Source organism: Lampris incognitus, chromosome 10, assembly GCF_029633865.1.
Source record: "Lampris incognitus isolate fLamInc1 chromosome 10, fLamInc1.hap2, whole genome shotgun sequence".
NCBI lineage: Eukaryota > Metazoa > Chordata > Actinopteri > Lampriformes > Lampridae > Lampris > Lampris incognitus.
This window is the reverse complement of record NC_079220.1, coordinates 32734981-32861312: the sequence shown is the minus strand read 5'-3', so window position 1 is coordinate 32861312 and position 126332 is coordinate 32734981. Positions and strand designations below refer to the sequence as shown.

Genomic DNA, 126332 nt, shown 5'->3' with positions numbered 1-126332 from the left:
GGGGCGGGGGATGACACCATCAAAAGGTTTGTTCTCTTTTATCCTCCTAATAACATGCTCCACATGTACCCTCAGTCCGGCTATGACCTGTCTCCCTAAACTGGTATGCTGGCATCTCCTTCTGCTTAGACAGAAAAGGTGGTCAGTACACCTTGCCTTTCCAGCAATCTCTGATTAGGAATCCCTTATCTACCATCACTGCAACGTCTTCAGTCAACTTCTCAGCTATTCCTGATTGCTTGAATATCTCCTTATCACTAACTGAACCACCATACGGGTTAGAGATGAATGTCACTGCACCATGTGGAGTTACACCAACTAGGGCTTTCATGGTGCAGTGGGATTTATATGCAGAGTACTTCTCACTTTGGAGGAGGGGCGACGATGGTGTTTGACCTTAGGCTACACTGACGACAGGATTTTTATAATTTAATTTATGCCCAATGTTAATGGTTGATGTCAAACAGTTAGCTAACGTTAGACCAGCGGTCGGGAACCTATGGCTCGCGAGCCATATATGGCTCTTCCGGTGACGGCATATGGCTCCCAGACAATTTTGAGTTGAAAAAAAAATCAGTTTGGAACTGATTTTAAAATACTTGTGATATTTCTTAATAATACTGTGTCATTTTAAAGTAAACAGAAATTCGTTTTGAAGATAAATTTCACGGGTCACGGGTCACCCGTGGGTCGGGCCGGGAACCAATGGCTCGCGAGCATGTCCGGGTCATTGTAAAGGTGAAGAAATCAATTTTATCAGATAGCCAACTAGTTTATCCGCTTCAACCCTTGTAACGGAAAAGATGGCGAAAAGAAAAAAAGACGATGATTACCGTGCATTTCAGGCTGCGTGCACAGAGGAATTTGCATTTGTGGAGAGAGCAGGATCTGCGGTATGTCTAATATGGAATGATAACATTGCATCGATGAAACGGTCAAATATAAAGCGGCACTTCGATACGCACCATGCTTCATTTGCATGGAAATCTCCAGCGGGGGACAGCAGGAAAAGGGCATGCGAGGAGCTACAGCGGAGAGTGCAGACGAGTCAGCAGCAACTACGTGTGTGGACCAAGCAAGGTGACGGGAATTCCGCTAGCTTTGCGGCTGCTTTGGCAATAGTAAGGAATGGAAAGTCATTCACAGATGGCGAGTATGCCAAAACATTCATGCTTGATGTGGCCAATGAACTGTTTGATGACTTCCCAAATAAAGACAAGATAATCAAACGAATAAAAGACATGCCCCTGTCAGCAAGAACTGTGCACGATCGTAGCATCATGATGGCAAATCAAGTCGAGGAAACACAAATTAAGGACATAAACGCCGGGACATACTTTTCTCTCGTGTTAGATGAGTCAACAGACGTTAGCCATCTATCTCAGTGCAGTATAATTGCCAGGTATGCTGCAGGTGACACACTGCGTGAGGAAAGCTTGGCTGTTTTGCCAATGAAAGGGACAACAAGAGGAGGGGATTTATTCACGTCTTTCATGGAGTTTGCTAAAGAAAAAAACTACCGATGGATAAACTCATTTCTGTCAGTACTGATGGTGCACCCTGTATGTTGGGGAAGAACAAAGGATTTGTAGCGCTTCTCCGTGAACATGAAAAGAGAGCCATCCTAAGTTTTCATTGCATCCTGCACCAGGAGGCGCTTTGCGCTCAGACGTGTGGCCAGGAGCTTGGCGAGGTGATGTCGCTGGTCATTCGAGTGGTCAACTTTATTGTTGCCCGAGCTTTAAATGATCGCCAGTTTATAGCTCTGTTAGAAGAAGTTGGGAATCATTATACCGGTCTGCTTTTACACAGCAACGTGCCTTGGTTGTCAAGGGGGAAGGTGCTCAGCCGTTTTGCAGCTTGCTTGAGTGAAATCCGGACTTTTCTTGAAATGAAAGGCGTCAAGCATCCTGAGCTAGACAACACTGACTGGCTCCTGCAGTTTCACTATCTCGTGGACATAACTGGCCATCTGAACCAGCTCAATGTGAAAATGCAAGGTATTAGAAGTACAATCTCATCCCTTCAACAAGCAGTGTTTGCATTTGAAAGCCATCTGGAAGCCTTTCTCAGGGACATTGAAACAGGTCGTCTTCTGCACTTTGAAAGACTGCAACAATTTAGAGATGCATGCTTAGCAAGTGACTCCACTCAACATCTGGATCTCCAGCAGCTAGCTGGCTTTACGTCCAATCTCCTGCAGTCATTCAAAGCACGTTTTGGAGAATTTCGTGCGCGCACTGGTCTTTTCAAGTTCATCACTCATCCACATGAGTGTGCAGTGGACAAAATCGACCTGACATGCATCCCCGGGGTCTCTATCGGAGACTTTGAGCTGGAAGTTGCTGACCTGAAGGCATCAGACATGTGGATGAGTAAGTTCAAGTCACTTAATGGAGAGTTGGAAAGTCTTGCGCGACAGCGAGCAGAGCTGGCGAGGGAACACAAGTGGACAGAAATGAAAAATCTTCAACCTGAAGACCAGCTGATTCTTAAAACTTGGAACGAGCTTCCTGTGACATACCACACAATGCAGCGTGTGAGTATTGCCGTATTGACCATGTTTGGCTCTACATATGCATGTGAACAGTCATTCTCGCATATGAGGAACATTAAGACTAACCTACGCTCACGTTTAACTGATGGAAACCTCAACGCCTGCATGAAGCTCAACCTCACCACGTATGAACCAGACTACAAGGCCATCAGCAAAACCATGCAGCACCAGAAGTCGCATTAAAAGTAAGACATATTTAATTTATTATACGTTAAAAATACTATATGGCTCTCAATGAAATATATTTAGAAATATTTGCCTTTTATGGCTCTCCCAGTCAAAAAGGTTCCTGACCCCTGCGTTAGACTAACAGTTACATACAACTTGGACCTAAAGTTACCTGGTATAGCATCGGATGTCGGCATCAGAGCCTGCAAACCGCTGTAACCCAAACTCTCGCTGGACACGCAACTCCTGCAATTCGTTTCTCAGGTCTTCGATTTCTTTATCTTTGTCTTCTACGGATGACAAGGACATGTCTTGTGCAGACGGTTCAGGGACAGAGCAGTAGTCGTGATTCCTTGTGCTATCGCGTTGCTCCTCAGGAGGGACTGGACCAACGGGCCGTTTTGCTTTCTCCCGCACACTGCGCCGTGGTGTCTCAACAGTATAGCCATTCCATTCAAAGAGCGTCGGTGCAGCACCTTTAACAAGCCTTCTTCGACCATCAAGGGTTGTTGGCTCTATGAGCTGATCGGTGGAGAAGTGTCTGCTACAGACCTTAGTGTGAGAAGTGATGGTGAAATGATCCCGGCGTATGTTTACCAGTCACTGTCTTCTCAGGTCAGGATGGATTGGAAAGCCATGGAAACTTAGTATGCCATTAAACTTGGAGCTAGCTGAACAAAGTGGGACACAGCAATGCTCAGAGTATTCATTTTGTTGTTTTTGAAAATATTTGGTCTTGACCTTTTTTCTGGGTTGACTCATGATGATGAGCAAACTGTCATGCCATGGCTAGCTAGCTCGGCGCCAGCGCGATGTCAACAAAGGGAGCGGAAACGTACAAGCAGTACTATTACGAAGCGGAACTACGTCACACAGCCTAGTGCATGTAGCGCATTGGCCGTATCTGCGGGTGGGAAGCCGGATGTGGGTATGTGTCCTGGTCACTGCACTAGCGCCTCCTCTGGTCAGTTGGGGCGCCTGTTCGGCGGGGAGGGGGAACTGGGGGGAATAGCGTGGTCGTCCCACGCGCTACGTCTCCCTGGCGAAAGTCCTCACTGTCAGGTGAAAAGAAGCGGCTGGCAACTCCACATGTATCAGATGAGGCACAGGTGGTAGTCTGCAACCCTCCCCGGATCGGCAGAGGGGGTGGAGCAGCGACCGGGACGGCTCAGAAGAGTGGGGTAATTGGCCGGGATACAATTGGGGAGAAAAAGGGAGGGGGAAAAAAAGCTGCATGTTAGGGTTAGTACTCCTGTCTGTGCACCTGACTGAGGATTGGCAAGACGGAACAGGAGTTGGGTCCCCAGGCACTGCATGTCACGCCCCGTCTGGATAGTTAAGTTATCTTTTGTTTCTCCCAGTGTTCTTTGTCTTGTACTTCCTGTTTTATTTTGATACTCACCTCTTGTCTCGTTTCAGGTCCTTTACTTCCTGCCCTCATGTGTCTCCCTCCTGTGTGTTTACCTGCCCTGCCCTAATGTGCTGCACCTGTGTCTCATTGTCTCCCCTCCTACAGTGTATACTCTTAGTGTTCCCTTCCTTCTGTGCCAGTTCGTCTTATTTCATGTGACAGCGTTCCAGCATTTTTTCCTTATGTGAGTTTCTTAAGCCCTATAGTTTCCTGGCCTGTTTTTGCCTTTTTTGACCACACCTTTCGCCTGCCGATTTCGACACTGTTGCCTTGTTATCTGATCACCTGTGTACTGACCTCGTTTTTGTTAAAAGGACTGATTTTTGTGAACTGAGACTGAGTCTGCGTTTTGAGTCTAAGCCTGTGGTTCAGTACTGACAGTACGAACTGGCCATAACATGGATTCAGTGGACTCAGATACAGTACGCTCTGTGCTCCGGGCACAGGTTCACAAGATCCAGAGTCAAGATGAACAGATCAGTCTTCTTTGCCATGAAGTGAAGGAGCTGACAGACCGTCAGGAGTCCCTCTTGGCAGCTTTCGGAACCCAGCTCAATCATCTCTTTGACCAAATGCGGAAGATGCAGAACCCGCCAGGCTCTGGTGAGTCGACCCCGGCGACACCTCCTAGTTTTGGGTCCGATGCTGCTTCTCCAGCGCCCGCCACTCCGTCCCTTCCTCTCCACCTTTCCAGACCAGAATGTTTCTCCGGAGACATAGGTGACTGCAGAGCTTTTCTAACCCAGTGTGATTTGCATTTTGAGCTTCAGGCTGCTGCCTTCGCCCCTGACCGCTCAAAGTTTGCATATATTATTTCTCACCTGACTGGGAGAGTGGAGGCCTGGGCGACGGCAAAGGAGTCGGAAATCACCTGTCTGCAATTCACTGTCACTGTTCTCCAAGACCTTCACCCAGATCTTCCAGCAGACAGCCCCTGTATGAGATACAGCCCGAGCCATGGTGAGACTGCGACAGGGTAAGAAGAGGTTCTCTGATTACGCCATAGAGTTCCGCACTCTAGCAGCAGAGAGTGATTGGAACCAGCCAGCCGGACTTTTTGACACTCTCAAAGACCAATTAGCCCCCCCCTGGACCTACCTGCAGAGCTGGATTCCCTTATAGCCCTGGCTATAAAGATTGACAAGCGTCTGTATGAGAGAGAGAGGCAGAACCAGACCCTGCAGTTCCCCGCTGTTCCAGCGGAGGCAACAGGTCAGCAGCTCTTCTCTTTCTTCCTGGTGATACACTCCTCCTGCTGACTCTATTGTTATGTCTGCACACATCGACAGTGCTGCATTTGACTTGGCGCTGTTCTATTGTGCTGGGATCGATTGGTGATGCCTGCGGGCTCTGGGTTGTTTGATTGTGACGCTGTGTCAGTCAAAATAAACAATGCAACACAGAGGTTGTGTCGAGCGACAGCGCTGTGTCCTGACGTGCTTTCTAAGCACAATATCTATCACAGCGCCTCCGCCAGACACGGATGAATCTATGCAGCTTGGCCGAACCCACCTGACCCCAGAGGAATGCCAGTGACGAGTTTCAGAGGGTTGCTGCATCTACTGTGGCCAACTGGGCCACTTCATCGCCTTCTGCCCATTAAAAGACCGGGCTCGCCAGTGAAGGTGAGGGCACTGGTGAGCCGTACTTTGATTGTTTCTAATCCCTCTCGTTTGCAACCTCTAGTGTCTCTCATCTCCCCTGCGTTTTCTCTTAAGCATCCAGTCCTAGTTGATTCCGGCTCAGATGCTAACCTAATGGACTTTGATCTAGCCAGGAAGCTGGGCCTCAAAACCTTCTGCCTCAATCAGCCGCTGGATGCCAGGGCCCTGGACGGCAGGCTATTATGTAAGGTCACCCATCGCACTCAGTCACTGCACCTGTCTTTTCCCGACTCTCACACCGAAAGAATCAGCTTTCATGTCTTTCGAGCTCCTCAGCACCCACTTATCCTGGGGTACCCCTGGCTCACACTCCACAGCCCCCATATAGACTGGAAAACAGGGCAGGTAATTTCATGGGGAAAGACTTGTGCAAAGAACTGTTTCTCACCCTCTCAACCTTTCTTCTCAGAGCTTCAACCTCCTAACACCTCCCAGAACTTCCCCAGCCTGGATCCAGAGTTTCCTGACCTTTCCCGGGTTCCTGTCTGCTACCATGACCTTAAGGAGGTTTTTAGCAAGGCCCGTGCCATATCCTTGCCTCTACACCAGGCCTATGACTGCGCCATTGACCTGCTCCCTGGAACTTCACCACCCAAGGGTCGCCTGTATTCCCTGTCAGCTCCTGAAACCCAGACCATGAGAAAGTACGTTGAGGAATTCCTGGCTGCAGGGATTATTCGGCCTTCCTCCTCTCCCGCTTGCGCTGGGTTCTTCTTCATGGACAAGAAGGATAAAACCCTGCGGCCTTGCATTGACTATAGAGGACTCAACGAGATCACTGTTCACAACAGGTACCCCCTCCCTTTAATTTCCACTGCTTTTGAACTACTAAATGGTGCTAAGGTTATCACTTAACTGGACTTAAGGAATGCTTATCACCTAGTTAGAATAAGGGAGGGGGATGAACAGAAGACAGCATTTAACACTCCCAGTGGCCATTACGAGTACCTGGTCATGCCGTTTGAACTTACCAATGCCCCAGCTGTCAGGCCCTGTTGAATGACGTCCTCTGGGATATGCTCAATGAGTTTGTTTTTTGTTTACCTGGAAGACATCTCAATCTTCTCCCCTGATGAGCAAACTCATATTCAGTGCGTCCGGCGGGTCCTCCAGCGCCTCCTCCACCACCAACTCTTTGTCAAAGCTGAGAAGGGTGAGTTTCACGTGCCCTCCGTGTCTTTCCTGGGGTTCATCATGTCTGAGGGGGAGGTCAGGATGGACCCAGAAAAGGTTAGCACTGTTGTGGATTGGCCCATTCCCACTAGCCATAAGGAGGTTCAACGATTCCTGGGGTTTGCTAACTTTTACAGAAAGTTCATCAGAAATTTTAGTTCTGTTGCTGCCCCCCTTCATGCACTGACCTCGTCTAAGCTTAGCTTCCAGTGGAACCCCCGGGCTGAGCTCGCTTTCCAGAGACTGAAGACCAGCTTCACCTCAGCTCCTGTCCTCACGTTGCCTTACCTGTAGTTTGTGGTGGAGGTGGATGCCTCCGATGTGGGGGTGGGAGCTGTTCTCTCTCAGAGGTCGGTTAAGGACAATTAGCTACACCCCTGTACCTTTCTGTCCCGCAAGCTGTCGGTCTCTGAGAGAAACTATGATGTTGGCAACCGTGAGCTGCTTGCCATCAAGGTGGCATTGGAGGAGTGGAGGCACTTGTTGGAGGGGCCGAACAGCCTTTTCTCGTCTGGACGGATCATAAAAACCTTGAGTACTTGAGGACGGCCAAGAGGCTCAACTCTCGGCAGGCAAGGTGGGCTCTCTTTTTCAACTGGTTCCATTTCACCCTGTCTTATCGCCCTGGCTCCAAGAACTTAAAGCCTGATGCTCTCTCCCGTTTGTTTCCCTCCGAGAACTCTTGTAAAGATCCTACTCCCATTCTTCCTCCCTCGTGTGTTGTGGGTTCTGTCACTTGGGACATTGAGAGAAGGGTCAACGAGGCCAATGTGAACTGTCAACCTCTGGCCGGCTGCCTGCCGAACTGGCTGTTTGTGCCTCCTGTCTTGTGTTCACAGGTCATCCACTGGGCCCACTCTTCCCGGTTATCCTGTCACCCTGGAGTACGCAGGACCTTGTTCGTCATACAACAGCGGTTCTGGTGGCCGGTCATGGAGAAGGAGGTGACAGAATATGTGGCAGCCTGTCCGGTGTGTCTCCCGACGCCCAGCTTCTGGTCAGCTTCGCCCACTCCCTGTGCCACATCGACCCTGGTCAGACATATCCGTGGACTTTGTGACTGGTGTCCCCCCTTCCGAAGGTAACACCACCATCCTCACAGTGGTGGATAGATTTTCAAAGATGGTTCATTTTGTTCCCTTGCCCAAGTTGCCCTCGGCCAAGGAGACAGCCGAGGTGATGCTGCGTCATGTTTTTCACCTCCATGGCTTCTCCAGGGACATTGTGTCTGACTGGGGCCTGCAGTTTGTGGCACAGTTCTGGCGGGCTTTCTGTTCACTCCTGGGAGCATCCGTCAGCCTCTCATCTGGCCACCATCCCCAAACCAACGGTAAGACAGAGCGGCTGAACCAGGAGCTGGAGACCAGCCTGCGTTGCCTCGCCTCCCAGAGCCCCAACACATGGAGCAGTCAGCTCACCTGGGTTGAGTATGCACACAACTCTCTCCCATGTTCCTCATCTGATCTCTCCCCTTTTCAGTGTGCCTATGGATATCAACCTCCTCTCTTCCCTGCCCTGGAGAGGGAGGCCAGTGTGCCCTCTGCGCTGGCTCTGGTGCGCCGCTGTTGCCACACCTGGGCCCGGGCCCGACGCACCCTAATCCGCAATTCTGAGCGTTGCAAGAAGGCGGCTGACCGACGGTGGATCCCTGCCCCCACTTACAGGAGCAGCCAGAGGGTATGGCTATCCATTAAAGACCTGCCTCTCAGAGTGGAGTCCCGGAAACTCGCTCCCAGGTTTGTGGGGCCATTCCCTATTTCCAAGGTCATTAACCCACTTGCTGTCAAGCTCAAAATCCCCAGAGCCATGAGAGTCCACCCATCCTTCCACGTGAGTCAGATCAAACCGGCCATAGAAAGCCCTCTGGTCCCTGCCACCAGGCCCCATCCCCCCCCCCCCCGGTTCGTCGATGGTGGCCCTGTTTACACTGTCCGCAAGCTCATGGCGGTCTGGCGTCGGGGCCGGGGCTCCCAATACCTGGTCGATTGGGAAGGACATGGCCTGGAGGAATGTTCCTGGGTCTCGGCCAGCAACATCCTGGACCCCTCCCTTATCCGAGACTTTCGTCGAGCCCACCCTGGCGACCCTGGGCCATCTGGAGCCGGCCATAGAGGGAGGGGGTACTGTCACGCCCCGTCTGGATAGTTAAGGTATATTTTGTTTCTCCCAGTGTTCTTTGTCTTGTACTTCCTGTTTTATTTTGATACTCACCTCTTGTCTCGTTTCAGGTCCTTTACTTTCTGCCCTCATGTGTCTCCCTCTGTGTGATTACCTGCCCTGCCCTAATGCGTTGCAACTGTGTCTCATTGTCTCCCCTCCTCCAGAGTATATAGTCTTAGTGTTCCCTTCCTTCTGTGCCAGTTCGTCTTGTTCCTTGTGACAGCGTTCCAGCATTTTTTCCTTGCGTGAGTTTCTTAAGCCCTATAGTTTCCTGACCTGTTTTTACTTTTTTTGACCTCGCCTTTCGCCTGCCGATTTGGACACTGTTGCCTTGTTATCTGATCACCTGTGTGCCGACCTCGTTTTTATTAAAAGGACTGATTTTTGTGAACTGAGTCTGCGTTTTGAGTCCAAGCCTATGGTTCAGTACTGACACTGCAGCTGCCCACTGCTCCTAGCTACACAGCTGTTCTGATCAGGCCTGCCGCCATTGTAGCCGGTATGAGACTCGAGAACAGCAACGGGTGGATCGTGTTACAGTGCGGGCACTTGTGGTCCCAAGTGTGCCACTGGAGGAGATGTCACCAACCAAGGTAGGGGAACTCCAACGTCTGGATAGCCACCTGGGACCCGTGATACGTTGGCTAGCACATAAAGAGGTCCCAAATAGAGTGATGGCAGGTCCCCACTCCCCCACCACCAAGGCATTGCTGGGACAGTGGAATTCACTCATGCTTCATGAGGGCTGCCTCTATCGCGTGTGGGAAGAACCAAGGAGGGGAGGCAGTACCTGGCAACTAGTTGTTCCCCACGCACTACAACAACAAGTGTTAAGCACAGTTCATGGCCTGCCTGGAGTGGGACACTTCGGCATTACCAAAACTCTGCGGCGGCTGCAGGAAAGATTCTACTGGGGGAGGTGCCGGCGAGACGTGGAGCGGTTCTGCCGTAACTGCAACACCTGCAATGCAAAGAAGGGGCCAGCTGGGCAATCCCAATCCCCCCTGCAGCAATACAGGGTGGGGGCGCCCATGGAAAGAATTGGAGTGGATGTGGTTGGGCCATTCCCCGTGACAGAGGATGGTAATCGTTACATTCTCACAGTTATGGATTATTTTACCAAGTGGCCCGAGGCCTATGCCATCCCTGATCAATCTACAGCCACGGTGGCAAACTGCCTCATTGAAGGGATGTTTACCCAGTTTGGGGTGCCAGATGAGTTGCACAGTGACCAGGGGCTCAATTTTGAATCCCAGGTGTTTGGGGAGATGTGCCAGCGCCTTGGGGTGCGGAAGACCAGGACCACTCCCCTACACCCTCAAAGTGATGGCCTGGTTGAGTGGTTCAATCGGACTTTGGTCAAACAACTCGCCATGCTCACGGCGAGGCATCAAAGGGATTGGGACCGCCATCTGTCCCTGGTACTCATGGCATACCGGTCGGCCATTCAGGAGTCTACGGGGTGCACCCCAGCTGCACTAATGTTTGGTCGGGAGCTACGGACGCCTGTGGATCTGGTCTTTGGCAAGCCGCCAACCCCACCAGTACGAGGGCCGCCGGGCCAGGACTATGTAGACGCACTACAGGATCGGATGGAGGCTACTCATCAGCTGGCTGGAGAGAATATGGCTTCTGCAGGGGAAAGGCAGAAGAGAGCCTATGGTGTACATTGCCACCGCAAAGAGTACCAGCAGGGGGACAACGTATGGGTGTATAACCCGCGGCGAAAGAAGGGACGGTCCCCAAATCTGGACAGCAACTGGGAGGGGCCCTGCCTCATCCTGAAGAGGATCTCAGAGGTTACCTATAGAGTGAAGCTCCACAGCCGCCCTCAGATAGTCATCCTTCACCAAGATCGCCTCGCACCTTACTTAAGCCGGGACAGCGACCAAGCCGGGATTGAAAGTGCGGTAGGAGGAGGTAGGGTGCCAGACTCCTCTTCCTCTGTAGACCAGGCTAACGGGGTCCAGGGAGGGGGTAAGGACACTGCTGGATCAGAGCCAACTTCCCTGGATGTCAGCAAGGAGCAACCATCAGAGCACCTTGTTTTGGGCCAGGGAGGGGGCAGGGACACTGGGTTTACAGAGCTGCCCTCCCTGGCCACGAATGGAAATAGCGATGACGTCGACGGTGGGGGCTCAGACCCAGCGGATGCAGAGCCGCCCCCGTCATCCATCAGCAACCTGCAGCAAGGAGCATCCCGGGAGGGGAGAGGTGCTCGGCGGAAGAAACCCTCATGGTGGGATGGACCCATCCACATGGGATTTGGGTTAGGCCAACGGGACGTTGGTCTTTCAAGGAAGGGGGCAGTGTGGCGCAGAGCCCTAGAAAGAGAGAGTTGCGTCAATGAGGGGTCAGAACGCGAGAGGGTCACGTGGTTCATGTAGCCGCCGAATAATTCCAAACGAAGCTTGGCGGGTCATTTAAATGAACTGCTTTGCCGCGATTTCTGGTAACTTCTAACCAATATTTTCAGATTTTTACATTTATATATAGATATAGATATATTCCAACGTGACACATACGCTATGCGCACTGTTTGGAACTATCCGGGGCTCCCATGATCCGCCATTGCTGTGGCCCATTGACGTCTAAGGAGTTGACGTAACTCTCTTTCTAGGGCTTTGGTGTGGCGAATTCTACTAGAGGGTTCCTGCTCCAAGTTCATTTGCATATTACCCACGATGCAACTGAAGTGTCGATGTTTTGGTTATGTTGTGGGATATTGAACATGTTAAAAACGGGCATATCTGTTACAGATAGCGGGGATGTGATGGAAGGTAATGGGGACGTTATGAGAGAAGTCGTATTAGACAACATGCTATTTCCCACCATGAGCGTAAAGAGTAGGCAAATACATAAGGTCGCTTCTGTGGCCAAGAGAAGGATTAGGCGGAGACCAATACGAACTTGTGTCTGTTATGACTAGCTTGGGTTACGGTCATTAAAAGCTTGCTTGTTAACTCTGAAAGGTTGGCTGAGAAGTCTTATTATTTGACCACGTCACACTATTTTTGTCTGTTGAACTATACAAAAGCATAACCCGCTGGCTCCTCCATGGTTATCAACCTATCTGTGGGCACACGGCGCCAGAGGAGACGCCGTGCCGCTGACGGAGATCATTACATATTGTGTGTGTGCGCGTGTGCGCGCCTCGGTGTCACGCTTTCAAAATAAAAACGTCAAATTTACAGTTTTTTTCTCCACTGCGGTAAAAATGTTGGCTGGGGCAAACACAACTGCAAATGCAACATTTGAAAAAAAAATTCCAATGCTGGGCCGTCCCTCCCGGTTCCTGCGCCATAGGTTACACGTTTTTATGAGGCTCGTGGTAAATATGTCTGCAGTAAACTGCATAACCTCAACGAGGTGCTGTTGCAGGTCAATACATGCACAGCAACTGTATCAAGCCGGAAGACGAGAGGAAGAAGGAAAACCATATCGTGGTCCTGTTGCCGTGCAGAAAGAAAACACAGGCAACCTCTCATCCAGATGGGCAGGTTTAAATGTAGCGCCTTCAACTGCGAAAACTCTAACCTGTCTGATGTCAAGTTTTTTAAGTGAGTATATTCTGGAAATACTAGTTCGTGAAATTCAGTCTTTTTTATAAGAATGTTTTTTTTAATTAACGTTAGCCAGCTCAGGACATAACGGGGTTAGACGACGAGAAGAAAGGAAATGCCTCGGTTTAAAACAACGCCTTTAAAAACAGCTTGTTTTAGCTTCTTTAATAGATAAATCAGTTCTTTGGACATACGGCTAAAGAGAGGAGGTAGAGTTGCTTTCAAAATGTGGTTCAGTCACCTGTTATTTTCTTGTAGACAATCAGATGAAGTAATAGTAAATTAGCAAGTATAGTATAGATTTACAGCACAATTGTTGCTAAAAGTTGCGTTTTGCGTGTGTGAGTTCACTTGTTGACAAGGTCATCTGTAGTTTTATCATTAGTTTGCCATCACTGCAGGTTCCCGCTGCACAATCGTGCGAAACTTAAAAAATGGCTCATCAAAATGAAGTGGAAGGACTGGACTCCATCTCGTTTTTCTGTCTTGTGCATAAACCACTTTGAAGAGCAACACATTGACAGAACCGGCAGGTTCATAAAGCTTCGGCCAGATGCGGTCCCCACCATATTCTCCTTCCCGGAAAAAGGTAACTGGAAGGTATGTATGACGTCATCCCGCAGACCGACGGACGAAGCAGTTGGACGTTTTACAGTTTTATTTAGTAGACATATAACATCCATCCATTATCCAAGCCGCTTATCCTGCTCTCAGGGTCGCAGGGATGCTGGAGCCTATCCCAGCAGTCATTGGGCGGCAGGCGGGGAGACACCCTGGACAGGCCAGGCCGCCAGGCCATCACAGGGCCCACACACATACACTTTCACACCTAGGGACAATTTAGTAAGGCCAAGTCACCTGACCTGCATGTCTTTGGACTGTGTGTGGGGATATATACACTACCGTTCAAAAGTTTGGGATCACCCAAACAATTTCGTGTTTTCCATGAAAAGTCACACTTATTCACCACCATATGTTGTGAAATGAATAGAAAATAGAGTCAAGACATTGACAAGGTTAGAAATAATGATTTGTATTTGAAATAAGATTTTTTTTACATCAAACTTTGCTTTCGTCAAAGAATCCTCCATTTGCAGCAATTACAGCATTGCAGACCTTTAGCATTCTAGCTGTTAATTTGTTGAGGTAATCTGGAGAAATTGCACCCCACGCTTCCAGAAGCAGCTCCCACAAGTTGGATTGGTTGGATGGGCACTTCTTTGAGCAGATTGAGTTTCTGGAGCATCACATTTGTGGGGTCAATTAAACGCTCAAAATGGCCAGAAAAAGAGAACTTTCATCTGAAACTCGACAGTCTATTCTTGTTCTTAGAAATGAAGGCTATTCCATGCGAGAAATTGCTAAGAAATTGAAGATTTCCTACACCGGTGTGTACTACTCCCTTCAGAGGACAGCACAAACAGGCTCTAACAGGTACTATTTAATGAAGATGCCAGTTGGGGACCTGTGAGGCGTCTGTTTCTCAAACTAGAGACTCTAATGTACTTATCCTCTTGCTCAGTTGTGCAACGCGGCCTCCCACTTCTTTTTCTACTCTGGTTAGAGCCTGTTTGTGCTGTCCTCTGAAGGGAGTAGTACACACCGGTGTAGGAAATCTTCAATTTCTTAGCAATTTCTCGCATGGAATAGCCTTCATTTCTAAGAACAAGAATAGACTGTCGAGTTTCAGATGAAAGTTCTCTTTTTCTGGCCATTTTGAGCGTTTAATTGACCCCACAAATGTGATGCTCCAGAAACTCAATCTGCTCAAAGAAGTGCCCATCCAACCAATCCAACTTGTGGGAGCTGCTTCTGGAAGCGTGGGGTGCAATTTCTCCAGATTACCTCAACAAATTAACAGCTAGAATGCCAAAGGTCTGCAATGCTGTAATTGCTGCAAATGGAGGATTCTTTGACGAAAGCAAAGTTTGATGTAAAAAAAATCTTATTTCAAATACAAATCATTATTTCTAACCTTGTCAATGTCTTGACTCTATTTTCTATTCATTTCACAACATATGGTGGTGAATAAGTGTGACTTTTCATGGAAAACACAAAATTGTTTGGGTGATCCCAAACTTTTGAACGGTAGTGTGTATATATATATATATATATATATATACACACACCGGCCACTTTATTAGGCACACCTGTCCAACTGCTCGTTAACGCAAATTTCTAATCAGCCAATCACATGGCAGCAACTCAATGCATTTAGGCATGTAGACATGGTCAAGACGATCTGCTGCAGTTCAAACCGAGCATCAGATTGGGGAAGAAAGGTGATTTAAGTGACTTTGAACTTGGCATGGTTGTTGGTGCCAGACGGGCTGGTCTGAGTATTTCAGAAACTGCTGATCTACTGGGATTTTCACGCACAACCATCTCTAGGGTTTACAGAGAATGGTCCGAAAAAGATAAAATATCCAGTGAGCGGCAGTTCTGTGGGCGAAACTGCCTTGTTGATGCCAGAGGTCAGAGGAGAATGGCCAGACTGGTTCGAGCTGATAGAAAGGCAACAGTAACTCAAATAACCACTCATTACAACCGAGGTATGCAGAAGAGCATCTCTGAACGCACAACACGTCGAACCTTGAGGCAGATGGGCTACAGCCGCAGAAGACCACACCGGGTGCCACTCCTGTCAGCTAAGAACAGGAAACTGAGGCTACAATTCGCACAGGCTCACCAAAATTGGACAATAGAAGATTGGAAAAACGCTGCCTGGTCTGATGAGTCTCGATTTCTGCTGCGACATTCGGATGGTAGGGTCAGAATTTGGCGTCAACAACATGAAAGCATGGATCCATCCTGCCTTGTATCAACGGTTCAGGCTGGTGGTGGTGGTATAATGGTGTGGGGGATATTTTCTTGGCACACTTTAGTACCAATTGAGCATCGTGTCAACGCCACAGTCTACCTGAGTATTGTTGCTGACCATGTCCATCCCTTTATGACCACAGTGTTCCCATCTTCTGATGGCTACTTCCAGCAGGATAACGCGCCATGTCATAAAGCTCGAATCATCTCAGACTGGTTTCTTGAACATGACAATGAGTTCACTGTACTCAAATGGCCTCCACAACCACCAGATCTCAATCCAATAGAGCACCTTTGGGATGTGGTGGACCGGGAGATTCGCATCATGGATGTGCAGCCGACAAATCTGCAGCAACTGCGTGATGCTATCATGTCAATATGGACCAAACTCTCTGAGGAATGTTTCCAGTACCTTGTTGAATCTATGCCACGAAGGATTAAGGCAGTTCTGAAGGCAAAAGGGGGTCCAACCCGGTACTAGCAAGGTGTACCTAATAAAGTGGCCAGAGAGTGTGTGTATATATATATATATATATATATATATATATATGTATGTATGTATGTATGTATATATCAATACAGATGCAGGAAACAAGTTTTAATACATAGCACTACAAGCCTGTTTCGTGCATCGCGCACTCATCAGCTGCTAATAAGTTGAGCTCCTCAACTCTCATTAGTTGAGCACTTCTATCAACACCATTGACGGTTTCGAAAAAAAACCGATATATATATATATATATATATATATATATATATATATATATATATATATATATATATATAAATCCTGGATGTCCAAACATTTTCTTAAATGTAATGATGAAAATTTTTGGACATCCAGGACTTTGGTCATTCTGAGGTCATTCTGTTTGGTCCCGAAAATTCCATCAGTCCGTTTGCTACTAATCTTGGTGGTCTTTCAGGTAGTCTTAAGCAGGCTGCTAGGAATCTTGGGGTAATATTTGATGCTAACCTCAGTTTTGAAAATCAGATTAAACATAAACATGTTGTTCAGTCATGCTTTTTCCAACTCAAGCTTATCTCCAAAATTAGGTCATTTTATCAATTGCCGATTTGCAAAAAGTTGTATGCGCTTTTTTTTCATCTTTTCTCAGCTCGGCTACTGTAATGCACTTTATTCTGGTATCAGCAAGAGCTGACTCCACCATCTGCAGTTGGTACAAAATGCCGCTGCTTGGCTCATTACTGGGACAAGGAGGTATGACCATATCGCTCCTGTGCTTGCCTCCCTACACTGGCTCCCTGTTATATTTCGAATTGATTCTAAAATTTTACTGCTCACCTTTAAGGCTTTAAATGGTAATTCTTCTTTATACATCTGTGATTTATTAATTTGCTGTGTTCCCCCCTCGACCATTAAGGTCTGCAGATGGAGTCCTGCTGGTTATTCCCAGGTCTCGGTTGGTTACAAAGGGTGATCAGGCTTTTGCTGTTAGAGCCCCCACACTATGGAACTCTCTTCCTACTGAGCTAAGACAAACTAAGTCTCTAGCTTCTTTTAAATCTTGTCTTAAAACTTTTCTTTTTATGAAAGCTTTTACAAATGTTTGATATTTGTTTTTATTTTTACTGTTTTTATTTTTACTCTTATTTGATCTTACTCTTATTCCTGCCTTGTCTGGTTTTATCTGTTTTTTTGTTGTTGTTTTTTTGTGAAGCACTTTGTAACATTGTTTTAGAAAGGTGATATATAAATAAAATTATATATATATCATACCAAGAGGGTCCTGGGTTCAAACTCCAGTGTAGTCCAACCTGTGGGTCGTCCTCTGTGTGGAGTTTGCATGTTCTCCTCGTGTCTGCGTGGGTTTCCTGCGGGGTCTCCGGTTTCCTCCCACAGTCCAAAGACATGTAGGTCAGGTGAATTGGCCGTACTAAATTGTCCCTAGGTGTGAATGTGTGTGTGTTGGCCCTCTGATGGACTGGCAGCCTGCCCAGGGTGTCTCCCCGCCTGCTGCCCAATGACTGCTATAATAGGCTCCAACATCCCACAGCCCTAAGTAGGATAAGTAGCTTGGATAATGGATAGATGGATGGATGGATGGATATAATATGTGTGTGTATATGTGTGTGTGTGTGTGTGTGTGTGTGTGTGTATATATATATATGTATATATATGTGTGTATATATATATATATATATATATATATATATATATATATATATATATATATATATACACGCAGCAGATGGCTGAAAAGATCAAGACCAAGTGGACCGATCCTGAGGTGAGTCCACAAAGACCAAGCTGAATCCTAAAGCAAGTCTCATCGTTACATCGTTAAATGTATATATATATATATATATACATATATACACACACACATATATATATATGTATATGTATATATGTGTGTGTATGTATATATGTGTGTGTGTGTGTGTGTGTGTATATGTGTGTGTATATATATGTATGTATAAATAAAAAAAAAATATATATAAAACTTTGTCAAAAGAAACACTCAACGGTAGGGAACGTGCTCAACAAATGAGCAAAATAATCCAGTGAGTCAAGTAAATTCTTTATGAGACAGTACAAGCCTGTTTCATGCCATAAGCAATCATCAGCTGTCAATAATATGTATATATAATTTCTTTTGGGAAACCGTCAATGGTGTTGATGAAAGTGCTCAACAAATGAGGAGCGGAATATTTAGATGGATGCAGGAAAAAAACTAATTCATAGCAGTACGCTATGCATGAAACAGGGTCCCTGGGACAGTCTACTCTAGGGTGCTGGAAAGGAGGCTCCAACTGATTGTCGAAACTTGGATTCAGGAGGAACAATGTGGGTTCCATCCTGGCCGTGGAACAACAGACCAACTTTTTACCCTTGCAGGAGTGCTGAGGATGGCATGGGAGTTTGACCAGCCAGTCTACATGTGTTTTTTGGACTTGGAGAAGGCTTACAACCGTGTACTCCGGGGCACTCTGTGGGGGGTACTGCGGGAGTATGGGGTACCGGGGCAGTTGCTACAAGCCATCCGGTCCTTGTATAACCAAAGTGAGAGCTGTGTCTGCATTCTCGGCACAAAGTCAAACATGTTTTCGGTGGGTGTTGGACTCTGCCAAGGTTGTCCCTTGTCTCTGATTCTGTTTGTGATATTCATGGACGGGATCTCAAGGCATAGCCAAGGTGAGGAGTGTGTCTATTTTGGGAACCTCAGAATTGCATCTCTGCCCCTCGCAGATGATGTGGTTTTGTTGGATTCATCAGAACACGACCTCCAACGCGCACTGGGGCGGTTTGCAGCTGAATGTGAAATGGCTGGGATCAGAGTCAGCACCTCTAAGTTTGAGGCCATGGTTCTCTACCAGAAAATGGTGGATTGCTTCCTCCGGGTTGGGGATAAGTTGTTGCCTCAAGTGAAGGAGTTCAAGTATCTCGGGGTCTGGTTCATGAGTGAGGGTAGGATGGAGCGGGAGATTGACAGGAGGATTGGTTCAGCATCAGCAGTAATGCGGATGTTGCACCATACCGTTGTGGTGAAGAAGGAGTTGAGCCGGAAGGCAAAGCTCTCAATTTACCAGTCAGTCTTCGTTCCAACCCTCACCTATGGTCATGAGCTTTGGGTAGTGACCGAAAGGGTGAGATCGTGGATACAAGCGGCTGAAATTAGTTTCTTCCGTAGGGTGTCTGGGCTCAGCCTTAGAGATAGGGCGAGGAGCTCAGACATCCGGAGGGAGCTCGGAGTAGCGCTGCTGCTCCTTCTTGTCAAAAGGAGCCAGTTGAGGTGATTCGGGCATCTGATTAGGATGCCTCCTATGCGCCTTCATTTGGAGGTTTACTGGGCACGGCTAACTGGGAGGAGACCCTGGGGTAGACCCAGAACTCGCTGGAGGGACTACATATCCAATCTGGCCTGGGAACACCTTAGGGATACCCCAAGAGGAGCTGGAGGGCGTTGCTGGGGAGAGGGATGTCTGGAGTGCCCTACTTAGCTTGTTGCCCCCGCGACCCTACCCCGGAGAAGCGGCTGAAGATGAATGAATGAATGGATATATGTGAAACTTTTCTGGCTTGAGGTCTAATATATGTTTTAAAGAATAGGTGGAATTAAAGTATATATGGATAAAGAGGATATTTTTTATGAAAAGAAAAACAAGGATAGAAAAAATGTTAACTCTTTATATGGTAAAATGCAAATGGTCAAGAAAAAGACCGCATATTGTTCAAATTAAGAATGAACTTAAATACTATTTCAAATCTGCCAAATGTTAAAAATAAAAAAGCCATTAAGACTTTGACAATCTATATGTTGCCATGAATAGATGTTTCATTTTTTTTCCATTGTCCCCTGCTGTATTGTTTATAATTTGTTTTTTTTTTGTTTTATTTTTATGTTTATGTTCTGTTTGTATTGTTTCCTGAATTGTTTTAAATAAAGTTTGGGAGACGAAAAAAAGTTGAACTAAAGACATCAGTTGACTGTAGGAACATCTTTGTTGGCCTTCCACGAAGGCTGCCCTCTGTCCAATCTATGATGTCACTGGCATATGAAAAACAAAATCCTGAATCTTTTGTTGATAAATTTTCTCATTTAGAATTAAAAGAGCTGTGCAGCACCACTTTGCCTAATGGCTCTGCAACTTTCTTTTGAATTTAGTTTGAAATCAACCCAAGAAGTAGGCGATATAAGGTAAGCTGCTGGAGTTTGTTATAATCTTTGTACAGTTAAAATACACAACTGATTGCTTGTGGTCAGATTTGATTTAGTTCTCCTTAATCAAATTCATCAAATATTCTCCCCAAATAGAGCTTCAGTAAATCTGAGCTGGCGTTTGTTAAATCACTTAAAATCATGCACACAAAGAGAAGTGTGATAAGTAAGCTGGCTTTATTCAAGTGTACTGTTAGGCACCAGCAAATAAGGAAAGCCGAAAAAAATGGACCCTGCCTCCACTAAACACATTCAGTCCATACTGTGACCCCTTCCAGAGGCAAGGTAAATTTATTTGCATAGCACATTTCAGCAACAAGGCAATTCAAAGTGCTTTACATAAAACATAAAAGGCATAAGAAAAGCAGCATGAGGCAATAAAAAACAAATACAAAGAGTAAAAGTTTTATAAAGGCAGTGGAAAACAGGAAAGCCTTCAGCCTTGACTTGAAAGAAAAAGAGTTGTTGCAGACCTGCAGTTTTCTTGGGCGGCATGGTGGCCCAGCGGTTAGTGCTGTCGCCTCACAGCAAGAAAGTCCTGGGTTCGAATCCTGGGGGGTCATCCCAGGTCATCCTCTATGTGGCGTTTACATGTTCTCCCCGTGTCAGCCATGGGTTTTCTCTGGATGCTGCTGTTTCCCCCACCAACAAAAAGACAGGCATGTTAGGGTTAATACTCTTGTCTGTGCATCTGACTGAGCCATGGCAAGATGAACTGGAGTTGGTCCCCGGGCGCTGCACGGTGGCTGCCCACTGCTCCAAACTACACAGCTAGGATGGATTAAATGTAGAGAAACAATTTCCCCACTGGGATTAATGTTCTCCCCGTGTCTGCGTGGGTTTCCTCCAGGTGCGCCGGTTTCCTCCCACAGTCCAAAGACATGTAGGTCAGGTGAATCAGCTGTACTAAATTGTCCCTACGTGTGTGTGTGTGTGTGTGTGTGTGTGTGTGTGTGTGTGTGTGTGTGTGTGTGTGTGTGTGTGTGTGTGTGTGTGTGTGTGTGTGTGTCAGCCCTGTGATGGTCTGGCAGCCTGTCCAGGGTGTCTTCCCGCCTGCTGCCCAATGACTGCTGGGATAGACTCCAGCATCCCTGGAACCCTAACTGGGATAAGCGGCTTGGATAATGGATGGATGGATAAAAAAAAAATTAAAAAAAAGTTCCAGATATGTAGTGCATAAAATCTGAAGCTACCTCTTCATGTTTAGTTTTGACTTCGGGGACAGAAATCGGACCTGTCCCAGACGATCTGAGTGCTCTGAATGGTTCATAGTGTAGCAGTAGGTCAGAAATGTATTTTGGCCCTAAACCATTCAGTGCTTTATAAACCAAGAGCAGAGTTTTAAAGTCAGTTCTTTGATGGACAGGAAGCCAATGTAGTGACCTCAGGACTGGAGTGATGTGATCCACTCTTTTGGTCTTAGTAAGGACTCAAGCAGCATTGATCGATTTTTTTTCTAGTTAGGCATGTAAAGATGCTGTTACAGTAGTTGAGTCGACTGAAGATAAATGCATGGGCATGTTTTTCCAAATCCTGCTGAGACATAAATCCTTTAATTCTTGATATATTCTTCAGGTGATAGTAGACAGACCTTGTAATTCTCTTCATGTGGCTATATAAATTCAGGTCTGTGTCCATGACTACACCAAGATTTCTGGCTTGGTTTGTGGTTTTTAACATAACTGATTGTAGCTGAGTGCTGACTTTTAATTGTTCTTCCTTGGCTCAAAAGATGATTACTTCAATTTTAGCTTTGTTTAATTGAAGAAAATTATGAGACATCCAATCATTGATTTGTTCAATGCACTTACTCAGTGCTTGTATGGGGTTATAGTCCCTTGGTGATATGTTTATGTAAATCTGTTTGTCGTCTGCATAATTATGGTAATATATTTGTTGTTTTCTATAGTCTGAACTAATGGGAGCATTTAGATGTTAAACAGAAGCGGCCCCAGAATGGAGCCTTGGGGAACTCCACAGCTCATTTTTGTATGCTCAAATTTATAATTACGTATAGACACAATGTAGTCCCTGTCCTTTAAGCAGGACTCAAACCAGTTAAGTGCTGCTGCTCTGCTACATTTTGCAACATAAACCACAAATCTGTCCTTCACCTTTTCATTTGTTAGTAAATCTGACTTCTTATAAAGAAATAGAATTGGTTTGAGGTGTTGAGAAGAAGCTTTTTTGTGACCCAGAAGAAAATCAAAATTTTAAAACTCAGTGCACAGGATGCTTTGTGCTTGGGATGACAACAAACCAGTTTGGAAATGGAAAAATTAGAAGTCTATCCTTTCACCGTTTAGACATGGTTCTGTTAAAAAAAAAATTTCTGGTTTAGAAGCCCAATGATATGATGCATTTATATAAATGTACACTAATTATATGAGTGTTATTTGCCTTTCTGAGCATTTAAGTTCTGTCAGAGGTGTGTGTGTGTGTGTGTTGGTTCATTCGTGTGGAAATACAAGTGTTTGGCATCAATATGATTGGTAAATAATCACAATTTGTAGAAACTGATCATAATGAACAAAACAACTAAAAATGGCTTGTTTCCTTTTATTCTGGACATAGCCATTCACGCCCGAAGCCTCACAGACAAAACCAGCTCATGATCAATCAACAGCAAAAGAAAAGCCAGATGTTCATAACCAACAGTCAAGCCAAACAAACGAAGTGGGGACTAATGAACCTGTTGAGTGAGTAAAAGACAGCCATGTTTTTTGTCCTTCTTAGATGCTTCCCTCAACCAGATCATTAGGCCCGTGGCACAATATTAAGTTCCACAGTATGTTGATCTGATATTGAATCATTATATCTTCATTATTGTTATGTTTTACATTTTAATAATTTCATGCTACTTCTTTTTTTTTATTGGTGGCTCTCTAATATGCAAAAAAATGTGCATTTCTGTAAAGTCAGTTGTTAGCAACTCTTAACTGGAATAACAACCTCAAAACAGTAAAAATGTCCAGTTTTTTTTGATTATTATTATTATTGGAAATAGAAGGGGCGGCACGGTGGCGCAGTGTTTAGCACGATTGCGTCACAGCACAAAGGTCTTGGGTTCGAGCCCCGGGGTTGTCCAACCTTGGGGGTCATCCTCTGTGTGGGGTTTGCACGTTCTCCCAGTGTCTGCGTGGGTTTCCTCTGGGTGCACTGGTTTCCTTCCGCAGTCCAAAGACATGTAGGTCAGGTGAATCGGCCATACTAAATTGTCCCTAGGTGTGAATGTGTGTGTGTGTGTGTGTGTGTGTGTGTTAGCCTTGTGATGACCTGGTGGTCTGTCCAGGGTGTCTTCCCACCTGCCGCCCAATGACTGCTGGGATAGGCTGCAGCATCCCCGTTACTCTGAGAGCAGGATAGGCAGTTTGGATAATGGATGGATGGAAAAAGAAGGCTTTAACAAATGGCTAAAATGTTCATCCTTAATAAAAATAAATAAATAAATGAATAAATAAGCAAATTACAACTAAGAAGTTTTGTCAAGAGAAAACTCAGATCTTGTTTTAGTTTTGTGACAATCTGCTTTTCAGCTAATTAATGTGTTCTACTTATTGCTGCTGTGGACCAGTGGCCTAATGAAATCTACCAGATGGAGTATCTTAATGGATGAATCTCTGGCAAAGATAGAATCCTTTCCGTATTTCTTCCATGGGGATTACTGTATACCACAGGTAAATTACTTACAACCACTTTCTGATCTTTATTTTTATGACATTTATGGACCGATAGTCCACTTGTCCTTGTCTATGTGTAATTTTCTACATTTATTGGTAGGACATTCAATGGGCTGCAGATGATCATTTGATTGTAAGTTGTCAACGTGTTGATTGAGTACACTATTTTAGCGTAGTTTTACAGGAATTTGAATTTTTCAAAGTGTATTGTAATGCTGTTTTGGATTTTTTTCTAGATGGAGTGTGAAGATCCTGACAAGATCATAGAGGTATTCCAAGAGGAGTAAAGCCTGTCATATCAATTAACACTTTGAAAACGTCATTTTGGCACAACAGACCTGTATTAAGTACAAAAATAATTCAGACGACTATTCTCCTTAACGCGTTGTGTCATCTTAGGTGAAAGAGCCCTGGCAGTGGCTCAGCCTGGATGTCAGGGGACCTTTGCCCTTAACGCTGAATGGGCACACATTCATTTTGACTGTGACAGACTACTATTCCAAGTGGGTGGAGGCCGTGCCCATGCAATCTTGCCTCTCTTCCCATATCACAAAACATATCATGGACATCATCTCCCACTTTGGTTACCCATTCAGAATCCTGTCTCGGCTTCCTCACGACATAGTAGGAAAGGTGAGCTCTTTGAACTGCCCACATTACTGTGTGTACAGAACCCGTGTGTCATTTGCAATAATGCATTGTTTTACTGAATAATTAACTTTGGGATGGCCAGTACATCGCTGTTTGAATGAATCCATATGTCAGATCAACACAGACTTGAGAGAAAAACTGAAGATCCACATGTCTCTAGTGGTCCATCATCAACAGACTGGGACCGCAGATTGGGTCACCCAACGTTCAATTGACAGGTTTCTGAGTTTAGCTTTTTAAAATCTTAAAACGTCTTGATTTTTCTTTTTTATATTTCAAGTTTATACAATGCAAAAGGCTTTCTCTCTAATGCTCTCCAACAGGATGGTGAATGAGCTAATAGAGCAGCATTCCACCGATTGGGATGTCTTCCTCCCCGCCAGGGTTTTCAATCTGTGCTTCAAAGAGCACTCAGAGACTAAGGAGAGGCCTTTTTCAAGGCTATGCTGCAAGGAGCTACAGCCTGTCCAGACTCCCAGAGGACTGAATGTAAGTGTCTTCAGATATCATTGGTTAAAACAGTCCTTGAGTTTGAAGATCAGATTCTGAAAGTTTATGCTAAAACAAAATGGTTTTCTTGTTCTCGCTACTTTGTCCCACAGCTCAGTTACAGCAATGTCCGGGAAAGTACATTTGTCATCCGTTAGATGTTTGAGATGCAGGATGTATGGGAAAACTGGTTTTGGAATGATGCTGGAGGAAAAGAGGCCGTCACTCAAGTGTCACACAAGCATCCACCCACCGCTGACTAAACTCCCACAGCATCCTTTCCATTCATGATGACCCATTAAATTTTTTTTAACTTTATGTAAACTGTATGTAGGACTTTTCCCATTTTTTCAAGCACACATTTACTCAATACTTATGCAAATTTTTGTTTTTTTGTTCATTTTTGTATCACACTTTTTTAAGATGTGATGTACTTTGGTTGTCCTTGCTTTTGAATTAGGAGGAAACAGGATTTAGGTACTCCAAATATGTGTAAAGAAAGCTATTATGAATTTAAAAGTTGCAACAGACTGTACAAGTTACATCAGAAAACCAGTGATTTAATCAAGACTACTTCAGAGGTGCCAACATTGAAAAGTTGAAAACCAAACAGCAAGGGTGAAAAACCAGAATTTGCCCATAAAAACCAGAACATGGTCCTCGGTGGTGAAGTGAACTCAAAAAAAGTACCTCAGACCATTCTAATGTATTGTCGTTGATTTGTTATTTATTTCAAATGTGCATTTGAAAGGGTCAAACAGCAGTCGGTGAATTAGGCTAGAACTACTACATCAAGTACTGTACATTAAATTACTGTATATTTGCTCCACTACAAGGCACAGCACTGTTCCTTTAAATTGGATGCTATTAGACAGTTTTCCAAGGTAAGAGAAAAGCTAAAATTTTTTTAGGGTGGGTTTAACCATCACTTTACATAGGGAATTCCTTATAGACTATTAGATGACATTAGGTCAGTATTTACATCGATCAGCCACATTAAAATCACCTGCTTAAACCAGTTTTTTCATGATTAAAAATGCTTTAAACTGTATAAACGTGTCTATAAACACTTAATGTTTCATTATATGATATGTGTACTTATATTGTGTGTACTTATGTGTACTTTTACTCTTGAGACCCAGCAATTCATTTTTGTCCACTGTAGTAGACGTAGCGTTTTTGCTCATATCTCTCATACTATACATGCCACTGTATTCAGTCCTGTTTTCCCCTAAAGAGGACAACTGTGCTTTTAAAATTACATCACATGTGGGGGAGTTGTCTACTACAGTGAACATGTAAAATTTGAACAAAATCAAGTTTTAACATGTTTTTCTTTGCAATGTGTGTTTTACCACCCCAACACTTAATTAATATACAAAAAATAGAAATTAAACATTATTTTTCCTGGTTCTCAGGAGGCTACGCAGATAATCATAAGTGAATTGCATTCTAAAGTTAAATTTTAAAATGAAAATGGAAATCGTGTGAACTCATTGGGAAGGGGTGGGGGATGCATTGTTTTATTTAAATATCTTGGTACGTACTGGTGTTCATGATGACGTCTATGTTAACAGGTGCTCCAGGACCTGTAGAATTTTTTATATTTAAAAAAAATACAAACAGCCATATTTAAAAATGCATGGCATCTAATCCTACGTCAGTTTCACTCTTCTTCCCTCCATTGGAATTACATAGTACTGCATGTGGTGAAACCCCATGCATTTTGAAATATCCCCCTATTATGTTGTGAAAAAGGGCGGCACGGTGGCCCAGTGGTTAGCGCGGTCGCCTCACAGCAAGAAGGTCCTGGGTTCGAGTTCCGGGGTAGTCCAACCTTGGTGGGTCGTGCTGTGTGGAGTTTGCATGTTCTCTGTGTGGGTTTCCTCCGGGGGCTCCAGTTTCCTCCCACAGTCCAAAGACATGTAAATCAGGTGAATTGGCCATACTAAATTGTCCCTAGGAATGCATGCGTGCGCGCGTGTGTGTGTGTCTCGGCCCTGTGATGGCCTGTCGGCCTGTCCAGGGTGTCTCCCCGCCTGCCGCCCAATGACTGCTGGAATAGGCTCCAGCATCCCCGCGACCCTGAGAGCAGGAGAAGCGGTCAAGATAATGGATGGATGTTGTGAAAAAGACACGACAGGCGAAGCGCTACTCGGAGCGTGTTCCATTTAATCAATAACGCAACACCTTCACTCCGGTGACTCGGGTAAAACGTTTTAACAGGATTGCTGACTAGATGTCTTCACATGCAGGTAATGCAGGAAGTTAGAGTCACGACCCTACCTACTTCATTACAATAGCGTACAACAACTGAGTATAGCTGTGCGTGTTTATCATTGCTGCTGTCAGTCGCAAGTGAGAACAACGGGACTTAGCATATATTGGCTAAGTCGGCCTTGGACGTGGCTGCCAAGCTTTGTGTCATAGCGGTTGTCTTGGTTCTTGCACGCGCACACTTTGAGGCGATTTTGCTGCCCGGAAACGCAGCTGTAAGTAACGAAGTGACCTACATATGTGATCTGAAACGGCAATAGGTAAATTGCGCTCGATAATAAAGTTGGTAAATAGCGTCTCTGCGTTGATAATTCCACACTCAACGTCGGTCAGCGAAAAAATCCGTCAATTGATGTGTTATCTCTGACGGCCTTCGCATGTCTGCCATGTTTGATAGTTGTATTGTGCCATTTAAATCGTTCAACCCACCATGTTTGGAAATGTCGCGTCTGCAGTACTGACAATACACATAAAAATCAAGACAGTTTACTTGGCTTGATAAACGAAAATAGTTTAGACTACTCATCTCTAAACTTTTGGTGGCAAGTCATTGGCACTGCATTTAATTTTCTCGCTAAACTCACGCGGGTTCTTCTTGCTACAGAGAAAAACACCGCCTTGCGTTGCAGCTGGTATTGAACTCTCGCGGTCGTGGTTAGTCCCGCCTATTTCGGCTTCTCATTGGATGCCCAAGTTAAACTCTGCCATCGGACTGGTAGATAACTGGTGGTGGTGGGGGGTCAAGATAAGACGTATCAGCATTTCATGACCTCTCTCGTAGTACCGTAGTACCGACTCGGGTCAAATCCGAAGCTACTACGGGTAAACCGGAACAGTTGGCACCACTGCTACTTTGGCAGAGTACAGGAACATCTTAGTTACATTACCAGTCATGACCAATGCCTTTAAAACGCTATATCTCCAGCTAGAGCTACAGCATTATGTTTTATTTTATATATTAAACTCATCTCGTCATGGTTTTGCCTTTATTATATGGTGATTTGACTTGTTCCTTCAGGAGTAGTAGTATTCTATTCTACCTCCAAATCATCTTTACAGGATGGCAGGCTGTCTTTAGAAAAATGTGATTCAGAGAGAGAGAGAGAGAGAGAGAGAGAGAGAGAGAGAGGCAGAGAGAGAGAGAGAGAGAGAGAGAGAGAGAGAGAGAGAGAGAGAGAGAGAGAGAGAGAGAGAGAGAGAGAGAGAGAGAGAGAGAGAGGCAGAGAGAGACTCGACCACATTTACCTGTTTGATTCAGCAGTTAAAACTAGAGACTTTTTGGCTTGTTTTGTTATGAAAATGTGAAAATTGCTGATACAGGTGTTGAGAACAATTGAAGGTTTATAATTCTTTGAGTCATGCAATACTTTCCTGAGACTTTTAAGTCCCAAAAGCAAAATTAAATTAGAAGTTTGTTGGCTTTTGGTGTATATTGCAGATTTTGGCTGAGTGTGTGCGCGCGTGTGTGTGCGTGCGTGCGTGTGTGTGTGTGTGTGTGTGTGTATAAAAAATTTGCTCCTGAATTGCTGAGCTGTTTTTTCTACATCGAAGGTTTCATTGCAACACCCTGTGGACACACACACACACACATATATATACAGTGCATCCGGAAAGTATTCACACCCCTTCACTTTCCCCACATTTTGTTATGTTACAGCCTTATTTCAAAATGGATTAAAATAATTTTTTTCTCATCAATCTACATACAATACCCCATAATGACGAAGCAAAAAAAGTTTTGTAGAATTTTTGCAAATTTATTAAAAATAAAAAACAGATATATTGCATGTACATAAGTATTCACACCCTTTGCTATGACACTCAAAATTGAGCTCAGGTTCATCCTGTTTCCACTGATCATCCTTGAGATGTTTCTACATCTTGATTGGAGTCCACCTGTAGTAAATTCAATTGATTGGAAAGGATTTGGAAAGGCACACACCTGTCTATATAAGGTCCCACTGTTGACAGTGCATGTCAGAGCAGAAACCAAGCCATGAAGTCAAAGGAATTGTCTGTGGACCTCTGAGACAGGATTGTATCAAGGCACAGATCTGGGGAAGGGTACAAAAAAATTTCTACAGCTTTGAAGGTCCCGAAGAGCACAGTGGTCTCCATCATTCGTAAATGGAAGAAGTTTGGATCCACCAGGACTCTTCCTAGAGCTTCCGCCCAGCTAAACTGAGCAATTGGGGGAGAAGGGTCTTGGTCAGGGAGGTGACCAAGAACCTGATGGTCACTCTGACAGAGCTCCGGCGTTCCTCTGTGGAGATGGGAGAACCTTCCAGAAGGACAACCATCTCTGCATCACTCCACCAATCAGGCCTTTATGGTAGAGTGGCCAGATGGAAGCCTCTGCTCAGTAAAAGGCACATGACAGCCCACTTGGAGTTTGCCAGAAAGCACCTAAAGGACTCTCAAACCATAAGAAACAAGATTCTCTGGTCTGATGGAACTCTTTGGCCTGAATGCCAAACATCACGTCTGGAGGAAACCAGGTACCTCTCATCACCTTGCTAATACCATCCCTACAGTGAAGCATGGTGGTGGCAGCATCATGCTGTGGGGATGTTTTTCAGCGGCAGGAACTGGGAGACTAGTCAGGATCGAGGGAAAGATGAATGGAGCAAAGTACAGAGAGATCCTTGATGAAAACCTGCTCCAGAGCGCTCAGGACCTCAGACTGGGGCGAAGGTTTACCTTTCAACACGATAACGACCCTAAGCACACAGCCAAGACAACGAAGGAGTGGCTTCGGGACAAGTCTGTGAATGTCCTTGAGTGGCCCAGCCAGAGCCCAGACTTGAACCCTATTGAACATCTCTGGAAAGACCTGAAAATAGCTGTGCAGCGACGCTCCCCATCTAACCTTACAGAGCTCGAGAGGATCTGCAGAGAAGAATGGGAGAAATACCCCAAATATAGGTGTGCCAAGCTTGTAGCTTCATACCCAAGAAGACTTGAGGCTGTAATCGCTGCCAAGGGTGCCTCAACCAAGTACTTAGTAAAGGGTGTGAATACTTATGTACATGCAATATTTCAGTTTTTTATTTGTAATAAATTTGCAAAAATTTCTACAAAACCTTTTTCGCTTTGTCATTACGGGGTATTGTGGGTAGATTGATTAGAAAAAAAAGGAATTTAATCCCTTTTGGAATAAGGCTGTAACATAACAAAATGTGGGGAAAGTGAAGGGGTGTGAATACTTTGCGGATGCACTGTATATATGAAACACTTTGTTAAAAGAAACACTCAACGGTAGCGAAAGTGCTCAACAAATAATGAGCAAAATAATCCAGTGAGTCATGTAAATTCTTTATGAGACAGTATAAGCCTTTTTCATGACATAAGCAACCATCAGCTGATGAGAAATGGACTACTGGAACAAGACATTCATGGACAAGGGCCGCGATATCTATCTATCTATCTATCTATCTATCGAAACTGTTGTCATGCATGGCATGTTATAATTTTCAAGACTATTACACAGTAAATAGTTTTGTAATTTTTGTGACCAATGCGCTGCAATGCACCTTATCTTTGAAAACTAATATATCAAAGAGCTGATTGACAGACTTATTTTATAGCTGACCCATACTGCTAATTGGCAAGCTGCCTTTGCGATTAGTTATTTCAAAGGTAGTCATTTTTCGTTTGGTGCTTGTGTTATGTATGTCCTGCCCTGTATATGTATAGCACAGTGACCACGGTGCTCTTGGGCTGTGATGACTCCATGAGACGCCTGCAGGAGACACGTGACTGCCACAGACCACAGGGGGATGCGAGGCCTTGGACCACTTCAGCCATATCTCTCCCAATAGTCAAATACCGGTTCAAAAATCCGCATCAGAGTTGATTCATATAGAAATGTTAACCGAACCCATTTTGTATATTATAAAGTATTGTACACCCTAAACTCCTTGCTCTCGCTACCATGAAAATACAACTAATTCAGACAAAACACCACCACATTTGATTCCCAGTCAAGTGCGTTTCGGCCACCGTAGTGAACTTGCACCCTTCTAAACGTTTTATTTGCAGTGATGTACCAAAGATTATTAACTGGCCTTGGCTTCTAAACTCTGGACATGTGTCTGCGAAACGTTATGAATGTGAAACAATTAAATGTTATTTGAACCACTGCAATGTAATGACATGTTCCCGGGGGGATTGTAAGGTTTTACCCCCCAATGCATACCACCACCACTTTCACCACCACCACCACCACCACCACGTATCGTTTCTTTTAAGTAAGGGGGTCTTGGATTGAATCAGGTTTGATTTAGGGGGTGCCTGGCCAAAAAATGTCGGGAACCCCTGCATAGGAGACTGACGAATTTACCTCGTAAATGCTACTTCTCTCGTAAGTCGCTTTGGATAAACTTGTCTGCTTAATGAAAAAAATGTAAATGCATTCACGAGACTGTGTCCGTGGATGACAGAGAATTGTATTTCCGCTGAACATGTTTATCACACGCAGACCAGCGTCTAAGAAAATGAGTATTATCACTCAGATGATGGTTAACCTGTCTGCGCTGCGCAGTAGTTGTAAGGTGGCCCTGACGATCCTAAAGAGTAGTCTGCAGTCATCATTTGGTAGCGTTAAAATCAATTTCCCCCATCTGACTTGAATTAGTTAGATCGATGCTGCATTTTTGATGCGTCCATTCTAGACGGCTGCCGCATTTTGGTCAAATTACAAATATGGAAGCCATCGGGATTTTTTAGCACGAAAGTTTATAATTAACTCAGATTAGACTCCTTGCCTTATTAAACTAAAGCCAAACAGTGGAGAAATTAGGTTTTAACCATTTAATTCTGGAAGACTGCAGCCGTATTTTGTATTTTCATTGGACTGAGTAATGTAAAGAGGCAAACTGCGCCTCCTGGCGGAATGTTGCTAGTACTCCAGCACGTCTCGGACCTTTGACAGCTGTTGTGATTGATGCTGTGCAGCGTGGGCTAGCAGTGAAGGCGTAGCTGGTGTGGAACCAACCGAAAGAAATGGTAAGCTAAGTGAGGAAAAGAGAAATAGCTTGTCATTTAATGTCCAACCGTTTTGACTTTTAGCATTACTGCAGCGAGTCTTTCAACCGATTATCCGAGTTTTGAAATGTGTGGTGTCATTAGCCGAGCCTTGCTTTTGCTACAACGAGCTTTAATGGAGACAGTGTTGATGTCTTTGTTTAGCGTTAGCTAGCTAACGTTCGTTTCTCATGAACAGATTGGCTAACACGAGCTAGACAAGGTTGCTAATGGTAACTTTAAGCAGATATAGCAACGTTAGCGCCGGAGAGTTCATTTTGAAATATTCAGGGCTGATATACCATCAAGTTAACGCTGAACGCTCCAGCCGCTAGCTAGTCAGTGTTGTTTCAAAATTAACTTGGCGAGCGTACCTAATTCCAAAAGGATGTATCTTGGAAGACTTTTTGTAGCTAGGTTAGTTGATTGGTTAACCTGCCGAAATAGTGTCTCACTGGTATTGTGGCTTTTTAAGAGACTAGCGTCAACTTGGTAACTAACATTTGTTGTTGCTAGCTAGCTAGCTAGCTACTCACGATGCGAAATAATGCTGCGTTCGTGACACGTCGGAAACTGGGAAATTACCTGCTCCGACTCGGAAAATATGATTTGTACGCATGGTCGGGTCGGGATTCTTTTGCTCAGAAACTCGTGTGGAAATTTAGTGCCCCGATTTGCCCGACTTGACGTCATAACAGCTACAATCATGGCGTCCTCCGTCGTGAATGGTAAGACAATAATATTACAAACGCTATTTAATTACTTTTAACAAGTCATTTACTATTGTATGTGATATGTTTGTATTCTTAATGTATAACTGAAGTTGCCAGTGTTACAGTTTTTGCAAAGACATTTATAATAATTATTAGCCCGCTAGTCTACTCATGCTTCATTGATATGGACATGATTGGCAACTGATGTGATTCAAACTAACAAAAATACTAATGTAAAATTAACTTACTTTAGAGGCCATGCATGTGAGACGGCAGTCATGGAATGAAACGTTTTTGTTGTGTTTATTATTGTGTAATATACAGCCTATACCTATAGCTTACCACTTGGACCATGCCTTTAGCTTACCACTTGCATATAAGAAACTGATCGTTGGTTGCGGTCGTTATGCAACTGTATTGTTTATAAGGGTGGGGATACCTGCAGTCAGTAGAGACTTAAGAGGTCACTTGGATGAGTGATGAAACATTTCTCCCAATAAATGTTGTGTCCAGACGAACTGATTCAACTTTCTGGTACTTGGACCAGAGTTAATAAGCCTGTCATTTCCATCAGTTTTCCCCTAACCAGATTAGATGATGCCAGTGCAGCTAGTTAAGTTGTCCTTGTTTCCACTAGCTATTTTTTTGCATGACTTTCGTTGGTTGCAGTATATGCAGACAAGAACATGGATGGGCCTATTTGTTGATCAAGCCGCTGGTGTGGAGGGCTACTACCTGGATGAGCACATGACAGTTACTGTCAACATAAAAGGTCTATGAAGCAGCAGAGTAGTAGTAGTGTCAGGACATATGAATTTCTCACCTTATGCCAGTTTCTAAGAACAGGTGATTTAAGAATTCATTTTTATTTTTGAGGCTCCCTGTGAAATGTTGGTAAACTTGCCAGAAATTTTTGTTTTTATCCTAGCTTGAACGAGCATTTTATGATTTTATTTTGATGTTAATATAACAGTTGCTGTGACTTTTGAGTTATGTGACTATCAAGCAATGACTTTTGGACCAGGCCAAGTTAAGTGTGAGTTTCACTGCAATTTTGAAAATTTGGCCTTTCTACTCTTTGTACATCTTTCTAATCTTTGTACAAGCTTCCTACCTAAGTTACACAACATTTGCAATAAAGTGTCAACTGTATTCTGTTGAACTGTGATGAATAAATAGGTAACAATGCAAGGAAATATATTTAGTGGTGGCAATTAACTCCTAATACACAACTTGGGGTTTTTTGCGCAGTGCAGACATGGAGAGAATGGACTTTTCCAATATGGACCAATAAAGGATAAGGAAGCAGTCAATTAGCATAATTTAAGTATTTAAGAAAAATTAAGATGGACAGTAAACAAACTTAACACTGGCATAAGGACCAGCTTTATTTTTTCATCATTTCTATCATCCTCCCTTGGGCAGCCATGGGGATGTTCTTTGCACTCATACACAGACCCCATATGCATATTGTGTAGTGTGCATGCTGTCACAATCAGTTTGACCACAACGTCAATTCTGGTGTTTTGCAGGTCTCATATGCATCTCCATGTGCACTTCATTTGGCCAAAGCAGTTCTCAACAATGACCCTCCCATGACTTACAGAAGCATTATGCTGTAGGTTGGCAGCTGTCAGGGCATCATTATATCTTAGAGGGCTGATAATGAAAGAGGAGGCTTGGCCAATGACTTGGCCTTGGCCCTGTCTCCCAGTAGCCTGTAGTTACCCATTTTCTCTGGCCAAGAGGATTAGAATGGGGGGGGGGTCCTTAACGTCCGTGCATCATGGACCCTCCCTGTTGGGCCAGGGAAAATGTCTATAAATCTTCCCATCTCATCCACAATGTGCTGGAGCAGCATGGAGTAAGATGCTTTTCGGTTGATGTAGTCATCACCCCGAATCTGTGGCCTCTAAATTCTAATATGGCAACATCAGTAGCTCCAGTGATGTTTCTAATGCCACAGACTCTTCAAAGGACACACTGATGGCTGTCCTCTAGTAGTCTGAGGGCCAGGTGATGTAGTGGGATGCAATTTAACACACAGCATCCAGGATCTCAATAATCACACCTTGGACTGCCCCTTGGTACACATCGAATTTATCTTGATATTTCTCGGAACATGTTTTGATTGGCCATGTACCAGAGAAATATCAGAACCTTCTTATTGAGAGGTACCTCAGGACAACCACTAGCCTGATGGTTTTCTCTGAGTCCTGTCTCCCTCAGCTGGGCTATCAGAATGTCAAACTGGGCATGGGTGAGATAGACATGCCTCTTGAAAGTGGTGTCATCCATTATCATCAGCACATCCCACGCAGTTCCTGTTTTTAGAATCCTTGGACTGGGATGGTGATGTAGGGTCATTGCTCTCCTAAGGAAAAAAATAAAGACAGTTGTAGGATTTAATGTAATGTGCAAATAAACTTTTCAAATGTTTAAGCAAACATATAGGCCTATTTTTTAAGCTATAAGGTGTGAGTGTAAGCGGAAACTCAAGGCCTCATTGATTTGTATTTAGCCAGTATGACAGAGGACCTAATGGCATTTCCAAACACATTTGAATTATTTCTTTATTAAAATCAATTCAGTCATGGATTAATTTGTTCAGTTTATTAATTGCATCATGTATTCTCGAGAGCAGATGAGTAGAAAGCAGGTTTACAGTTGGCCACCCCCAGTGTTTAATTATGTTAAGCTGTCATAAACATGGGAAAATGTGTTGCGTTTGCCACTGAAGGGACTGCATAAAGACTTTATAACCACGCTAGTAAGACGAGATCAGAGAGGTGAGTTTTTTATTTTTAGTTGTCAACAACACACAGCCAGACCCAGGCTGATGTCCACAACATAAGGCATAGCCACTCCTGTTACAAATCTGCCTCAATTTGGACTATTTGTAACTGTGAGTCAAGACAACAGATAGAAGTAGTCACCTTAGACATTTTCTGTCTTGCTCAACCATGGCAAGCTGCTGCAATAATGTGTTTATGCACTCCTTGTAAAGATGACAACAATAAAGTGCGAAAATGTTACTGCGGGTATCCATATTTTTTTTCCGAGTTGATCATGTGAACATATATTTTCCAGAAGTCAGAAGTTCCCAAGTTGGGTTTTCTGAGTTTACTGTCTCAGGGATGGGCAACATGATCCAGAAAGGGCCGGTGTGGGTGCAGGTCTTTGTTCCAACCAAGCAGTTACACACCTAAGTCTATTAGTCAACCAGTAGTCTGTGCTAAGGACCTTGATTTGTAGACTCAGGTGTGTAACTCTTTGGTTGGAACAAAGACCTGTACCCACACCGGCCCTTTCTGGATCATGTTGCCCATCCCTGAAAGGCGCCATAACAACTGTACATCACAAAGTCGTAACCATTATGATTTGAGACTGGTGTAATGGCCATGGCAAAGACATTGCCTTATAATTGTCCAAGATTGGGGTTTGTACATTCTTTCTCGATTGATGAAACCCAAAGGCCGCTTGACTGATGGGAAATATGACATCAGCCAGTGTATATCTAACATCAGTGATATTGCCGCTGTGTTAGGAGAACCTTGGTTAACTCCAGACTGGAGTTGCTTCCTACTTAGCTTTTGTCACTAGCTTCATTTTGAAGTTGAAAATTGGGGTGTCCGGGTAGCGTAGCAGTCTATTCCGTTGCCTACCAACACGGGGACGGCAGTTCGAATCCCCACGTTACCTCCGGCTTGGTCGGGCGTCCCTACAGACACACGTCTGTGGGTGGGAAGCTGGATGTGGGTATGTGTCCTGGTCGCTGCACTAGTGCCTCCTCTGGTTGATCGGTGCACCTGTTCGGGGGGGGGGGGACTGGGGGGAATAGCGCGATCCTCCCACGCGTTACGTCCCCCTGGCAAAACTCCTGACTTGTCAGGTGAAAAGAAGCGGCTGGTGACTCCACATGTATCGGAGGATTGTGGTAGTCTGTAGCCCTCCCCAGATTGGCAGAGGGGTTGGAGTAGCAACCGGTATGGCTTGGAAGAGTGGGGTAATTGGATGGGTTACAACTGGGGAGAAAAACGGGGAACCCCCCCCCCCCCCCAAAAAAGGAAAAAAAGAAGTTGAAACTTGAACTAAGCCTCCATCAATGTTTCTCAGTGTGGTTAAATATCTGTTTATACACTGACACTTGATACTTCTGGGAATGAGGTTGTATTGCTCAGGCTCATCTTTTCCACACAGACTGGAAGGTTTTCATGAGTTCTATCGTAATACATTGATACTGACCACATATCAGATTATGAAATTCATTCTTCTACCTGTTCATAAACCCTAGCTAAGAAATAGCCTTCACATAGCCAGTTATTTCTAACTGTTCATATTAAGCGTATATTACCCTCACCAAGTTATAATTCATGTTGCACCAATTATTATTTTTCTTTCACAGTTCAGTCGATATTCATTGCCCATTTCCACTGACAGAGCACCAGAAGTGTTGCTTAGTGACAAAACTGACTCAAACTTTGTTCGTTATTTTTATTGACTGTGCTGTGGTCAGTTGTTAAGGAGTGTGTACTACCAAACTCCATCATGGTTAACAGCCCTCAAAATCATTTTCAGCAAATTCCCTCCTAATGTCTCACCATTAAACAGAAGTAAGAGTTCAGTTTTTGAGAAAAAGTTGCTGTGGAGTGACATTTTCAGTGTCCATTATCCTCTTTTCAGAAAGAAATGTAAGGTAGTCACCACAAATGTGTTGTGGGACAGTACAGAATCTGCCCTTGTTTTGCTTTGAGATATAGTTGATGCTGTCAAATCTGAACTATCCAAAATAACTGTTTTAAAAGGACACCAGCAAAAGTTTTTTAATGGCTTTGGGGACTTCTGTGTTTCAAGTGGCAATGTTACATTGCATTCTCTCTCAATCCCACCTCAGGATGTATTTTTAATGATCAGACGCCATAAGACGACCATCTTCACAGATGCTAAAGAGTCTACTACAGTCTACGAGCTGAAGCGGATTGTTGAAGGCATCTTGAAGAGGGCACCTGAAGAACAGAGGCTTTATAAGGTACCTTCAACCATTTGCTGATAGGGCTACATGATATTTCCTGGAGTAGGAATGCAAACTGTTGGGGTATCTGGGTGGTGTAGCGGTCTATTCCGTTGCCTGCCAACACGGGGGTCGTCAGTTCGAATCCCCGTGTTACCTCTGGCTTGGTCGGGCGTGTCTGCGGACACAATTGGCCGTGTCTGCGGGTGGGAAGCCGGATGTAGGTATGTGTCCTGGTTGCTGCACTAGTGCCTCCTCTGGTTGGTCGGTCAGGGTGCCTGTTCAGGGGGGAAAGGGAACTGGGGGGAATAGCATGATCCTCTCATGCGCTACGCCCCCCAGGTGAAACTCCTCACTGTCAGGTTAAAAGAAGCGGCTGGCGACTCCACATGTATCGGAGGAGACGTAGTCTGCAGCCCTCCCCGGTTTGGCAGAGGGGATGGAGCAGTGACCAGGACGGTTCGGAAGAGTGGGGTAATTAATTGGTTGGATACAGTTCGGGAGAAAAAGGAGGGGGGAAATCCCAAAAAAAAAAGAAAAAAAAAAGGATTACAAACTGTCTCAAATGGGAAATGACTGATTAATGGACCATGTGCATGGAATTAACAGCCGCCTGTTAGGATATAATTTTACTTTTTTCATATTATTGTGTTACTTGTCATGGGGTTTGTTGTCTTGGACACTGATCTAGGAGGGCATTCAGCAGTGTTAAAATGTTAGTGTCAACCTTGGACCACAGCCTCCTCCACCTCATTTACATAATAGCTACATGGTTTATTGGATTAAGTTTCATGAATAATAACATGAGTACATGAGAAGGGTAACATACAATGTTATCAAAAGACAATTGCATGTCCTGACCCTGGATACTCTGAAACAGAGACCCAGCTTGGATTTATGAATCAGAATCAGAAAGACTTTGTCATGTCATTTCATGCACTTGCGCACATAAAATTAAACAAAATGTTGTTTCCCCCAGCTCACAGCAGTATAGCACAAAGACAAAAACACATATCCAAAAACTACAACAACTACAAGAACACATATCCAAACTAACACATTTATCTAAACTAAAAAAAAAAAAAAAATTCACTGTCCAGGAGAACGAACGCCAGCCAGGATGACTGTCAGAACTGCCAGCCTGCATGGGCTAGCAGTTAGCTTAGCCTGCTCCACTTCCGTGCCCTGTCAGACCACCCTCGGTGTTTCCTGTTTGGGCACAGCTCTGGTCAGGGCCGTGGTCCCTGGGCCCACCGGACGCGGCAGACCAAGCTCCCTCAGCCAATCCAATGCTAGCTCTTCCAACCAGAATACTGAATACTCCAAACCAGTTAAAATCATCATTTAAATGTAAATCCTCCCATTCTCACAAACCACCGTCCTTTTGACCCACCCTTTAACCAAGACTAGAATCCCCCGATGGGTTTTGTTTCTTTTTCTCCACCAGGATGACATGGTGCTGGATGACAGTAAAACACTTGGAGACTGTGGGTTCACAAATCAGACAGCCAGACCCCAGGCCCCAGCTACTGTTGGGTTAGCCTTTCGTCTTGGTGGTAAGTATGTCATGCTTTATCCTTTGGCACCATTTTCATCCTACATGCAGCTGTCTGGTCTGGGTTGTATGATCTATGTGCAAGTTTTGCCCCAATTATGGACATGTGGGCCTTTATTGATAATGGCAACATGGAAACCCAAAATGTCCCCCATCAATGTGGGTTGTGTGCTTGATGTATTTTAAGATTTTTTTTCAAAATGAACAAGTGGCATTACATAGAATAATTGCATAACAACACAGACCCTTTTTTATACTTTCCAGTTTCCACCACTTTGGTATTTAAGACAACCGCTTATCGAATAGCAAATATAAAAATTATGGACGATTTTGTAGTTGTTTTAATGGTTTAGTGGTGTAGTTTTATCTAATGGTTGCTGTCAGGTGGGATTTTTGTGAAAAAACCTTTAGCAGCCCATCTCTGGGATTTGGATTACTCAAACCCCACTTCAATTACTGTGGCGTCAGTAAGTTAATGAAGGATGATGAAACTCAGCATTGGAGGCATAAAGTTGAGTAAATAAACTGTTGCTGCGTGAGGCAAGATATAAGGCTCCACTCTGTCTTCCGGTTTCAAGATTTTTGATGGTTAGGCCCAAGCATTCTGTGTCTGAAATGAATAAATGCACAGGTACACATTTGATTTTTGCAATATTGCAAGAATATTTTTATGGTTGCTTGAGGAGGAGAAGTTGGCCCGTAAGAGAAGATACAACGAGGGTGATGGAAACTTATTTCAACAAATAATGATATAGGAGATGGTTATTAGCCATTGATTTAGCCATTATGATACTGCTTTCATTTCCTTGTCTTTGGATAGCACAGGGTACAGTCAGGTACAGTTGACACCAACAGCGATGTTAGTGGTGTTAGCTGTTGCTGAGCAATCATTAAGACTGTCACCCATTTGATGGCATAGTCTTTTCATCCTCTGTACACAAGGAGGCTTGTTTTTTTGCACATTAGTTGATGGGGAAACACACAGATATGCTTTCTTTTGTCAGCTTTTCAAAAATGTGCTTAAAATTTGTATATTCGGATAAAAACATAGCTTGTGTTTATATCATCTCTATCATCTGTTGTGATTTTTGCTATGCTTCCAATTCAAACTGTTCTGTCTCTTGTCATCTTGTGCTCAACCGCCACCGTCTCTTAGATGATTCGTTTGAGCAGCTGAGGATTGAGACTTTCTCCAGCCCCCCAGAGCTTCCTGATGTCATGAAGCCTCAGGACTCAGGCAGCACAGCCAATGAACAGGCTGTACAGTGAAGGAGAGACTGAGGTGTCCGGGGTGGGGGCATTTGAGGGAGGTTGGGATCTGGGAGGAAGCCTTGGTGGGTTGAATTTTACGGACTGTGGATCTTTGAGCTGGGCAGAAAAATGGTCAGTGTGTTCTAAATAGGGTTGGGGATGTCCAGCTTGCCCATATAAATATATATATATATTTTTTCTTTCCTGAATGCATGCTAAATAAGTTGATAAATTTACACAGAAACCTTTCAGAGACATCTGACCGATTTGTCACAACACTGTCAGTCATCCGTGGGATTTGTAAAGGCTGAACATAAGAAATGTACCTTATTTAATTGATGCTAATCTTTATTTGGGTTAAGGTGAAATCCTTGCTTGTGTTTTATTTGGAGGCATAAATGGGGATTTGAATTTGAGGGGGAGTTAATCTTTAAGCATTTGTTTGGTTTTTCTTTACTGAAATATTGGGATTTACCAGTTTTAATGACTGGCTTGGTTGTATGTGTTGCAAAAGTAAGGGTTTGTGGAGTTGTAATGTACTAGTCTATCTAGAGAATATGTGCATGAAATTATTTTGAAATAAAGTGGATTCAGCTGTTGATGGAATAGCCTTATAAAACGCAAACATGCACATATTGGGAAAATTTGGCACCAACACCCATTTGGTGGTACTTTCATATCAGTAATTTAGTTTCCTAACACCTCACAGAAGCCTCAGTGCTGTTTGTTTCCTCTGTGCCATGCTGCTCCAACATGCTTAAGCATCAAGTGTCAGTCTCTGCCATCTTTAACATGGACAACATAAGCATGGAAACTCCTGTTCAAAGCAAAACGAGAGACAGACATGGCAGCATAACTAGAGTGCACCGTTAGACCTGAAGTGGGGGGCAGCTTCCTCCACAGCGTTAAAGCGGGGCTGATTCCGATGAGATCTTATTGGCTGCAGTCAATAGGCTTGTTTCAATTTTAAATTGTTTTTGAAGGTATAATTATTTAGTAATTGTTCAGTGGATTTTGTGTGATGAACCATAGTTAAGCCTGTGATAAGGGGGTTTAATGTCCCCTTGGCCCCTATGAATGCGGCAACTTTTGTTGTATTACCCCCTAAATTACTGAAAAGCCATTTTGCTCTCATGAAACAAGTAGAATTGAAAAGAAAAATAGTGTATTGAAGTCAAGTAACAAACTAAAAAACAACCCTGATTTCTACACGAGTTAGCTTATGTCAAATATCAAAGTCCTCCCTGAATAAGGATGAACATAACATGGTGTATTGTATTACGGCATTACAAATAACTGAAAGATTAAATGGAGCTTTAAAAGGTGGGACTTGGTCCAAGCTGCACTTGTAACTGACCTTAAATTAAAACAATTGTTTTTCATCTCTGTGAACTTTTGTCTTTTGTACACTATGCAAACACTGGCAATTGTATTTGCACAATGGTGTGAAGCTGACTATGCACTTAGTTCTCAACATTACCTTCTTATTAAATGAGAACTATGGAAAAAAGGGGGCCATCAGTAAGTGATATGGCCTTATTGCTTAAGTTTCACCCCCCCCCCCAACCCAGACACAGTTTGACTTGGGTGTTACTGGGAGGCACATGCTCTGAAGTTGTTCTCTGTTGGTTATTCATATTTATATAAAGAGAAGTGTTGTCCATCAATGCCAGGTTCTCGGTGTCTTCCTTTATAACCTCTTTAAACATGATAGAACAATTATTCCACAACATTTCAATTCATAGTGCAATTTAAAACGTATTAACTCTGTCCCCCCAAGTACTTTAATGAAGTATTGAATCAATGTATGACTGACTTTACACACAGATGGCATTGTAGTTCTCAAATGTACATTACAAACACTTTGTAACTTATTGGATTGTGAACAAATGAAGAATCGTATAATAAACAAAATACAAAACTCAACTGAATAATTGTACATGTATCATTTGTTATAGAGCCAAACAGATATAGTATCTACACTTACCGTGTCCCTTGGGACTAAATGTGTTTTAATATGCAGACAGTAAATACCTGGCAGTTGATACTATTTTCTTTTGTTCGGGCCATAAAAAGAATCAATTTCTCACAACTGTCTGAAAGCATTTTTTTCTGTTGACTGTAGATTGGTAAATTACAGGGGTCGCAGAAATGTGTCTCGTTGAAATAATTCAAATGGTCGGAGTCATGAATCTGATGTTATGGACTAGCGTTTACTTTTCTTTTTTTTTTTTAGAATAGAGCAAGGACTCCAGGCAAAGCTGCCTTTGTACATAAAGGTGTGGGTCCATACTTGAAGTGAAATGCGTCAGATCACTACCGCAGGAGTAGGGGATCGTATAAGCAACATTTACAAACGGCAACTCTAAAACGTTGACGTGTTCGTGTGAATACCCACTCTACCAAGCCCATTTCTGTGTCGATGTAAGACGTTCGCTCGTTTTGTTTACCACCGGCGTCCTGCGCATGGGGTTAGCTTAGCAAACGCAGTACAGTTCGTTAATGTCCACGTGCACCGATACATTTTGGCAAAAAAAAAAAGGCAGATCGACACTGACATTTGTTAGCATTTGACCTCGCTAACCGCGGGCTTTTGCTCACTTTAATGTATTGTCACTTGAACTGCCAAGAGGATAAGTTAGGAAGTTAACGCTAGCAGCTCTTAAGTTATCTAGCGTTAACCGGCTAGCTTAGCAGTGTGCCCGCAGAAAACAATATAATATCCTTAGGTAGCCACAGCTAACGCTGCTACCTGGTCTGCCATGCTGCGGTGCTGACGACGGTGGAAAACGAGTTTGCTTTATTCAGCAAATCGTGGTAATTGGGCCTGGGGAGAATGGATGTAGACGAATATATACAATCAGCAGGCAGGGCCGTTCTGGATATGATGGAGCGGGAATGGGAACCCCTGTCTCAGGGCGAACTGGAGCAGCGTTTGGATCAGGCGGTTGAAGACATCCTGGAGGCGGATGTACTCGCAAAGGTGAGAGCTCAGCCACCTGCGGTGTACGCACAGTTAGTTCAGACCCGAGCGTACGCCGAGCCGCCGTTTGTACCGACTGAAGCAACCGGATCCGACCCGCCTGAGGAAGACGCAGCCGGGGCCTCAGAGTCACCCGACACCGTGGCAAGTACCGCAGTCAACGTAAGTCAACCCGCACACTTCATGACTTGTACCTCAAATTAAATTTGTTACTTAAGGGCCGACCGCAATCATTTTTAACTTGTCACGTCTGTAATCCCCCAAGACGGCATAATAACATTCAACAGCAATGTTATTATGTGTAAATGACTAACGTGTTTATTCGTAACAACTGCCGCCGCAAGAACTGGGAGGGGGTCGTCTATTATTCATACTCATGAGCTGACCTTTTAGTGACAAGTACAAGCAAAGGTTGTCAGTATGGGTGGGCGGGGTTTCATATTTTGATAGCTCGATTTGATAGGATGTACGTAATGTCTGATGACGTCATGAATATCAGAAAGTGAACCTGTTAATTTTTCCTTCAATAGAAAGAGGCAGTACAAAATGTATGAAGATTAAAGTAATATGATGCCGTTCAAGTTTATTTTAATATTAGTCTTAATTTTGGTCTGACTAATGAAACAGGGCACACTACTGTTGTGACACATCTCTCTCTTATGTGTTCTTTTCTACCAGTACATTACGGACCTGCTCCAGAATTCAAAATACCATTCTAATAGGACACGGCTGGCCGGTCGGGCACGCTTGTCTCTGCCCCATACGGTCCTGCTGTCCCTTATGCTCCTGTCCAAGCGCATCAGTTACCGCTCCGTGTCGACCCGATTCCGCCTGGAGAAGGGCAACATCCACAGGATATTTTTTTCTTTCTGTGAGCGTATTAACATGCTGGAAGAGGAACAAATCCGGTGGCCAGTTGGTATGTTGATTCGTGTGTTCTCTGTTGCAGCATATCAAGTCCGTCAGAATAAGGCCATAGTATAACCCAGTTAGTACAAGAGCAACAGGGTGAAAATGCATGGCAAATGTTGCTACCCGCCATAACATTTGGTGTTCTCTGTCTTTCTCCCACTTCCTTAACTAGGTGAAGAGGCTTTAGAGTCCCTTCTCCCCTTCTCTGATCTGCTGGAAGGGCAAGGTTTACCCCATGTACTGGGGGTCCTGGGGGACACTTGCATCCCTATTCGTCTGCCGATAGGGAAACAGGATGTGGAGAGCACAGTGCCAGAGGTGAAAAGGATGAAGAAGGATGCCCATCCTGACGCGTGGCTCAACCTTGAACTTGTATGTGACTACAGAGGCCGGTTCCTGCATTGCAGAATCAGTAAAGGATCTGAACTAGACAGAGCCGGTGCCCTGAGAGACAAATTGAAACAGCACCCTGAGCTGATGCCCGCAGGCTCTTGCCTTGTAGCCAGAACCGGGTACCCCCTCACTGCTCACATTTTAACCCCACACATTGTAACTCACGGACCAAGAGAGGACCTCTTCAACAAGACACTGGAGGCACATTTCAACATCATGGATCAAGCTGTTGCTAACCTGAAAGCCAGGTTTCAAAGGCTCAGATATCTTGACATGGGGAGTTATGAGAGGGCCAGAGTGGTTGTATTGGCTGCCTGTATACTGCACAATGTGTTTCTGGATATGGGGCAAGTGGTTTCAGGAGAGGCTGAACGAGATGAAGGCAGGATGGAGGAAGAAGGTGAGGGGGAGGTAGACAGTGAGGGTGTGAGCAGACGGGATGCCATCTCAGATTTATTGTTTAATCAGTTAGACTCAGGAAGTTTATGATGATACTGTTGTTGAGGGCTGTTGTAGAATTTTGTTTAAAAGGGAAATTGACAATTTTTTATGGAACATTTTTTTTTGTTTAGCCAGAGAATTTTACTCATGACATGTTTGACTTACACACACTACCATTGTTATCAATAATATGATTAAGGTGATGGTTTGGTCAAACCACTTACATGTGTAAAAGAAAAAAAATCCCAAATAACTCATTTAGACTTGTGTAGTAGTTAGGTTAGTTTACTCAGAGAAGGATTTTAAGGCAAACCTGCTGCCATCTCCATTTACACATCATTTTGGAACGACAAGACTTTTTTGGTATTTTTTAATTTCATTTGGATTTGGTTCAGTGTGTCTGATTTCTGCAAATGACATTTTTGCACTACATCCTGTCTGTCCCTGACTACGTACTATGCAACTTTTTCTGATACATACATTAACACTATTGGAAAACAAAATGAAATTCGACTGGTTACAGTCTGTGGGTGGAAGGTTGGATGTGGGTGTGTGTCCTGATTGCTGCACTAGCGCCTCCTCTGGTCGGTCGGGGCACCTGTTTGGGGGGAAGCGGGAACTGGGGAGAATAGCATGATCCTCCCACGCACTACGTCCACCTGGTGAAACTCCTCACTGTCAGGTGAAAAGAAGCGACTGGCGACTCCACATGTATCGGAGGAGACGTGGTAGTCTGCAGCCCTCCCCGGATCGGCAGAGGGGGTGGAGCAGCGACCAGGATGGCTCGGAAGAGTGGGGTAATTGGCCAAGTACAAGTACAATGGGGGGGTTTCCATTTGTCAATTGCATAGTCTCCCAAAAATGTCAGCTTTTCCATCTCAGGTAAATGTAAAAAAAAAAAATGCATCATGAATTTATTTAAAGTTGGCATTTCAGTTTCAGCACATCTTTTTTGCAACTTCAAAATTTTGCATAAACAGTTCAACAGAAACATAACTATCATCCACAGACCCAGTATTTCCATGCCATTTATTCCTTTTCAGCAGCACAACCACCTGAGTCGACCAGTAAGTGACTGCAGTCCAAGACAAATCATTGCAATTAAATGACCCCTAAAGCCAATAAACCCAAACTATGTAAAATGCACCTTTATATGCAATGTCATGATAATACAAGGATCACAGACACCTGGTAGTTTTGGGGGGACCACTTGATGGCAAACGTTTTATTGGTGCTGTGCTATGAATAATTTTCTCTGGAGCCCCAATTTCATTTACACTTTATCCCAAAAGTGTGACTGGAAATCGTAATATGCCAATTATTTCTTCACAAGGCTCAAGGTTCAACCTGTAGCATAGATTCTCCAAGGCACAAAATGCAATTGAATCAACGTGAGCACATCAATAATAATAATAATAATAATAATAATAGTAATAATAATAATTTTGAAAGACTGGAAGCAGCGCATTAGGGCTATGCATGTTATTTAGTCAATGGGTATTGTAATGATGGTGGGAAGCCTTCATGAATTATACAGTAATTTAAGCTCTTCTACACTCTTTATCTTAAGATATCATGCTCAATATTCCAATTTTGGTGGTGGTAATATCTGAAAGCGTTGCAGGACTGAACAAAAACAAACAACCGTACTAACTGCATTTGACTGACAGTTACAATAAACACTCCTGAACCAGGTCATTTTATTAATCCCACCATAATACCTGTTACTCTTTTGCAAATGTTGCCTCATATGAAATTGTGAAATATCAATCTCCCCTTTGCTGAAAATCATGTTTTTGTAATTCAACTGAATTAAATTTTCAGATCCTAAAAATTCAGACCAGATAATTCTGGAAACTATTATACTCTGCTGGTGCAGAAGCAAAAATTAATCTATTTGAAACAGTCTTACTTGTATGTACAATGTTACAAAAATGTATTATCTGAAAGGAGGTCAAAATAAAAGGTAGGTCAGACATATGCTATTTGCTTTAGTGTCCATCCTTTGGAAGTTGAGCACAGTTTTTTTGAGCTAGGCTAGAAATGGCCTGGGCAAGGTTGTTAATGGCCTCTATTTTCCTCTCTTCCAGGGCCTTCTGCTGGGCCCACATGTTCATCTTCCTCTCCTGCAGCTCCATGTACAGCTGTAGGACGTCTTGTGGAGGCCTGGCAGGGCTGGGGGATGCAGCTGGAGGAGGTGTGGGGAGGATAGGAGTAAACCTTTTGCTGGCTATGGCCTTGCCAAGTTTAGTCCCACTTAGTTTAGCCCTGCGTTGTGCTTCTATCTCCTCCCTGCTCTTGCCCAAAACCTCATGCATGGCCTTGAAAAACTCCCAGTGGACACTGTTGACCCCCAGCCTCTTGGCCCTTTCAGCATTCTTCCTGTACGTGGCCAGCATGTTTCTCCACTTGAGATCACATTCGTATGCCTTGACTATCACATCACAGTTTCCTGATTCTCTTAGCTTGGCGTTAACCTTCTCTGCCACCATTTCCCACAGTTTCTTTTTTTTACATACTGGTTGGTCAAAAGCCTGGTCCATTTCCAGGCGTGTGTTAACAAGGTGCCATGTGGCCTGCAGGGTCCATACAAATTCTGGAGAAGGAAGCATTACGAGATGTCAAGAGGTAAGAAGGAAAAAAACGAAGAAAAAAAAACGGGCCTGAACACCAAAAAAGCTCTCCAACCGAGTTTCAGTCATTAAATTTTCACCTGTGTTAACTTTCAAATCCTCTATATAGAGTTATTAAATTACGTTTAATTGTTATTTATTTATAACTCTCGCGATATGAAATAATAGTTCTGAGTGACATCGGGCAAGATACAGTATAGTTGTTTTTGTCAATTATAATTAATTTACTAAGCTCTGTGCATACGGTGATTGGATGCAGTCCATTCATATGGGGCTGGAGGCACTAACCTGCTTTTGTTTTTTCAGGGTCCAGACTGGACACCACAGTTTCGTTTTCTTCGACTTCAACATTTTCAGTCACAATAGTCTCGATTACCTCCATGTTGTTAAGTTGCGAGGAATACAATGAAACTTGTTTGTTTGGTGAGTTCTGAATTTATCGTAGAATTTAACAACATCTGTGGCACCGGTGGATTTTTCCGCATCGACTAAAACGATGATTATAACAACCTCACTTGGCAGCCAGGGAAATGTAGTCCTGTTCCGCCGTCGCGTTCCGGGGTTTGTGCGTCTCAGTGCGCCCGTGAAACTACAATCCATGTACACGTCGAGTCACGAGAAGTGCGGAGAGACGTTATTTTACTGTTGAGGGATATGTAGTTTTTAACGGGAAGGATCCTTCTACAAGACGTGACCCGCTGGCATAATTTACACTACAAGACCCATGATAAATGTAATTGACCCACCCCTTCATTCTTAGCTCCCACCCCTGACCACCTCCCTGTTTTGTCGCTTGGCTAAAGATGGCGTTAGCGGCTAACCAAGGCGATTGCTTTTTGTTCCATAAAATATATTTTGCCATTGGTGACCAAACATTGCACAATTAGGTCTTCAGTTCTTCTGGTGAAGTGCAAAAACTATATAACATTGTGCAAATGTATCTTCATTATGTAGAATAACGCTTACTCGGCCTCCTCGCTATGTAGGCCTATTTTTTTTTTTTAGGGAACTGGACCGAAGCCAGGAGAACTTCATCTCCCATCAGCACCACCGAGTGAGGCGTCAGATGGTACAAGTTAATGCTGGTAACTGTAGTTTTTTTTTGGTATTAGAACGCACGACCGGTAATTGTTTTTTTTTAAAAAAAAGTTTTTGGAATTCTAAATGAATCAAGTAGGATGACGTTTCAACCATAAAGCGAATTTAGTAGTTTATCTTAAATTATTAAAAAAAAGTAAAAGTAAAAATATGTTGTTTCCATTAACTTGTGCTTCACTGTCAACTTGTCCCCCCCTCCCCATTGGTGTCTACAGCTGTGTAGGTGACCCAAAACAAGACACGTGAAGCTGGGCTCCGTTGGACAGTGAAATCATGGCAGCGTTACCTTTGCACGCTAACTGGAAAAAGACACGAGGACCGGGGCCTTCCAGAGATCTGGCTCCTTCATCATCTCCAGAGTCATCGCTGACATGGTGCCTGTCTCATATATTCAAACCCAGGCCAGCTGCTGCGGACCGGGGGAATGGACCAGGAGACTCGGGTAGCGGGAGAGAAATGGACAAGAGGACCAAAGCTGCTCAGTGGCGAGCCCTGGTGGCCATCAGGACACAGCATATCAAGGCGGGTGGTGCTGGGATTGCCCGATTCAGATCTCAGGGGGGGCTTCGGCCCCTCCTGGACCTGCTGAAACACCATGATTGCTCCAGGAAGATCCTAGACCTGGCTCTCAGCATCCTGGCTAATTGCTGCACTGAGTTAGAGACACGTGTCGAGGTGAGACGAAATGATGATGTAAGATTTCTTCATGATCCTTGGAAGTGCTTCATTGTGAAAAAATTCCTTCCTTGGTAGCTCGATTTATATTCATATTTTACTCCAAAGTAATCGTGACTCGCACAATAAATTCTTTACAAATTCTTATATAGGCTTTGAAAAAGTAAATTTAATTGGATACAGAGACAGACAAAAGAAACAGAATTGTGCTCTTAAATCTATATTAACACAGAATAAAACAAATATGTCTTACTTTGTAGGTTGGTAAGCTCGACGGAATAACTATTGTGGGTAAGTGAAATTACTAATGATAATGAAGAATTAATTTTCTTTATAAGCATGAGTAGTATACCTTTGCAATTATTTGAAACGTGTTATTTTGCATGCAGTTCAGTCATCTGTGTGAGAAGGGAAATAATTTTCTTGGGCAGTAAAAACATTTTATATATATATATATATATATATATATATATATATATATATGGTTTAACCACATTGGCAGCTGATGGGTGCGTGACGCACGAAACAAGCTTGTTCTGCTATGTATTAAAGTTTTTTCCCCTACATCTATCATAATATTCCGCTCCTCATTTGTTGAGCACTTGTATCAACACCATTGATGGTTTCGGGGAAAAAAAACTGATATATATATATACACACGGATACAGGAAAAAGGATTTTAATACATTGCAGTACAGGCCTGTTTCATGCGCGTCTCGCACTCATCAGCTGCTAATGTTTTTACATGAAACAGGCCTGTACTGCAAAGTGTTAAAATCCTTTTTCCCTGTATCCGTGTTGATATCCTGCTCCTCACTAGTTGAGCACTCACAACACCATTGACGGTTTCGGAAAGAAACGCTATATATATATATATATATATATATATAAAATATTGGGTGGCATGGTGACGCAGTGGTTAACGCAGTCACCTCACAGCAAAAAGATCCTGGGTTCGAGCCCCGGGATAGTCCAATCTTGGGGGTCATCCCGGGTCGTCCTGTGTGTGGAGCTTGCATGTTCTCCCCATGTCTGCATGGGTTTACTCCAGGTGCTCCGGTTTCCTCCCACAGTCCAAAGACATGTAGGTCAGATGACTTGGCCGTACTAAATTGTCCCTAGGTGTGTGTGTGTGTGTGTGTGTGTGTGTGTGTGTGTGTGTGTGTGTGTGTGTGTGTGTGTGTGGACCCTGTGATGGCCTGGCAGCCTGTCCAGGGTGTTTACCCGCCTGCTGCCCAAGGCTTGGATAATGGATGTTGCAATGAAACCATCAATGTAGAAAAAAGAGCTCAACAATTCAGGAGCAAAGATATATTTTTTATAGTTCAAAGTTGTTAAGTGACAGAACAAGCTTGTTTCGTGCTCAATGCACTCTGCATATATATATATGTATATATATATATATATATATATATACATAATCCAGCAGTGATTCAAGTAAATTCTTTGAGACAGTACAAGCCTGTTTCAAGCCACGAGCAATCATCAGCTGTCATTGCTTATGACAGCTGATGATTGCGTATGGCATAAAACAGGCTTGTACTGTCTCATAAAGAATTTACTTGACTCCCTGGATTATTTTGCTCCTTATTGTTGAGCACTTTCCCCACTGTTGAGTGTTTCTTTAAACAAAGTTATATATATATATACACACACACACACACACACACACACACACACACACACACACACACACACACACACACACACACGTATTTGCCCTGTCCTGGGTTGATCTTGTTGTGGGCCTTGAAATTGCTCTTGTGTTTCTCAGTGGACATCCTAAAGAGGAATGTAGCCATTGAGACAGTCCAGAACAGAGCAACCCGTGCTTTGGGGAACTTGGCCATGGATCCAGAGAATTCAGCTCTAATCCACTCTACTGGTATGTCTGAGAGGATCAATGATAATGTCTTGCTGTATCAAGTTTGGCTGGCACTAGTCTTCATTTTGTAAGATTACATCTAATTTAGAAACATTTCTCATTATGGTGACTATTGGCAGATTTAGTCGTTTCCTGTCACAATTAAAACATTTTTAGCATGGTGGTGCGAGAATGTCACAGAATAGGCTGGTGCATAAAATCGTTAACTATTTACATGATAGATTTAGGAGACAAGACATTTGTAGAAATGTGTTTGGATTTGTCATTGGCAATTTATAAGGTTTACAGATGGATGTGATTGTACTCAGAAGTACAATTAAATTCAGTAAAATGTATTTTTGAGCAATGTAGTATTGCACTGAAAAGAACTACTAAACTTTCCTAAATGACCTCTTTAAGGTGGCAGGCGGTCTTTGTAATCTGTGGGATTACAAGGGTCTGATCCACATCTGATCCATATGGAATCAGATGTAGATCAGACCCTCTAGTTGGAAGACAGCATGGCTCAGATGTAATGTGTTGTTTGGATTTTCAAAGTTTAATAACTTTGTGAAAAAAAAGATACATATACCTGCCACTCTCTTGAGTTCTCCTAAAATTGCATATATTTGCATTTAAAATCAGTTTTAGAGCAATTGCACAAAAAAAATTACGATAAGATCTACCTAAAACGACCATGAGCGGTCAAAATGACCATCTTGTAATTTGTGCGTCATCGTGCTCGTCATGTCACTATTTGTGACGTGTGTTGGTCGTGTCATTTCCTTCACAAAGTTCATTGTTCTGTCCTAGAAACACACTAGCGTTCTCCAGTGCAGAGTAATAGTCTAAACTTGATTTTTGATTATTGCCAACATGTCTGGTTACAAACGCCGTTTCAGACGCACCATGACTACCACTGAGGCGTTGCAGTATTTACAGCGGCCATTTTAAATTGTTTGAAAAATAGTATTAAATTTGTTAAAATGTTAATTTTGGTGTTGGTTAGTTTCTTAACAAACATACTAACATACACTACCGTTCAAAAGTTTGGGATCACCCAAACAATTTTGTGTTTTCCATGAAAAGTCACACTTATTCACCACCATATGTTGTGAAATGAATAGAAAATAGAGTCAAGACATTGACAAGGTTAGAAATGATTTGTATTTGAAATAAGATTTTTTTTACATCAAACTTTGCTTTCGTCAAAGAATCCTCCATTTGCAGCATTTACAGCATTGCAGACCTTTGGCATTCTAGCTGTTAATTTGTTGAGGTAATCTGGAGAAATTGCACCCCACGCTTCCAGAAGCAGCTCCCACAAGTTGGATTGGTTGGATGGGCACTTCTTTGAGCAGATTGAGTTTCTGGAGCATCACATTTGTGGGGTCAATTAAACGCTCAAAATGGCCAGAAAAAGAGAACTTTCATCTGAAACTCGACAGTCTATTCTTGTTCTTAGAAATGAAGGCTATTCCATGCGAGAAATTGCTAAGAAATTGAAGATTTCCTACACCGGTGTGTACTACTCCCTTCAGAGGACAGCACAAACAGGCTCTAACCAGAGTAGAAAAAGAAGTGGGAGGCCGCGTTGCACAACTGAGCAAGAAGATAAGTACATTAGAGTCTCTAGTTTGAGAAACAGACGCCTCACAGGTCCCCAACTGGCATCTTCATTAAATAGTACCTGTTAGAGCCTGTTTGTGCTGTCCTCTGAAGGGAGTAGTACACACCGGTGTAGGAAATCTTCAATTTCTTAGCAATTTCTCGCATGGAATAGCCTTCATTTCTAAGAACAAGAATAGACTGTCGAGTTTCAGATGAAAGTTCTCTTTTTCTGGCCATTTTGAGCGTTTAATTGACCCCACAAATGTGATGCTCCAGAAACTCAATCTGCTCAAAGAAGTGCCCATCCAACCAATCCAACTTGTGGGAGCTGCTTCTGGAAGCGTGGGGTGCAATTTCTCCAGATTACCTCAACAAATTAACAGCTAGAATGCCAAAGGTCTGCAATGCTGTAATTGCTGCAAATGGAGGATTCTTTGACGAAAGCAAAGTTTGATGTAAAAAAAATCTTATTTCAAATACAAATCATTATTTCTAACCTTGTCAATGTCTTGACTCTATTTTCTATTCATTTCACAACATATGGTGGTGAATAAGTGTGACTTTTCATGGAAAACACGAAATTGTTTGGGTGATCCCAAACTTTTGAACGGTAGTGTATGTAATGCATTAATATCTCAATTGGATATTTATCTTGACAGAATGTAGAGTTTAAAAACTGTGGGCAGTCATTTTGATGGCCCATGGTCGTTCTAGTAGTTTTTAAGTCCCAGTCGTTGTTTGGGACTGTTTCAATATTCATTTTTAGTTCTTTTGTTTTTTTGTTTTTTTTACATTTCACGTTTTATAGGCCTAATTACATTTGTTAGATTAGCAATATATGTTTTCCATTATGTTTTTCAGGTAATATTTTCACTTTTTAATTTTGCTATTCAAGTTTGACCATGTCTCCCTGAAGTTTAAGTTGTTTAAAAATAGTATTATAGTTGTTAAAATGTTAATTTTGGTGTCAGTTGTTTCCTAACAGACATACTAACATATGCAATGCATTAATATCTCAACTGGGTATTTATCTTGATAGAATATAGAGTTTAAAAACCGCCGTTCATTTTGACTGCCCATGGTCGTTTTAGCAAGGAGTGAAATCCCAGTCGCTCTACTGTTTTAACCCAGCCATGGATCAGATGTAAATGTGCTGTTAAAAGATAAATTCTCGTTTTTTGTTTTTTTTAAACCAGTTCTCATTAAAATTTTGTCAGGCATCATTTACAATCATAGAGACAAAAACATTACCATTAAGAAACTTAACACTTTGTTGAATCTTCTTGATGTACTTCAGTATAATCAAATGGGCAATTTTCAAGCCTTCAAAAGCCATAATGTATAATTAATCTCTAAAAACAGGAAGCTCATTATACAGTCACATGTATTTTCATTTATTTTATGTTTAGTTAGAATTTTTTTGAACAGGAGCAAAATCTGATTTGATTTAGAATCAGTTTTTGCTATTGACAAAGTGCATTCCAAACTCCCATAAACCTTTGCACATGTGAGAGCAGCAAGTCCTGTAGTATAATAATAATAATAATAATAATAATAATTAATAAATCAATCTTATATAGCACTTTTCTAACACTCAGAGTCGCTTTACAGTAAACGGGGTGAAACAAGACAACAGATAAACATAACACAGCCATACAGGGGTGGATGGGAAGGGGGGCTACGAGAGGGAAAAACGGCAGCCACACACGACGCCAGCAGTACTCTCCGACTTGGACAGATACAAAAGGGCAAGAAAAACAAAAAACAGCACTGTAGTATGCAACCAGCCCCTTAGCATTAGCCCATAGTGCTGGTTACCTCCACAGTAAAAAAAATCTGCACTATGACAATTAATGATACAGATAAAGCAAGAAAAATGTTTACGCAACTGCAAAACAAAGAAATTTAAATCGATAGAAAGCATGTTTTCTGTCATCGTTTTAAGTTGACGGATAGCAGGGTTCGCAATTATTTTTTTAGTGGACCATAATAAAACTTGTCTGATTGTCCCGTGAGCTTCCCATTTTCGAAAAGGAGAAATATTATAGTTTGTGAAGGCTGTAATTATTACCTCATTGGACCATGTTCAGACCTAATGTGAAGATTCAGCAAAGTGGTAAGTTTCTTAATACAGAAGCAATCAGTGAAGGTTTTTTTTTTTTTTTTTTGGTACGAGTCTAAATCATGCTGGACAATGTTTTAAAGGTGCCCAGGTTAAAAAAAAAGAAAAGAAAAAAAGTGAACCTGTCCTTTAAAATCAAGATATTCAAAGACAATGTGAAATGAAAATGGGACTTTTTTTCCTTCTTAGCACATTTTCCCAGTTGTATTATGCACCTATTCAACAACTTAGGCCAGAGAAAAATATCTTTTTTTTAAAATTTCTTTTACATCAGAATTTGATCATCTTAACTTCTTTTAAAACGGGCGAGTTTTTGTGATTGTGCCAAGTCCAGGCTCGTGGGTGAGCAATATTATATCAACCAATAATATCTTATGATGTTTTGCACCATCCAGTCAAATCCTGAAAGATCAAATCCTCTCTATGTTTTGTGCTGCCCTTACATTCTGTTATACTCTGAAATACATTACAAGTTATGTTCTAAATTTCATGTTGTCTTTAACTCTTCCATGCTAACTGGTTCACCCTCTGTCCCAACCAGCATGACAAAATTTGAATTTATCTCTTGGGAGATCAATAAAACATACCAAATCAAACATACAATACTTGTTTTGTCAGAGATAAATATTCTCTTTTATCTCATTTTGATACAGGAGGTGTTCCTCTCCTCCTCCTGTGTGTCTCCCTCTCTTCCGCCCCCTCCTCCCCTACTGCCACTGGGACCAAAGCCCCCTGTCCTAAATTGGAGTGTGCTCAGTCGGCAGCCCGTGCCCTCCTTTACCTCTCAGATACACCCTCCAACCGCCTGTCGCTGCTCACTCAAGGCACATTCTCTGCTCTCGCTCCACTCATCGCACCCGAATACCCGCAGGGGCTGAGGCGGGCAGCTCTCCGTACCCTCCACGAGCTCACCCGGGGCTGTGGGGTAGAATGTGCTCGAGAGGTCTCACGCTCAGGGGTTCTCGCTCAGCTAGGTGTCATGGTGTCAGGGGAGTCTGGCAAACCTTTTGAAGAGTTGGCGCTGAAAACCCTGGCCAATGTGTGCACTCACGGCTGCCTGCGTCCTCTTGTGGGGTCATTGGGGGTCATCGAAAAGTTTACGAATGAGGTCAAAAGAGACCCCCTGAGGTCGGGGGTGTTCCTCAAGGCTCTGTGCTTGTGCTGCAAAGAAGCAGTGAACCGTGCCAAAGTAAAGGAGAATGGTGGGTTAGAGGTGCTGATCGCCTTCTTGGCTGCCCATCAGAGTCATCCCCTGTCCCGATTGGCAGTAATGGCCTGTGTTGACTTTGTTTATGATGAATCAGCCCTGGAGCAGCTGCAGGAATTAGGGTTGGTTCCACTGCTCGTTGCCCGATTGGTTGAACTTGCCAAAGGGGAGGAGCCATCTGCTGACAGGATAGACGTGAATGCCACCTCCAGCAATTCTCCCACAGAGCTCATGCCCTCATCCTGCTTTGATTCCTTTGACTTTCCACCCCCAGAGGGAAGTAGGAAAGATGAGGCGTGTAAGGAACAATGTCCTGGGTCATCCAGCTTTCTAAGTCTCAGGTAAGTTAAAAGAAACCCAACACAAAACACTTGTTTATCTATTTAGTTAATATCTATTTTCACTATGATTGATTTTGTTGCTATCCTATATTCTGTTCTAAACCTGTATGTTTACTTGTATTTACTAATTCTCCAGGTCCTGGCTTGTGTCTGAGGGACTCATTGCATCTGAGGGTGACTTGTTGGATTCTACGGGAAGTGCTGAAGGGGACTGGGGGAGTCTTCAGATCCCACCCTCTTCATCTCTTCAGTCCCCCACCCGAAACTCAGATTCTCATTCCTCTCTGAAAAGCTCCCTTGTTTCCCACCCCGTTTGCTCTTCCACTTCTAAACAAGTGCTTCAACCAACCCCTGTGTCCTCATCAGGTCAATCCAGACTGTCACCTGTGTGGAAACACACACCTTTGTCTCTCCTCAATCCTCAGCCCTCATCTACCTCCATCCCATGGCCTCCCAGTGTGTCTACTCCACAAAATGAACTGTCCCCGACTAAAAAGCCTCAGAAACCTGTTTCCCCTTCTATGCTGTCTTCCGCTCAAAGGAAAAGGCCACGGGTTCACCCAATAGCTCATTTGAATAAGGTCCCTCTCGAGACCCCTCCTTCAGTGCCCCGACCACAGGTGTTCCACCACCCCTACCACCCGGAGCCCTGGGCCCCTGAATCTCCTATCCTTCTGCTACTGTCCCGCTTTTCCCACACTACTGATCCTAGCATGGCACTGGTTAACTCGGGCATCATCTCTGGCCTGCTGTTCTACCTAATACAGCACCAGGACCCCAGTGTCAGATGCTTCCGTATCCTGTGCCGTCTGAGCTGTAACCCAAACTGTCTGCAGGCACTGGTCCGGACTGGCTCAGTGGCACTGATTCACCACCATCTGTGCCAGGGGGAGGGACAGAAGGAGAGAGGAGGGCGACAGACTAACCGTGTAAAAACCAAAGTGAAACAGCTTGGTAAGAGAATGAGAGAAAGTGATGGTGTCCTTACCTGCAGCAACTGGGTTATTTCATTGGGCATGTGAGCCTTTTTGTTTACCTTTGTGTTGTCAACTTGCCTCTGCAGGTCATGCTCTTCTCAACAACCTGCGTGTTCAGTGTGAGTCTGGCTTTGGCTCTGGGGTTCTGGCGCATGTGATGCTATCTGGGTCTGAGTCAGACAAGATGAGCTGTGCATTGTCACTGCCACTTATCACCAGGTGAGTCCTAGTGTTGCCTCACTGCAATTGGCCATGTGTGCTCATTAATACTCACATCACTTTCCTCTTTTAGCTATTAAGGCAGACGATTGATTGCTTTTTCAACTAAGCATATGGCTAAGGATTGTGGCTAATCTTAAAAAGCAATATACAGTTGCCCTGACATACCCTTTATGTCTCTTCCACAGCAACAAAGCGCTTTTGAAAAAACTGCTTCTTGACAATGGTGGGTTGCTCTTGGCTCTTCATCCCCTGGGTTGTGATGAGGACATCAGTGAGGAGGACCACAACGCTGGATGTGGTCGACTCCTTTCTGATTGGTTCATTTCACAAAATGTTGTCCCCCCCCTGCAGCTCCATTCCCTCTACTTCTCTCTTCTAATTGGATGCCTTTCTAGTTTAATTGGTGGTGTCAAAGTGGAGCTTGACAAAAAACACCTCAGTCTTGTTAAAACTCTGTTAGTCGAGGAAACCCGTGACAGTTTGCCACCTCCTCTGAAAAAGCCTCGCCTAGTTCATCATTGTCCTTACCACGACTCAACCTTTGACCTCCTCTTCCTGCTGGATGATGGAACCCAGGTGTCAGCCAACAGAGAGGCTGTGGCTGGGGTGGAGGGGACAGACAGGGCCGGCTCTGACTACTTTAGAGCTCTATTGAGGGGTAGTTTTGAAGAGGCCCTGGAGAGTACAAGAAGACCCATCCCCATTAAAGATGTTAGCAGAGGTATGCTGATACCAGTGCTGCACTACTTGCATGGCTGTCGCCTCATCAAGGATACAGACAACATTAGGGAACAGGTCGGGAAGACAGGATTAGGGGTAAGAGGCCAGTGCAAGGTCCTGGGATCACTGACCCTGGAGGGACTGGGTTTGCATCAGGAGGAAACAGAGGATTACCTTAGGGAGGAATGTGCTTTCCAGAATACTCCATTGGGGGAAATGATGATCGGAGCATGTAGGTTTCTAGTGACAGAATTACAGCAACAGGTGGAAGATATGTGTGTGTCACTCCTCCTGTCTTACTCTACTCGGGCTGCTATTCTTGCTGCATCTCTCACCATAGAGGACAATGGGGAAAGGGCTGTATCTAAGCTGGACCAAGAATGCCTAGTCTCGGAGTCTGTCGATGAAGGCCTGGCTAACCGTACATCTGGGCTAGAGTTGAGTGGGTTTGAGGCACAGGCAGAATATTTATCAGGACAGACAGAGAAACCAAACAGTTCCTTTTCAAACATCCCACACCAGACAGACAGTAAAAAGCCCTCCACCTCTGAACAAGTTCGAAAGGTCAACAGGGAACTTCAAACAACTTCAGACCTGGAGACAATCCCAATTCTAAATCCGATTTCCAAATCAAGCTGTACGTCAGTCATTGACAAATCAGTGCACTCTGAAGAGTCTGGGTTAAGACCAAAGAAAAATATGAAAAGTCCAGGATACATTTTGAAAACCGCTGCTCAGGACTCTCCCTCCTCTACGGAGGTTGCTCCTGGAGGTCGAGCCCTGGGTGCTCTCCTCCCCCAGGTCTACTGGTTCTCCCAGCGATACAGCTATCCAGGGCTGGCCAAAGCCTGTCTGTCCCTCCTACTGGGTGGTCTGGAGTCTCCTCGGCCCCTCTTCACCCTCTCCTCTGCCGGGGACTGCCTGCGCAGGCTAGCACGAGAGGCGGACTGTATGGAGACTCTGAAGCAGGATCTGTTGAGTCTGGCTACAGTGTCTCTTAGCTGAGGGGGACTGAAACATGGGGAGAGATTGGTGACATGTAGTTAAGAGGACACAGACCTGTGTGGGCTTTAGATTGGAAGAGTTAAAAATGGCAGCAAGAGAAGTTGTCATGGTGATAATCATAAGTGTCTCGGAATAATAAAAAGACGAGTTCTTATATGATTAGCTGGAAAGATGCTGTGTGTCTTTTTTTTTTCATTGTTTACAGAATTGACTCGGCTTGATTTATTTTCATACTTTGGAAGTGAAGATTTATATTTAGTCTAGCTTCCGTGTAAATTGATATACTGTGGTGTAGCTGCCTTGATCAAGCATTATGAAGCAATGTACAGTTAGTTTGTATTATAATTCAACATTATTTGCTTAATGGACATTAACCGCATCTTCATTGGGATCCCCCCCATATATAAGCCAATGGCCTCATTGCATTTAATAAATGTAAGCTGTAAAACTGAATGAATTAGAAATATCAGGGTTGGTCTTTGTGCCATTTGTGTATTCTGTATATAGAGATTGGGATAGCAGACATGAATTCCAACTGTCCCATGTTATGTTCCTGAATAAATATGTTTAAACAGCAGTGTTTTATCTTTTGTTTTTCTCCTAATTTGACGTATCCAATTCTCTTTTCTCCCCTACTAAGTTGCACCATTGCACAGCCTCAGGTTTGGGAGGGTGCAGTGGACCACATATGTCCTTCCATACACACTGAGCCACCAACTCCACCTGCCAGTTGCAGGTTTCTTCAGGGGAATGCAGTGTACAGAGGCTCACGTTTTCCCCTCAGATCCCCCATGGTTGTACAGGTACCCCACTACTTGTAGGAGTCACCAATAGAAATGGCAGGGCATATAACCCTCACCAGCTCCCCACACGGCCCTTTGGGTTCATTATGACACCCGGCCAAGAGAGAAGCAATGCAGCAGTTTGAACTGTGAACATCAGTGATGAGACACCGGAGTATTAGTCTACTGTGCCAGCAGATGACCAAAAAAAAAAAGAAGTTGAAAATGCTTTTTTAAAGTGATAAAGTATGTATACATGGTTTGGTATGTAAAGTCCAACACAAACCCAGTTCAACTTGGAACGGTCAAACTGCAAATTTACATTTACACTCAGTCTATATGGAGATATCCTAACAGCTTTCTTACAGGACAGGGGTTTGTCTTCAGGTTTTAAGTTGAACATCTGAAAAGAAATTAGATTTCACTCACTGTCATACAGCATAAAATCAAGTTTATTCTTAATAGGTGAACCAGAAATGGTGGTGCTGCATAGCCTCGTGGACATTCTGGTTTAACCAGGTGGATGCAGAACAGGAGGTCAGCACAGCAGGCGATGCTGGGAAGTGTAGTTCAGAAATCTGCTGAACTTCCTCTCAGTGATGGGAAGTCTCGTAGCCGTCAGGGAGAGGGTTGGTGTGGCCGTTGTGGAAGAGCGTGTGGTTCCCATCACCCCAGGGAAATTTCTGGAGAAGAAAGGAAGTTGAATTATTAGAACCAATTCATTCTGGGAGTTTTTAAAGCTAACATTTACAAGAACACAAGGCTTACTTCTGTAATTGATGCATACTGCACACCATATATATATATAGCGTTCCCCCCCAAACCATCAATGGCGTTGTTATAACTGCCCAGCTAATGAGGAGCGGAATATCAATACAGATACAGGAATTTTTTTTCCCCCCTGTTTACATATATATATATTTAAATATGAGAGCTGATGATTGCTTATCATCAGCAAAAAAAGATATCTTTCTTGCACTTTTACTTTAGCACCGGTTTTGCTCTTAGATGCTTGTTTAGAGAGAAGATGTACTTATGACCTCTGATGACTAGCAGTTCTGATTTCCTACGTTAAATGCACTTATTGTAAGTCGCTTTGGATAAAAGCGTTGGCTAACTGACTGTAATGTAATGTAATGGTAATGCTTATGGCATGAAACAGCCTTGTGCTGTCTCATAAAGAATTTACTTGACTCACTGGATTTTATATATACAGTGCATCCGGAAAGTATTCACACCCCTTCACTTCCCCCACATTTTGTTATGTTACAGCCTTATTCCAAAATTGATTAAATTCCTTTTTTTCTCATCAATCTACACACAATGCTCCATAATGAAAAAGTGAAAAAGGTTTTGTAAAATTTTTTGCAAATTTATTAAAAATAAAAAACTGAAATATTGCATGTACATAAGTATTCACACCCTTTGCTATGACACTCAAAATTGAGCTCAGGTTCATCCTGTTTCCTCTGATCATCCTTGAGATGTTTCTACATCTTGATTGGAGTCCACCTGTAGAAAATTCAATGGATTGGACATGATTTGGAAAGGCACACACCTGTCTATATAAGGTCCCACTGTTGACAGTGCATGTCAGAGCAGAAACCAAGCCATGAAGTCAAAGGAATTGTCTGTGGACCTCCGAGACAGGATTGTACCGAGGCACAGATCTGGGCAAGTGTACAAAAAAATTTCTACAGCTTTGAAGGTCCCGAAGAGCACAGTGGTCTCCATCATTCGTAAATGGAAGAAGTTTGGATCCACCAGGACTCTTCCTAGAGCTGGCCGCCCAGCCAAACTGAGCAATCAGGGGAGAAGGGCCTCGGTCAGAGAGGTGACCAAGAACCTGATGGTCACTCTGACAGAACTCCAGTGTTCCTCTGTGGAGATGGGAGAACCTTCCAGAAGGAGAACCATCTCTGCAACACGCCACCAATCCGGCCTTTATGGTAGAGTGGCCAGACGGAAGCCTCTGCTCAGTAAAAGGCACATGACAGCCTGCTTGGAGTTTGCCAGAAAGCACATAAAGGACTCTCAGACCATGAGAAACAAGATTCTCTGGTCTGATGAAACCAAGATTGAACTCTTTGGCCTGAATGCCAAACGTCACGTCTGGAGGAAACCAGGCACCTCTCATCACCTTGCTAATACCATCCCTACAGTGAAGCATGGTGGTGGCAGCATCATGCTGTGGGGATGTTTTTCAGCGGCAGGAACTGGGTGACTAGTCAGGATCGAGGGAAAGATGAATGGAGCATAGTAAAGAGAGATCCTTGATGAAAACCTGCTCCAGAGCGCTCAGGACCTCAGACTGGGGCGAAGGTTTACCTTTCAACACGACAACGACCCTAAGCACACAGCAAAGACAACGAAGGAGTGGCTTCAGGACAAGTCTGTGAATGTCCTTGAGTGGCCCAGACTTGAACCCCTTTGAACATCTCTGGAAAGACCTGAAAATAGCTGTGCAGGGACGCTCCCCATCTAACCTTACAGAGCTCGAGAGGATCTGCAGAGAAGAATGGGAGAAATACCCCAAATATAGGTGTGCCAAGATTGTAGCTTCATACCCAAGAAGACTTGAGGCTGTAATCGCTGCCAAGGGTGCCTCAACCAAGTACTGAGTAAAAGGTGTGAATACTTATGTACATGCAATATTTCAGTTTTTCATTTTTAATAAATTTGCAAAAATTTCTACAAAAACTTTTTCACTTTGTCATTATGGGGTATTGTATGTAGATTGATTAGAAAAAAAGGAATTTAATCAATTTTGGAATAAGGCTGTAACATAACAAAATGTGGGGAAAGTGAAGGGGTGTGAATACTTTCCGGGTGCACTGTATATATATATATATATATATATATATATATATATATATATATATATATATATATATATTTTTTCATCCATCCATCCATCAATTATCCAAACCGCTTATCCTGCTCTCAGGGTCGCAAGGATGCTGGAGCCTATCCCAGCAGTCACTGGGTGACAGGCGGGGAGACACCCTTAACAGGCCAACAGTCCATCACAAGGCCGATACACACACACGCACACGCGTGCGTGCACACACACACACATTCATACCTAGGGACAATTTAGTACGACTGATTCACCTGACCTACATATCTTTGGACTATGGGAGGAAACTGGAGGACATGGAGGGAACCCAAAAAGACACGGGGAGAACATGCAAACTCCACACAGAGGACGACCCCCAAGGTTGGACTACTCCGGGGCTTAGACCCAGGACCTTCTTGCTGTGAGCCAACCGCGCTAACCACTGCATCACCATGCAACACACACACACACACACACACACATATATGGGGTGTCTCCCCGCCTGCCGCCCAATAACTGCTGGGACAGGCTCCAGCATCTCCGCGACAATGGATGTATTATAGCGGAACTGGATATGGCGCCGCCGCTCAGCCTTGCAGCCGGTTTTCCCAGTGGTCACTCGCGGTATTGCAGGGGAAAATCCCCTGCGGCCCAAAAGTATTTTCCCCATAGACCACCATTGTAAAAGAGACGCCTGTAAAACTGTTGACGGGACACCTGCAGATATAATCATGGTCAATTACTACTATTTGTATTGTATATTTTTAAGCCATGGGGTTTTAATCTTTTTAAAAAAGATGTCCAAAGCCCAGAAAAAGCCCAGAAAAATCTTTTTTTCCTGCATGACGTCACGGCTGCGTACGAGCACTCTGCGCGCGGTCATGTCGTGTCTCGGAAACGAGGATCTTTGCTGGGTTAAACAAACGCTGTTCGGATGGACAAAAATCAAAGGTAAAGGCGAACAAATGACACAAATTAGGTTATAGGAGTTTGTAGGGGTCAGACATTTACAGATTAGTGACAATGTGGCTTACCTTAGTGCGGATGCGCAAGTGTGGGTAGGGAACAAAGTCAGCCTGGTGGTCGGCGTGGCTCTCCGCCTTCATGAACGCATTGGCCATGCAAACACTGACACCAGGAATGGCCAAAACAAACGTGAGGATCTTCCAAGTCCTTGCTGTGGAGATCAGAACCAGAAATGTTAAATAACGACGTACACAATCATTTAAACCCGCGAACACCTAACAGAGAGACGTGTGTGTTGAATGAGATTTTGTGTTGTTTATTCAGTTCATTTCGAGCCACCTCCTTCCTGAAAGAAACAAGAGCACTGTCTGATAAAATAAAGTTGCTGCAAATGTAAATGAAACTGAATCTCATTGTAATATGGCGCTCTTAGCACTGCTTCAAACCATCAAAAGACAATATCAGATGATCTCATAATGCTTCACATACATCGTCATTGAAAACTGCAAGAATAGAAACGGCACAGTGTCAGTAACATGCAGACCAGAGCAGGCTACAGACAGCAGGTGAAAGGTCATCCTTCATCTCTTCATAGGCATGCAAGTCAAGGCTGGACAAGAAGCCTCGGCTACGCTACACACTGTTACACAGGCAAACTGCTATACTATGTGATGGGAAACAATGAAGGCACAGCTACCTCCTCCCTCGTGGCTGGAATGTGATGCAGCCGCCAACACCCGACGAGTGGCTGTGGCAACTGGCGACAGAGCCATCAGACCTGCAGAGAGACGAGGACCAAATGGCTACCAGCTTCAATGAAAGACAACAGCACTATGCAACCATACATGACAGATACACACGTATCTGTGTGTGTAGCGAATTCGGGGGGGCTGCCACAGCCGACTGGTTAACGTTGTCGCTTGCGGTGTGCGAGCTACGGGTTCGCGTCCCGGTTGTGGTGGCTCCGGACTGTCCCCCGAACTCGCTATATGTGTTAGTGTGTGTGAGAGAGACAGCAAAAAAATGACACAGAGTTCAGAAGTTTGTTGTTATTTTAGTATTTTGTTTTATTTTAATTAATTTATTTTTTGGGGTATACCATATTAATCCCCGCGGGGCGATTCCTCTCTGTGTTTAACCCATCCTAGCTGTGTAGCTAGGAGCAGTGGGCACCCGCTGTGCAGCACTCGGGGACCAACTCCAGTTTGTCTTGCCATGCCTCGGTCAGGGACATTATATATTTATTTATTTTGCATTTATATTTTGTTTTGACATGTGGTATATTGTATTAAACTACATAAATACAACATTATTATTGTATATTGAGGGAAGATGGCGGCGCAAATTCACGTTTGCGGCGGCCTCACCCAGTACCGCCCATGCAGTGTCTTTGTCCACGTCTGTGTCTAAGTTTGTGTCTTCGTTTGATGGCTGGGAGTGCTGGCGCTGGATCGGCTGGGAGAGCTTGGTCTGCCGCGTCCTGTGGGCCCAGGGACAATGGCCCTGCCTGGACCTGTGCCCGAAGAGGTAACACAGAGGGCGGTCTGACAGAACGTGGAAGCGGGGCAGGCTAAGCTAACTGCCAGCCTATGCAGACCGGCAGTTCCAATAAAACTGAGGGCGGTCTGGCAGCGGCCTTGCCTAGCCTTGACTGTGTTTTTAGTGTCGTCGTGTGGAGTGCGGGGAGGTGTTGAAGGTGTCTGGCTGGGAGAGCTAGCGCTGGATCGGCTGAGGGAACTCAGTCTGCTGCGTCCTGTAGGCCCAAGGACCACGGCCCTGACTGGAGCTGCACCCGAAGAGGAAACACCGAGGGCAGTCTGACAGGACGCGGGAGCGGGGGGCAGGCTAAGCTAACTGCTAGCCCATGCAGACCTGCAGTTCTGACAGTCATCCTGGTGTTCGTTCTCCTGGACAGGGATTTTTTGTTTTTTTGTTTAGATAAATGTGTTAGTTTGGATATATGTGTTCGTGTAGTTTTTGGATATGTGTTTTTGTCTTCATGTTGCACTGCTGTGGGCTGGGGGAAATGAAATGAAACGACAAATAAAGTGTTTCTGATTCTGAAAACGGAACAGAATATATCAGCTTTATGTACCGCCTTCATTTATGTTGAAGGGCAGCTTTAAATCTTTACCCTTAACTATAACACACACACACACACACACACACACACACACACACACACACACACACACACACACACACACACACACACACACACACACACACACACAAGTGATATGGCTTTCAACAAGGACATGTAAAATTGAGAGAATGCATCTATGTCCACAGTCAAAATATCATATTAATATATCATATGTTATTTCATCCAAAACATTTTCAGAGGTCTGTTTTACTGTAAAAAACAACAGATATCTGATCATATGTACTGAGAAAACCTGAGTAAACAGCGGCAGGGGTGAAGCCAGGCCTCCTCATACTAGCGGATATTAACAGTTAAAATACTCCTTTTCGTAAAGGTAGGGAAAGCAAATGAAAACTTACTGAGCTTAGTCCACACAATTTTTCAAAACACTTTACTTTCGTGTTATTTCTTCAGCAGATCCTTTGTGTGTTGACTTGCTCTTCTCTACCTTCCTTTTGGTGTTGTCCTTCAGGCTGTCCTGAGCTGAACCCGCTGCTGAGGCTCCTCCCCGTGTCGCTCTGTCTCTCTGCCAGCTATGTGAACTTTATATCTGGGCAAGTGCAATGATGGGTAGATAGTGACAGAGGGCAGGAAATGCAATGTGTGTTTTCAGTCCTGTATAACGACAATACCAGCTTGATGTCTGCGCTCCATGGCTTCTGTTGTTCACCTACACCATATTACTAACGTTGAATGACATCTTTTCTAATCTGTTAGAAATGGGACAGTGTCCTGGAGAGGGGTGTCTACTGGGAGTGTTAGGTCTGTTCTTCAGGCTGCTTAAAGGGTCAAATGGAGGTGATGGACAGACTGAAGTTCAGGAGCAGGACAACAGCGGAATACAGTGACTCACTGAAACTGTAGCTGCCACTCACATGTGACTCCAGCATGCCGGCCCTTCATTTTACTGCTGACAGATAAGCTTCTACAGTCACACATGATTCCAGGATCAGTCAGGCGAAATAACTGTTAACTTATTGCCCAAACGCTTCAGAAAAAATTCAGACTTATCCCTATATTCTTATATCTACAGTGTTAAGGTTTTATCACTCTGCCTGTCTCTCTGTCGCTCTCTCTGTCTCTCTGTCTCTCTCTCTCTCTCTCATGCTCTCTCTCAGCATGCATATGATAATGTGCATATTTTTAAAAAGCTCACAAGTTAATTAAAAAAAAAATTTGTTGCAATTTTACTAAACTGGATGACTTGTCATGCAGATGCACAATTTGCCAACCATGAAATGAATGAAATGCAGGTCCAAAAGCCATGATAAACTTGACAAATGTTTAGATTTCAGGTAAGCCTACACAAGATAAGCAACACGCCACAAAATAAGAAGTGGGCTAAGTTCTATAGAACAGCATTTCACTCAGCAGTTGTCGACCAAGCTTTACATGGTGCTAGAAGTTGTACAACCGCAGGAGCAGAACTTACTGAGCAAACTGCTCTCGGCCCAGTCAGACTTGTATAGATGACACATGAGACAGTTAGACTTATATAGAGGACACATTAGACAGTGAGACTTGTACAGATGACACACGAGACAGTGAGACTTGTACAGATGACACATGAGACAGTAAGACTTGTATAGATGACACATAAGACAGTGAGACTTATATAGAGGACACATGAGACAGTGAGATTTGTATAGAGGACACATGTGTTGCCTTATCACATGGCTGAAATGCCCATACTCTGCGTCCTGAGTTACACTTGGTCTTGGTTCAGCTGGTCTTTGCACAGCTGTTCATAAATGGTGCCCACCCTGTTTCTGTTTCACTGTAACAGAACCATCATTTGTTTGTCGGTCAGGATCCAGTGGAGGTGCTGCATCTGAGAACTCAAATCAAATTAATGGAGATTTATAAAATGAGATAAAATGTCTTTGATTTTATTTTTAACCCAATGGTTTTTCTCAGAGAAAATCAAATTTGGGAAAAAATTTTCTTGGAAAATTTTCAAGATGTCCATGTTTCCATGTTAGGCTCTGTGTTTTATTTTGAAAAACGTTACTTTTTTAAATAATTTGTTTACCTTGCTCACCTAGCACCTATTGTGTGCTTATCCACTCTGGATGAGAGATTCCTCTTTTTTCGTGATCTTTCTGAAGTTTTTCCCTTTCTTCTCATAAAGTGTTTTTCTTCATCTGAGTTGAGAATGTATCATTGACTGTAGCTACTTGTTTTTATTGTGGGTATTCAAGGTCTATTGAGACTGTAACTATAATTTAGGGTGAGACCTAGCCTACAATATGAACTTGAATGCAAAGAAGAGGGCCTTTAGAGCTGGCAATAAGGAGGAGGTGAGAAAAATCCAATGGGACCTTAAAGTAAGAATCAGGTAGGCTGTCAAACTTGGCCATCAAACTTTACAACTCCTCCCTCAGAGGGTCAGACACTCTTGAGTCAATAGTCATTAGACTGGCCCTTCGGCTTATTTTACTCTGTCGGGTATTTGTTTGTGCTGTTTGTTTTGTGCTTTAGTGGTGCAGTGTAGGTAGGGTGTTATATGCTGGAGCATGGTGCACACATGTTTTGTTCTTATGTATTTTGGGTAACACTTTAGTATGGGGAACGTAGTCACCATCAATTAGGTGCTTATTAGCATGCAAATTAGCAACATATTAGCTCTTAATTGGTCATTATTACGTACTCATTAATGCCTTATTCTGCATGGCCGTATTATACAACCAGTCAGCCATTAACTATGAGTTTTCCCTCTATAACCTCAGAATTATTGCTTATTAGTAGTACCATCTCAATATGCTTTGCTTAGTATGGACTTTATAAGGTGGTAGTACCACAAGAAGAGTTATTCTCCCTTACTAACACTTAATGAATATGGTCTGTTCTTACATAACAAAACACAAAACTACAAGTGTTAATAGTGTTAAATTACTGTAAATTAAGTTTTTGTTACTTAGAATATGTTCCCCATACTAAAGTGACATCTTGATCATTACTAATTCACTAGTAATTAAGTTTTTTTATGTTCCCCATACTAAAGTGTTACCGTATTTTGTTATATATTTTGTTTTTGCTTCTATTTATTATTTTATGTTCTATTTCTATTCATTCCTGTTTTTCTTGTTTCTATTTTCTTGTTGTCTTGTGTCTTGTTGGTTTTTCTTGCTAGAGTGTGAGTGTCTGTAATAGGATCCAATTTCCCCTCGGGGATGAATAAAATATTTCTGATTCTGATTTCTGATTCTGGACTTGACCAGATCTAAAATTATCATGTCTAAATTGGTAAGAAATGTTTCCACTAGATGGACTAGTGGGATAATGACCAGATCAGTGGTTTTGGTTTTCAGCAGGAGTTTCTCCTGGCTAGTTTTCTCAAAGACATGACAGATAAGCAGTAGATTTCAGCTGGTAAAAGGGCCTGTAGGTCTACACTGAGTCAGTCATAGACTCCTCCATATTATCTAAAGTGGTGAAGAATATGAGGTTCATCCTTCTGGTACAATAAAATGCAATGAAATACATGAAGCTGCATTTACCATAGAATAATTCCCTGGTGATGTTGGCCATGTACAAAGCTTGGCATTATAAGGATGAGTATTACATATTAAAGGCTGCCCATCACTCTGTCCCCTGTGCAGCCCTGGGCCTCTCTGATCACTCTGATTCATCTTATCCCAACCTACAGGCAGAAACTGAGATCTGTAAAGTCTGTGTTTAAAACTGTGGGGAAATGGACCAGTGAATCAAAACTGGAGCTCTAGGCCTGCCTCAACTGCACTGACTGGAGTGTTTTTGAGGCTGCATCTTCAGACCCGGATGAACTTACTGACACTGTGACATCAGCTTTTGTGAGGACATGTGTGTGCCCACCAAAAACTTCTGTACCTTTAAAAACAATAAGCCCTGGTTCACAGCAAAACTCAGGCAGCTTCATCAGGCCAAAGAGGAAGCCTACAGGGGGGGGGGGGGGTAGGATCTGATATAACAAAGCCAGAAATGCACTCACAAAGGAGATCCGAGCAGCAAAAATATGCTACTCTGAAATGTTGAAAAATAGGTTTTCTGCCAACGACCCATCATCAGTCTGGAGAGGTTTGAAAGACATTACCAACTACAGGAGTCCATCCCCCCAACCTGTAGGGAACCATCAATTGGCTGATGATCTAAATGGGTTTTATTGCAGGTTTGAAAAATAAACTTTCACGCCCCTCACCCCCTCCAGCCACAACACTCAACCAACTGCACTCCCTTCCAGCCACTCTCCCCTCCCCACTGACCCCCTATCTGCACTCAGGATCTGTGTTGAGGATGTGCGCCAGCTCTTCCAGAGACAGAGGACCAGGAAGGCACCGGGCCCAGAGGGCGTGTAATCCTACTGTCTTAAAGTCTGTGCTGGCCAGCTGGCCCCTATTTTCACACTTATCTTCAACAGATCACTGGAGCTGTGTAAAGTCCCCTCCTGCTTCAAGAGCTCCACTATAATCCCAGTCCCCAAGAAACCCCGTATCACAGGATTAAATGACTACAAGCCCATTGCCCTAACGTCTGTGGTCATGAAATTCTTCAAGAGGCTGGTGTTAGCCCACCTGAAGGAAGTCACAGGCCTTCTGCTCGACCCCCCTACTGAGCAAACAGGTCAGTGGAGAATGCCGTCAACATGGGACTGTACTACATCTTCCAACACCTCGACTCCCCAGGGACACACGCAAGGCTCCTGTTTGTGAACTTCAGCTCAGCATTCAACATCATCGTCCCAGATATCCTCCACTCTAAACTCACCTGGCTCACTGTACCAGACCCCATCTGCCAGTGGATTAAAAACTTCCTGTCAGACAGGCGGCAGTTGGTGAGGCTGGGGAAAATCACTTTCAGCACCTGGACAATCAGCACTGGCGCCCCCCCAGGGAAGTGTGCTCTGCCCTTTACTCTTCTCCCTCTACACAAATGACTGCACCTCAGGTGACCTGTCTGTTAAACTCCTCAAGTTTGCGGATGACACAACCATCATTGGCCTTATCCAGGATGGTGACGAGTCTGCGTAAAGACAAGAGGTTGATCAGCTAGCCCTCTGGTGGGACCATAACAACCTGGAGCTGAACATACTCAGAACAGTGGAGATGACAGTGGACTTCAACAGGAGGCCCCCTGACACTGCCACTCCTCACCATACTCAACAGCACAGTGTCTACAGTGAAAACCTAGAGATTTCTGGGTTCCACAATCTGCCAGTACCTCCGGTGGGCATCCAACATAGACACAATCATCAAAAAGACCCAGCAGAGGATGTACTTTCTCTGCCAGCTCAAGAAATTCAACCTGCCTCAGGAACTGCTGATTCAGTTTCACACTGCAATAATACAGTCTGTCCTCTGCACATCCATCACTGTTTGGTTTGGATCGACCATCAAACAGGAAAGATTACAGAGACTACAATGGACAGTTAAGTCTGCAGAGAAAATCATTGGTGCCAACCTGCCCTCCATTCAGTACATAAACACTTCCAGACTCAGGAAACAGGCAAGTAACATCACTGCAGACCCATTACACCCAGGGTCACAACCTGTTCCAACTCCTCCTCTCTGGTAGGTGCTACAGATAGCTGTACCCCAAAACAGCCAGATATAAAAACAGATTCTTTCTGCGGGCTGACGTTCAAATGAACACTTAACATTGTCAAATAAATCCAACCATTTTGTATATAATGTACTTTACATTGTATGTATACTGGTATGTGTCTTGCTTTGTACCGTGCGTACATAAATTAGATCCAGAAGACAACGTGCTATAACTCAAAGTATTTATTTTATATCGTAGGCATACAGGGTAACCCCTTTGTTTTAGGAAGGCCGAATCCACACACCCACTGAGTGTACACTGACACAGCGCTTCTGCATGTCCTATGGACCAATGCAAACAAGCATTCTCCAGCATCCAACAGGGATCCTTGTTACTACCTCATAGTTACACCATTACTGTTAACAAGTCATACCAAGATATTCTATGTGACTATTACATCCCCCTTCTTTTAAAGACAATAAACAATATGCGTCTCTGAATACAGTCCTTGTATGTTATCAGTGTGGTGTTAATAACCATAACTAATTTGTAATGTAATAACTTATTACATTACAAATTTGTATGTTATTACTATTAACATACAACAAAACCAAAACTTGGTAATAATGCAATTCAACTTACCCTTGCAAACAAAAGTTTTTTTCTCAGTTATCAGCTTGCGCTTACACTGTAAACGTATGTTTTTCAATATAACTCAATGCCATCGATGACATTGTACAGATTTTTTTTTTTTGATAAGGGCAGTGATCCGCCTGCACCCTTTTACACCTGAAAAATTCTGGGCTTGACTTCCTGTCCGTACCTTGTCCAGTAAGGGACAGTATGAGGGGCTGTCTCACTTGCTGCCTGCGAGGTGTGTAGCGTGGTGCTGTGTGGTGCATGCTATCTGTTGTGATCAGAAGTTTCGTCAGTGTGAGTACTGTGTGCTTCTTTTGTGTCAAGGAGGTGACGTCTGTTTCGTCTGTACTCTTGTCCTTCAGCTGTGCATATGTGGTATGCCCTGCCTACAGCGGGGACATCAGCTTGGCTGACCTGTCATAGTATCTTCTCTGATGCTGCTGTCGGCGGACTCTCCTGGTGTGAACATTGCTGTGGCTGACCACCTTGGGCTGAAGTTGCAGGTGGGTGTTGAGTAGGATTGAGCGTAAGCGACTGCTCATAAGCAGCTGGGCTGGTGATATAAATGTCTCTGCCTTTGTCTCCGGCTCAAAGGAGTAGGTAGTTGCATTTTTCATCCTCTCTCTTCCTCTTGAACGGACCAGGAAAACACTGTCCATGTATTTGTACTCATTATCAGCCCTGTGACGGTCTGGTGGCCTGTCCAGGGTGTCTCCCCACCTGCCGCCCAGTGACTGCTGGGATAGGCTCCAGCATCCCCGCGACCCTGTGTAGGATAAGCGGTTTGGATAATGGATGGCTGATGGCTGAAAGTTGAAGCTTGCGTATTCTATGTGAATACTACAGTACGCTCTGTCATATCCATCTACCTCAGGTATGTATCTAACATCTATTTCAGCATCTCTGATATATTCTCTGCACCATTGCACTTTATCAAATCTTGTTTCGCCTGTATAAATAAGTCCTTGTGTATATATCTGAAGATCGTTGTGTTGTAGTGTTCTTATGAAAGCCACTTTATTTGACATTGTAGTCTTACGATCAATTTGTTTTCTGTGTAGCCGAGCCAAATTTCTTATTTTATTCTATTTCTTTACTTTCCCTGAACATTTTTTTTAATTGCTGTGAACTTCCCCAAAATCAGTTCCTACCTGTAAATAGGTTCCACCCTAGCGGTTTTAATGCAAACCTTTTGTTCCCCGGTGGCGCTGTTCTCCAGGGTGTGATGCCTCTGAGCCTAGCGCCAGTAATGAGAGACGACATCAATGAATCACACAACGCAGATGGAAACGTGCGGCAGCAGCCATTTAGTTAAAACCGGAAGAACAACAGAGACTGCCACGCAGGCAGACCGGAAGGGGGCTTGGTAACTATAGCAACCACAACCAATACTGGCGTCACCCCTTTTTTCCCAAAAGAAAGACCCCCCCCTACACACAGCACAACAATAACACCACAGAACACCAGGCAACATCACAGCTCAGGCTATATAACTAGGTCTGTAAGGTAAGACAAAACATTATCACCAGTACACACAAACAACTGGCCTAAAGTTCAAAGTCGTCTAAATGCCGCCCCAAGCGTCGAGGTGCAGCATCAGGTGCAAAAGCAGGCACACACTCGCTAGGGGAGCTCCCCCCAGGCTCGACCTCGACAGGAGGCACAGTCTCATCCCCCAGCCTCATATCGTTATCACAAGGCAGGCAAGGTGCAGGTGGGGGCTTGGCAATGGCTGGTGGTATGTCAGGGCAGTGCGGGACAGGGTTGTCCAAGTCCTCATCAGACGCGAAATCGTCCGTGAGGGGTTCAGAGGCCGTAGAGGGACCTTCCACTTTGTAGCAGTCACCCAGTCTGACCCTGTAGGAGATACGACGGAGTTGAGACCCCGTGAACTTCTGGATATTGCACCATGAACCATCCACGCTCATGACTACCTGTCACAGGCCTTTGACTTATTCCGGTCACCATACAGGTACACCAGTTCACCAGGTCGAATGGCGGGGAGGCACGGCCACACGACCAGAGGGCACCTTTGACTTCATGCTGTACGGATGGTTGGTGACACGCTCCAAGTGTTGTTTCAGGATGAGGTCCTGGTTGACCACAGGCAACTGCCTATGGGAGAACTGGTCACGCTGAAGCAGCATTTCACGGGCAGATAATCCAGGCGACCTAACACGACTGTTCAGGTTGGCCGTAGCGACAGAGAGTAACAGGGGAGTAACAGCCCTACAGTTAGGTTCGAGACGAAGAATCTCCCCCTGAATCTCTTGAACAGCCTTCTCCGCCACTGGGTTCTTATTGACATTCTTGGAGTTGCCCACCTCAACAACTAGTCTGTGCATAGCGAGGGCCCCATCCCCTGCCAATGCAGCAAAACCAGGGGCAGGGTCAGTCCTGATCACAGCAAAGGGGCCGTCGAGAGGGCACAGACCCACACATAAGCGGATTAAAGCATCCCTGAGAGTGTCTCTGCGCTCGTCGTCGATGAGACAAGATAGCGTGAAAGACGTGACACACTCCCGGACAATCAGAATGAACTGGCGGTCCCGCCTGAACACATCAGCCGCGAAAGAAGACCCGACGACTTCCGGAGGGTCACTCGTAGACTGGTCAGATACAAATGCAGGGGCTTTCTTCAGAGCTGCAAACTGGTGGCAGCCGCTGGAGACACATTGCACAGCACAGTCCATATCCAACATGTAGAAGTAGCGTTGTACAACTGTCTTCAACTGGGTGCCGATGGGGTGATCGAGCTTGATATGGAGAGAGGTCAGTAGGCCATCGAGGACAGACCGAGGCACAACAATGCAGTCCGTCGAGGCTGCGAGGGGGGTGTGCCGGCGAACAACTAGGAGGCCGTCCTTAGCCACTGTGGTGATGTTCAGGTAACGTTTCACATCACGAATGTTAGTCAGCTTCTTGGATGGACGCGTACCCTGACGGAGGTGAGTGCGGGTCCGTCTGAGGTCAGAGCACTCTGCCTGTATGGCAAACCAGGCCGACCTGTTGGTGAAGGGCAACTTCTTAGTCCCACGCACAACATCTTTTGCTGTGACTTGGCTCACGACAGGGTCGGCGGTAGAGCAGACAAAGGCACATATCTGGCAGGTGGGGTTGTCACACTCTGGTGCGTTGCGGCTAGCGAAATCAGATGGTAGGATAGCTGCTCCCGCCACATGCTGGATGAGCACTTGGAACCGGCTAGCGGTAGACAGGAAGGAAGTGACACGGGGGCTCGCTGAGAATTCTCCCCTGCACAGCTTCTCAAAAGCCTGTACACATCGCTTGCTGTCTGTCAAAACATAAGCTTTCTGGGATGACTGGGTTATGTAGGGGGCAAAGTGTTTCACCGCCGCAGCTATGGACAATGCCTCAACCTCACAAGGCAGCCAGGAGGTCTGGTTTTTGCGCAACTTCATGCTGAAGTAGCCTGCGACCTTCACAGTGTCCTTGCAGGTGACATACAGCGTAGCTCCTAGGCCCGGCTCTCTGACGGCGCCGTCAGTTACAATCCACAGCTGGTCCACAGGCCGTGGAAGCATGATGGCATGTGTAGAGGATAGTGCTTTCTGAGCAGAGGCAAAGGCACACAGCAGCTCGTCTGACTACAGGATCGCCTCCTTTGACTCCCGCCCAGTGACTGCATCATCCAACGGGGCCAGCACGGCAGCGCAGTTCTTCAGTACACGAGCCAGCACCTTGTATGCGCCAATGAATGAACGCAATCCCGTCACAGTTTTTGGAGAGAGGCATGCAGCCAGGGCAGAGACGCGGTGAGGGCTGGCCTGGATTGTACCCTGACGCCACACCCAGCCCAGGATGGAGGTCTGTACAGGAGCTAAAGTGGTCTTAGTGGCGGACAGGTTCAGACCACACTTCTGTAGGGCAGAGAGAACCCGCCTCCAGACAGCTAACAAGTCCTCAAGAGTGTCTGCACCACAATACAGGTCGTCTGCCACCTTGGCCACATGGCCTTGTTCAAGAAGGTCCCCGAAGACTCTGCATGTCAACTCCTCCAGCGCCTTCTCAGACCCCGGCATGCCCATAGCACTCCGCACATACACACGGACACCCTTGAAGGGTGTGACGACCCCACAGTACTTCCACGAGTCCCTGGACAGAGGAATCTGATAAAAGGCTTTGGTAAGGTCTGTGGCAATAATATATTTCCATTGAGCTATAAGACGCAGGGTGGAGTCAACATCAGGCATCAGGGAGGGTTGGGGTTTACTGTACTGGCCAACATCCGCGAATGCAGTGACAAGGCGAAAGCCACCTCCAGGCTTCTTGATAAGGAACGAAGGATTGACATATTCCACTGTGATGTCGACATCCTCGGGCTTTCTGAAGACGCCCATGCTCTCCAACACGTAGAACTGAGCCTGGAGTTCTTGCAGCTGACCCCTGGAGTACTGTGGGACCCTCCCCTTACGTTGTGGAGGTAGGACAGGTCCCATGTTCACCCTGGTCTGGAACGGACCCACAGCACCGTTATATCCTTCAAAGTGGGGATCAAACACTACATCAAACTCTCTATGCAGGGCGCGGAACTCATCTCTGATGTCAGCAGGCATGATGTTATCTGGATCCAGAGCGACAAGGTCAGAGGACAAGGCTGACATGGTCGTCGGGGCTGGTTTGGGGGGATCAGCTGGCATGGCGGCGTCACTGAGTGGCGGGACATATGTGGCGCGGACACGGCATAGGTGGTGGCTTTTCTGGACCAGCCGCGGCTCGCCAGTGAGATTTGGGGCACGGATCTTCCCAGACACACCCCGTAGCAAAGTTGGGGCAGGCCACTGCTGTGAGTCAGACTGGTCAATTGAGACATCGACGTGTTGTTCAACAGCCAGCTCACTGTCCACATTGCACAGCTCAGGAGGCAGCTCGAGCTCGATGTACTCCCCTGGCCACACAGTAGATTTATCCGGAGTGCAGAGCACATGCGCGCGCCGTACGGCATGCCTGTCCATCGGTGTTTGGAGGGTGCCGTAGCAGTATATATCCTCGCCCAAGCAGATTTGGTGTTTGGCTGGTCTGATGGAGACGTCGATCTTTTCCATAAAGGGAATTCCAGCCAGGATGTCAGAGTCGAGATTCTCAACGATGAGGCCCTCAAAATAGAGGTCATGGCCATCTCTCTGGAAGTGTGTCCGTGTCTCTCCCAATACTTTCAAAAAGGGACGAGCCATCTGCTTGGAATGCGGACTGCGTACTTCCTGTGACGGTGACGCCCAGCCTGGTCGCGTATGAGGCCCTCAGCATGTTGCCTGTTGCCCCACTATCAACGGTGAGACGCACAGGGCAGTGTCCATGGAAGGCATCGAGGTACGGGGACTGTTTGATAAGTACACGTTTCACACCACTAGATGGCGCTGGCTCCCCACTAACGCACTCCTCTACCTCATCATCAGTCTCAACCTGCTCTCCCAAAACCTGGCGCGACTTTGCCATGTACTTTTTATCTTGGGGGGGCAGAAAGGAATATTTGCTGAGGAAGTGATTACAGGCCTGCTGGCACATTTACAAAGGGGACATGACCTCCTTGTCCGGACAGGGATGGATTGCTTTGACTTGGGGAGTTCAGACACAGCCGCGCGCATAGCCCTAGCATCATCTGAGGCATGCAGTTCCTCTAGTAACGAATCAAGGGCTTGTGATATTTCTGGTTTAATGGATGCCAATGTGCGAGACCGCAACTTAGTGCTGTATCGTTGTTTGATGAGCTTCGGTAGATCACCATGTATGAGGCGGAGCCATGTGAGCACAACAAAGTTCTCCAGTGAGGGTGTTAACTCCTTGTCCTCGGTCACAGTCTGTCCCATGTGACTGACGCCAGAATCTTTAAACAGTAGATCAGTGGTTCTCAACCTTTTTGGGGTCCTGGACCCCCTGCGTATTTTTGATCTACCCTGAGGACCCCTCCACCTGATCTTGGGGGAGGGGGGTTGGAATTTGATAGAAACAGTAGAAACTGCATTTTAAATTGCATTATAGCATTTATTCACTCTTTGGGGCAAAAATAAGAGCTTTCAGTTGTAACTTAGATATAGTTAACAAAACAGAATTCTTATGCAGTAACTTTCAGATATAGGTAACAAAACAGAATATGTATTCAGTAACTTTCAGATATATGTAACAACAGAATTTTTATGCAGTAACTTTTAACAATGCAAACGGGAGCGAGATCTCTTATTAAAATCCAATAAATTACACTTGTGAAACAGATGTAATTAGAGAAAAAAGTCCTGTTACCCTTTATAGTTTAGGTAGATAAAGGTCTCAGTCACATTTGAGTAAAATAATCCTATTTCTATAAATGTCATAGGATCTTTTTTTAAAGAAATTTTATTTTCGGGGACCCCTTGCAATTACACCACGGACCACTAGGGGTCCGCGGACCCCCGGTTGAGAAACACTGCAGTAGATTGCCTTCCGTGAAGGCCATCATCAAGCGTTGATATAAGTCCTCTGGTCTCTCATCAGGCTCCCGTTTAATAGCAGCAAAGTCAATGAAATGAGCCCCGGTGCACTGAAAGCCATAATGTAGACGAATAGCTTGCCATATGCTGTCAATAGATGTGGAGTTCCTGACTATGCCGTGACGAGAGATTACAGGACAATAATTGGCTATCTGTCCCAACATTAGCTCTAACATGGCTACCTTCTGTTCTTTATTGTGACGTCGGGGCGCGGGAATATCTTCACCGTCATCTGTGAATCCCCGGACAGGGGACGTTTTAGACTCTCTCCCACTCCACGCCATCGAGCAGGAAGGGAGCAAACCCGGTGTCGAGCGACAGTATATAAAGCAGGTTCTGACGCCAGTTCTCAAAAGAGTTCACCGTCTCGATCTTTGTTAAACACCACTGCTTCGGTGCTCTGTGTGTCGCCATGCTGCCCACTTAGCTAGCACAACTTGACTAACGTGTCGGATCCTTTAGTCGACTGGTTAACGTTGTCGCCCGCGGTGCGCGGGAGATACGGGTCCCGGCTGTGGCGGTTCCCGGACTGCCCCCCGAATTCGCCTCATTTCGGGAAGCGCTCAGCATATCAACTCTCTCACGCCTCTGGGCGCACGCGCTTCCAATGACCTCACGGTCTCACAATCCCACTTCTGACACCAATGTAGCGAACTCAGGGGTGCAGTCCGGGACTTTACCCTACAACAACCGTCGTCACAGCCGGGACGCGAACCCGTGTCTTCCACTCCGCAAGCGACAACGTTAACCAATCGACTAAAGGGTCCAACCCGTTAGCCAAGGGCCAACGTGTCTACTTATTCATGCACGTTACTATATATATATATATATATATAGTTAAACATTTTTGAAGTATCAAAAAAAAGAAGAAAAAAGAACATGTTTATGAAGGCTTATGCACTTGCCTTACGGAGGCTTATGGACTTATGAAGACTTGTCAATGTAAACATGTGTAACGTAGTACTACAGCCAGTCTTGCACAAGTTATGTTGACAGGTACTACATCTCCATGACTAAAGATGATTATAGTAATGTTGTTGTAGTACGCGCTTTTACTGTTTGCGGCCAATACTTATAGCTAAAAAACACATTACTCAACTCAGATTTGACCAGAAATGTAAAGCGCTTTGAGTGGTTGTTGCAGCTAGAAAAGCGCTATCTAAAATACAACTTGAATGATTGATTGATTGATTGATAGATATATAGATTGATTGATTGATGAAGCAAACAGATCAATTAATAAATCAACCCAACCATAACAACTGTAGAAAGAAAAAGAAGAGAAGAACAGAGGGAAAAAAGGGAGGGGGAATTAATCAGGAAACGGAGATTCAAGAGAGTTAAAAACCATCAAAAAGGGTTGCCATCTGCCATAGAATTTATCAGCGTTACCTCTCACAGCGTATTTGATCTTCTCTAGCTTAAGAAAGTACATGGTTCCCCTGAGCCACTGAGTGCTGGAGGGAGCTTTGGTAGACTTCCAGGGGAGAAGAAAGTGGCGTCTCGCCAGTAAGGAAGTGAAAGCTGGAATGTCTAACTGCTTAGAGGTGAATTGGTAGTAGCCTTCTGGGAGCCCAAATATGGCAATATGGGGAGAGACTTTTATAGTTTTTGAAAGTATTTTTGACATAGTATCACAGTAGTTCTGCCAAAAACAAGATAATAAAGGTCAGGAGTAGAACATATGGGTGAGATTGCAGGATGAAGCACAACATTTATCGCAACTGTCAGTGATATTGGGATAAATTTGTGACAGCAAGACAAACAAACAGAAAAAATGAGCACTAACCTCTAACGGGCAGATCAGCTTGAACACCAAACTGCCCCCCCCCCATAGCACTTATCACGCCCCCGTCCCCAAATGATGGAGAACCTAGTGCTAACTCCACAAGGTGTCGAATCCCTAACAGATATGCTTACGGCTATTGACCTATAAGTGACTAGGGTTTGGGCTCCTGCAAAACTTAGCAATGATAAACAGCAAGGCACCAAGTAAAAGATTCATGCAAAAGTAAAAAGTACAAACAGTATATAAAAAAGTAAAAGTTGTCATCAGTGACTATGTATAATGGGGTGACAATTACTGCAGACTGTATAAGGTAAAAACAACAGACTGTATTCAATCAAGTGCTGTGGCTAAAATATTTCTTGAACTTTGAAATTAATTTATCTCATGTTAATGATCAAAGATAGAAGTTACAGTGGTAATCCTAAATGTTTTCATATATCATTAATATAGACAACAACTGGCAACATTATCTGTCAATCTGCACTTTTCCCCAGCTCTTATGAACAGAAATACCATCATGTTAAGTGTACAGCAAAAAGAGGTGGCATCTTGCATTTATCTCAGTTCCTTTACTACTGTATTTTCTGTCATTTTATAACTGTTAATCATTGTTTTTTACTCTACTTGTGAATCTGCACCCGTCTCTGTCTGGGCAGTGCTCGGCTCCAATGCAAACAGGAGCTGGAGCCAGAGGTGATGTCAGTCGAGGTTAGGGTTAGTCATGCAGGCAACCCGTCTGAATGTCTAGGACCTGTGTTATTGTGGGCAAGTGTCAGTGTCCAGCATCTAGCTTTAAACACTCCATGCACAGACATGAGCACTGCAGAGACACACGCAAGCATATATGTGTTGCAGGTGTATGCCACACATGTAAACAATCCCTGTGGCTTCCTCGTGTGGGGAGTCTCCCGTCTCCCCCAGCCATTTGCCTACCACTATGATGGACAGCTACCAACTGCACCAGTTCAAACACTGTTCTACTTCAGTTAGATGAAGGATAGCATTTCCACTGGGGAAGTGGGTGGACACATGGCAGCTTTAAGAAAATTCTGAGCACAGCAAAATGCACACCACACACACACACTCACTCTCTGTCTCTCTCTCTCGCTTGCTCTCTCTCTCATTCTTTCTTTCTTTTTCAGTGTGTGGCAAAGGGAAACAGCGTGTGTGCTATGCCGAACAAGAGTCAAAGCTGGCCATATCAGTTTTAGAAACCTGTACTTACTCCAAGAAATATCTTTCTTGCTGTCAACCCCCCCCCCCAAAAAAAATTTTTTTGTGTGCCTTTTCTATCTTCAGAATTTCTTCGTTCCTCTCTTGGACAACAAACAACAATTTTTTTTTTATGGCAGAAACCGCAGGAACACTGCTGTCTTTAATATTCAAAATCAAATTTTCTCAAATTCAATATTAACGTTAGAACCTGATAAACTATAAAACAAGCTGTAACTATGGATAATTCAATATCTGCTTTGACTTGCTAGTTGCTTTTCAAAAGCCCTGTGTGTTCTTGCCTTGGCTTCTCATTGAAAAACCAAGCCAGTGGCAGGAGGCTATGCTACCACTCCATGCCTGTCACTGAGTTTTAGGTAGAGAAGTGCAAAATACTAAAAATACTGATGCTGCTGCCAGGAAAAGGTATACAAGTATTTTGATTATTTCCTGAGAGCCATAGAAACGAGGACAATGAATATAATATTAGTGCATGATGGATGAAGGACAACATGTGCAGACACACCTGCAATATAAAAATCCTTTAACGTGAACTGTGATGATGATGATTATCATAATATTATTAGTTATTATTCAAATGATCCCAAAAAGCCAGGGGTACACGGGCGGCGTGGTGGCGCAGTGGTTAGCGTGGTCGCCTCACAGCAAGAAGGTCCTGGGTTTGAGCCCCGGGGTAGTCCAACCTTGGTGGGTCATCCCGGGTCGTCCTCTGTGTGGAGTTTGCATGTTCTCCCCGTCACCCCGTGTCTTTGTGGGTTTCCTCCGGGGGCTCCGGTTTCCTCCCACAGTCCAAAGACATGTAAGTCAGGTGAATTGGCCATAGTAAATGGTCCATAGGAATGAATGGGTGTGTGTGTCGGCCCTGTGATGGCCTGGCGGCCTGTCCAGGGTGTCTCCCTACCTGCTGCCCAATGACTGCTGGAATAGGCTCCAGCATCCCTGCGGCCCTGAGAGCAGGATAAGCGGTTAAGATAATGGATGGATGGATGGGTGATCCCAAAAAGCCAGGGGTACATGTGTAGATTCTGCTGTGGGCAACCTGTCTGAAGGCAGGCCAGTTTACACATCAGTGATGGATTTAAACTCTTAATGCTATCTTTCTCTTTAAGGGCCAACCAAGTTACAGTTCCCTTCTCCTGCATTTTCCATGGAGACTAGCATGCTCATTTTAAATTAAATCTCTTTATTTGGTGTGAGAGTGATGGATTCTTCCACTTGCGGCAATACATTTAGTTTGATTTAATCATATTTACAACGCTGTACACTTTTCATGTTGCTACCTGATAGACCACAGGACTATTTAATTCTACACAGAAGAGCAGGGCTTCTAAAAGCATTTTTATATATAGACAATCAAGTAGTAACGCACCAGAACGCTAAAGAAACATTGTTTTCTCTCTCTTTAGGACTTGGTTTTGAATTAAACCAATGAAGCTGATTCTGATTATTGTCTATGACGTGTTAATGAGGGTAATAACGATGGTGAGAACCTAGTGTATGAGTAGAATAGTCCTCCGTATACATTCTGTAACCAACTGGTTTGGGTATGTGAAATCACACTGAGGATGAGTCAGGCAGCGCTGTGGCAGTTCTTATTGCAGTCTCGCAGCAATGAAGGCTCTTGGTTTGCTCCCAGTCTTTCTGTGAGTAGCTTGCATGTTCTCCATGTGCTTGCATGGGTTTCTTGCAGGTACTTCTCTTCTTGGGTTTTTTTTTATTTGGAGATACTTTATCAATCCCCGTAGGGAAATTCTTTCTTTGCATTTAACCCATCCTAGCTGTGTAGTTAGGAGCAGTGGACAGCCGCCGTGCGGCACCCGGGGACCAAACTCCAGTTCTTCTTTCCATTGCACTTGCTCAGGGGCACAGACATGCATGCCCTGCTGGCGTCGTGTGTGGCCGCCGCTTCTCCCTCTCGTAGCCCCCCCTTCCCATCCATCCCTGTATGTTTGTGCTATGTTTATCTGTTGTCTTGTTTCACCCCGTTTACTGTAAAGCGACTTTGAGTATAAGAAAAGCGCTGTATAAGATTGATTTATTATTATGTCTTTTTGATGGTGGGGGGAAATCAGAGTACCTGTAGAAAATCCACCGCAGACACAGGGAGAACATGTAAACTCCATACAGAGGACGACCTGGGATGACCCTCCCAAGGTAGGACAACCCCGGGGTTTGAACCCAGGACCTTTTTGCTGTGAGGCGACAGTGCTAACCATTGGGCCACCGTGCCATTTCCTCCCACAAAGACATGCAAATGAAATGATTTGGCTGGTGACAGGTCCTAGGTCAGCGGTGGCTAACCATGTGCCATGGAGAACCATGTGTATGCAGGTTTTCATTCCATCCCGACTCCACAACATCACTGATACATTCTTCCTCTTTGGTTAAAGGGTTGCTAATTAGTGAAATCACCTGGTGTGGAGTCCGGCTGGAATGAAAACATGCATACACACGGCTCTCCATGGCACGTGGTTAGCCACCCCTGTCCTAGGTGTCTCCCTGCCTTCTGCCCAGTGCATAAAATAAAGATATTCGTTAATTTGCTTAAGTACCCTTTCAGGAATCAGGAACACTTTATTTGTCATTTCACCTCATCAGTCAGTCAGTCAAGTTGCATTTTATATAGCGTCATGTACTTGCGCACATGAAGTGAAATGAAATACTGTTTCCCCCAGCCCACAGCAGTACACCATACAGAGAGACACACATTCAAGAACTATAAGAACACACATATTCAAACTAACACATATATCCAAACCAGAAAAAAAAATCACTGTTCAAGGGAACAAACGCCAGCCAGGATGACTGTCAGAACCGCCGGTCTGCATGGGCTAGCAGTTAGCCTAGCCTGCCCCGATTAGCCTTTGGAACACCCCCGGCGACCCCTGGGGGTCCAGGGCCACATTGGAGAATGGTTGCTGTAGAGCACGACAACGTTCTGTCACAAGTCCAAAGTGCTGTGAATGCACCTGCTGAGGGTGTAATGTGTTATTCTGACTCTGTGTGTTTTATATGTCTGAGCAAGATCGGGACCCAGCCTGTCTGCTTTTGGTGGGCTTAACCCAGGATGTAGACACATGAACAAACAATGAGGCCTAATAATCTACTATAAATATTGTCACTGTCTGACTCCATCAGCAGGGGACTTCGAGGAGAGACATGGATAAATTAGAGGAGACAAGAAAGCTAAAGCCAGACATTACTTTTAGGTAGAATCTTACAAACTCTCTCTCTCTCTCTCTCTCTCTCTCTCTCTCTCTCTCTCTCTCTCTCTCTCTCTCTCTCTCTCTCTCTCTCTCTCTCTCTCTCTCTCTCTCTCTCTCTCTCTCTCTCTCTCTACTTTACCGCTGCCACCATGAAGTAATACTTGGGGTAGTATTGGTAGAGGATCAATGACCACACCGGGTTATAGAACTCAGGTTTAATCGTGGCTCAGTAGGCAGACGTAATAACCATACATGGTAGTGGTGTAACCATAATAACAGTCCGGGTAGTACATAACACCTAGTGTAGTTCCAGTGGATATACATAGCATTATATCACTACACTAACTACTGAGCTTATTTGTTTGTCAAAGTTAAAAGAGCTGTCAAAAATCACCCCAAGATTCCTAACAGAAGAGTGACTGTAGGAAGCTAAAGGGCCAAGAGCGCTATCATAACCATCCAGCAGATCAGGCTGTCCATACACAATAATTTGTCTTATTGTGATTTAATTTCAGGAAATTTAACTCCATCCATGTTTTGACATAAACAACTCAAGCAATATATATGTACTAGAAGAACCCCGCTACAATGTAGCGGTTTGGTTATCCACCCGTCTAAATCTACCTCCTCTTCATCCTGCCAGCTAACCGCCTTCCCCCTGCCCCTAAACCCTCCCCCCACTCCAACTCCCTCCCCCCAAATGCTCAGAATCATCTGAAATGCAGAGAAAAGTGGTTTGTAGACATTTTTAGAAAATGCGTATTTTGCATAATTATTATAATTATATTTTAATTTTCTGCTATTTTTCTGGTCCTCTCTGGAACAATACCTACCACCTCCAAAAAAATTAGGGTCATAAGTGCATTTTTGTAAAAATGCTTTTATTTTGCATAATGCCAAAGCATTTCTAAGTCCAAGAAATTTTTTTTTATATAGGTGAAAAAATCAAAGATGCTCAGAATCATCTGAAATGCCGAGAAAAGTGGTTTTTAGCCATTTTTTTTAGAAAAATGCATATTTTGCATAATTATGCATAATTTTAATTTTCTGGGATTTTTCCCTTACTCTCTGAGACAATACCTACCACCTCCAAAAAGAATTAGGATCATAAGTGCTTTAGTTTTCGGTCCCGCTATCTACACTAACTAACACACACACACACACACACTAACACCACACACACACACATTACGAAAATATATGAGTAGATATACATATAAAATATTATGAAAGTGTTGAGATATGACACCAGTGTATTTGTATGACTATGTGTTACTGTGTACTATTATTTTGTTTACGACTTTGTCCACAAGTGGGCGGTGTTGCGCTTGCATGCGCGGATTGATTACGTCACTGAGACGCCGTTCATTTTCTTCTTCTCCCAAAACTACCGAATAAACGAAGGCTGCATTTTTTCCCTCCAGCAGAAGTTCGGTAGCCAGTACGATTCTTTATAACGGTTTAATAATCCACTTCATCTGCGCAGAGATAGACATAAAGTATTAGTCTAGTCTTCTAACAGAAAGAATCACAGAAAGTGGACACAACGTTTATTGACGGATACCTTTCATCACTCATCTAAGTGACCTCTTCAGACTCAACTGACTGCAGGTTTCCCCACCCTTATAAACAATACAGTGGCATAACGACTGAAACCAATGATCTGTTTCATATGGGAAGATAGCGGCACAAATTCATGTTTGCAGCGGCCTCACCCAGTACTGACCATGCAGTGTCTTTGTCCTGTTGAAATTTATTCATTATTATAAGATATTGTAAACTAGTAATAAGACACATTAGTCCCTAGCAAACGGGTCTGACCCTTTAGCCGAGCGGTTAGTGATGTTGCCTTGTGGTGCAGTACACCTCGTTCGAATCCCGCACCGGGCAAGAAAATAACCGGTTACATTGGTGGCAGCGGTGGGATCCGGAAGTGTGCAGATCCTCAGAAGTCTCTTCGGAGCGCGGGAAGAACAAGCGCGAGGGCGCGCTTCCGGGGAGGGTGACGACTGTAAACTACTAATAAGACACATTGGTCCCTAGCTAACGGGTCTGACCCTTTAGCCGAGCGGTTAGTGATGTCGCCGTATCGAATCCCGCACCGGGCAAGAAGATAACCGGTTACAATATCATTTTGAATAAATAATTTCATAGTTTAATAAATAGAATTTAAAATGTTAAGATTCATTGACCAGCAGGGAAGTTATGATTTTGCTCAATGAGAGAAATGCATATTGGGTAATGTTCATACAGCATCTAAAAATGTTAAATATTTGTTGTGTAATAATATATGTGAAAATGCTTTAAAAATGCCTGTAAGAATAGGAAGAAAGAGGTACACAAATGTTTGTGAATTTAGTTGATTTCTGAAACTCTGGTGAATGAGCCAATCACATTGGAGGTCAAAGGGGAAGGGGGAGAGTTGCGGGAGAGCCACGAACGAGTAAGACGGGAGAGGGAGAAGCGTTTGGTCTGCTGAAAAGAAAAACACAAAATGTTATGTTAATGTGTTCACCATTTTTAGTGAAAGTGTTCAACCAGGACTCTTTTACTAAACTTTAATGGTGATATTTCTGTCCGTTTGGAGTGAACTATTCAGCACAAGAAGACAGAAGAAGTTTAAGTTAGATGCTGACTTAGTGGCTAGTGCTTTTGCATGGACTTTGCTAACAAGCTAGCGACCAGCGACCTCGACTAGTAAAGCCTGTGTGGAACTGCGAAACGGACGACGAACAAAGACCCCGACGGAGCCGGATAGGGTTGCCGAGTGGTGGACTTTGCCGAGATCGTCAGCATCGTAAATCTTCTTGTCATATCTCCTCCTGCTGCTGCCGCCTTGGACCTTGTGTATTGGAGGCTACATTCCATTGAGGAAAGGTACCGTTCTTTTGTTTTTTGCCTGCGTGGGAAAGCAGCCATTTTGTTTTTGCCTGCGTGGTGAAGCAGCCATTTTGTTTAAGGCTACAACGTTCACAAGATACACTCAGGCCTGCATCATTTGAACTGGGTAGTTGAAATTAGGCTAGGTTATTGCCGGCTATTTTTTTTTCTTGGGCCCTTATGTTTTCAATGTGTATGTGTATGCATTTGACTGGGAGATTTCAAAAGATATTTGAAAACGAAGCATTTACACACTGAACAATATTTTCTAAGTAAATATTTTAAACTTATAACCCAGTGGTGGTGAATGACTACTTTTGATATTTTAAGTTAATTAAGAAAAAGAGTATTTTCTGTTTAAAAGTGGAAGAGTGTTTACGGGTTAAAAGTAATTCCAGACGTTTTAATTTAATTCTAAAGGTACGAATTAATGCTTAAATAGTGATTTTGAATGAAAGAGTATTACATATAGTCTAATAAGTAGTAATTAAAAACATACAAGTTAAACACTGATATGTTTATTAGTGAAACCCCACTTATTTGATTAGATGTTTTAAAGAACACAGGATAGCCACCTCTCACTATAGCCAAACCCGCTAGAGAGGCGCTACAATTTGATGGCTTGGAGAGCTGGCGCTGGATCGGCTGGGAGATCTTGGTCTGCTGCATCCTGTGGGCCCAGGGACCACGGCCCTGACCGGAGCTGTGCCCGAAGAGGAAACACTGAAGGTGGTCTGACAGGATGTGAAGCGGGGCATGCTAAGCTAACTACTAGCCCATGTAGACTGGCAGTTCCAACAGTCATCCTGGCTGGCGTTCATTCTCCTGGACAGTGATTTTTTTGTTGTTGTTTAGTTTAGATATATACCCAAACTAACACATATACACTATATGGACAAAAGTCCATTGAATTCAGGTGTTTCATTCAGACCCGTTGCCACAGGTGTATAAAATCAAGGAGCTAGCCATGCAGTCTGCATTTACAAACATTTATCAAAGAATGGGTCATTCTGAAGGGCTCAGTGAATTCAAGTATGGTACTGTCATAGGATGCCACCTTTGCAATAAGTCAGTTCGTGAAATTTCTTCCACGCTAGATATTCCACCGTCAACTGTAAGTGGTATTATTGAAAAGTGGATGCATTTAGGAACAACAGCAACTCAGCCATGAAGTGGCAGACCACATAAAGTCACACAGCAGGGTCAACGAGTGCTGAGGCGCATAGTGCGTAAAAGTCGCCATTGCTCTGTGGACTCAGTAACTGCAGAGTTCCAAACTTCCTCTGGCATTAACATCAGCACAAAAACTGTATCGCCTCATGGAATGGGTTTCCATGGCCAAGCAGCTGCATGCAAGCCTTACATCACCAAGCACAACGCCAAGCGTCGGATGGAGTGGTGTAAAGCATGCTGCCACTGGACTCTGGAGCAGTGGAAACGTGTTCTGAGGAGTGATGAATCACGCTTCTCCGTCTGGCAGTCTGATGGATGAGTCTGGGTTTGGCGGGTGCCAGGAGAACGTTACCTGTCTGGCTGCATTGTGCCAACTTTAAAGTTTGGTGGAGCAGGGATAGTGGTATAGGGTTGTTTTTCAGGGGTTGGGCTAGGCCCCTTAGTTCCAGTGAAGGGAAATCTTAATGCTTTAGCACACCAAGACATTTTGGACAATTCTTTGCTTCCAACTTTGTGGGAACAGTTTGGGGAGGGCCCTTTTCTGTTCCAGCATTTCTGTGCCCCAGTGTACAAAGCAAGGTCCATTAAGACATGGTTGGGTGAGTTTGGTGTGGAAGAACTTGACTGGCCCGCACAGAGCCCCATCGAACACCTTTGGGCTGAACGGAGATAGCGAGCCAGGTCTTCTCGTCCAGCATCAGTGCCTGACCTCACAAATGCTCTTCTGGATGAATGGGCCGAAATTCCCACAGACACACTCCAAAATCTTGTGGAAAGCCTTCCCAGAAGAGTGGAAGCCGTTATATGTATGTGTTCTTGTAGTTTTTATAGTTTTTTGGGTATGTGTTTTTGTCTTTGTGTTGCTCTGCTGTGGGCTGGAGGAAACTATGTTTTGTTTCATTTCATGTGCGCCAGTGCATGAAATGAAATGACAAAGTGTTCCTGGTTCCTGATTCTGAAATGCAAGTTACCCACGGCATGAACTGATTCAACTTTGTGTGATTTCCTTACCTGGAATATTGAGCATGCATGAAGATATTATTAGAGAATATGCTGTCTTTGAAAGGTAGTAACCACTGACAAGTTCCATGTGATTTCTTCAGAGCATTTTGAATTCATTATTCAACATGAAACATGGAAATGTACCATGACTGTTTGCTGTAGTTAAGATCAGGTGACCTCAAATCTTCGTCTATTTGCTTCACTGATGTGCATGTTTGTTTCCATGTTTGAGTATTTGTTAGTGTGAGCAACATTACAGAAAAACTGTTCACTAAAACAAGACAAGAAAGATAATATGGGATACCATCCCATGCCAGAAGTTTTCCATTAAATTTGGATAAAATTGGGTAAAGGTCAATAAAAAAGTGAAAACCATGTTTTCCCCATCACTTGGTCAAAAATTGTCCAATATGCCTCCATATATGTTTCTATGCCTTCATATTTTTATATTTTCTCATTTAGAAGATGTTTTTGTCCGAAGCAAATTACGAGTCATCAACTAACGGATATATTATAGAGGGCCAGCAGGACTATATATGTTTATTTGCATTTTTATGTAAGTCAGAGTTATTACTTGAACTGTCCAGAAAGCCAACAGCAAGGTTTTGAACTTTCGCAACCAGGAGCCAGAGCAAGAAGGCATTGGTGGATTATGAGACAGCGGCCCCTCAGCATAAAAGCCCCAAGTCACCTGTACCACACCAGGATTTACAGCACACACACACACACACACACACACACACACACACACAATTAACGCCAACAGCATATCAACCAGGACATTCATTCACCTGCAGTTTCCTTCAGTTTTTCAGTGGGACTTTTGGGGCTCTGTTAGTGACATGAATGACTAAGCCCTTTGACAAGAAATGCAACAGTGACTTCACACAGAGGCTCTGGTTTAGGGGGCCCCTGAGCCTTTGGGAAACCTGGGCCTGGGCCCAGTAGGCCCGTTCGGTAATCCACCCACGGGACAGAGCTGTGTGTGCATCAGGCAGGGAGAAAACCGAGTATGCAGCATTGCCATTGATTCTTTGCAGTGGTTGGATTGGACAGGCCGAGACCAGTGAGCAGTATGATGCAAGAGCCTAAATGAGAAATGACTAGAATCTGGGGCATCGGCACCGCCAGCTCATTTTGCCGTGGCTTAGGCCCGAATGTTTTGAATGGAGTCCCGAATATGTTCTTAAATGTAAGCCTATGTGAAGCCCGACAAAACACGTAGTGTGTGAATGTCCGATAGTCTTTGTAACATAACAGCCTATCAAAATAAATGCAGGTCTCTTGTTTCACCCCGTTTATTGTAAAGCGACTTTGAGCATTAGAAAAGCGCTATATAAGTTTAATTTATATTATTATTATTATTAAACTGTGCGCGCGCGACGCGCATGTGTGGGAGGGTCTGATGGTCAGCGCCGAGTCACTTGACACAAGTTAAAGCGGGAAGAGACGAGTAGAGGAGAGATGCAATGTAAAAACAATTGCACATGATAAACGATAAATAAATAAATAAAATGTTCCAAAAAAGGTAGAGGAGAAAGGGTAGCAGGAAAAAAACCCCAAAAAAAAACCCCTCCAAAACAAAACAGCTAGATCTTTTAGGATTTTTCCAAAAGAAAAGGAAGAGTAAGAATTTAGCCTATGTATCAGTAATGTTGAAATGTCCGGTGTATTTATGATATGAATTGGTTTCGGCACCGACAATCATGATGAAAAGAAATCCTCTTCATCATGACTGTCGGTGCCGTTTGGCTGCCGGGCCATACTCATCTGATCCCACAGTGTACTTTTATTGTCCTTTAGCAGGGTTTTTCTCGTAAATAAATCAAATTTCCACAAAACCAACTAAAACGGTAACGACTCATTCATTTTACTATAGGCACAACCAAAAGTTAACCATCATATTGATTTAAATCTAAATGGACTTCAAGTAAATAAATAATTAACTTTACGCCATTATGTTTGGGGGTATTGTTTAGATGCTACTCCTGTCAGATCATGTAATTTAATCCAATCCAATTATGAATTATGAAGCTGATTTCATGGTTTTGCAGAGGGCAGCAAAGATGAGCTGCAGACTGAAGAGCAGCAGCAGCAGCTGAGTCAGAACCAGGCCTGCAAACTGGTAACAACAATTTGGTGTGTGTGTGTGTGTGTGTGTGTGTGAAAGGAAATGTAATATTCCAACTAATTTATGTTAACATAAATACATTTAACCTTTTTTCTCTAGTCTGGTACTGTAGCATGTCAATAAATGTTTAATGAAAGCAGCTGTGAAGTATTCTGCTTCTGCTCAATACTAATACTAATTACTAACAACTGCTAATATTTTTAACATCACAATTCGTAATTAATCTGGAGAATAAACAACAGTTTTTGAGGTACACATTTCCATTTTTCAATGATTAAGACATGTACTTTGAATGTAAATAAGGTGCCAGAGTGCATAAAAAAGCATCCAAATAGAGCTTGTTCATAATAAACAAACAAATAAATAAATAAATAAATAAAAAAATTCCGGGGGAGGATCCTGACTGGTTTGTCCCTGAAGATGGAGGATTTGGACCAGCAGCTCAGTTTGGGACACTCAGATGGAGGTGATGTGCAAGAAGACATGTCAGTGAGGTGAGCAGCAAGCTAGTACAGACACCTTTGTCTCCGGTTGAAAACTCACATTTCTATCTGGCACCATGACCTTTTACTTTCACTGACCTTCAAGTGTCAGAGTATCCCCCCCCCCTTTTCTCCTCAATTGTACCCCACTTTGACCCACTCTTCCGAGCTGTCGCGGTTGCTGCTCCACCCCCTCTGCCGATCCAGGGAGGGCTGCAGACACATGCCTCCTCCTATACATGTGGAGTCGCCAGCCGCTTCTTTTCACTTGACAGTGAGGAGTTTCACCAGGGGGACGTAGCACGTGGGAGGATCACGCTATTCCCCCCAGTTCCCCCTCCCCGCCGAACAGGCGCCCCAACAGACCAGAGGACACGCTAATGCAGTGGCTAGGACACATACCCACATCTGGCTTCACACCCGCAGACACGACCAATTGTGTCTGTAGGGACGCCCGACCAAGCCGGCCGAGTTTTCATTTAGATTTTTACTTTAATCCAAAGCAAATTATTTATTTATCAGAATCAGAATCATATTTATTGGCCATGTAGGTTTGTACATACATGGAATTTGACTTTGGTTTCGTGGCTCTCTCAGTGTACTTCACATAGAATAACAACACTACAACACAACAATCTTCAGATATATACACAAGGATCGACTTGTACAGATGAAATAAGAGGTGATAAAGTGCAATGGTGCAGAGAATATATGAGAGATGCTGAAATAAATGTTAGCAGGTTACTTACATACATGCCTGAGGTAGATGGACACGACAGAGCATACCAGTATATGTACCATGTACAGTACAGTATATACAGCATGGTTGGATTTATTTGACATTGTTAAGCGTTCATTTGAATGACAGCCTGTGGAAAGAAACTGTTTTTATCTGGTTGTTTTTATCTGGTTGCCTACCAGAGGGGAGGAGTTGGAACAGGTTGTGACCAGGGTGTGATGGGTCTGCAGTGATGATGCCTGCCCGTTTCCTGAGTCTGGAGGTGTATAAGTCCTGAATGGAGGGCGGATTAGCACCAATGATTTTCTCTGCAGACTTAACTGTCCATTGTAGTCTGTCCCTGTCCTGTTTGGTGGCCGAACCAAACCAGACAGTGATGGATGTGCAGAGGACAGACTGGATCATTGCCGTGTAGCACTGAATCAACAGTTCCTGAGGCAGGTTGAACTTTCTGAGCTGGTGGAGAAAGTACATCCTCTGCTGGGCCTTTTTGATGACTGTGTCTATGTTGGATGCCTACCTTAGGTCCTGAGAGATTGTAGAACCCAGAAATCTGTAGGTTTTCACCATAGGCACCATGCTGTTGAGTGTGGTGGGGGGGGCAGTGTTGAGGGACTCCTGAAGTCCACTGTCAACGCCACTGTTTTAAGCGTGTTCAGCTTCAGGTTTTTATGGCCGCACCCTGCTGATCCCTGTATCAACCTACAGGCATCTCAGAACACTGAATAATAATCATATCATAGCCAAGAGGGCACATCAGGTTAAGTGCAATTAATGCAAATGTGCAGCAGGTACATCAACAGCAAATAATTAGAGATTCAAAATACAAGTTAGCTGGTCAGTGCCAAAAATCAGTACATCGTGCTTAGGGCCATTAACTGATTAAGGTTGGCCTGGGAGGGAAAAGCTTTTAGACTTCGCTTGAAAGATTTAGATTGACTTCTACAATCCCAAAATAAATTGTTTACATCTTTATGTTAGGTTATTTCATTTTGTTTCTTGGTTGGAAAAGTAAACAGCATTGCCAAAAATTCAAGTAAAAATAAAAAGAAAGGACTAGAATGAAAGACATACTTAACCACAGTACTTGTTTTCGTCTTCTGACATGACAAGGTGAGGAGCATAAAGTCATGCGACTTTGAAGGGTTTTGGTGTCTTTAAACCTGTAGGGCTGCAGCTCCATCTTATTTAAGCAGGAGCTGATGATGGTGTGTGCAGCACCACAAAGCCGCTGATTTAGAGGCCATCTCATACAACTCATAAAGATTAATTGTCTCAGTATGAGAGTGGTTGGTAATTACTTCATTCAAAGCTGATGTTAATGGACTTCACTGTTGTGTCTTTGCTCTGACCTATGTGACAGGAAGCTGCAGATTACTGGACTTGCTCTCTCATTAGTTCTCCCCCACAGTCTGGCAGAATAATGTCGATTTGGTATAAAAAACAGATGTATCTTTCTGTCCTCTTTCAGACTTTTTTTTTTAAATCAGTCTAGCTTCTACAACTGCAACAAGACTCCATCCTCACACAGAAGCCTCCACCTTCTCCACTCCCTGCTGACTCCGAATGCCCCATTTGACATTTTTTGCCATTAGGTCATCTGGGGAATGGGCCCCCTTAATTTTAATTCTCGTCAGCCCGATTGGAGCTTCGGTGTCACTTCGGAAAAATCTCTCTCCTTGAAAAGAAAATGTTGTCTTCAGGCCAAAAGCTAATTAATTGTAAATGACATTTCACATAAGACCTTGGCTGTTCCCCACTTGTGCACAGACAGATGTGTGTGCTCTCTCTGTAGCTCTTTGTGTTCCTTCACCGTGTTGGATATGCTACGTTGAGCTGAACACTAATATTGAACCCCCCCTGAGGTGGCCCGCAGCACCTTTGGAATTGGAAGCAGCATGAATCTTGAAGATCATGACACCTACAATAAACAGTACGGCCCATTCCCCTGTCTGTGCCCAGCAAAGACAAAGACTGGCCAAATGAATTCTGGGCCATCGTTTTCTGAACTGAAGTATATGATCCCCTGAGCAGATGTAAATCATTTGGGAGCTAATTTTTCAAGGCTGGTGCTAAGTTCACCAGTGTGATGGTGACTTGTTTATCAGGGTCAGGGAATAAAATGGCAGGTATATAAGATTCAGTTGAAGTAGATAGGTTACCAGAATTCCATGATTCACGTATGAGGAGTACAGACAGACAGGAAATAGATCAATAGAGAATCGCCACTTTAACATGGTGGGGGGGGGGGGGGGGGTTAGGTGGCCTAGTGATCCTGGGAGCTGTGTTGTCGGGGGCAATAGCCCCTGGTAGGGTCTCCCAAAGCAAATTGGTCCCAGGGGAAGGGCCAGACTAAGAGCGATTCCCAAAAAAAAAAAAAAAAAAAAAACCAAAAAAACCCCCAAAACCAATGAATTTACACCAGCAGAGTTACAGCACCTTCCCTGGAAAAGGGAAACCAGGGCCCCCTCCTGGAGCCAGACCTGGGAGGGGAGCTCACCAGCGAGCGTCTGGTGGCCAGGCCTTGGCCCATGGGGCCCAGTTGGGCCCAGCCCGAAAAAACAACATGGAGTCACCACCCCGTGGACCCACCACACGCTGGGATGAGCATTGGGGTAGGGTGCAATGCAAGCCGGGCGGCAGGCAAAGGCGGGGACTGGGGCGTGCTGAGTTCTGGCATCGCAGATTGGTCCTCGGGACGTGGAATGTCACCTCTCTGGCAGGGAAGGAGCCTGAGCTGGTGCGAGAGGTGGAGCGGTACCAACTAGATATAGTTGGGCTCACCTCCACACATAGCATAGGCTCTGGTACCAAACTCCTGGAGAGGGGCTGGACTCATTACTTTTCTAGAGTTGGCCAAGGTGACTTGTGGAGATACTCAAAAGTCCCTGGTTGAGCACCGCCGTGTTGGAGTTCTCCCCAGAGAATGAGAGGGTCGCCTCTATATGACTGTGAGTCGCTGGGGGGAAGGCTCTGGCTGTTGTGTGTGCTTATGCACTGACAGCAGTTTGGAGTATCTGGCTTTCTTGGAGTCTCTGGGTGGTGTCCTGGATAAGGCTCCACCTCGGGTTCTATAGTTCTGCTGGGGGACTTCAACGCTTACGTGGGCAATGATGGAGAAACCTGGAGGGCTGTAATTGGGAGGAACGGCCTTCCCGATCGGAACCCGAGCAGTGCCTTGTTATTGGACTTGTGTGTGAGTCATGGATTGGCCATAACAAAAACCATGTTCGAACATAAGGTAGTTCATAAGTGTACTTGGTACCAGAACACCTTAGGCTGAAGATCGATGATAGACTTTGTGGTCGTATCATCAGATCTGCTGTCGTATGTTTTGGACACTCGAGTGAAGAGAGGAGCAGAGCTGTCAACTGATCATGTTAACTGATCACCACCTGATGGTGAGTTGGATCAGATGGCGGGGAAGGCTGCCGGACAGACCTGGCAAACCCAAACGTGTAGTGAGGGGGGTGAACTGGGAACACTGGTGGAGACCCCTGTCCATGAGATCTTCAACTCCCACCTCCGGAAAAAGTGCTCGAGTATCCCAACGGAGGCTTGGAACATGGCGTCTGAGTGGGCCATGTCCAAAGCCTTTATTGCAGATGCGGCAGGTAGGAGCGGTGGTCATAAGATCATCGGTGCCTGTCGAGGTGGCACGATAAGAACCCGCTGGTGGACACTGGTGGTGAGAGAAGACATCAGGCTGAAGAGGGAGGCCTTTCGGGTTTGGTTGGCCCAGGGGTTTCCTGAAGCAGCAGGCAGGTACCAGGAGGCCAGAAAGGCTGCAGCTTTGGTGGTCATGGGAGCAATAACTCGGGTGTGGGAGGAGTTCAGCGAGGTTATGGAGGAGGACTTTCAGTTGGCCTCAAGGAAATTCTGGCAAACCATCCGGTGACTCAGGAAGGGGAAGCAGGGCTTGACTCAGGCTGTGTTCAGCCTGGTAGGGGAACTGCTGACCCAGACTAGGGATGTTGTTGGGTGGTGGAAAGAATACTTTGAGGAGCTCCTGAACCCAGCTAACACATCCTCAGTGGAGGAGGTAGAGTCTAAAGACTCAGGAGAACCCCCATCCATATCCCTGGCAGTGGTCTCTGAAGAAGCTCCTCGGTGGCAAGGCACCGGGTGTGGATGAGATTCGCCCTAAGATGCTAAAGGCTCTGGACATTGTTGGGCTGTCTTGGCTGACACACCTCATCAGTGTCGCGTGGAGGTCGGGGACAGTAATTGTGGATTGGCAGACTGGGGTGGTCGTTTCCATATTTAAAAAAGGGGACCAGAGGGTGTGCTCCAATTATCGGGGCATCACACTGTTCAGCCTTCCTGGGTAAGTCTACTCTAGGGTGCTGGAAAGGAGGCTCCGACTGATTGTTGAACCTTGAATCCAGGAGGAACAATGCGGATTCCGTCCTGGCTGTGGAATAACAGACCAACTCTTTACCCTTGCACAAGTGCTGAGGGATGCATGTGAGTTTGACCAGCCAGTCTACATGTGTTTTGTGGACTTGGAGAAGGTTTATGACCGTGTACCTCGGGGCACTCTGTTGGGGGGGGGGGGGTACTGCGGGAGTGTGGAGTACCAGGGCAGTTGCTACAAGCCATCCGGCTCTTGTATATCCAAAGTGAGAGATGTATCCGTATTCTCAGCACAAAGTCAAACACGTTTCTGGTGGGTGTCAGACTCCACCAAGGTTGTCCCTTGTCTCCGATTCTGTTTGTGATATTCATGGACAGGATCTCAAGACGAAGCCAAGGTGAGGAGTGTGTCCGTTTTGGGAACCTCAGAATTGCATCTCTACTCTTGGCAGATGATATGGTTTTGTTGGCTTCATCAGAATGCGACCTTCAGCATGCACTGGGGCGGTTTGCAGCTGGGTGTGAAATGGCCGGGATGCACCTCCAAGTCTGAGGCCATGGTTCTCTACTAGAAAATGATGAATTGCTCCCTCTGGGTTGGGGATGAGTTGTGTCCTCAAGTGAAGGAGTTCAAGTATCTTGGGGTCTTGTTAATGAGTGAGGATAGGATGGAACGGGAGATTCACAAGCGCATTGGTGCAGCATCAGCAGTAATGAGGACGTTGGTGAAGAGGGAGCTGAGCCGGAAGGCAAAGCTGTCAATTTACCAGTCAATCTTTGTTCCAACCCTCACCTATGGTCATGAGCTTTAGGTAGTGACCGAAAGTGTGAGATCACAGATACAAGTGGCTGAAATAAGTTTTCTCTGTAGGGTGAGTGGGCTCAGTATTAGAGATAGGGTGAGGAGCTCGGACACCTGGAGGGAGCTTGGAGTAGAGCCACTGCTCCTTCACATTGAAAGGAGCCAGTTGAGGTGGTTCAGGCATCTGATTAGGATGCCTCCTGGGCACCTCCCTTTGGAGGTTTTCCAGGCACGTCCAACTGAGAGGAGATCCCGGGGTAGACCCAGAACTCGCTGGAGGGACTACATATTCAATCTGACCTGGGAACGCCTTTGGATCCCCCAGGAGGAGCTGGAGGGCATTGCTGGGGAGAGGGATGTCTGGAGTGCCCTACTTAGCTTGCTGCCACCGCGACCCGACCCTGGAGAAGCGGCTGATGATGATGATGAATATTGAAGATCATGACACCAACAATAAACAGTATAGCCCATTCCCCTGTCTGTGCCCAGCAATGACAAAGACTGACCAAAGGAATTCTGGACCATGGTATTATAAACTGAAGTATGATGCCGTGAGTAAATGTAAATCATTTGGGAGCTAATTTTTCAAGGCTGGTGTTAAGTTCACCAGCGTGATGGTGACTTGTTTATCAGGGTCAGGGAATAAAATGGCAGCTTTATGAAATTCAGTTGAAGTAGATAGGTTACCAGAATACCATGATTCATGTATGAGAAATACAGATAGGAAAGACAGATCAATAGATAGATAGATAGATAGATAGATAGATGGAAAATGACAGAATGATAACGAGGAATGGTATGAAACACATTGGAGGACTGATTTATTTGGATTACACACACACACACACACACACACACACACACACACACACACACACACACACACACACACACACACACACACACACACATAGTATATAGTTATGATGCCACAAATGAACTGCCTGCATAGTTAGCATTGATTAGTCTATTTTGTACTTCATAAAACAGTTTCTAAGGACAATATTTCCTCGATCTGTATATATTTTGGTGAATATTTTCATTGCTGTGCATTATACTAATGTGTGAATACTGTAATTAGAGACCTAGTATTTCCAAATGTTTAATTCATGACAATATATTAGATCTACGACTTTTAAAACGCCACTGTTCTTTAATTTAAGCAACCGTCTTCTTATTTAGCCTGTTCCCTATTTCTCAGGGGTCACCGCAGTGGACCTTATAGTTTCCATCGGTACCATGTGAGGGCACAGCACAAATGGCAGCCATTGTTAACCTGGTATGAGCCGGGCTGATCCGGTCTGGTCTTGTCAATCCGCATAATGATTTGGCAAAACGGTATGTCGGATGCCCTCCCTGACACAACCACTAACCCTATGGATGGGGGCACAGGTAAAGCACTGGATGCCACCCCAGCATTCATGGACTTGCTTCCATGCTTGTCACCATCTTTAATTTAAGCAACATACCAAGTCAAATTCCTTGCATGTGTAAACATATTTTGCAAAAACAACAGAATGTTCTGGTGCAACAGAAATATCCAGAAAGTTCTAAATATTTAAGGACCATGTTTTATCACCTTGTTTTTATCCCTATGTGTGTGTGTGTGTGTGTGTGTAAGAATATATACAGCGTTTCTAGCGTGAGTGACCACAGTGAGCGAGCCCTCCAGATGTTCCACATCACATGTTCTTGGCATCTCCGGCTAAATGTACCGACAGTGTATCCCCTCTGTCTCTCATCTCTTCACATTGAGGAACTTCAGCCCCTTCAATACGTCCCTCATTCCAAAACTTCGACATCTTGTCATAAAAAGTCAATGCAGTCCACGTGGGTTTGATCTGTTTTTAGGGGGATGCCATAAACGTGTACAGAAATAAATATTTAGGAGTGAGTGGTGGGTGATGGAGTGGATTCCTGCCATTTGTGACTCAGACGTGGGTTATGTTATTGTCTTCTTCTCACTACCACCATGGAAGACGATGTGGTGGTCTACGTGTGTGACTTCAGTTTCCATAAAATGATATAGTCATGTTGGAAAATAGCAAAATATAGATGTTTCTCCATTCAAACTGAGCACTGTACTCAACTTTAACGTTACATTAAGAAATATTTTTTACATCATAACAGGCCATTGAAATTGGCCCTGGGACCTCCCATAGGACAATATATGTGTGTACATATATATAGAGAGAGAGAGAGAGAGAGAGAGAGAGAGAGAGAGAGAGAGAGAGAGAGAGAGAGAGAGAGAGAGAGAGAGAGAGAGAGAGAGAGAGAGAGAGAGAGAGAGAGAGAGAGAGAGAGAGAGAGAGAGAGAGAGAGAGAGACGGTGGAGCCTGTGGGGTCTCATGGGCCGATGCTTCCTGTTCACAGACTCAACAGACTGAAGGAACAGCCTTTGTGAGTGCAGGCCGTTTGTGGGAACATGATCACATTGTCCCTCTGTACTAAACCATGGAAACTCCTTAAAAAAATAATTATTTTAATAGAGGCAGCAGAATGGGGGGACCATTCCAACCTCTTTACACAGGTTTCCACTTTAAACATTGATTCTTTTTTATTTTTTTTACTAAATTGTGCAGTGCCTGGCAGCAACCTGCCCTCTCAAAGTGATGTCATATTTACTCTGCACTTTACAGTACATTTATTTACTGGGATGTTTATGTGATTTTTTTTTTTAGACATTCTGTGTGCGTGTTCTCATTCTTTTCACCTTTTTTTTTGCGGAGGCATAATGTCGTGCTTTTTGAGCATAAACAAGTCACACATTAACAATCTGACAGGTGATTTTGTTTGGAAGTTGGTTAAGTTTGCTGCACCTGTGGAAACTCTTACATTCGGCATGCTGTCCCCCACATTACACCTGTCTTCCTGTTACACACATCCACGCTGGAACAGGGATTGCGTGTTGAACACGTGCATGCATACTTTTACATTTGCCTCAGACCTTCTTGGTAAGCTGCAGCTCGGGGGGGGGGGGGACATCATTTGTGCCTTTGTTGCTAGAAAGAATTTCCTGTTGGGCTTTTTAACACTTCCTCATCCTCCCTGTTCTTCCTGTGTGAAAGGTCTGTTACTGTGACAGAGACCAAATGGGTACATCAGTAACATCCGTTCAGTAAATATCAGTATATATATATATATATATATATATATATATATATATATATATATATACATACACACACACAGATACAGGAAAAAAGTTTTAATACATTGCAGTACAGGCCTGTTTCATGTGTCGCACATTCATCAGCTGTTAATGTGCACTTATAACGAGCACTTATTATAACACCATTGATGGTTTCAGAAAAAAAAACGCTATACATATATATATATATATATATATATATATATATATATATATATATATATATATATATATATATATACACACACACACCCTAAATATCAGTCAATATGTGCTGAAGTGAGATGATGGTTGGTGATATGGGTATTTATAGATAATGACACTGCATAGGAAAAACCTCATAGTTCTCAGGTGTGATCAAGGGTGATTCTGACTATAAAATATGTCGGCAACATCTTTGCCAGTGGAAGAATTGCATTACTCATTCATCCATTATCCAAACCACTTATCCTTACTTAGGGTCGTGGGGATGCTGGAGCCTATCCCAGCAGTCACTGGGTGGCAGACGGGGGGAGGCACCCTGGACAGGCTGCCAGTCCATTACACACACACACACACACACACACACACACACACACACACACACACACACACACACACACACACACACACACACACACACACACACACACACACACACACACACACACACACACACACACACACACACACACACATTCACATCTAGGGACAATTTAGTACAGCCGATTCACCTGACTTACATGTCTTTGGACTGTGGGAGGAAACCCGAGCACCCGGAGGAAACCCACACAGACACGGGGAGAACATGCAAACTCCACACAGAGGACGACCCCCAAGGTTGGACGACCCCGGGGCTTGAACTCAGGACCTTCTTGCTGTGAGGCGAGTGTGTTAACCACCATGCCACTGTGCTGCCCTTTGCATTAATTGCATTGAGTAGAATTGGAATTGCATTAATAGGGTATATATATATATATATATATATATATATATATATATATATATATATATATATATATATATATATATATATATATACACTACCGTTCAAAAGTTTGGGATCACCCAAACAATTTCGTGTTTTCCATGAAAAGTCACAGTTATTCACCACCATATGTTGTGAAATGAATAGAAAATAGAGTCAAGACATTGACAAGGTTAGAAATAATGATTTGTATTTGAAATAAGATTTTTTTTACATCAAACTTTGCTTTCGTCAAAGAATCCTCCATTTGCAGCAATTACAGCATTGCAGACCTTTGGCATTCTAGCTGTTAATTTGTTGAGGTAATCTGGAGAAATTGCACCCCACGCTTCCAGAAGCAGCTCCCACAAGTTGGATTGGTTGGATGGGCACTTTTTTGAGCAGATTGAGTTTCTGGAGCATCACATTTGTGGGGTCAATTAAACGCTCAAAATGGCCAGAAAAAGAGAACTTTCATCTGAAACTCGACAGTCTATTCTTGTTCTTAGAAATGAAGGCTATTCCATGCGAGAAATTGCTAAGAAATTGAAGATTTCCTACACCGGTGTGTACTACTCCCTTCAGAGGACAGCACAAACAGGCTCTAACAGGTACTATTTAATGAAGATGCCAGTTGGGGACCTGTGAGGCGTCTGTTTCTCAAACTAGAGACTCTAATGTACTTATCTTCTTGCTCAGTTGTGCAACGCGGCCTCCCACTTCTTTTTCTACTCTGGTTAGAGCCTGTTTGTGCTGTCCTCTGAAGGGAGTAGTACACACCGGTGTAGGAAATCTTCAATTTCTTAGCAATTTCTCGTATGGAATAGCCTTCATTTCTAAGAACAAGAATAGACTGTCGAGTTTCAGATGAAAGTTCTCTTTTTCTGGCCATTTTGAGCGTTTAATTAACCCCACAAATGTGATGCTCCAGAAACTCAATCTGCTCAAAGAAGTGCCCATCCAACCAATCCAACTTGTGGGAGCTGCTTCTGGAAGCGTGGGGTGCAATTTCTCCAGATTACCTCAACAAATTAACAGCTAGAATGCCAAAGGTCTGCAATGCTGTAATTGCTGCAAATGGAGGATTCTTTGACGAAAGCAAAGTTTGATGTAAAAAAAATCTTATTTCAAATACAAATCATTATTTCTAACCTTGTCAATGTCTTGACTCTATTTTCTATTCATTTCACAACATATGGTGGTGAATAAGTGTGACTTTTCATGGAAAACACAAAATTGTTTGGGATCACATTGAAATGTCCATATTTTTGAAGGAAAAGCACTGTACTTTTCAATGAAGATAACTTTAAACTAGTCTTAACTTTAAAGAAATACACTCTATACATTGCTAATGTGGTAAATGACTATTCTAGCTGCAAATGTCTGGTTTTTGGTGCAATATCTACATAGGTGTATAGAGGCCCATTTCAAGCAACTATCACTCCAGTGTTCTAATGGTACAATGTGTTTGCTCATTGGCTCAGAAGGCTAATTGATGATTAGAAAACCCTTGTGCAATCATGTTCACACATCTGAAAACAGTTTAGCTCGTTACAGAAGCTACAAAACTGACCTTCCTTTGAGCAGATTGAGTTTCTGGAGCATCACATTTGTGGGGTCAATTAAACGCTCAAAATGGCCAGAAAAAGAGAACTTTCATCTGAAACTCGACAGTCTATTCTTGTTCTTAGAAATGAAGGCTATTCCATGCGAGAAATTGCTAAGAAATTGAAGATTTCCTACACCGGTGTGTACTACTCCCTTCAGAGGACAGCACAAACAGGCTCTAACCAGAGTAGAAAAAGAAGTGGGAGGCCGCGTTGCACAACTGAGCAAGAAGATAAGTACATTAGAGTCTCTAGTTTGAGAAACAGACGCCTCACAGGTCCCCAACTGGCATCTTCATTAAATAGTACCCGCAAAACACCAGTGTCAACATCTACAGTGAAGAGGCGGCTGCGGGATTCTGGGCTTCAGGGCAGAGTGGCAAAGAAAAAGCCATATCTGAGACTGACCAATAAAAGAAAAAGATTAAGATGGGCAAAAGAACACAGACATTGGACAGAGGAAGACTGGAAAAAAGTGTTGTGGACGGATGAATCCAAGTTTGAGGTGTTAAGATCACAAAGAAGAACGTTTGTGAGACGCAGAACAAATGAAAAGATGCTGGAAGAATGCCTGACGCCATCTGTTAAGCATGGTGGAGGTAATGTGATGGTCTGGGGTTGCTTTGGTGCTGGTAAGGTGGGAGATTTGTACAGGGTAAAAGGGATTCTGAATAAGGAAGGCTATCACTCCATTTTGCAACGCCATGCCATACCCAGTGGACAGCGCTTGATTGGAGCCAATTTCATCCTACAACAGGACAATGACCCTAAACACACCTCCAAATTGTGCAAGAACTATTTAGAGCAGAAGCAGGCAGCTGGTTTTCTATCGGTAATGGAGTGGCCAGCGCAGTCACCAGATCTGAACCCCATTGAGCTGTTGTGGGAACAGCTTGACCGTATGGTACGCAAGAAGTGCCCATCCAACCAATCCAACTTGTGGGAGCTGCTTCTGGAAGCGTGGGGTGCAATTTCTCCAGATTACCTCAACAAATTAACAGCTAGAATGCCAAAGGTCTGCAATGCTGTAATTGCTGCAAATGGAGGATTCTTTGACGAAAGCAAAGTTTGATGTAAAAAAAATCTTATTTCAAATACAAATCATTATTTCTAACCTTGTCAATGTCTTGACTCTGTTTTCTATTCATTTCACAACATATGGTGGTGAATAAGTGTGACTTTTCATGGAAAACACAAAATTGTTTGGGTGATCCCAAACTTTTGAACGGTAGTGTATATATATATATATATACACACACACACACACACACATATATATATATACACATATACACACACACACACACACACACACACACAAACACTTAAACACACACATAAACACCCTCACAACAGTTTGTCCCTGTCCCATCTGTACCAGGCTCCTCAGTCCAGAGCTCCTTCATTGCATCCAAACCACGTCCAGACTGCTGTCACACCATCGATTAGACCCGACTCCACAGAACCAAATTACATTTCAGTGTTGATCTTCTGACCCCGGCTGCCCTCTCCGGCTTCTGGCTGTGTGTGGACCATCTGCGGGGAAGTGGTCCTTCCCGCCTGTCTGGGCCCAGACAGAGCAGGGTGAATGGGGCTGGTGTTGGGCTGCAGCGATGCCCCAATGGCTGGGCAGAAGGGAAGGACTGGTCAGTGGGAGGGTGTCATATGAGAATGGTATATATAAGACATCCTCACACCACCGGGCTGTCCAGTTATCCTCTATCCGTGTCCAGCCAACAAGTCTTCCTCTTCTCTGCTCATCCTGCTTCTTCCTCTGTGTTCATCAGACCGGGACGCTCTCCGCCATGTTGGTACCAGCTCTGCTCCGGACCTGGCTGGTCTTCCTGCTGGCACGGGACACTCTGCAAGGCGGTAAGAGAACCACGGGATGGTCTGAATAACAGCGAGAAATAACAAATGGAGATGAGGAGAATGGGCAGTGATAACAGCATGATACAGATAGTAGCAGCATGAGAAAAGAGCTGAAAGGAGGGATGGAAAAGAAAAATGAACCTCAAACTAAAAGCAACTTGCATGAAATTCCTGTCACTCCAATTTCCACATTTCTCTCAGAAACGGTTAAAGACAAGTGGATAGAAGTGGAGAATATTGCATTTTTTTTGTGTTTTCAGCTTGTCCTCAAAACATTCAGAATCAACATGATTTATGTTGTCTGTGTTCATTGTGGCCAGATGTTTTCTTGAGCGCTCTTCCCGATGATTTTAGGTGTTTTCTTCTTCTACCATGTGAAGGAAAAAGAAATACATTAACATGCCACTTGAATGAATGAAATTTGCATTTCTTTCACATTGTATATACATTTGTTGTACGATATATTAATAATACTAATTAATTCAAATTATTATGACTCATATAATGTAATTTTGACATTTATTTTTGAAAGATCATGTAGGGTGCAGACATGTCAGAAAGTGAATGAGGGACTTTAGCTTTTGGGAGGGTCTTGCTAACCTCCAGGTTACACTGGTGCACCCCCCCCCCCCGCCAGGTCAAAATCTATTCCTTTTGGTAAAAAGTGCACATTATAGCTTATTCATTTCAAGATTCGTTTTTTTCACCCAGTATCGTCTACAGAGACCCGTCCTGCCAGCCGCCTGCCATGGGTCTTTGACATGTGGTTGAAGTATGACGTTCCGATCACAGGTTCAAAGAAATGACGCGACAAGCCCAAAATGAAAATCAGCTTTTATGTCAAAGCTGTGATGGATACGACACTTTGGTGACTCACTCTCATTTACGTGTTAAATATCCAAGGTCCATGTCAGATCAACTGGAGAAAAGGAGCACTATGTGGGCCTTGTTCCTGAGATCCCAGTATGATGGATGTGATCCATCACCAGCGATTCAGCCAAGTCTCCCCAGTTCATAGCATCTGATTGGTTGAGATGAAAGCGTGGAAAGAGTATGGCAGACAGTGAAAATCTGACAGTTCATTGTGAGGAAAGACTTGACAGCCTGCACACAGGCACTCCATTTTGTCCCATTCTCAATGTCCATCAATAGAGACCTCTTTTTCTCTATTCCACATGCTCAGCCAGGGAGGAGAGTCGTGCTACTGCTGCAAATTCCCATAATCTCATATTTAGTCAGCTGTCACTCTGCCAAAACGACTTTTCTGTGACTATTACAGTAATACTTTCCAGGGGCACATGGTGAAGACTTCATATTGACAGTGTCAATATGAGTCATTATCGCTTTAATATGGCACATGAGTGTTGACCTATTGATAATTTATCTTTTGAATATTTCAGGGGTTAGCCCTCAGAATGGAGCCTTGGGGAGAATACTACCAGTCAGAGGTAAAACCCACACTACTGGAGCATTTTCTTCAAGTGTGTACTTTTGTGTGTGTATCCAGGCATAAGTTTGTGCATAGACACATGTCTGTGTGTTTGTGCATGTTTTTTCTGTCCTCATCATGTCTGTGAATATTTATATCTGACTACATGTGCCTTATTTTCTGCTCGTCCCTCAGGTGCTTCCCACGGAATGGAAGGAGTAAAACCTGGAGGTCAGATCATGTGCCTGTCGTCCCTGTACAGATGTTGTATTTATTATGAAAGCTGATATCATGCTTACGTCTACAGCTATGATGTATGTTGTGTACTCTGTGTACAGTAACCCTCACCCCATTCTCTTACTCTGTATACCAACCCTGGCCTTTGCCCCTTGGTCTAAACTGGGGATTTTATTCCTCACCTGCCCACCGGCGTATGCAGATGCACACACACATGAACATATCCTAACTGCTCTCTTACGGCACTGTCTTTGTAGCCCTTTGTAACGTGTTGCCAGTGGGGAGCACTGTGCAAATTAGCATGATAAAGTTGTTATTTGCAACTCATTTGAAAGACTTTAGCAAGGAACTCAGTGGCTGAACATCCCATGGCGTGATCAAACCTCTGCAGTCGTTTTCTTTTCTCAGGTGTAGGTGCAATGGGAGCACTAGGAGCACTAGGGAACCGAGGATATGGAAGCAAGCCTGGGAAGGCTGCAGGTTTGTTCCTAATTCTCTACTTTTCAGAGAGCATTTACATTATTCTTAGGTAAGACGAGACAGTTATTATCATCTGTCCTTTACATTTCAGCTGGACGTTTTCTCGGAGCTCATCTGGGTGGAGGTAAAGATGTGTTGTGCAAATGGCTCTAACTGGTGATGCTTGCATTTCGGGGAATGTCATTCAATTATGATCTGAAATTCGTTGGATTTCATTTGTTTCAAAGGGGCTTACAGAGGCCTCGGGACAGGAGCTAGAGGAGCACTGAAGCAGGCTGGTGGATATGGAACCCCGGGTGGTTATGGTGATGTCCCCTTTTAAAGAGTCAATGCACCTTATTTCAACTTACTGCAGCTCCACTTGTGCTTAGTAGCCTCATGTAAATATGAAAATGCATTCAAGTAAAATATTGAGCATTTATGATGTAATTTGTTTGTTCTGGTTGCCAGGGGCTAGTCTTGGCACGGGGATGGGACTGGGAACAGGACTCCCGAATGGAATGGGAATGGGGTTGGGCCACGGAGGCAAGCGTGTTGGCGGTAAGTAAGCCTTAGAAAGGGAGATTATTTACTAAAATACACATTTATGTGTATTTTTATTTTTGAGTGCAAACCAATCTTTTGTGACTTTGCAGTCTATGGTGGTGGCTTTGGCCTTCAGCCTGGTGAGTGTTGGTCTTGTCCTGTCAAGGACTTGCTTATATTATTTGCCTAAAATGAGAGTGCAGCCAATAAAGACTGATCCTCTTCCACCCCTCTTGTTATTTGTTACATCAATCTGAGCTAGAAGAGCTTTGTCGTTGTCTATGAACATAATATATATGGAGCGAGCAGATTGCTGCCCAACAAACAAACCAGAGCGTAACCCAGCTGTAGAGAGAAAACAACCCTGGTATCAATGTCATCTTGGTGGTTGTCTGATCTCAAGATGTGCCTTGTGTCCTCTGACCCTGTCTCCTGTCTTGTTTCTAGGATATGGGGCTGCCGCTGGAGTTGGCTACCCTGGAGCCCGACAAGGTAAAGTCAGCACTTCTCTTTCCTCACATTTGGTCTGTATTTGTACAGCGATGGGAAATGTCATAGTTATTCCCGAAAACTCATCTGCTGTGGTTGTAAGTGCACATGCTATGTATATATATACTAAGGGAATATGCCCCTAAGGTCCTTGATTTGGGCAGTTGTTTCCAACAAGTCTTTCCATGACAGAATGCTATTGTGCAAAACAACTACAGTATATTGTTCCAAGAAACTGGCACACTGCAATTTAGCCACGTCCATTACCTTAAAAACTTGATTCCAAATCTTTGTATCTGTCTCTGCCAGTAGCTGCGGTGTAGGCAAACATCAGTGTGGGTGGGCACAGAGAAAGTCGGGTGGGCCTAGCCCACCCAAGACCAATCATACTTAATAGGTTCTGACATGAATATGTTAACCAAAATAGGCCATTACAACTATATTTGCCTGAATGCGCCACAGTTTAATCATAGCAGCTTTATATATCATCAGAGGTGATGTTACAGGCATCAAGACGAACATTAACAACATCTCATAGTCTGGCACGGCGGCCACACACACACACACACACACACACACACAAATCAGCATAAAATGTAAATGTACACCCAACAAACAGTAATATTGTAATAGGCAACAGGCTGCTACAGTGTGAAATTGTAAATGAGCTTACTTTTGATGATTACAGCAGGAGACGACGCAGCTCGGTGTTGAACACTGAAATTGTTTCATTGTAGTCCAGTGAGTCAGTCTGTTCTGTTTCAAAGGAGAGCAGGGACCAGGAGTTCAGTCTGTGTGTCATCATACATGCCCTGGTGCCAGATGTTATCCGACTGACAGTTGAAAAGTCTTTCAGCAGTGCAGCTTGTTAGGGGTAGCGTGACGAGGGCCCATAGGAGACGATTCATTTTGGGAAATATGTCACTGGGGTATACGCCAAGCTCTTCAACAAGTGACGGCAAGGCCCTGTCCGCTGGGACCTTTCTCCTCAGCTGCTGCACAAACACTTCATGTCGCATCTTCCACAGTGATGGAAACGTGTGTGCTGTATTACTTAATGCCTTGTCACCCAAGGTGTTTGACGGAGGCAAGCAAGAAGCAGCGGCTCTCATAAACCCGTATGTGTCCGCCTTAAAACAAGTGTTCAGTTCCATGATCTGCCTGCCTAGTATATCATGCCATATATTTTTAGGTCTGAGTTGTCCTTAACACATGATGTTTTGCCCAGGGTAGATTCAACCTGCATATCCTCCCCACCACGTCTTTTTTTTTAGAAACTTAAGCAAACAACTTTGTTTCGCTATGATTTTTTGAACCTACAGTAGTAGTAGTTCTCTCTTCCTCTGTGCAGTGGGCTGGCTGTACACAGTGAAAGAGGAGGGGCTGCTCACTATCTGGCATTTGTGAAATGCACTGCCGTTCAAAAAATCTGACCTATCAAGAAGCAAGAAACAAGAATTGTTTCATTTTATTGGTCACGTATTCAGACAATTGAAACAGTAGTCACTGACTGCTATTCGCTGAATCTACTACTACTGGCCCAGAAAGCAAAAGGAATATTAGCCAATCTGACCACGTCCTGTCCAGTGAATTCACTGTCCGGCTCTATAAAGCGCCCTCTAGGAAAATGAATTGCTATTCTAGGTCCTCCATTCCTTCTGTTATCAGGCTGTTAAATGCTGAGAGTAGTCATTTTACATAAATGCTTTATATCATTTTAAACCACAATAGTTGGTTTACACCTTGCTTGTTTTTTGCATGGCTTATGGGCCTGTACGTTCACTGACTGTAGTGGGGGAATGTAGCATGCAGTGCATCTTAGAGTGCTTCGTTTATTTATTCTTTTAATTTATATGAATTTTTACCCTTCCCCTGGTCCTCATGTGAGTCTGCATCCAAGGCCACAAGAGGGTGACAGTGTGCATCTCTTGCCCTGATCTGTCTATTGTCTCTGACATAACTGATGAGTATGGTCTGGGTAGACTGTGAAACTGAATTGCCCTTCTGGGTTAAATGAAGTTGTCTGAATCTGAATCTGAACTACTACTTTCAGCTGCTCCTGTTATGATTCAGCAAAAAGGGAAGCCTTTTGATTGGGTGGGCAGCTATGCCTCTGGTCAGTAGGTCAATGGCTATAGTATTGACCTGGCTCCCTGTCAGTATATATATATATATATATATATATATATATATATATGGGTATTTTGATGAAGAAGGACAGGATTAGGAACGAGTATATGAGAGGGACAGCTCAGGTTGGAGGGTTTGGAGACAAAGCAAGAGAGGCAAGATTGAGATGGCTTGGACACGCGTGGAGGAGAGATGCTGGGTATATTGGGAGAAGGATGCTGAATATGGAGCTGGCAGAGAAGAGGAAAAGAGGAAGGCCAAAGAGGAGGTTTATGGATGTGGTGAGAGAGGACATGCAGGTGGCTGGTGTGACAGGAAGATGCAGAGGACAGGAAGAGATGGAAACGGATGATCCGCTGTGGCGACCCCTAATGGGAAGAGCCGAACGTAGTAGTAGTGTATCGTTCGAATGAGAGTCCCCTTGTCTGCCATCACTAACTATTGCAGCTGGTTATCCTACTGGGCACAGAAGTAAAATCCAAAAGCTTTGTATAATAATTCCTGTGTTTGTTTGTCTGTGTCAATCTTTACCATGGGTTAAATATGTGTAACCTCTGTCAAATCGGTGTCTTGCGATTCACTTCGTGCCAATGTACATTGATCAACATTCGAAACAAATGTAAATGTACCTGAGTTAGCTAATTGGCTAGTTTCATTCAGCAGTCCCTTTGCTTGATGTTGTTAGGCAAATATTAATATTAATATTAATATAGGCAGTTGATATTGTCATTAACTGTCCCCACAGAAATGTGAGTTAGTTTAGCATTGAGTCTTAAAATCATATTTTTCTTAAATTCAGAAAAAAAAATGAAATTGAGTTAAGTGTGTCACAGAAAGTCGACACGTTTATTGAGAGAAATATTTCATCACTCGTCTAAGTGACCTCTTCAGTCTCAACTAAGTTAAGTGTGATTGCCTTAAAATTAATGGAGTGATCTGCATTATTCTACCTTATTTCCACATCGTGATAATTATTTTCAAGTGGAAGTGCCTTGAAGACAAGTGAAGACTCACTCTACTGACCATGTTGAAGAAAATAAGATTTTGATACAGGACATGACACCTGATTGCTTGTTAATATGGGACATTTACTTTGAATTGGGTCCTATCAAGTGATGGGTTGGTGTTTTGTGTGTGTTTGTGTGTGTGTGTGTGTGTGTGTGTGTGTGTGCCTTTGTGATTTTCCTAATTTCTGCAAGTGAGAAATGTTCACAGATCAACATTTCACATGATGTACCTGGGAAGTCATATCATTTTCCCAGTCATGTTAAAAATGTGATTAGGGTCAGTGTCAGAGTTAGGGTTGGGCTTATCCCAAGGTCAACATATCAGCTGCTGAGCTGAGAACATCCCTCACTCGCAGAGATCAGGAAGGCCATGTGTACATGTGTGAGTGTGTGCTTTGTCATTGAATTTGCATGTGTGTATGTCATGAACCTCCCATCCTTTATTTGGACTGTCCAAGCCTGACAGCAGCTGAGTTAGTTGGTGATAGGAATGGAAGGTTCACAGAGCTGTGGTCATTATTGTGCAGTGCTGTGCCAAATCTCTGTTCCTTCACATGTGTTCCCCATCTCAGTTATCTGGCTGACATTTCTTTTTTTTTTATGACCAGTAGTTTTTATTTTCCTTTAACACAAATACAGGCCATGACATCACACATGGATTACAGAGATGGAAGGAACAATTTAACAGGGCCTACTAGACAATATCAAGAGACAGACACATTTGGATTAAGGGTGATCATAAGACGAGTCTTAACAGTATACAAGACAATAGGAACAGCAGAGAAAATGAAAAAAAAAACAAATAAAAACATAGTTGGCAGATAGAGAGTAGTCTATAAATAGATGTTAAGATATAGATTAGTTGTCACAGATTACACGGGCCCTCTAATGAAGGAAATATTGTGCGTCCACTTGGCCTCGTATTTTTCCACCTGGTTGATGAGTCTAAAGGAGAGTCGCTCGTGTGCTGCCACAATTCCCAGATGGGAGAACCATACATTGGTGTGAGGTTGGGTGGCCGACCTCCACTCTGTTACCATGAGCTTTCTACCCAACATCAGGGCTGTCTGGACCCACTCTGCCCGTGCTCATGGAAGGGCTTTTAAAGGAGTAGGGTCTCCCAGAACAAAGAGGCTTGGAGAAAATGGGATGTCTGTTGTTAGTATGAGTTTGATATTCTCATATATAGCTGTCGGGAATTCTTGTGCAACATGGCAAGACCACAGCATGTGGATAAGCGTACCCGGGCCCTCCCCACACCTCCAGCAGTCAGGGCTGTCTCTTAGTTTCGCCCTGTATAACCTTGAGGGGGTCCAATATACCCTGTTAATTATTTTGAACTGTACTAATCTTGTCCTGAGTTCCCGTGATGTTTTCTTATAATTCCTTAAAATGTTTTCCCACTCCTTACTGGTAAAGGTAAGATTAAGATCGATCTCCCAAATTAACTTTAAATTGGATCCCAAACCATCAGAGTGTTTAGTCAACAACAAGTAATATTTTGAAGCTTCATGGCCTGTGCCAAACACCTTAACTATATCCGACAGTACATCTGAACTAGGCGGGGTTGTGGAGATAGACCCAAAAGTTTGAGACAAGAGGTGTCTTAGTTGAAGATATCTCCAGAACTGCTGTTGGGGGAGGCCATACTGTTGCACAAGCGCCGTGAATGATTTCATCGTACCACCACCATCATATAGATCTCCTATAACCAATATTCCTTTGCCGACCCATTGTGTCCAAATAAATGTTTTTTTGTCAATCTTCAACTTGGGATTCAACAAGATACTAGCTGCTAAATTCAGGTGGGGATTGAATTTGAGTCTAATTGAGATTTGTTTCCAAATCCATTGAGTATTGACAACTATCGGATGGGTCATAGCTTCTGTAGGCAGTACAGCGGTTATAAGATGGAGGGGAGGGAGAGCATCACAAAGTGTACTTTCAATGCCAAGCCAGGGGGGGGGTGCGCTCAGGAGGTAAAGTCCAGCGGGCAAGATGCCTGAGACCAAATGCTTGGTAGTATAACAGTAAATGTGGGATACCCAGCCCACCCTGGTCCACTGGCCTTTGTAATTTTTTCACATTAAGTCGGGGGCGTTTACCATCCCAGAGGAATCTGCTACATAGCTTGTCAAATTGTTTGAAATATTTAAGCGGGATTCTCACTGGGAGTGCTTGGAGAATGTAATTGAACTTCAGTGTACAGGTCATTTTCAAAACATTAGCTTTCCCCCATAGTGACAAGTAAAGAGGAGTCCACCTTTCAATTGTCTGCACTAAATTGACTCAGTAGAGGTTCGATGTTGACCTTCGCTAGATCATCTAATTTAGGGGGGAAGGTCACACCCAGGTATTTAATGCCATTGCTGTGCCAGGAGAATTCACCTCCCTGGAACAAGGTCTTGGGGCAGTACGAGGTTAAGGGGAGGGCTTCTGATTTTTGCCAATTAACTTTGTAACCTGATAAATGAGAGAATCTGTCTATAATTGTAAGCAGTGCAGGAAGGGAGCGCTCGGGGTCTGAGACTAGAACTAGGATGTCATCTGCGTAAAGCATCAGCTTGTGTATTGATTGACCAATTTGTATCCCTGGAAATGCTGGTTCTAATCGAATGGCCGCCGCCAGTGGTTCCAGAGCAAGTGCAAATAGGCCCGGAGAGATGCCGTCGCCCTGCCTGGTCCCTCTACCTAGCTCAAACCAGGGTGAGATCAGGCCATTAGTTTGCACAGCAGCTTTGGGGTGTGTGTACAGGAGTTGTATCCAGGTGATGAATGTATTGCTAAAACCAAATGACTCCAGGGTGAGGAATAGGTAAAGCCACTCTTCCCTGTCGAACGCCTTTTCTGTGTCCAGAGATATGGCCGCTGAAGGGGAGTTTGTATCACGAGTGGCCCACATAATGTCTATCAGGCGTCTGATGTTATCAGCATAGTTACGTTTGGGGATAAAGCCCACCTGATCAGGGTGGATCAGGGTAGTGATGACTTTGTTGAGTCTGTTGGCTAGCAGTTTCGATAGCACCTTTTCATCATAGCCAAGCAATGAGATGGGCCTGTAGCTTTTACAATCTACTGGATCTTTACCATTTTTTAAAATTACAGTAATAACTGCTTCCATCAGGGAGGGGGGAAGGGAGCCATTTTGAAACGCCTCTGTGTACATATTTAATAGCATGGGGGCTAACTCCAGTGCATAGCACTTGTAGAATTCAGCTGTGAAGCCGTCAAGGCCAGGGGCTTTACCTGATGGTAGGCTTCTAATGACCTCTACTATCTCCTCAACAGTGATGGGCTCATCTAATAACTCACGCTGCTCATCAGACAGAGTGGGGAGGTTCAGACTACCAAGGAAGGTTTGGATTTCCTCACTGTTCGCCTGCAATTCAGAAGTATACAGGCTGGTGTAAAATTGTCTAAACTCTGCATTGATATCTGAGGAGTCTGATAATAGGGTCCCCCCCTGATCTCTAATCGCTGGTATGGCGCTCATTGTCTCCTTCTGCTTTATGTATCTGGCCAGCATTCTCCCTGCTTTGTCTCCCTCTTCAAATTGTTTTTGCCTGGCTCTGAATAGGGCAAACTCTGCTTTCCCAGTGAGAATGGAGTTAAACTGATATTTAAGACGTGTAAGTGAGGTTAAATTAGTAGGCGTCATGTTTTGTATATAGGCAGTCTCAGCTGTCTCAATTTGTTTTTCTAATTCAATTTGTTTAGCCATATTCTGTTTTTTCTTAAAAGAGGCATGTTGAATGACATGTCCTCTTAGGAAGGCTTTCATGGCTTCCCATGCTGTTCCCATTGATGGGGATGTTAGTAGATTAGTTTCCTTATAGAATTTGGGCTTTTAAGAATTCTCTGAAGCCAGCATCCAGATAAAGGCTTGAATTCATTCTCCATCTTGGAGTCCTATTCAACTTGCTAAAGGGGAGAATGCTGACCATTACGTGAGCGTGGACTGAAATGTGAATACTACCAATACTAGAGGATATTGCAGAGGATACAATGGAGTCTGAGAGAAAGAGGTAATCAATCCTAGAGAGTGTGCCATGAGGTGGGGTGTAGTATATATATTCTCTGGAAGTTGGATTATGTAGGCGCCATACATCTACCAGGCCCAGATCCTTGCACATATCCCTCAATACACTCACTGACCTACAGGGTTGGGGCCTTGAAGGCTGACGATCCAGAACAGGATCCCACACCTGATTAAAATCTCCCCCCATGATGACTGGGTGGTCTCCCATCTCCCTCAATTTACACTCCAACCTACCAATAAAGGATGGGTCTTCAATGTTGGGCGTGTAGGCATTAGCTAGAATAACTGAGTGGCCCTGTATTTCAGCTAGAACTACTAAGATCCTCCCTGAATCATCCGTGGTCTCCTTAATGCATTTATATTGGAGATGCTTATTAATCAGTATAGCCACCCCCCTATTGCGGCTAGATCCACACGCTACAGACACATATCCCACCCACCCAGTACGGAGTTTTCTTGCATCCTGATCTAACAGATGCGTTTCCTGGAGAAACCCTACATCACATTGTTTAGATTTCAGATAAGACAAAGCTTTTTTCCTCTTAACCGGCGAATGTAGACCCTTAACATTTAGGCTCAAGTAGCACACCCCCTTATGTGACTGCATACTGCGCGTGTGCAATATGCTTTTTCATACCCCTATCTGCCTTAGTAGACTCACACAAAAAACAAGAAAAACACATAGCGTGGGCATTCAAAGAAACAAACACATGAACAACTGTGAGTTGTCACTCACCCCCCCCCCCATGTGGTCAGACGATTGCCTTAAGACTTTTAAAGCTAAAATCAAAATTCACGCCCAACAAATAGAGAACAGAAAACAATAGCCTAATACGGCTTTAGCCTAAGTGAAGAAATTAATACTAAAGTATAGGCTAATAACTTAAACCCTGACTTGGTCAGATTAACACAGGCCAGCTCATTGTAAAGTAGAACAGACGTTTCAAATGAGCTTGGACGTTACCTGTACGTTACGTCTTTGAGAGATTGGCAATCCTGCCCAAGGTGTAGAGGAGCTCAAGCAGGAGTCGTGACAACTTTCTCTTTCGGCTACACAACGTGCACCATTTATTCCTTCCACCACTACAACAACAACAAGAAACCCGCGCAGCGGAAGTGCACCACTGTAAACCCGAACCGGGAAAACAGCAGCTGTAAACTAACGTTCCTACTAGCTCAATATGGGGAATTATGTATCCTCATAGCCACTACACACGTCCCCCCAGAATTCGCCTTAATACGAAAAGTCAGTGTGGCGAGGGGGGCGGATCTCTCTGCCCCAACGGCTCCGCTGAACAGGAGCTGGGGGCTGGTTAACCGCAGGCAAAGCAGCAGAGTCCTCACAGCTGGACCGGGGAAAGGGAGGGGCTGGGGAAGCAGGGGGCAGCTCGCCGGGGGAGGGGGGCAGGGCCGGGGGGCGTCCCCGCCGTGGGGGCAGGGCCAGACTAACAGGACGGTCTAAGTCCAGGTGAGCAGGCTTGAGGCAGTCCACAGAAACCCGCTCCAGCCTGCTGCCAACCTCCACCACAAAGTGCTTATCTCCAGAGTCCCGTACCCGAAATGGGCCGTCGAAGGGTGGCTGCAGGGGACCGCGGTGCGCGTCGGGACGGAGGAAAACATATTCCGCCGACCGCAGCTCCGTGGGGACATAGGGCTGAGAGCCGCCATGCTGAGAAGTGGGGATCGGCGCAAAAGCCCTGGCTTCCTCCTGCAGCGCAGTCCGTTGGCAGCTGGCGGACCAGGGAGCTGTGGCGGTGGGAAGGAAATCCCCCGGGACCCGAAGTGGCTGTCCGTAGACCAGTTCGGCGGATGAGGACTGGAGGTCCTCCTTGGGGGCCGTCCTGAGCCCAAGCATGACCCAAGGCAGTTTGTCAACCCAGCGGTCGTCCTTGAGGGTAGCCCGCAATGCGGCCTTCATCGAGCGATGGAACCTCTCGACCAATCCATTCGCTTGAGGGTGATACACTCTGGTGCGATGGAGCCTCACCCCTAAACCCGCGGCGATCTCCTCCCAGAGCGCTGACGTGAATTGCGGCCCTCTGTCCGAGGAGAGGTCAGATGGGGTGCCAAAGCGAGCGACCCAGGTTCTGATGAACGCTCGGGCAACCTCAGGCGCTGTCGTGGACGAAAGTGGGATGGCCTCTGGCCATCGCGTGGTCCTGTCGACCATGGTGAGCAGGTATGTGAAACCACGGGAGGGGGGTAGGGGGGCTACCAGGTCCACATTCACGTGGTCGAACCTCCTCCCAGGTACCGTGAAAGGTATCAGGGGCGCTTTGACGTGCCGGAGCACTTTGGAGCATTGGCACTCCACACAGGTGTCAGCCCAGTCCCTCACATCCTTTCTGAGTCCATGCCAGACAAACTTTGCCGCCACCAACCTCTGTGAAGGCTTTCTGCCAGGGTGAGACAGGCCATGGACTGTGTCGAAGACCCGCCGCCTCCAAGCATTCGGAGCGATGGGTCGGGGCTGACCCGTAGAGACGTTGCACAGGAGCATGGCGCCGGCGTCGTCGAAAGCCACATCCTCCAACTGCAGCCCTGTGACGGCGGTCCTGCATGCCTGCACTCCTGGGTCGGTGGCCTGGTCAGCCGCCATCTGGCTGTAGTCAAGTCCCAAATGGGCGGCACCAGCGATGGCCCGGGAGAGACAGTCGGCGACCGGGTTGGACTTCCCAGCGACATGCCTCACGTTGGTGGTAAACTCTGAGATGTAGGTTAACTGTCGCTGCTGGCGGGCTGACCATGGCTCTGCCACCTTGGCCATCGCGAACACCAGCGGTTTGTGATCGACGAAAGCCGTGAACTGACGGCCCTCCAGTAGGAAACGAAAGTGCCTAACAGCGAGGAAAAGGCCAAGCAGCTCACGATCAAAGGTGCTGTATTTGCGTTCTCTCAGGTTCAACTGCCGGCTGAAGAAGGCAAGCGGCTGCCACGCACCGCTCACCCACTGCTCGTAAACCGTGCCGACAGCGTAGTCCGAAGCATCCGTCGTGATGGCGATGGGCGCTCCAGACACAGGGTGTGCCAGCATCGCCGTGTCAGCCAGGGCGGCCTTCACATCCTTAAAAGCCTTGTCCCTCTCTGCAGAGCCTCATATAGGGGGCGGAGATCGGCAGCCCAGGGGATGAACCGGTGGTAGAAGGACACCATGCCAATGAACTCCTGGAGGGACTGGGCCGTGTGTGGGCATGGAAAGTCGGCGACGGCCTCCACCTTAGATGGAAGGGGGGCCGCCCCGTCCTTGGTAACCCGGTGGCCCAGGAAGTCGATGGTGCTCAGACCAAACTGGCATTTGGCTGGGTTAACTATCAACCCGTGCAGGCTGAGTCTCTCGAAAAGGGCTCTGAGGTGGGACAAGTGCTCGGACACGGAGGCGCTAGTGACCAGGATGTCATCCAGGTACACAAAGAGTGTTAGCCAAAGCGGTCCGCACCTGAGCAGGCAGTTGTCGCAGAAACAGTTGTACAAAGGGGAAATCAGGTGTGTGCGCCGGTCCTAGCAGATTCAGCATTTTGTCCATGAGCTCGGATGGCTTGCTGTCACCCAAGCCTTGCAGAGAAAAGAGACGGTGGGCCCTCTCGGCGTCGGAAAGTTCCAAAATCTTCAAGAGGTAGTCTTTGAGCCCCTTGTATTTGTCTGCCGCCGGAGGATTTGTAAGGAGACTCACCACTCTAGTTGCAGTCGAAAACCTGAGCGCCGATACCACGTAGTAGTATTTAGTAGCATCATCTGTTATTTTGCGGATAGCAAACTGCGCTTCCGCCTGGGCGAACCATGTCATTGCCGATGACTCCCAGAACTCTGGCAATTTGAGAGAAACCGCGTTGATTTCATCAACCATGTTCGTTCGAAAGATTGTCTCTGATAACTACCAAGAGACAAACGTCGGGGTCACCAGTGTAGAGGAGCTCAAGCAGGAGTCGTGACAACTTTCTCTTTCGGCTACACAACGTGCACCATTTATTCCTTCCACCATTACAACAACAACAAGAAACCCGCGCAGCGGAAGTGCACCACTGTAAACCCGAACCGAGAAAACAGCAGCTGTAAACTAATGTTCCTACTAGCTCAATAAGGGGAATTATATGTATCCCCATAACCACTACAAAGGCTTGATTTGGGAGGGGAAAAGTTATGTTCTAATGTTATGGGCAGTGAGGAACGATGTTCAGAAGTCTATGGGCCATATGGATCAGTGGTCAAGTGTGTGGGCTCAAGTTAAGTCAGTCACAGGGTCTTGATGTACTCTAGGGCTTTTCTCGGGTCCTCGAACTCATGTCGCTGTCCTCCCTGACCCTTAGGGTTGATGACCAACACTGCCGGAAAACGCAGGGAAAATGCAACTCAGCGTTCATGGTGCATCTCCTTGCATTGCTTGAACTGTCTGCGTTTATCATTCACCGCCTTTGCATAGTCAGGGAAGATCATGATGCGATGCCCTCTCCATTCCAGCTTACCCTTGTTTCGGCTTGCTTGCATGATCCGGTCATGGTCCTGAAAGCGCAGGAACCTAGCCACAATGGCCCTCGGTGGTTGGTTGTCTGTTCTCCGTGGGGCTAGTGCGCGATGGGCTCTGTCTAATTCCAAACCTTTGGGAAAGTCCAGACCCAAGATATCCGGGATCACCTCGGTTAGAAATGAGAGACCCCCTTTATCCTCACAGGACTCGGGAAAGCCTACGAACACAAGGTTGTTGCGGCGGCCTCGGGAGTCTAGATCATCCACCCACAGCCGGAATTGCTCGAGTTCGGCCCGGGTGGCAGGCGGGTCCTTTTTCAGGGCCTTTTCGCTATCCTCCAGGAAGCCTAGCCGACCTTCGACGTCGGACATGCGTGTGTTAATGGCAGTCAGTTTGGACTCCATGGAGGTGATGGTTCGTTGGATTTCATCAAGCTTGTTGTTGTGCCCAGTGGACATGTTTGTCAGGAGGTTGAATATATTCTTGATATCGGTGGCTACGTTGCTAGCAGTAGGCTCGTTGTCTGTGATGCTAGCAGTTACGTCAGCCAACCCGCCACGCTTGTCGCTGCTCTTTTTGACGTTGCGTTCTTTCCTTGGTGTTTCTTTTTTTCCCCGACATTTCTTCGGTTGTAACTTTGTTTTAGCTCAGCAAATATTAACTATGGCGTCGTTCAACTATAATTTAAAACTTATTTTAAAAGCCACGCTGGTCGGAGACGGTCTTCAAGCAGCCATTCTTAAACTCCGCGTCACGTGACTCCTCTATCTGGCTGACATTTCTACTCATGGCATGGGAGGAGATTGAACCTAGTTTTACTTTTTGGATCTAGATTTACCCACATTTTTAGATTGAGAGAAATCTTTATAACCTAAATGGATGCGCACACATCAGACCAAGAACTATGAAATGGATTTGAGTTGTTACGGAGCAGTAGAGCTTTTCTTTTTTATGATGGTATTATTTTGTTCTCTAATAATCATTGACCACAGGCCATGGTTTACTTGCTTTTAGTTTACCACTATATGGATGTATATGAATACATTTGATGTATGCTTCATGCCATATGACTAATAAAAAATCTACAGTGTCCGATTTCATACTGGTTATAGTGAAATCTACACTGAAGGTTTGTTTTTTGTTTTTGCTTCAGCTGACAGTATTACTTATTTATATTCTGAAGTGTTTTGAGCAGCAAAGTAAAATACTTTATAGATGAATCTTATTTAGGTGGTATGTGGAGGCATGGAGATGTTTAGGAGAGATGGCAGTGGAGTTTTTAACTAGATTGTTTAACACAATCTTAGAAAGTGAGAGGATGCCGAGGAGTGGAGATGAAGTATATTGGTACCGATTTTCAAGAATAAGTGTGATGTGCAGAACTGTAGCAACTACAGAGGTATAAAGTTGATCAGCCACAGCATGAAAATATGGGAGAGAGTAATAGAAGCTAGGTTAAGAGGAGAGGTGACGATTAGCGAGCAGCAGTATGGTTTCATGCCACAAAAGAGCACCACAGATGCGATGTTTGCTTTGAGAATGTTGATGGAGAAGTATAGAGAAGGCCAGAAGGAGCTACATTTTGTCTTTGTAGATTTAGAGATAGCATACGACAGGGTGCTGAGAGAGGAGGTGTGGTATTGTATGAGGAAGTCGGGAGTTGCGGAGAAGTATGTAGGAGTGGTGCAGGATATGTATGAGGGCAGTGTGACAATGGTGAGGTGTGTGGTTGGAATGACAGATGGGTTCAAGGTGGAGGTGGGATTACATCAAGGATCGGCTCTGAGCCCTTTCTTGTTTGCAATGGTGATAGACAAGTTGATGGACAAAATCAGGCAGGAATCTCCATGGACTATGATGTTTGCGGATGACATTGTGATCTGAAGTGAGAGTAGGGTGCAGGTGGAGGAGAGCCTGGAGAGGTGGAGGTATGCTATGGAGAGAAGAGGAATGAAAGTCAGTAGGAGCAAGACGGAATACATATGCGTGAATGAGAGGGAGGACAGTGGAATGGTGAGGATGCAAGGAGTGGAGGTGACGAAGGCATATGAGTTTAAATACTTGGGGTCAACTGTTCAAAGTAACGGGGAGTGCAGGAGAGAGGTGAAGAAGAGAGTGCAGGCAGGTTGGAGTGGGTGGAGAAGAGTATCATGAGTGATTTGCGACAGAAGGGTGCCAGCAATAGTTAAAGGAAAGGTTTACAAAATGATTGTGAGACTAGCTATGTTATATGGTCTGGAGACAGTGGCACTGATGAAAAGACAGGAAGTGGAGCTGGAGGTGGCAGAGTTGAACATGCTAAGATTTTTATTGGGAGTGACAAAGAAGGACAGGATTAGGAACAAGTACACTACCGTTCAAAAGTTTGGGATCACCCAAACAATTTCGTGTTTTCCATGAAAAGTCACACTTATTCACCACCATATGTTGTGAAATGAATAGAAAATAGAGTCAAGACATTGACAAGGTTAGAAATAATGATTTGTATTTGAAATAAGATTTTTTTTACATCAAACTTTGCTTTCGTCAAAGAATCCTCCATTTGCAGCAATTACAGCATTGCAGACCTTTGGCATTCTAGCTGTTAATTTGTTGAGGTAATCTGGAGAAATTGCACCCCACGCTTCCAGAAGCAGCTCCCACAAGTTGGATTGGTTGGATGGGCACTTCTTTGAGCAGATTGAGTTTCTGGAGCATCACATTTGTGGGGTCAATTAAACGCTCAAAATGGCCAGAAAAAGAGAACTTTCATCTGAAACTCGACAGTCTATTCTTGTTCTTAGAAATGAAGGCTATTCCATGCGAGAAATTGCTAAGAAATTGAAGATTTCCTACACCGGTGTGTACTACTCCCTTCAGAGGACAGCACAAACAGGCTCTAACCAGAGTAGAAAAAGAAGTGGGAGGCCGCGTTGCACAACTGAGCAAGAAGATAAGTACATTAGAGTCTCTAGTTTGAGAAACAGACGCCTCACAGGTCCCCAACTGGCATCTTCATTAAATAGTACCTGTTAGAGCCTGTTTGTGCTGTCCTCTGAAGGGAGTAGTACACACCGGTGTAGGAAATCTTCAATTTCTTAGCAATTTCTCGCATGGAATAGCCTTCATTTCTAAGAACAAGAATAGACTGTCGAGTTTCAGATGAAAGTTCTCTTTTTCTGGCCATTTTGAGCGTTTAATTGACCCCACAAATGTGATGCTCCAGAAACTCAATCTGCTCAAAGAAGTGCCCATCCAACCAATCCAACTTGTGGGAGCTGCTTCTGGAAGCGTGGGGTGCAATTTCTCCAGATTACCTCAACAAATTAACAGCTAGAATGCCAAAGGTCTGCAATGCTGTAATTGCTGCAAATGGAGGATTCTTTGACGAAAGCAAAGTTTGATGTAAAAAAAATCTTATTTCAAATACAAATCATTATTTCTAACCTTGTCAATGTCTTGACTCTATTTTCTATTCATTTCACAACATATGGTGGTGAATAAGTGTGACTTTTCATGGAAAACACGAAATTGTTTGGGTGATCCCAAACTTTTGAACGGTAGTGTATATTAGAGGGACAACTCAGGTTGGATGGTTTGGAGACAAAGCAAGAGAGGCAAGATTGAGATGGTTTGGACATGTGTGGAGGAGAGATGCTGGGTATATTGGGAGAAAGATGCTGAATATGGAGCTGCCAGGAAAGCGGAAAAGAGGAAGGCCAAAGAGGAGGTTTATGGATATGGTGACAGAGGGCATGCAGGTGGCTGGTGTGACAGAGGAAGATGCAGAGGACAGGAAGAGATAGAAACGAATGATCCGCTGTGGTGACCCCTAACGGGAACAGCCGAAAGTAGTAGTAGGAGTTATTTAGGTCATAGAAGTATAATGGTGATGGCAATGGCAATGGTGATGGACAGGTTGACGGATGAGATCAGGCAGGAGTCTCCATGGATTATGATGTTCGCGGATGACATTGTGACATGTAGTGACAGTAGGGAGCAGGTTGAGGAGAGCCTGGCGAGGTGGAGATATGCACTGGAGAGAAGAGGAATAAAAGTCAGTTGGAGCAAGATGAAACACATATGTGTGAATGAGGGGGAGGACAGTGGAATGGTGAGGATACAAGGAGTAGAGGTGACAAAGGCATATGAGTTTAAATACTTGGAGTCAATTGTCCAAAGTAACAGGGAGTGTGGAAGAGAGTTGAAGAAGAGAGTGCAGGCAGGGTGGAGAAGAGTGTCAGGAGTGATTTGCAACAGAAGGGTACCAGCAAGAGTTAAAGAGAAGGTTTACAAGATAGTTGTGAGACCAACTATGTTATATGGTTTGGAGACAGTGGCGCTGATGAAAAGGAGGCGGAGCTGGAGGTGGCAGAATTGAAGATGTTAAGATTTTCATTGGGAGTGACGAAGAAGGACAGGATTAGGAATGAGTATATTAGAGGGACTGCTCAAGTTGGACAGTTTGGAGACAAAGCAAGAGAGGCAAGATTGAGATAGTTTGGACATATGTGGAGGAGAGATGCTGGGTATGTCGGGAGAAGGATGCTGAATATGGAGCTGCCAGGCAAGAGGAAAAGAGGAAGGCCAAAGAGGAGGTTTATGGATGTGGTGAGGGAGGACATGCAGGTGGCTGATGTGACAGAGGAAGATGCAGAAGACAGGAAGAACTCGAAACAAATGATCCGCTGTGGCGACCTCTAATGGGAGCAGCCAAAAGTAGGAGTAGTAGTAGGTCTTCTTAATGTTGTG

General features: G+C 44.5%; 6 protein-coding genes across 6 annotated transcripts; 4 read left to right on the top strand and 2 right to left on the bottom strand.

Annotated features, from left to right (window-relative positions):
- Nucleotides 1–4708: 4708 nt before the first annotated feature.
- On the top strand, nucleotides 4709–26502 carry zgc:153292 (uncharacterized protein LOC100003014 homolog). The gene is made up of 15 exons (XM_056288401.1): nucleotides 4709–4739; nucleotides 6210–6398; nucleotides 6852–7030; nucleotides 8453–8650; nucleotides 9696–9726; nucleotides 12597–12693; nucleotides 13098–13296; nucleotides 22776–22900; nucleotides 23776–23878; nucleotides 23982–24014; nucleotides 24118–24150; nucleotides 24281–24514; nucleotides 24647–24750; nucleotides 24856–25021; nucleotides 25135–26502. The coding sequence occupies exons 1-15, from the start codon at nucleotides 4709–4711 to the stop codon at nucleotides 25177–25179; spliced, it is 1767 nt and encodes a 588-aa protein (XP_056144376.1). The 3' UTR covers nucleotides 25180–26502.
- Nucleotides 26503–32222: 5720 nt separating this feature from the next.
- elob (elongin B) lies at nucleotides 32223–42235 on the top strand. Its single transcript, XM_056287931.1, has 4 exons — nucleotides 32223–32305; nucleotides 37931–38065; nucleotides 39495–39603; nucleotides 40759–42235. Exons 1-4 carry the CDS (start codon nucleotides 32303–32305, stop codon nucleotides 40869–40871), a joined length of 360 nt encoding a protein of 119 aa, XP_056143906.1. The 5' UTR covers nucleotides 32223–32302; the 3' UTR covers nucleotides 40872–42235.
- Nucleotides 42236–43344: 1109 nt separating this feature from the next.
- LOC130119662 (putative nuclease HARBI1) lies at nucleotides 43345–45634 on the top strand. Its single transcript, XM_056288242.1, has 3 exons — nucleotides 43345–43998; nucleotides 44515–44755; nucleotides 44921–45634. The coding sequence occupies exons 1-3, from the start codon at nucleotides 43690–43692 to the stop codon at nucleotides 45628–45630; spliced, it is 1260 nt and encodes a 419-aa protein (XP_056144217.1). The 5' UTR covers nucleotides 43345–43689; the 3' UTR covers nucleotides 45631–45634.
- A 1939-nt stretch (nucleotides 45635–47573) lies between these two features.
- si:dkey-66i24.7 (uncharacterized) lies at nucleotides 47574–48627 on the bottom strand. Its single transcript, XM_056288243.1, has 2 exons — nucleotides 48504–48627; nucleotides 47574–48178 (listed from the first exon to the last, which is right to left on the bottom strand). Exons 1-2 carry the CDS (start codon nucleotides 48595–48597, stop codon nucleotides 47574–47576), a joined length of 699 nt encoding a protein of 232 aa, XP_056144218.1. The 5' UTR covers nucleotides 48598–48627.
- A 913-nt stretch (nucleotides 48628–49540) lies between these two features.
- armc5 (armadillo repeat containing 5) lies at nucleotides 49541–60628 on the top strand. The gene is made up of 9 exons (XM_056288506.1): nucleotides 49541–49988; nucleotides 50249–50279; nucleotides 51763–51873; nucleotides 56239–57133; nucleotides 57270–57486; nucleotides 57559–58087; nucleotides 58197–58329; nucleotides 58518–58620; nucleotides 58684–60628. The coding sequence occupies exons 1-9, from the start codon at nucleotides 49587–49589 to the stop codon at nucleotides 60055–60057; spliced, it is 3795 nt and encodes a 1264-aa protein (XP_056144481.1). The 5' UTR covers nucleotides 49541–49586; the 3' UTR covers nucleotides 60058–60628.
- A 645-nt stretch (nucleotides 60629–61273) lies between these two features.
- Nucleotides 61274–67295, bottom strand: LOC130119897 (cytochrome c oxidase subunit 6A, mitochondrial). The gene is made up of 4 exons (XM_056288488.1): nucleotides 67150–67295; nucleotides 65342–65422; nucleotides 64713–64855; nucleotides 61274–61522 (listed from the first exon to the last, which is right to left on the bottom strand). The coding sequence occupies exons 2-4, from the start codon at nucleotides 65415–65417 to the stop codon at nucleotides 61433–61435; spliced, it is 309 nt and encodes a 102-aa protein (XP_056144463.1). The 5' UTR covers nucleotides 65418–65422; nucleotides 67150–67295; the 3' UTR covers nucleotides 61274–61432.
- Nucleotides 67296–126332: the final 59037 nt, after the last annotated feature.

Excerpts from the sequence above, each read along its gene's own strand:
- armc5 (XM_056288506.1), top strand. The coding sequence starts at position 49,587 with ATGGCAGCGTTACCTTTGCACGCTAACTGGAAAAAGACACGAGGACCG. Across the intron at positions 51,874-56,238 it reads AGCTCTAATCCACTCTACTG|GAGGTGTTCCTCTCCTCCTC; the intron begins GTATGTCTGAGA and ends ATTTTGATACAG. Across the intron at positions 57,134-57,269 it reads TCCAGCTTTCTAAGTCTCAG|GTCCTGGCTTGTGTCTGAGG; the intron begins GTAAGTTAAAAG and ends CTAATTCTCCAG.
- LOC130119897 (XM_056288488.1), bottom strand. The coding sequence starts at position 65,417 with ATGGCTCTGTCGCCAGTTGCCACAGCCACTCGTCGGGTGTTGGCGGCT. Across the intron at positions 64,856-65,341 it reads TTCCAGCCACGAGGGAGGAG|CAAGGACTTGGAAGATCCTC; the intron begins GTAGCTGTGCCT and ends TGATCTCCACAG. Across the intron at positions 61,523-64,712 it reads ACTTGCGCATCCGCACTAAG|AAATTTCCCTGGGGTGATGG; the intron begins GTAAGCCACATT and ends TTTCTTCTCCAG.
- elob (XM_056287931.1), top strand. Across the intron at positions 38,066-39,494 it reads AAGAACAGAGGCTTTATAAG|GATGACATGGTGCTGGATGA; the intron begins GTACCTTCAACC and ends TTTCTCCACCAG. Across the intron at positions 39,604-40,758 it reads GTTAGCCTTTCGTCTTGGTG|ATGATTCGTTTGAGCAGCTG; the intron begins GTAAGTATGTCA and ends ACCGTCTCTTAG.
- zgc:153292 (XM_056288401.1), top strand. The coding sequence starts at position 4,709 with ATGCGGAAGATGCAGAACCCGCCAGGCTCTG. Across the intron at positions 24,751-24,855 it reads ACCCAACGTTCAATTGACAG|GATGGTGAATGAGCTAATAG; the intron begins GTTTCTGAGTTT and ends GCTCTCCAACAG. Across the intron at positions 25,022-25,134 it reads AGACTCCCAGAGGACTGAAT|CTCAGTTACAGCAATGTCCG; the intron begins GTAAGTGTCTTC and ends TTTGTCCCACAG.
- si:dkey-66i24.7 (XM_056288243.1), bottom strand. The coding sequence starts at position 48,597 with ATGGAGGTAATCGAGACTATTGTGACTGAAAATGTTGAAGTCGAAGAA. Across the intron at positions 48,179-48,503 it reads CCCTGAAAAAACAAAAGCAG|AATTTGTATGGACCCTGCAG; the intron begins GTTAGTGCCTCC and ends TTCCTTCTCCAG.
- LOC130119662 (XM_056288242.1), top strand. The coding sequence starts at position 43,690 with ATGGATGTAGACGAATATATACAATCAGCAGGCAGGGCCGTTCTGGAT. Across the intron at positions 43,999-44,514 it reads TGGCAAGTACCGCAGTCAAC|TACATTACGGACCTGCTCCA; the intron begins GTAAGTCAACCC and ends CTTTTCTACCAG. Across the intron at positions 44,756-44,920 it reads ACAAATCCGGTGGCCAGTTG|GTGAAGAGGCTTTAGAGTCC; the intron begins GTATGTTGATTC and ends TTCCTTAACTAG.